This window comes from Xenopus laevis, chromosome 6L (assembly GCF_017654675.1).
Source record: "Xenopus laevis strain J_2021 chromosome 6L, Xenopus_laevis_v10.1, whole genome shotgun sequence".
Lineage (NCBI taxonomy): Eukaryota > Metazoa > Chordata > Amphibia > Anura > Pipidae > Xenopus > Xenopus laevis.
Window position 1 is genome coordinate 34,132,345 of NC_054381.1, and position 144,179 is coordinate 34,276,523.

At 37.3% G+C, this 144,179-nt stretch overlaps 4 protein-coding genes across 7 annotated transcripts in view; 2 read left to right on the forward strand and 2 right to left on the reverse strand.

Annotated features, from left to right (window-relative positions):
* The first annotated feature begins 20,486 nt into the window (after nucleotides 1-20,486).
* LOC121394541 (tachykinin-like peptide) lies at nucleotides 20,487-40,912 on the forward strand. The gene is made up of 8 exons (XM_041565909.1): nucleotides 20,487-20,574; nucleotides 21,059-21,205; nucleotides 24,075-24,177; nucleotides 24,905-24,928; nucleotides 26,748-26,795; nucleotides 28,522-28,566; nucleotides 37,353-37,394; nucleotides 40,583-40,912. Exons 2-8 carry the CDS (start codon nucleotides 21,095-21,097, stop codon nucleotides 40,654-40,656), a joined length of 447 nt encoding a protein of 148 aa, XP_041421843.1. The 5' UTR covers nucleotides 20,487-20,574; nucleotides 21,059-21,094; the 3' UTR covers nucleotides 40,657-40,912.
* Nucleotides 40,913-42,446: 1,534 nt separating this feature from the next.
* On the reverse strand, nucleotides 42,447-65,224 carry tac1.L (tachykinin precursor 1 L homeolog). 4 transcript variants are annotated; one of them, NM_001096537.1, is given in 7 exon segments: nucleotides 42,447-43,016; nucleotides 48,784-48,814; nucleotides 48,817-48,837; nucleotides 51,702-51,725; nucleotides 52,296-52,395; nucleotides 64,596-64,842; nucleotides 65,064-65,120. In NM_001096537.1, coding segments are annotated over 6 exon segments (324 nt in total). In that variant the 5' UTR covers nucleotides 64,707-64,842; nucleotides 65,064-65,120; the 3' UTR covers nucleotides 42,447-42,979.
* A 16,502-nt stretch (nucleotides 65,225-81,726) lies between these two features.
* asns.L (asparagine synthetase (glutamine-hydrolyzing) L homeolog) lies at nucleotides 81,727-112,253 on the reverse strand. Its single transcript, XM_018267326.2, has 12 exons — nucleotides 112,151-112,253; nucleotides 107,914-108,189; nucleotides 106,412-106,649; nucleotides 105,453-105,638; nucleotides 97,021-97,122; nucleotides 94,567-94,694; nucleotides 92,507-92,633; nucleotides 90,418-90,524; nucleotides 88,690-88,790; nucleotides 86,299-86,380; nucleotides 86,048-86,203; nucleotides 81,727-82,007 (listed from the first exon to the last, which is right to left on the reverse strand). Exons 2-12 carry the CDS (start codon nucleotides 108,160-108,162, stop codon nucleotides 81,798-81,800), a joined length of 1,686 nt encoding a protein of 561 aa, XP_018122815.1. The 5' UTR covers nucleotides 108,163-108,189; nucleotides 112,151-112,253; the 3' UTR covers nucleotides 81,727-81,797.
* A 30,194-nt stretch (nucleotides 112,254-142,447) lies between these two features.
* Nucleotides 142,448-144,179, forward strand: part of c1galt1.L (core 1 synthase, glycoprotein-N-acetylgalactosamine 3-beta-galactosyltransferase 1 L homeolog) — a 21,337-nt gene continuing 19,605 nt past the window's right edge. The window contains exon 1 of the mRNA XM_018267330.2: nucleotides 142,448-142,956. Coding sequence (XP_018122819.1) covers nucleotides 142,725-142,956 — 232 coding nt within the window. The 5' untranslated portion in view covers nucleotides 142,448-142,724. The remainder of the gene's footprint in view (nucleotides 142,957-144,179) is intronic.

A 144,179-nucleotide genomic window follows, 5' to 3' on the forward strand; every position in this document is an offset into this window, starting at 1 on the left:
TATCTTAATGGGCAGATTTATCAAAGTTGAAGTAAAAAATCAAATTAAAAAAAATTAGAATTTCAAGCTATTTTTTGTGTTTTTGTGCACTTCAACTAGGGAATAGTCCAAATTCGTTTTGAATTTTTTAAAAAATGGAAAATTGTAATATCTAAATTGTACTGTCTCTTTAAAAATTTGTCTTCGACCGTTCGCCATCTAAAACCTTGCGAATTGCTGTTTTAGCCTGTGGGGGACCTCCTAGAACCTATTTGGAGTCAATTGGTAAACTTTAAAAAAAAACTTTGATTCGAATTCGATCAAATGCGCTATTACTTTGATTCGTACGATTCAAATTCGAACAAATATGGACTATTCACCCACAAAAAGAACTTGGACTTTAATACATTTCGGTTGGTATTTTTTTATTCGAATTTGAAGTTAAAAAAATAAACATATTTATCAAGGGTCGAATTTCGAATTGAAAAAACTTCGAAATTCGAATTCAAAAAGACCGACCGAAATAAAGTCGAAGTTTTTTGGGGTTGAATAGGTCAGTTTTCGATCAAATAAGTCCATATTCGGCTGAATTCGAGTCGCTCGAATTGAAGGAATAGCGCATTCGATCGAGTTCGTTTCGAAGTTTTCCCCAAAAAAAACTTAGATTTTTTTAAAGTCCACCAATTGACTCCAGGTAGGTTCTAGGAGGTCCCCCATAGGCTAAAACAGAAATTCAACAGGTTTTAGATGGCGAATGGTTGAAGCCGAATTTTTAAAGAGACAGTACATGATAAATTTTTATATTCGAATCGAATTTGGACTATTCCCTAGTCGAAGTACACAAAAAATAGCTCTATAGCTTTCTATTCATTCTTTAAAACAACTCAAGAGATAAGAGACATGATTCTGCATACATTATGTATGACCGGAACTACTACTGTCCACCTCCCCTCCTTCCTAGAGCAGTAGCTAGAGGTCCATTGATCTCTAGTGAAAAATGTGATGATCCCTAGGTCATCACCCACAAAGTTTTTTGTCCCTAGAGAATGTCTGTGAGCTAACTTACTACCAGGCACTAAATTGTATAGAAATCATATCATTGCTTTTATTTTTAACTTGAAGTAGATTTAGCAAAACTAATTTCTCATTTGTTGCTGTTGGTAATTACTCTAGTCGTGCCATGTGGCAGCCATATTAGTATATATAATCAACCCAGTCTGTCACAAATATCCTCCCTTTTATTAGGCATTTTGAAGTATTTTTGTCTCTTTATTTGTGTTCACCCTCTGTCTTTGTCCCTTTGGATGAAAAGTTTTATAGCGGAATGGGACAAATTACTTTATGCAGTGCTGTCTGACGAGTGTAGCATAGTAACTTAGCAGAGAGTTGACTGTGTAACCTAAATCACTGGAGAACTAGTTCTACAAGGACCACAGTTCATGCAAGGACCTAGCCTTTAAGAAGGTTTTGTTTGTACCCAGAGTATTCATTCTTTATCACCTTCCCCTAATACAGAATCATAATTTAAATGTTTGTGTTTGTTTTTTCTCTAATCAAGGAAGAATATTTAGCTGGGTTTAAGATAAAAATGAATAAAACTATAGTGAGTTGTGGTGACTAAATCCTGTCCTATAAAATAAACATGTATAGAGTTCTAGAAATAAAAAAACTCACAATAACATGTGAGCATCCTAAATGACACAGTTTAAAAATGGGCACATTATTTCTTATATTAATAAATGCTTTATTCATAGGAACAAAAGCAATACAGGTGACTGTACAACCCTAAAACACCCTGGGGGTAGATTTACTAAACTAGTTAGAAAAAAACACTTTTTTACTCTATGAGAGTTATTTATCAAAGTCCAAATTTATCTCAATATTTTCTGAAAAAACTCTGACCAAATCCACACTGGTGTTTTTGGACTGGGAAATAATCGTGAAAAATCCAATTTTCTTGATTTTTCGTGATTTTTTCGGATTTTTCACCCGAAAACTCAGAAAACTTTGGGGTATTGCCAAAAACCCAGCGCACATCAAAAAATCATTGGGACCTCTCCCATTGACTTATATGCAACCTCTACAGGTCTGAGATGCCGGATTTTCAGATTCTGACTTTTACATCCTCTGGGTTTAATAAATTCCGAAAAATTCGTGATTTTTTTAAAAGTCCAATTTAAAAAAAAAAAACCACAAATATTTCGTGATTTTTGCATTCGGAGTTTAGTAAATAACCCCCTATGCACTTCTTCAGGAACCCAGGCTTGATGGTTTCCCCAATATCTGTGCCTCCTGAAGACTATAGTTTGTGTGCCTTGGAATTGGAATTCATCAGTGGAATTATTTTTGTGAGTATGTACAAATATCAGAGTAAGAAGCAGAGATAAAATCTACTAGCCTTTGATGTGATGCCCTAGTTTTACACTATGGGGCAGATTTATCTAGGGTCGAATTGAAAAATCTAATTTTTAAATTCAAATTTCAAGTTTATTTAAGTGTAATTCGAATAGGGAATAGTCCAAATTCAATCAAATTTTCAAATTTATTATGTAAGAATTCGACTATTCGCCATCTAAAACTTGCAGAATTGGTGTTTTAGCCTATGGGGGACCTCCTACAATCAATTTGGAGTAGTTTGGTGGACTTTATAAAAAAAAAATCAATCTTATTCCCCCATTTTTAAAAAATGCAATTTTTAAAATGAATTTCAATTGTTCAATTTTCAATTGTTTTTTTTGAATTTCAAGTTTATGGGAGTTGATGGGAGTTTTTAGAAACTCCCATAAACCCAAAATTTGACCCTTGATAAATCTGCCCCTTACTCTAAAAACTTACTCCTAGTTTTACAATGATCTGCCCAAACTGATTATTAACAGCAGGAAAATCTAAAAAGATGAGCTGAGTGTCTACATATGGGAGAATTCATATTTTCACATAAGGAAAGGAGTATTCCAGCTGCCCTTTTGTTACTACTCTGTGAGTAAATATCTGAGAGCACAAACACACACTGACAACATTCTGGGTCATCATGTGGATATCACAGCCAGTGCTATAATGTATTTCCAAAGCTAGATATATTAAAACACAATGAATAAATTGAAGCCAATAAATGTATTTACAGGAATATTTTAACTTTATTTTTCCCAGCAATACAGATAATTTTAGAAGTATTTTACACTGAGCACTGCCTGCTACTTCTTTGATGTAGATTTCTGAGGAGGTAGTTGTAAAATTTATTTTTAATTAGCACCTTGGAGAAAATATTCTCACTAGCCCCTACACCAGAGGAGCTTACCATACGATTTCCCTATACAGTAGGGGCTATTTCAACTTAATCCAATAAGAAATTTCTATTTTTATATGCAGGGAGAACTAAAGAAGCACAGCCATAGAAAAACAAATAGTTCTGTGGTCAGCAGGAAATCCCAAAATCTAAATATCCAAAGCAAACTCTGTACCACTATGCTGCCTGCATAACGTTAATAAATCAGTTTAAGACTAGAAGGCTCATTTACAATGTCCCTGAGAAGAAGTGAAAGAACACGAAGGGGAGCAAGAGCACATCAGTTTGCACCCCATTTCTCTGTTTGTAAATGAGGCCTCTCAGAGGGATAGACTAATGGGAAACCAGGAGTTTTGACTGCTGCTTTTCTGCATGTAGCTCTTAAAGGTATACTGTCGCGGGAAAACATGCTTTTTTCAAAACACATCACTTATTAGTGCTGCTCCAGGAGAATTCTGTACTCCAATCCATTTTTTTTTTCACTTTATTGTGTTTTTTCCAACAAACACTGTATCTGTATATACTTCTCTAAGTGCATTCCATTTTTTTAAAAGAGGAAAAATGTTTTTTAATATTTAATTTTGATATTTGGCATGGGGTTAGACATTATGTCCATTTCCCAGGTGCCCTCAAGTCATGTGACTTGTGTTCTGCTAAACTTCAGTCATCAGCAGCCTATCAACACAACAATGGGAAAGTAACAAGATAGCACCACACTGATACCTCTGCTGAAGGATTCAGCTGCCTGGACTGATAGTGCTTCCATGAGCTAATTGTACTGTCCTAAATATACAGTAAGCACGTTGGTGAACAGGCAAAACTGCCTATACTGCTCCCCAATAATATAGGACGGCTTCAGGCTTTTCTCTGCCAGCTAAAATACACTATGGAAAAAAGACCCGTCTACCATTAGCCTCAATTAGCTTGTACAGTAAAGAATAAATATATAGCGAATAAAGCACCCACTATTGTAAAATATAAGGATAGGTTGAGTGTTTTCATACAGCTCATAGAACTCTGACGTGACTTCTAATATTCTTATAATTTGCAACAGGTGTACTTTATTTATTATAATACACAAGTTTCAGTGAGTCGTGTAACAGAAATGACATCACTAAGCTCTGATTATAACTGATGACATCCCTAAACACCGTTTATAAGGATATAATTAATAGGATAATCTTGTGTATTATAAAGCAATACAGGTATAGGATCCTTTACCAGAAAACCCATTATCCACAATGCTACAAGTTACAGGAATGCCATCTCCTTTAGACTACATTTTATCCAGACAATACAAATAATAAAAATAATACAAATAATAAAACAGTACCTTGTACTTGATACAAACGAATATATAATGAATCCTTATTGAAAGCAAAACCAGTCTATTGGGTTTATTTAATGTTTAAATTATTTTCTATTAGACGGAAAGGTATGAATTACCTTATCCTGAAAACCCCATGTTCCAAGCATTCTGGATAACAATTTAGAGTACACTGTCTGAATCCTGCATCTTGTGTTGGTCAGTGAGATACCCCCCACCAACACCAACCCCACCAACCAACGCCAAACGTTGTATACTAATCTATTCAATTAGCAATTGGACCAGCATAATGGACCTAATGCAACACCCCCAAATCTGTGTCCTATAACATTTTTATGTACTAGGTAGACTCTTTTAAACAAACTTTCTAGGCCTAGGCTATTGTGCTAGCAATATTTTCTGTTTAATATTTATTTGCATTTAAAAAAAACAGCTAAGTTGATTTTGTTGTGCTTGTGTCAGCATTTTAGACAGCAATTCTTTGCGCAGGTAGCATTTTATCTTATAAAGAACCATAATGTCACATTTGTTTCAAAGAAATGTTAAACTTGTATTTTTTTAGTGTATTCAAAGAAGCCAAATGCAGATACTATGCAAACTAAATAAGTCTTAGAGTCAACGAAAAAGTTGAAGTAATATTTTTCACATTATGATAATGTGGAATGTTATAAATATGTTTGAGATACCTGGAAAATGTTTTTCAGACTGCTGCAAAGGTGTAATCGAAATTCCCTGTCCCCTAAAGCAGAATGACTGTCACTATATTATCATAATATATTATTTTAGAATTATAAATGCCGTCACACTGATTCGTTTTGGATTGGAACTGTAAGGGACAGATTTATCAAAGGTCGAGTTGAATTTTCAAATTGAAAAAATTAGAATTTCAAGCTATTTTTGTGTACTTTGACTACAGAATAGTCCAAATTCAATTCGAATTTGCCAAAAATTTGAATATTGAAATTTATCATGTACTGTCTCTTTAAAAATTCGACTTCGACCATTCGCCATCTAAAACCTGCTGAATTGCTGTTTTAGCCTATGGGGGACCTCCTAGAACCTATTTGGAGTCAATTGGTGGACTTTGAAAAATCAAAAAAAAACTTTGAATCAAATTTGATCAAATGCGCTATTACTTCAATATGTACGGTTCAAATTCAGCCGAATACGGTCCTATTTGATCGAAAACGGACCTATCCAACCCCAAAAAAACTTTGACTTAATTCTAGTTGGTCTTTTTGAATTTGAATTTCGAAGTTTTTTCAATTCGAAATTCGACCCTTGATAAATATGCCCCTTAGTGAAATTACAAAGCCCAATTAAGTTGCATAGTTATAGTAGAATGTTTAATAGCTACACATATTAATACAGATTCCAGCGTTCTATAAAAACAATTCAAGTAGTTGCAATATATCATTCCGTAGTTAATGTAGTCAGGTATGGAATCCGTTATCCAGAAACCCGTTATCCAGAAAGTTCCTCATTACAGAAACTTTTTCTCTGTAATAAAAAAGCAGTACCTTGCACTTGATCTAAACTAAGATATAATTAATCCTTATTGGAAAAAAAAACAGCGTGTTGGGTTTATTTTATGTTTACATCGTTTTTTAGTAGACTCAAGGTATGAAGATCACTGTTCGCTGTAATCACTTTGCCACTCGGGTAAAATTCTTTGGTGTGAATGGCAGATTGTCTGGAAGGGATCAAAAATAATCAATCCCCCCTGCACAGCTCTGAAGGAAAACATATGTGTATAGTGGACTTCCTTATGCTATACTTATGTAGCGCTATAGTAAACTGACTTGTGCTAGGGCAGTTTTAAGATACTTTCCTTGGTGGGCTGAGACCACCGATGAGCTCTCTTTCTCAGGGGTAAGCCCTCGCAACGGTGTGGAGGCAAGGGTGTAGTGTAACTGTAACCTGGTGCGTTAGCACAATGATGGGCGCCAGTAGTTCTTTAACAGTTGAACAAAGAACAGTATTTATTGAATAATAGCACAGAGATCATTTAACACATTGATCCACAATGGAGTATAGAACATACACAGCAGCATAAAGGAAGCATATACTCACTGCACGTATAAGCTGAATCCCCACAGGCTAGGGAATATACAGCAGAGAGTAAATTGACAGCATGTGATGGGTATTGCCCGGTTTTCAGGATATCTTCCAGTGGCAGACTAGGGGAACTCCTATCATCCCTATCTCAACACTTGGTTCCTTACTCCGGGTCAGTAATACCCTGGGATCTTAATCCCTCTAATCTCCTCGGCAGAGCCTTGAGCTGCTCAACTAAATAACCTCTCTATCACTCCTAGAGCGATCTATAAAACGAGTATAGCTGTCTAATTACTAGGGCCAAGGCGCCTAGGGTCAGCACTACCCATTCCCTTCCAGCCTGTTTGGTTGGGCTAAAGCAATGGACCCAGAGCACATGGTTCTTAAACCTTTTATACTCTGGCACAGTGCCATCTGGTGTACACTGTGTGAACTGCAGGGGTTACATAAGCACAAGGTCCCCATAAGGACCCACTGAGGTGTCCATATTACTAGGGATGTGCCTGTCTGTAAAGTGTAAGGGTGTCTAAGATTTTCACATCCCTACACTTATATGCCACACACATCTACAGCAGCTGATTAATTATATTTATATTTATATCATACATTTCTTTACAAAACCCTTATAAGCATAGAGATCTATCTACATATTTATCTAGGAGGTAGCACTGACATGTGTACAGAATTGTTGCTTTCCTACTATCTTTTTTATTCTCTGTAGCTGACATTTCTGCAGCCATCACTTGCTTCACACTCTTTGAAAAAGAGGGTGAAATAACAAAAGCTAAATCTGATACATTTTTATAATATTTATTTCATCTTCAAAGTCAAAGTCAAACATCTTAATAAGGATACAGCGGAAAAAGGTAGGCAACCTGCGGCTCCGGAGCCTCATGCGGCTCTTCATCCTGCTTGCTGCGGCTCGGTCTTGCGGCTTTACCTGTCACATCGTCTATACAGCCCTCGCACCTGCTGGCGGCTTAGCTGACCCCGGTCGCGCACGCAGGAAGCCGCCAGCAGGTGCGAGGGCTGTATAGACGTCCCAACAGTGACAGGCAAGACCGAGCCGCAGCAAGATGATTCATCATGGTCCTTACTGTGGTCACACACTTAAGACAAGAGAAGGAAGATCAGCATGGAGCTTCAGAAACAGAAGTCACATTAAACACTAGCATTTAATAGGGGTATTCAATTTTCATTTATTTCAAAATAGGCCTACACATACACACTGCTCTTCTGTTTGTTGTATTCTGTTGTTGTAACAGTTAAAATTAAAAAAGGTTAAAACTTTTACGTTTATAAGCTGTGTTATGTTTTGCGGCTCCAGACTATTTTTCTTTAGTGGAAGAGGGGGCAAAATGGCTCTTTTGATAGTAAAGGTTGCTGACCCCTGAGATACATGAAATAGAGATGTGCCTGATGATTAACAGTGGTTACAATTTAACAAATTATTTTAATATGAAGTCTTTACAGCACTGTCAAATGCAGACCGCAGAGAACTGCAGCAATTCTGCACCTGGATATGGCATTGTGTTCATTTTGCACTTTGCATACTGCCTTAGGGGTCATAAACGAACCCTCGTATGTAAAGAATAGAAAAACCGGCAGATTCAAGTAGGTGTTAATAGTTAGTTTTAGAGGATTTGTAGATCCCCAATATGCTTCCCTGATACAGGGCCTGTCATTACTTATCTATCAAAAGTTCAAGCAAGTCATGTAAGGACTTCTCTCTATAAACACCACAATGCAAGTTCAAATTCACATCTGTATTGCATTTTAATAGCATGATATCTATGTTTCAGGCTCATACAACAACTCATCCAACTCTTACATTAATAATGTTTGCCTTTAATATTATTATTAGATTAAAAACAAAATATTTTGGTCACATGGTGATAGTCCTTGATACTCATCATTGATAGTCATTATTAGAACAGCAATAATGAATATTTCCTTAAAGTTGTTTTTGTTTCTTTTATTAGTTTGGTGAATACAGTAATTATGTCCAGTTCTTATTTTAAACACAAGGGGTTTAACCAATCATGACCACTCTCTCTCAATAAGTGAGGAAAGACAAGTCATTATAACTTTCTGCCTTGTATATATGTAGAATTCAGGGAACGGGGAGGACTGTTTGTTTATAGCCGTATGTGTGTGTATTATAGCAGTATTGTGATGGCTGCCTAAGTGATAGAAGTACGAGTAAAAGTCGCCTATTTTAAAATTGTCTTGGGCAGAATTCTGTATACTAATGATGTGTTATTCTTGACAAGTCCTGAGAAAGTACCATTGGGAAGCCTGGAAATAATCTCATTTATGATTGACTTGTCTGAAATCTAGGCCCATTAGATGTAATAGCAGGTGAGTGTTATACTGTGTCCTATATACTTCACCCCCTCCATCATAACAACCTTAGCCAGGTAATTGCCAATAGTTACCCACTAATACTAATCTAGATGTGACACATTATTTGCTTCTTTAAAGTAACAGCCAGATAAACAAGGTGTGTTAAAAACATACTGCATTTCTTTTTTTAGTTAAGAACTGCTATATTTGCTTTATTTTATTATAAAGTACTAATACAAGATCCTTTGCCAAGATCCTTTCTACCCTCTCCTCTTCACCCTAGTCAAGATTAAGATCCCAGTATAAATCCCTTTCTCTAACTACTACTTTCTCTAGTTTACAGATAAGGAGGAGTGAATTTTACAGGGTATTTATAAGAAAATGGAAGTTTGATTAACTGCTTTCTTCTCCTCCCACAATTGCACTAAAGAGTAAAAGATAGGGGACCAAGCTGAAGTTAAGAGTGCTTTAAATTCCACTGTAGAGGACTGTTTAGAGCAGCAAACAAGAAATACTTTAAATTAAAGCAATATGTACAGTAAAATGAATGTCCATTTCAAGGTCTATTAAGTGAATTCATGTTGGACATAAGGCTATATTGCCCCTTTAACTTGCCAATCACATACTGTCAAAGGAACAACGATAGATTAAAAGAAATCCATTTATTTTATCTCTAATGTTTTTTAAACTGAAGGCAATATTTTTGAAAATTAAATTGCTTTATCAAGTATTGTGTTCCTCTTCCTTAATATTCCCCAAGACACAAATACATATTAATGCATATAAAGCAAGAAGCCCTAATTTGCCTCAGGCAAAATGGTTTGCTTTAAATATCCTCTTGGCACATAAAAATGTACATAGCAACGTAAATCAAGTTTGCCCTTGCGCTTGTACATGAATCACAAAATATGCTGACCAATAAATCAGCATTCCCTATAACCAAATGTTTCCTATTTGTACACTAACATAGAAGATACAGACAACAAGTTAAATTTATTTCTATTAATGTGAGTCAGTATGAGTCATCACGGTTAAATAAGGGATATAGATGTGAATCTGACGTGCAAGTCATCCTTAAATGGCACTATTTAGTAAATTGCCTGCAAGATTTTAAGGGTTGTGACACACAACGCTATGTATAGCGGCAATCAAAACCTCTAATACCCTGCTACATCTGCTGATTTATTACAGATTGCCATGGAATGAATGATCATTTTGAATGATCCATAACATTCATTAGGATTTATTACTGCAATGATCTATAATGAATCAGATCAGCTCTTTATATATTCAGCTGAATACCAAGCGGAATCTGAACCCTAATTTACATATTCAAATTAGGGCTAGGAAGGGCCAAAGAGAACCACCCATGCAAACATGGTTACACATTTTTTCCTTCCTTGTTTTAGTGACGAAAGTCACATGATTTTAAGGATTCGGTTTCGCCATGCGTTGGATTTGGCGGAATCCATCCGATATTGGATGCATAACCAACTCAATCATTATTGATACAGATCCAATCAACTAGTTTAAACACTGGCCAAACCCTCCTATGGAATTCACCACCCTCAAGCCAGTCATTATTTGAAAACAATTTGTAAAGGGATAATTAAAAATATCGACTGATATTGACTGATATTTCCCCAGTCATTAGATACATATCAATGGATTTCTAAAAATTCATTGATGAAAAAAACAAGTGTTAAAACACAAATGAAAAATGCAATGGGCTATGGAAGTGTTGTTCCTAAACACCATAATAGGGAAATAACACTGGCCTTGCCCTTAACATGCAATTATTAGTGATGGGCAAATAAATTCGACAGGCACAAATTTCCGAGTTTCGCCACCAGCAAATAATCTGCTAACGGAAAATTTGGAAAAAGAATGGTCACGCACATAAACATTGTCATGCGTCAAAATTATTGACTTTAATGCATTTGGCCAAGATAGGCGAACGTATAACAATTGTCGCAGTCGTCTAAATTGACGCGAGTAAAAATAATTGGCTTCAATGCATTTTGCGAATTGTTTGCCGTTTCGCAATTTTTTTTGCCGTTTCGCGAATTTCGCTGAAAAGTAACAATTTTTTCGGCGAAACAGGTGGCTTATGAGTAACATGTTGCTCTCCACCCCATTGATGCTGCTCCCAGGGGCCTCGTAGTAAGTGCCCCCTTTGAAATACCTGGCTTCAAGTTTTGCAGGCATAAAAGCCACCGATGTACTCAAACAGAGCCTCGTGCAGGTTAGCAATCCACATGGGGCTATCAAATAGCCTATCACAGCCCTTATTTTGGAACCCCAAGGATTTTTATTTTGTTTGTATGGTTCCCCAACAGTTTTTACATTTGAGTGCTGCTCACGGTAAAAAAGGTTGGAGAGCTCTGGTCTAGTGTGATCCATGGAGTTTCCCATTGATGTCAGCAGGAAGCAACCCATGGCAAATAGTTGGTTTAAACCTCTTTATGTAGCAATCATCAAAACTCCCTATTTATTCCGCTGTTAACAATTCTGTTAACAGGAATCTACCGTTTAAATAAGAAAGTTAATATTCACTATCCCCCTCTCTCCAATCTCCCTTTCTACATTCACAGTCTAGACAATATATTACAACTAACAAAACAGTCTTTCCAAATATCGGACTCTGATGTAAAGCCTATGTGTAGAGAGACAGAAAGGAGAATACGATTATACTTTTAAGTTTATTTACAAGAGATGAAACAGGTGATTTATGTAAAAGGAGAGTCTAACATACACTTATTTTTTCCTTTGAGCTCTGATTTAAGCTTCCTTTCTCTGGGAAGAGGAGTAAGAAATTCTGGTGAAGGCAGACATAGCCGTGTGACAGCAATGTGGTCAGCAATGTCTTTCTTTTCCCCAATAAAAACTTCCAGTTCAAGCTTTGCAGAAAGTTACAGCAAAATCTAAGCATTAATCACTTGAATCTCCAACTGAAAATGTAATTTCTGGTGTGCAGAGTAAGTGAAGCTGTCTCTCCTTGGACTGGCCATTACAGACTTGTACACCTAGAGGTCATAAACTCATTTAATATGTCTCCAAAATAATTCAGTCTGACCTTATGGATGGACTTATGAAACCTATCAATGCCAGTACAACTAAAACAAGCTACAGCATATTTCCATAATACTTTGCTCTTAATATGTTGGGCATCTGGCAGCTTATTTCCACCAATAATATCTGAAATGTTATCTTGTGTCCATACCTTCAGGCATTTACAGCATTGCCCATAAACTGCAAAAAGTAAAATACATTTCAGTACTGAAATTGACAATTTATTATCTGCAAGTAAAAATAAACAAGGAACATGGTTTTGCTTCTATTTTTTGAGCAAGTACAATAGAGCAAGTACAATAAGTACAAAGTCTAAAAATATACGAATTTCTCCCAGAACAAAACAAGATTTAGAAAATAACTTAGATGTTTTCTATGCTGACTATTTTAAATAATGCCCTTATGCAGAAATAAAAAGTCAATTCTGTTAATTGTATCTTTATGTCTGACTCCAATACCATGTAAATTAGATACGGTTAGCAAAAAGAAGAATTATAGGTTCTGGCTAATCTTTTACAGTTGTACAGAGTCCAAATGCAGTTAATAGATCTTTCCATTTATAAAGAGCACAATAAGGAATATATGAAAGATCTGTAGCAAGCAATAATGTAAATGAGTTGTGTTCCTGCCAATGTGTAGTTAGTATTTTGGGGTCACAACTGTATCTGCGTTTTAATGATAAAAGATTAAGTTATTTTTAAGAATTTCTGATTATATTTTTGATCATTTAATGAATTCCTGTGGGTAAAGACTAGTAATCTTAATTGTGTAGTTTTCTTTAGTAAACGTGCCAATGCCTTGTATTTTGTAGAAAATCTTATAAGTAAAGCTAGATATTGGTAGCTACTGCTCTATAGGGGTGAAGTGAATGCAGGTACAGTTATGGGATACATTATGGGGAAACCTGTTATCCAGAAACCTCCAAATTACATAGACATTTTAACCAAATAATCCAAATTTTTAGCAATGTTTTTCTTTTCCTCTGTAATAATTAAACAGTGCCTTGTACTTGATCCAAACTAACATATAATTAATCCTTATTAGCAAAACAAGCTGATTGGGTTTATTTCATGCTTACATGATTTTCTAGTAGACTTAAGGTATGAAGAGCCAAATTATGGAAAGATCCATTATCCGGAAAGCCCAGCATTCTGGATAACAGGTCCCATACTGTACTGTACTGTAATGTATTATCATTCTCTTTATGTTTTAAAAAAAGGTTTGTTAAAATAATCTTATTAACTGTAACCTTTATTTTTTTTTAAATCATGTAAGTTCATCTATAAGCTAACACATAAATATGATTCTGTATATACACTTTATTAACTTTTAGCTTAAAGGGGAACTATAGCAAAAATTAATTGAATATAAGCTTCCTCGTACTGAAGTAAGAAACTTTCTATATGCAATCAATTAAAAATTCTGCATAGTTTCTGAAATAATCAAGTTTATATTCACTATCCCTCTCTCAGCATCTGTTTCTCTTCATTCTGTCTTTTTGCAGCAGTTGGGTGTCAGATGAATGATCCAATATATCTTATAGGGGAGGCTTCCTTTCCTAGCAGATGAATTAGAGCTCACTCAAATAACTGATTCCAGTACAAACAAAATCTAACAAAATAACTGCATTTTGCACAAATTCTGCATGTAGAGAGACAGGATTTCTGGTGATTTTAATAGAGTGAGCTCTAATGCATCATTTAGGCAAAAGGTTCCCCCCTATAAGATATATTGGATCATTCATCTGACACCCAACTATTGAATGAGAACAGAATGAGGAGAATGCTGAGAGAGGGATAGTGAAGATAAACTTGAATATTTCAGAATCGGTACAGAATTTTTAATTGATTGTATTTAGAAAGTTTCTTATTTCAGTGTGCTTAAGTTTATATTAAATTTTCATTTTCGCGATAGTTCCCCTTTAAATTTTTTATGGCTAAATCTTATGGACCAGGCTGCTAGCTCTGCTAATGTGAACTGTGAACATCCTCATGTTTTTATTGGCAACAATATTAAACCCAATAGGATTGTTTTGCCTCGAATAAGGATGAATTGGATCTTAGTTGAGATCGGGTACAGGGTCCTGTTTTATTAATACAGAGAAAAGGGAACCATATTTTTATAAATAATATGAATTATTTGATTAAAATAGAATCTATGGGTGATGACCTTCCCGTAATTCTAAGTTTTGTGGATAACGTTTTTCTGGTTGATGGATCCCATACATGTATACTGCAAAGCAAAACCAGCCAAGTGCAGAGGTAGGTTATTCACAAATATACACGGACTAAAAATGGGAACAAACTTTTTAAAAGACCATTTAAAAAATTATTCTGGACTTAGTTGCTGTCCTAGAAAGATTTAAATTTGTTCTTGAATATAGTGTTACATAGAAAGTGCAAACTACTGTAATTTTACTGTAACAAAGTCAGAGCTTTCAACAGGAACAAAAAGAATTCTAGTTTAAAGGCTCAGCAGGAGAGTGGCTGTGGCAAATATACTTTGTCCCACTATCTGATTACAAATAACATTGCCATGATAGGGAAGGACATTAAATATTTCAAGTAAATACAAGTTCATTAGTATCTGAAATGGCTAGAGGCAGTGTGGATGCTGGATGGGACTGACAGAAAGTGCATTACACACATATGCTCGATAAAGAATGTAGTCAGTATTTAATCAGGTGCAACAAAAAGAATCGTGCAAGTAAATCTTTATACTGTATGTGAAGTCTAAAGACATTAAATGGGAAGAGTTTACTGGATAAACAAGGACATACTCAGCATAGGATTAGTAAACACTATACTTTTGGGTAGTGGTACAAAAAGTAATAAGGAATTGGGACAGGGGTAATGAGATGTATGTGTTTAATTAAAGAGAAACTTTCTATAGTGAGAAAAAGTAAAAAGTCCCCCGTAAAAAACTAGTTTACAAAAAATTGGTCACTCAGAAACCTTTGATTCTTCCCCACCTACCCAGCAGATTGGTAACTAATAAATAGTACAACACCAGGGTATTAAATCGAATAGGTCTGCTCCTTGCATCTGATAATCCAACAAATAATCCAATAAATACAATTAATTAGTAAAGTAGATGCTTCTAATAAATTATAAATCAATTACTCAAAATACTTATCAGATAAATTCATTAATTGTAATATAATGTGCAAAAATTAATTTGAATTTGTAGCTAATTGATTATACGTAAGGTATACATCATTTATTCATTTTTATCACTTTCTATTATAATTAATGAATTTAGCTGATAAGCATTTTGAGTAATTGATTTATAATTTATTTGGAGTATCTACTTTACTAATTAATTGTATTTATTTGATTATTTATTGGATTATGAGGTTCAGACCTATTAGATTTAATACCCTGGTGTCGTACAATTTTTAGTTACCAATCTCCTAAATCTGTATGCTGGGTAGGTGGGGAAGAATCAAAGGTTTCTAAGTGACCAACTTTTTGTCAACTAGTTTTATGCAGGGTACTTTTTCTCTCTATAGAGAATTTCTCTTTAATCATTTTACACTGACTTGGGTCAGACTTCTGCTATAACTAATTGGATATAACTATAACATGTATGTGTTTAATAGCAAGTGTACGAACTGCTTACACTCTAGCTGTTTTAGACATCCAACTCCTTTTATCTTTAGCCAAGCAGCATTTATGATTCATAACGCACATATGAAATGAGCCACTCTAATGGATGTGAGATTTCTGCCCCTTTCCTATTTAATTGTCATCGAAAGTAATTCATTTTGTATTCTGACAAAGCTGTAAGGTGAGGATCACATGGGCCACTTTAGTCAACCCTCAACCCAGGCTGCACACCCTGAAGACAGCCTGAAACGTTTAATAAAACTTCATTTATTCTTCACCAAGTCCTGTGACTGAGGCTTATTTTTGGACGGTATATATATATATATATAATGATATGGGGGCAAATTCACTAACGGGTGAAAATTCGCCTGCGCTGGCTTCGCACACATCGCAAAACTTCGCCAGGCGGAAATTCACCTGGACAGCGCTAATTCAGGAAGATCCGAAGTTGCGCACAGGGTTACGAACGCTGGCGAAATTACGCCAGCGAAATTACGCTCAGCAGTTCAAAGTTACGCCAGTGTTGGCTAGTTAGCATACAGCGTGCAGTTAAAGTACAATGGGCGTATGTGCTGCAGCAAATACATTACAATACACAAGGCCAGGGAACCTTAATAAAATTATATAAAGTTATTATAATTCCCTACACATGTACCCACAGTATAGTTTAGGTGCCATATGTTATCAAATGTAGGGGGGAAGGAGGGTACCCAAAAATAAATTTACAATCTTTTTCAGTCTATCACCCTTTAAATAGGAAAAAACGCTAGCGTTTTTTTGGACTTTTCAACTTTTTTGAGGAACTCCTACTCTATTGCACTTCGCCTGGTCTGAGGTGGCGAAGGCAAGTCTGGCGATAGAGGTAACAGTCAGTAAAATCAAAAACTTAGTGAATTCACGTATTAATGCTCTTTCGTCAGACCGAAAATTTGCCTGGTGTTAGAGCGCAAATATGCGCCAGAGTCTATCTCCTTGGTGAAATTACGCCAGCGTTAGCCACTTCGCCCTTTAGTAAATTTCCCCCATGGGAGGTACCCGCACTCTGTCTCCAACTTCCACTTCCCAGGTGCTTCCAAGCACAGTGCACGTTATAAAAAATATTTTGGTGACTTTAATGAAACCGGTGTGCTGGTCCCCTTTGAACAGTTGTGTGTATATATATATTTGTTTACAGGTAAGCCTTTTTTCAGTGGTAACCTTATAAATGGAGCGTTCTGACAGCTGGGGCAGATTTATCAAGGGTCGAATAGGAAATTCGAATTTCGAGATTTATCAAACCCTGGGAATAATTTGAATTAGACTATTCACCACCTAAAACCTGCCGAGTTCATGTATAAGTCAACGGAAGAAGTCCAGAGACCCATTTGAAGATGTTTAATAGCCTTCCTGACATTCAAGTTTCTTTCGGAGAAAAAACTAGATTCGAGTTTATTCGGGTCAGTACTATTCGTTAAAATTTTAGATATATAGGGGCTGATTCACTATGGGTCGAATATCGAGGGTTAATTAACCCTCGATATTCAACTAGGAATTGAAATCCTTCGACTTCGAATATCGAAGTCGAAGGATTTAGCACAGAAAATTCGATCGAACGATCAAAGGATTATTCCTTCGATCGAATGATTAAATCCTTTGAATCAAACGATTCGAAGGATTTTAATCCAACGATCGAAGGAATATCCTTCGATCAAAAAAACTTAGGCAAGCCTATGGGGACCTTCCCCAAAGAGACAGTACTTCGACTGGTCGAATAGTCGAACGATTTTTACTTCGAATCCTTCGATTCGAAGTCGTAGTCGAAGGTCGAAGTAGCCCATTCGATGGTCGAAGTAGCCTAAAAAAACCTTCGAAATTCGAAGTTTTTTTACTTTGAATCCTTCACTCGAAGTTAGTGAATCAGCCCCTAAATGTTTTTATTGCAAAACCTCCCAATTGAATTTTGAGTATATTCATATTTATTAGAGTTTAAAAAAATTCACATGAATTCGAAATTTGACCTTTGATAAATGGGCCTCCCCATGTTCCATTTATAACTTAAAAGAACAGACATACTCTTTTGGAACACAGATATCTTTCCTTGTGTCTCTAACCCTGCTACCATCTTGGGGTGCTTGTTCACAGAAGATATGTGTCCAGAGTCAGTCTGACTCACCAGAAAACAGAAAATCTATCAATTAAGAAAAGCAGGGATCAGGGCCACACCTGCCATTAGACAAGGTGAGAACCTGGCTTCAGTTGGCAGCGAGTGGTCACATTCCACGGGCGGCAAAAATCCTCCTCTGGTAACTCTTCTAGACCAGAGAGTACAGGAGGAAGGGAGGCCTGGACAACACAGGGAAACACTTGTGCAGAGATATAGTGAAGTGGAGGAAAGGGCATTGAGGGTCATTTATCAACACTGGGCAAATTTGCCCATGACAGTAACCCATGACAACCAATCAATTTTCTGCATTCATTGTTCTACTTGGGGCTGGCTTTAAATAGCTATTCTCTGATTGGTTGCTATGGGGAACTGCCCATGGGCAAATTTGCCCAGTGTTGATAAATGAGCCTCGCTGCCAAGGCTGTGCCTTATGTGACATTAACCTGAGAAGCTGAAGCTGATTTAATGCTTCAGAAGAACTAAGCCATCTGTAGTACAGAGAGGAGAAGTGAGCATTACTACTACTTCAAGGTTGGTGGGTGGGAGTATAATCTGGTATTACTTCCTCCTCACACATATTGCCAACCAATATTATTTCTTGTGTTCCTTTTTTTCTTGTACTTGATGGTAACTAAGCTGCATGAATTCATATTGGTGGCAAAAAATCCTATTGGGTTTATTACATGTTTAGATTATTTTTAACAGAATTAAATTGTGGCAATCCAAATTATGAAAAGATCCCTTGTCTGGAAAACTACAAATCCCAAGCATTCCAGTTAATAAATCCTATTATTTTTCATTTATATGATGTTATGCTCCAGTCTAAAATGTGGTGCTTATCTACAAATATGGGTGTGTGCCAAGGTTTTGTATTTGTACAGAAAATCATAAAACAGTATCATTTTCATAAAACCAATATGCTGGAAGCTTACATGTCGGGCTTAAGTATAATACTTCTTTATGAAGGCACATAATAAAAAACCTCTGACCACCAGCTGTGAGCTAACACCACCGTATCCATTCCTAGCAGGCACATAATAGCAAAATATTAAATAATGTAGGTAAGCAGTGAACACACTGCAATATAAGCCCTGTTTACAATTAGAGTTTATCTTCAGGATATTCTCACTTAAATAGGAAATAAAGGATATGTCTTATGGTGTCCACAGAACGTTTCATTTCTGTTTACCTCTGTGATGCAAATGGGAACCAGACACAATTGGATTTACAAATAAGAATAGGGCTGCCATATTGCAATGCTGCCTGCACTTTAACTAAGGTTACTAACAACATTCTTTAATCTTAACCTTTCACTGATTTGTAAAAATGCATTTAATTGTTTTATTATGTGACAAGTTACATTTCACTGAATTGTTACATTTTCACAAAATAATCGAGTTTTTTTGCAAAACCCTATGGAAATATAAACCTGAACATCATGAAGGCTAATAACATGTTCAAAAGTTTAAAGGACCTCTGCCATTGACCTCTACATGACCTCAACAGGTTTTAGCTGGAGTATTTTTGGATTCGCGCTGTTTCCAGCCTTCGGGTATTAAAAAAAAATGTTTACAAAAAACCCAAAAATTCTATTTTTTTTTTAGCCAAAAAACCTGAATTTTTTTCAGGTTAGATACAACTCAAACTTTAGTAAATCTGCCCCTAAGAGGAACACCCCATACTGATGGTGCAAGACTACTGTAATAGAAAAGGAAGTCTCTGTTCATGAGAGTATAGGGGAACTATAGATAAGAAACACATTTTTGAGCTAATTATTATTATTATGTGCATAATTCACATTATTCACATTATCACATTATTATGTGCATAATTCCCATTTCGAATTTGTGAGTATTGACGATAAAAAAATGAAAATTTTAATTTTAATTTTCAATTCAACCATTAATAAATCTGCCCCTTATTATTTCTCTTATCATCAATTATTTATACAGCACCAGCAAGTTACCAAGCACTTTACATTTTACAATATATAACAAACAGGTCTTACAATGATTAGAGAATAAAAAAGGTTCAGAGAGGCCCTGCTCACAAGAGCTTACATACTACAGACTATATAAATTCAAATAAGACAAGGGGCATGTTTATTATACTTGATCAGAAGCACTCAGCATTATTACCCATTTGAATCTTCACTCCCAGATGCAAACTGCATGTGGGGAGAAATTGCATGTTCCATTGATAAATTCTAACATTTCAAAAATGGTGTAATGAAAAAATTGGGGGTGTTAAAGTGACCACATCTGCTTTGTACTGCATTAAGTGATAGCAAGCAAGACTTGATTTAGTGAGAGGCAACACCATTTGTTAGACATGCTTGCTATTAAACTCTTACTTGTTTAACAACAGTTTCCCAATAAATGAATAATGTATCCTGGGAGATCATACTTCCTTGATGTGGTTAATCTTCCCTGAATAAAATACATCCAATTTCCTTTTTTTCCTCCTTTGTTAAATCCTCAAACAAATAATATCCGATGTTTTAATATTAGTATTTCCCTAACACGTAAATAATGCTCAGCAAAGCTGAATTTGTTTGTATTGCTTTATTATTAAATATATTTTTATTAATCCTCACCTCTGCACCCTACACCCAAAGCAGATTATAAGTAACCCGGTACATATGTTTAGCCAGTCACTTGCATCAGAACATGGGAACTTGAGCAATTTTTCCGTGCGCAGATTTGGCACATAGAAAGAATTGGTTGCAGGTGCAATGTTCATCATCATCCTGTGACTGGTAGGTTTATAGGTAACCAAGCTATTACTCTGCTGTATACTCAAACATGTTTTCCACTGGTATGGCTCTATGCAATGAACGAGTGGGAAATGGAAAGACAGGAGCTGACCAATGATAATCAAATATTGATAAAGACATTAGTATGGAGACAATCTTTGGTCCTTGTCTCTGGTAAGAAAAACAAAAAATACACTGGGTTATTAGATTTAGACAAATGAGTCTAATTTGCTCTATCAGTGAGAATATAAAGTCAAGAGAGTTCCCTGGAAAGTGCTCATTTACACATGCTTGGCACAAGAACAGGACAAGTTTCGTTTTGTAAGTACAGACTATGATCCCTGTTTTTTTAAGATGGTAATACAGCTCATAGAAATATATTGCTTAAACATTCACAGTCGATGGGATTTACTTTACTGTAAGAAGAAATGAGATCTCTCTGACCAGGACCAATGTGTTGAAGAAGTGTAACTTCATTTCTTTATAGGGTTATTTATTTTGAGAAAAGCTGTGAATCGAGAAGATGAACGTCATCCTGGCTTGTTTAATTGTGCTTCTGACTGCGTCTCAAACTCTGGCTGAAGAAATGGAATTCAATGAAGACAGTTTCTATCCATACAGTGACCAAATTCAGGTATGTGTATATTGTAAAGGCATTCTGCAATTTAGGCCTATATAGTACAGCCTTATGTATAGTTAATGTAATGAGGTCATATCTAATCGCTTTGCCAATGATTGTTCTACATGATTTTTGGTGATAAGCTATGTTTTTGTAAGAGTTTGATTTTTTTGATCTTGCCAATCCAGCCACAAATAGATTAAATCAAGAAATATAAATATGTTTCTATTTTATAAAGAATGTTTTTAACAAGAAAATAGGTGATTAATCCCCGTAGTTGAGAGGCAGCAATGAAACCTTAATGAATGCTTGATTACCATGAAGACTGTTCAAGCAGATGCATCTGACATAAATCCTCAAGAGAACATGGGGCTGGGAAATAGTGGATAAGAAATCCATTAAGCTTAAATTAGCTTAATGTTTATTTCATTTGCTACTTCTTTTGGTTTAAGAGATATATGCTTGAATTAAGCTCATTTGGTCATCCTTGCACAGAGAAGTGCAAAGAATTTCAGTGTATAACAGTTATACAACAGTACAAGAGCACTGTGAAATACTTGTACAATATAACACAACATTTAGCTTGAATTTAATTCATTTGCAGTGTGCTTAGTGTGTTTTTTAGCAGACCTTGGGGGTTATGTAATAAAAAGCACTAAGTTTGCGCAGGGGCAGTAACCCATAGCAACCAATCAGCAGGTAGCATTTACCAGTCATCTGTTTAAAAGCAAACATCTTATTGGTTGTTATGGGTTAGTGCTAATGGGCAAACGTAATGCTTTTTATTACATATGGGGACTTAAGTTTAAACATTTAGTGGGTTATTTACTAAACTCCGAATGCAAAAATCACGGAAAATTTGTGATTTTTTTTTATATAAAATCGGACTTTTAAAAAATCTTGAATTTTTTATACCCCGAGGATGGAAAAGTCATAATCAGAAAATCAGGCATCTCAGACCTGTTGAGGTTGCATATAAGTCAATGGGAGAAGTCCCAATGATTTTTTTATGTTCACTGTGTTTTTGCCAATACCCCAAAGTTTTTGGAGTTTCCAGGCAAAATTCTGAGATTTCAGATGAAAAAATCTTGAAAATCGGATGAAAAATCAGAAAAAATCTTGAAAATCAGATGAAAAATCAGAAAAAATCATGAAAATCTGATTTTTTGTGATTTTTTTAAGATTTTTTTCCCACAAACAAAAATTTCGGGAAAGTGTATTAATAAATAAGCCCAAAAAATCTGTGCAGATTTGGTCGGAGTTTTTTCAGAAAGTATTGAGATAAATTCGGACTTTGATAATTAATCCCCTTAATAAACCCAATAGGCTTTTTTGCCACCAAAAAAAATTGAATTATTTGCTTAAAATGCTCTCTATGAGTCAATACCTTTAATAGTGCTTTATTATTACAGAGAAAAGGTAAATTATTTTTTAAAAATTAAAATTATTTTCTTAAAATGCACTTTACTTTCTTGCGATTTTGAGCTTTCTTAATAATGGGTTTCCAGATAAGGGATCCAAAACCTTTAATAAAAGTAACTTGGACATGATGGTAACTAAGATGCATGAATCCACATTGGTGGCAAAACAATTCTGTTGGGTTTATTTTATGTTTAAATGATTTTTAGCACACTTAAGGCATGGTGACCCAATTTACAGCCCATATCTGGAAAACTCCAGGTCCCAAGGACTCCAGATAATAGCTGTTCCATAATATTCTACATAACCATACTTGTACTATAACTGTATAGTTTTTGCCAAAAAATTAGTCTGCTTCTTTAATCCAGTTTGCAGAATTTAAAAAAAAAAAGGTTGGTTCTGTTGTGGTTTCTTTATGTCAAAATGCCAAGGTAAGGTTAATGAAAAATAGAAAAGATTTCAGATACAGGCAGCAACACTGATAAAGAGAATAAGGCAATTCAATTATAAAGAACATCTTTCAAAATAACATTTCCTTAATTCAGAAAAATTGCACTGCAGAGGAATTGGATTACAAATATTTTAATTACCAATATAAAGCCCTTATGGAGAACTATTTATGCCTCATTCTAGGCTAATAGAAGCATTGCAAGAACATTCTTATATGACCAATTAACTTAAGCTGAAAAACTCCAGTGAGAAAGTTCATGGCACAAATATACGGACGTATAATGTGCATTGGCCCCACTGAAATAATATAGTTAAAGCACAATACGAGAAATATAAGCAATTTGAATTTCAAGCTAAAAACAGACAATTTATCAGATTTATCAGATGTCAGATTGTTACTCCTGGTAAATATTTCACATCAACTGTGTTTTGTAACATTTATAAAAACTTTAGCACAAGATACTGTGATATATTATGTGTGGTTTTAAGATCTATACTGTGTATGTATATATATATATATATATATATATATATATGTGTGTGTGTGTGTGTGTGTGTGCCATAATTGTTTTACTGATAATTTAAATGTTTCAAATGTTGTGCCTTTGTGTTTGATGTTCTCCTAATTGTCGTGATTTACAAAAATGGACAAAGAAATTGATCCTTAAATACATTATCCATAAAGCTCTTAATTACGAGAAGGCCATCTCCCATGGATTCCAGCAAATAATGAAATACTTTTCAAAATGATTTATTTTCTCTCTGTAATACCTGTAATAAAACAGTACCTTGTACTTAATACCAACTAAGCTACATGAATCCAAATTGGGGGCCAAACAATCCTACTGGGTTTATTTCATGTTACAATGATTCTAGGCAGATTTAAGGTATGATAATCCAAATTGGATTGGAGAGAATCTGGAAAATCCCGGTCCCCAGCATTCCAGATAATATATCCTATACTGATTTTAACAATCAGTATTTTCTTAAAGCTTTGCATCCTCTTCTTTTCTAGGCAGAATTAGTAGAAGACCCAGTATTTGAAAGGTATCTGCTAAGGCCTGCAAGGAGACCTAAATCTGAGAAATTTTATCCAATAATAGGAAAGAGGAACAATGGTAAGAAAGCAATCACTTGCTTTGAATGTTGATTCAGACAGTTTCATGTTTTATGAATATAGTTTAAAATTTGTTCTTTTAATTATGGGAACATGACACCAACATTACAGAATCCAGTATTTCAGTAATGGCTCTCTAAGGTTTGTCTTAGCAGCTGAAATGGAAACGTTTCTTTTGGGTTTTAGATAAAGGGAATGGACAGGTGGAACTCAAGAGTCAAAAAAGCTCATATTTTATTTTATCTTTGTCTAAATAATGTACAATTAATTATTTATCATATGATGTGCGTTCCTAAGGATATTGTAAGTTCTATTTTTTATATAAGCCTCCCAACCAGACACCCATAGCTCTCATACAAAAGAAAGCCATGATTCACCAGTGGAAGATCAATTTTAAAAAAAAGTTTATATACTCCTGTTATGTTTTATATCACAGACCTACAATGTCCTACTAACCAATATTATTGGCAACATTGATGTTCATATCTATTGTACTATGAGACCACAAGTACTTGTACTAATGGCATATGTTCTCTTGTAATATGGCTGACCATTTCTTACCACCAACAAACCTTCATTTAGGTCACACTCACTGTTATCATTTCTGTATTTCTTTTTCCTAAACATAAAAATGACCCCAGCATATATACTGAATAATCCTAAATAGTATGGAAGTTAACTGAATCTTCATCTGCTTCCTACTGATAATGCACATCTTCTATTTTCAGACTTTAAGGAAACCTCTCCAAAAAGTAAGTATATGATCCTTATAACTTGTGCTATATTTATGCAAAGTGACAATATTCTTCATTAAGTTACAATGAGGCAGAGGATAGTTGTTCCGTATCTACCCTGTCATAAACTAAGGGGGTTATTTATTAAAGGTCAAGTTGTGAAATCTCGAAAAAAAATTAAAGGAAAAAAAAACTTGATTTTTTTCGAGATTTATTATACCCTGATGCTGCAAAAAGCCTGAATCTGAAAATCGTCATCTCTGACCTGTTGTGGTCCTGTATAAGTCAATGGGAGAGGCACTTATCCCAATTTGAAGTTATATTTGAAGTTTAGCCTGAAAATCCGACTTTTTCAGGGCTTTCGAGAATTTAGCAATTTCGGAAAAAGCCCAAAAAAATTTCACTAGGTTTTATCGATTGTTTTCAGTAAGTGCAACTGTGCTCATATTAGAATAAAAGGCAGGAAGGACTGAGCATAAGTACCTATAATAAATGGGGTTTTACATGCAACTGACTGCAGGGGATAATTTGCCGAACACAACTGTGCTTGCAGCCGTAGATTACCCCTAAAGTGTTTAAGCCAGGCCAATAATCAATTTTACTCAATCAGCAGTTTTGGAAAACAGGCATCTGATTGGATGTTATTAGTAACTAGACATTGAGGAACTTTTGAAGACCATTTATTACAGGTTGAATTTTAGTGGTGTTTTTTTGAATTCATGATTAAACTCTTTTTCTCATAAACAACGAATGCCGTGAAAATGTTTAAAAGATCCATGTATAAATAGTATGTATGGAAATAAAAGCTACAAATATGAATATCTCTAAAACCTCTAAAAAAATTTAATTTTTCAGACAATTACTAGCAACATCTGAAAAGTCTGAATGTTTATTTAAAAAAAAAAAAAAGGTCCAAAAGGATCAGCCCCTCTCCCATTGACTTCTATGGGACCTAGACGGCTTTTACTTGGTGCAGTTTTGTATTCGATTTTTTTCATGGGTTTTGCACTTGATAAATCTCAAATGTGTTAGAGAATTTAAAAAAATAGGAATGTTTAGAGAAAAAAAAATGATTCGTAAAAAAAAAGGAAATCTGAATGTTAGTAAATTGGCCCCTTAGACTCGTTACTGCACAAGCCTAATATTTCTAAGACCAGAAGCACTCCCTTAACTTGACCTGTAGATAATTTTTGCTCAAATATATTACAGCTAATTTTCTGTTTTTTTAAATTTATTATACACTTTCATTTCCCACAATTTCCAATCAACCTGTTCTTCTTGTCTACAAAGCACAATGGAAATAATGTTTTAATCAATAGAAATTAAAAAAAAAAATGGAGCAATAACTTTCCAATTTACATCCCATGCGCTTGTACAGAAAACATATTATCAAATACTTATAAATTATATACACTGGTTTTCATGTTTATCCATTTTTCAATTACAAATATCTATAAAGTAGCAAAGAGATTGCAAAAATAAAATAATTTTTTTTTGTGTGTGATGCATCCCAAATAATATGGGTAAATATTGATAATAATTGATAACTTACTCTTGGGAAACAGAAGCATTTTATTATGTATGGAGCTGTCATATGTTTGCACTACATTGTCCTCATTATTAACAGAAGTTGCTGTTTAGCAGCTGAAGTCAGGACACCTATTCCAGTGTCAAAAATTGTGAACTGATTTATTAGCATTATTCTACAGCACCTACGCACACACAGAAAAAAAAATCAGATTTATCGAAAATAGTTCAATCAATTTAGTGATGTAGAAGTATCTGTACCTAAAACGATTCTGTGCATATTTCTGAAATCCTATTTATGTGATTATAGGGAATAAAATCTTCATTGGACTGATGGGCAAGAGATCATTACCTTCTGGTAAGTATGTTTTATAAGATAAATTGGAAATTATTATAACATTTGCATTGGTTCTATTCCATCACTGGGGGAAGTTGTGGTAGAGTGGAACTTCAATATCACGTTCAGAATCCCAAACCCAGAGCAAACGTCAAGGTTCAGATCACAGCTCACGCTTCTGCCTATAGCAGCTGCCATTCAGGTCAGCAGGAGCCCTTTGCTACTCAGATGCCGCCATGTATAATTTGAGAACCAAGGCGAGGGTTCTGGGCAGACAAGGGAACAGAAACACGTCACTGGAGTAATGGGAAAAGAGCTAAGCATTGTTGAAGAAAAAGGATTTTCCTGGAGATGGCATGTTATACCATAATTAAAAATAAAACAGGAAAGGTTGGGCTTATATTTTTTGTAGCTTCCAAGTGCAAGGTGCGCTATGAATAGGGGGCTTTATATAGGACAGTGACTATGGACATGTATTGTACAATGCAATACGATATTTCAGTAATTTAAGTATCTAGTTAGTAAAGCTCATTCTACTGCGTGCTCTGTAACTACAATTTCTCTTGAGCTAAAATTGATCAATATGAAAGACATAAATTGCAGCAAAATGATTTGAAACCTGAAAATAATGATTTGTAGCATTGTGCTGAGAATAATAGCCTTTCAAGTCATTCCTGTTCTTGAATTGAAATGCTAAAGGTTTGTTATCTTATTTAGCATTTCAAATTTAATAACCCAGGGGCCATTTTGTAAACCCAAAGAAAAAATACAAAGGAACAGAAGATAATAGAGCCGTATGTGCAGGGTCCTTAGGGACCATTCTATGTGGCAGTAGGAAATGAAAAATACAGTGGTGTAACTATAGAGGAAGTAGACCCTGTGGTCACTGGGGGGCCTTGGGGAAAGGGGGCCCAGACTGTGGGTACAGTCATTAGAAACATCCCTGTCCTCAGACACTCTTGCCTACACAAATGTGAGTAGGCTGGGAGTGGGCAATGTGATCGGGCAGGGTGTTCCTAGCAGGAGTTTTTTGTGCACTCCAAAGATTTTTTGCGGGGGGGGGGGAGCCCAGCTGCTGAATAAATATTTTTGCTTTTGAAGCTGCAGATGGTGGTTTTGACTTTTTCTCACCCAATGATTCAACTCACTCCTATAGATAAAATAGACAGTTTCCATACAGCGCTACAGCTTTAAGGATATTAGGTGATTAATTAGCATCACTAAATATATCTGATATGTTGCAAAGAATTGTATTAGAGTTTTAAATAATTTTGCATGATTGTAATATTACTGATTACTGAAAAGAAACTTTAATAATATCTATTCCAACTATTTGTGTTATTTCATGTCCCAAGTAGCAATACAAAACCTGCAGCTGCCCCTGTAAATCCAGTGTTGCCTGTATTTGGCAGCACTGTATTCATGAGGGATGGGAATGGGGAGGCACATAAATCCCTATGGCAGGCAGTAAGTTGGGAGCTGGCTGATGATGTATGTTTTTATCCAGCATGAGGTTCAGAGTGCAGCCCCTTAGTGCCCTTGTACAACAGCCTGTAGTAGTAGTAAATTACCTCTTATCATTCTTTCATTTAGGATAACCCTTTTGTATCTAATCCTGCTTGAAACCCCATATTTTTCTTGTTTGAAAGGGAGGTGGATAGAGTTTAAATTAAAAAAGAAATACAATCCATACTAAAAACTAAAACGATTCTGTGCATATTTCTGAAATCCTATTTTTGTGATATAGGGCATAACTTCATTGGACTAATGGGCAAGAGAGCATTAACTGCTGGTAAGTATGATAAATATTTTATCAGATATATTGGAAATTGCTATAATATTGGCATTGATTCTAATCTATCACTGGTATAAATTATTGATGGGTGCGAACCAGTAAAACAATACCCCTGTTAAAAAGATCAATAGATAGATATAGATAGATAAATAGATTTACAATTGTTTGTTATAGTTATACAGGAGCAGTGACCAGCTCCATGTTGTAGCTCCCACCCTTCCCAGCTATAGTCAGGTGATCCCACTGGTGTCTAATAAAAGGGCAGCCAAGTATGGGGGTTTTACTTTGAAAGCAGCAAGTAAGTTGCAGGTAAAACTTAGTCCCTTTATAAAATGTATAATGAAGCAATTGAATTCCTTTTTTTTTCTTTTCAATTATGTTTATTAGTATTTTAAAAATAAACAGCATGACCAAAAGCAACAAAATATTGGCTTACATCAAGGCCAGTCAGTTTACAGAAGTAAATAAAAGGATTATTACATATCAATCCAATGAAAATAAACACCAAATGGTGACTTTCAACAAAATTAATCGAGAAACATAAATGAATAAAAAATAAAATCATCCTCTCCACCAACAAAACAATTGAATTCTTAATGAATCAACTGGGGATGACTTTGACGTAGTTGGCCAGCTTAAATATATTGCAATATATGGACAAACAATCCCTGTGTTGTTTAAAGGGTAAGGCATTTTTTAGTAGCTGTATGCACAAAATGTCTCAATGTCTTAAATATTTTGATAATGGGTTGAGTGCAGAGGACTCTTGTATTTCTCTCTCTCTCTCACTCTTTCTCTCTCTCTTTCTCTCTCTCTCTCTCTCTCTCTCTCTCTATATATATATATAGTATATATATATACTATATATATACTATATATTCCTTTATATAGTGCAAGGTGCACTATTTTAGTCATTTAAGGCTCTAGTTAGTACACCTCATTCCATTGCACCCTTTGTAACCATAATTTCTCTTGAGCTGAAATTGATCAATTTGAAAGACATAAATTGCGAGAGTTGCATCAAAATTATCTGAAACCTGAAAATACTGCTTTGTAGTATTGTTCTAAGAATACTACATGTTCTTGATTTGAAATTCCAGAGGGTCATTATCTTATTTAGTAGCTTCCAGCCCTTGCCACACTACTCAAATGTAACAAACCACGACCCAATCTATAAACCCAAAGGGAAAATACAAAGGAAAAGTGCATAATAAAACCATGTGTGCTGGGTCCTTAGGGACCATCCTATATGGCAGTAAGAAACAATACAATTCTGTGTTTTCACTGCACAGACCAGTAGTTTTGACCTTTGCCCACCCAATGATTCAAATCACTCCTCACTAACATTGCAAGGGAGTTAGCTCCACAAGTGATACTGGCTAGTTTGAGAGACCAATAAAAGGAATATACTGTATATATGTATATATATATGTATATATATATATATATATATATATATATATATATATATATATATATATATATATATATATATATATATATATATATATATATATATATAAGCACTCAATAAGTCAGACAGTGAATCTGGGTTTGATCCTTGTCTTGCTCCTGGAGCTTGTTATTTAAATAAACTAAGACTGACAGGAAAATCGTGTGCTTATGTAGTGGTGCTTCCTGGAACATTGGTTGGCATTAGTGGATTAATGGCTTAATTAACCTTGATAGTCATTATTAACACTATGCATCAGGACAGTCTTAACCAACCCCCCTTCAGTGTGTCACCTCTGAACTAAGGCCATTAATGGATTCCTGATGGTCTTTCAAATATACAGCCTTGAATTAGAGGTCTAATCAATCGATAAAATATACAGTTTATGTACAGCACTGTTAGCTTTAAAAATATCAGTTGCTCCATTAATATCACTAAACATATATAATAGCGTACCTTGTAATTTATTAAACAATCTGATTATAAAAAGTGTGAATGAAAAAAAATGCTAAAAAATTTAAAAAAAAACTCTAAAAATCTGAGTTTTTCAAACAATTACTAGAGAAAAAAAAATCTGAAAACCTCTAGGGATGTAGCGAACGTCGGAAAAAAAGTTCGCGAACATATTCGCGAACTTGCGCAAAAATGCGAGCGGTTCGCGAACGGTTCGCGAACCCCATAGACTTCAATGGGAAGGCGAACTTTAACATCTAGAAAAGAGATTTCTGGCCAGAAAAATGATTTTAAAGTTGTTTAAAGGGTGCAACGACCTGGACAGTGGCATGCCAGAGGGGGATCAAGGGCAAAAATGTATCTGAAAAATCTGCCTGTGTGTGCTTGGAAGAGATAGTGTAGGGGGAGAGCTGTTAGTGATTTCAGGGACAGATGATAGTAAGTTTGCTGGCTAGTAATCTGCTTGATACTGCTCTGTATTGGAGGGACAGAAGTCTGCAGGGATTTGAGGGACATTTTAGCTTAGGTAGCTTTGCTGGCTAGTAATCTACTGTTCTCTTTAAACAACTGCCATACGTTGACCTTGTAGGCATTGTTTGCCCAGTTTTTTTGGACGCAGCCACTGAAGCACAGTTGCCAGAAAAAATATGCCATATAAATGCTGAAAATAGTCATTTTTCGCCATACGTTGACCTTGTAGACATTGTTTGCCCAGTTTTTTTGGACGCAGCCACTGAAGCACAGTTGCCAGAAAAAATATGCCATATAAATGCTGAAAATAGTAATTTTTCGCCATACGTTGACCTTGTAGACATTGTTTGCCCAGTTTTTTTGGTTGCAGCCACTGAAGCACAGTTGCCAGAAAAAATATGCCACATAAATGCTGAAAATAGTCATTTTTTGCCATATACGTTGAGTCAACGTATGGCAAAAAATGACTATTTTCAGCATTTATATGGCATATTTTTTCTGGCCTCTGTGCTTCAGTGGCTGTGGCCAAAAAAACTGGGCAAACAATGCCTACAAGGTCAACGTATACACTACTACAGCGGTGGATACGGATTACGTAAAATATATTATGGCTGCTTGAAAAAAGTGACTCCGGTGTTTTTTCTGGAGACGGTAATATTATGGATATTTAGACAGAATGTGAACAAGGTCACACAGCTCGATGGCGGGTTGAAGAAAACAGTGTGCAAATAATGCCTACAGGGCAAATAATGCCTAAAAGGTCAACTTATACACTACTACAGCGGTAGTAAAATAAAAAAAAGTAAAATAAAAAAAAATGAATATTAAAAAAAAAAATTAAAGTTGGTGCTGCTGAACTACTAGGAGCAGCAGATTAGCACACCAGTCCCACTCCCCAACACTGCTAGACTAATAGCACTGGGCTCTTATAGTAGTAGTAGTAGTAGTAGTAGTAAAACAACAAAAAAATAAATAAAAGCAGTCCTTACAAGGACTACTGTTATTGCAGCAGTCAGCAGATGAGATCAGAAGCAGGACAGCTGCCCACTGCAGCTACATACAGAGCACTGCAGTAGAAGGTAGATTACTAGCCAGCAAAGCTACCTAAGCTTAAATGTCCCTCAAACCCCTGCAGACTTCTGTCCCTCCAATAACAGAGCAGTATCAAAACGATTACTAGCCAGCAAACTTTCAACTGTCCCTGAAATCACTAACAGGCAGCAGCTCTCTCCCTACACTATCTCTTCAGCACACACAGGCAGAGTGAAAAAACGCTGCAGGGCTTCGGTTTTTATAGGGAAGGGGAGTGGTCCAGGGGAGAGCTTCCTGATTGGCTGCCATGTACCTGCTGGTCTGGGGTGAGAGGGCAAAAAAAAGCGCCAACAATGGCGAACCCAAAATGGCGAACGTCGCGCGACGTTCGCGAACTTCCGGCGAGCGCGAACACCCGATGTTCGCGCGAACAAGTTCGCCGGCGAACAGTTCGCGACATCTCTAAAAACCTCTAAAAATCTGAATGGCTAAAAAAAGTCCAATAGGATTATCGCAGCTCCCATTGACTTCTATGGGACCTCGACTGATTTTACTTGGCAAAGTTTAGTACTAGAGTTTTTTTGGTTTTACACTTCTATAATAATCTATAATTTTTAGAGTTTGATAGGGAAAAAAACAAAGTTTTTGAGAAAAAATACAATTTCTGAAAAAAAGAAATCAGAATTTTAGTAAATAGGGCCTTGATATATTTTTTTACAAAAAAAAAAAAAAATTTTTGCATAATTGCAATATTTAAGAGGATGACCAGATTGAAGTCACTGTTAAAAAAAAAGTTATATTAATACCTATTCCAATTATTTGTGTTATTTCATTCCTATTTCCAATTCCTGAAATTATATTCTACCAGCTCAGAGGTTTTTATATATATGCATGTGTTGAGAGGTAAAAAAAAAAAAAAAGTAAAGTAAACAAAACTGTATAAGAAACAATATTTTCATATAAAATCACCATTATTAGTAAGTCACCTGGTATTTCCGCTTGGAAGGTAGAGACACATAAATAAAAGTCAGATTGCAATTTTGGCATTAGGAGATGCAGGTCAGATGTAGCATATTGTTCACAGAAGTAATATGTAATAGCTGGGTCAGAAATGGTTCAGTGTTTAGAAAGGCTTTTAGCAGTTGTCATTACAGTATATAACACAGGGTAAAATGAATGAGTACTGCAAAATGTAAAACACCGTTAAAGGGGAATCCAGCGGCAATAACAAAACTATTTACACTCAAGATACAATTTCAATGCAGTAATAACTTTCAGTCCTAAATCTTATTCAAGCAGTAATGTAAGGAATGCATTTCATACGTGTAACTTGTAAACTATACATACAGGTATTGAATACATTATCAGGAAAATGTTATCTGTGTAGTAATAAAACAGTAGCTAGTTTTTGATCCCAACTAAGACATAATTGATGCTTTCCTAATCCTAAAGCCTATTGGTTTATTTGATATTTAAATGATTTTCTAATAGATTTAAGGCATGAAGATCCAAATTACGGAACAAAAAAACATCATCCAGAAAACCACAGGTCCCTAATATTCTGCATAACAGGTCCCATACCTGTATCTAGATGACAAGAAAATATCTACACACTACCCAAGCTTCCAAAATAAAATATCACATTCACCTTCAAAACGTTATAGGCACCAGTACTGAAAGTCACTTTTTTATTCCCCCTTTTACTACATACGAAATGGAAATATCCTTAGATCTCCAATTCATTTGCCAAAGGTTTAGCATGAACTAGAAGTCTTTTCTTTTTTAAACAAAATTCATTCATTCCCCAATGTACCCCAATTTATGAAATGTACCTTCTTGTTTTTAGTCCATTAAATCAAAATCTACTCATCTATAAGAAGGTACCTTGGCCATGGGGTTACATTCAGTAATAATACAGGTATGGGGTCCCTCATCCAAAAACTTCTGTATTATGGGAAGGGAATCTCCCACAGAGTCCATTTTAAGCAAATAATTAATTTTATAAAAAAACAATATTTCTTGTTTCTCTGTAATAATAAAACAGTACCTTGTACCTGATGGGATCTAAGATACGTGAATCCATATTATTGGAAAAACATTCCTATTGGGTTTATTAAGGGGTTATTTATTAAAATCTAAATGTTAAGATCTCCAAAACATTTTTGTTTTTTTCACTAGAAAACTGAAATTTCTAGAAGGAAAAAACTATACTACACCCAGATGCTGCAAAAAGCCCCAATCCCAAAATCTGCCATCTCAGACCTGTTGAGGTCCTTTATAGGTCAATGGGAGAGGCACCTATCTCAATTAGAAGTTTTGTGGTCTTCGCTGTGTTTTTGGGAAAAAAGCCTTAAAAATTCAAATAATTCAGAAAAAGCCTGAAAAATTAGAGCAATTCAGGAAAAAAGCCTGAAAAATTAAAGCTATTTGAGTCTTCACTCAATTTTGAGTTTTTCTGCAAGCCAATTAAATCAAGTATTTTTATTAATAGATAAGCTAAAATCAGGCATGGAAGTTTGGTTTGGTTTGGTTTTTTGTTAATAAAATATGAGATAAATTTGGATTTTAGTAAATTACCCCCTAAATGTTTAAATGATCATTAACAGACCTAAGGTATGGTGGCACACCATGTATGACGGGTGGGAAAGGGGAGGCCTGTAGACCCCTATGGCAGGTGATATGTTGGGGATAGCTGGCCGATGATGTGCTTTTCCAGAGTTGTTATCTAGCATAAGGGTAGCCCTTTGATGCCCTTGTACAGGTATAGGATCCCTTATCCGGAAACCCGATATCAAGAAAGCTCAGAATAATGGAATGGCTGTCTCCCATAGACTCCATTTTATCCAAATAATCCAAATTTTTTAAAATGATTTCCTTTTTCTCTGTAATAATAAAACAGTACCTTGTACTTGATCCAAACTAAGATATAATTAATCCTTATTGAAAGCAAAACCAGCCTATTGGGTTTATTTAATGTTTAAATTAATTTCTATTAGACTTAAGGCATGAAGACCCAAATTACAGAAAGATCCGTTATCCAGAATGCTCGGGACCTGGGGTTTTCCGGATAACAGGTCCCATACCTGTACTACAATCAGTAGTAGTACTAAATGACCTCTTATCATTCTTCCTTTTAGGATAACCCCTTTGCCTCTAATCCTGCTTGAAACCCCATTTTTTTCTTGCTTGAAGGAGGAGGGTGGATATAATTTAAAAATTTAAATATTTAAAAATTTATATTACTACATAATAACAACCAATGCCGACTCTAGACTGGCTGCCAGTATTGAAGTGACTGCTTTCCAACCTGTACTTTCCTTGTACTGTAAGTCACGTAGTGTAGGATAACATTTAAAAAGCCTTTCTAAACTCTATTTTTCATTGAGAGCCGTTTGTATGCCTGCTATCTGTGCATATTACTTCTGCAAACACTGAGATCATTTTTCTCCATATTATTTGCAGATAACATGCCTCTCCGCTCGCCTAAACAGAAGCCCTTTTTTGTACATTTATCTATTTAATACATCACTTGCCTCTTTATACAGACCCTGTGATTCACCCTCTCAAACTCGCATTGTTGACTTTCATTGGTTCGGAAAGTAACAGTATTTGCTTGCATAATGGAATTTCATTTGCATCACAAAAAATATCCTGAGGATTTTCCATGTTGCCTAAATAAAGCTACATCTGTGGTTGTAATAACAACTCTGCAATTATTTAACACACTTCTAAATAAAGGCGCACTGCGAGACACAGACATTCAGGATGATAAATACAGTTTGCATCTCGTCTATTGTTTCCTGGCATATGAGAGAAAATCATTTTTCCCTTTTCATTACTAAATTAACTAATTACTTTCATGCAGCCTGAGTTGTGCTGTTTGCCGAGGCCTTTTTAATTTCATGTGGTTTGGGTTTGTCATTGTTTGGATCAGAATAGAAGATTTACTTTCCAATGCTGCTTAATAACAACAGGTGCTATCTAGCCCTCAGTCTGAATGCTCATTATCCGATGGGATAAAACAGCTTGCATTCTTTCAAGACCTTTGGTGGGTTTTTTTTTCTTCTGTATTAGAAGCAAATGGAACCTACAAGTGAATCTTACAGTAATTTTAGGGAATGGATTTGTCATTCTAGAAAGGCAGGATACCTTTTAAGCAAGATATCACAGTGCATTAAGTAGACAAAATTGCCTTGTCTTCTTGGATGTATTGCTGCCGTGTTTGGCTGCCGTAATGGGATAATTTGAGAACTCAGCAGAAGGGAAAGGTATTTAACAGTTTGTTTAGCAATTCCTTTTTTTCCCTCCTTGACGTAGTTTTGGGATTTCTGACCTTGAATCTGGCACAGCTGGAGATTAGGGGTTACGCACAGCGGAACAACTAGGGAGGGCAGATTATCAATTTTTTGTTTTAAAAAATGTATTCTTTCTCATTGAAAAAGAAACATTCTTCTCACCAGTGGTTTTCTGATTTAAAACTCTGGGAGCTCAAACCTGCTGAGATGCATCCAACACATGGGCACATCTTTTTAACATTAAAGCTATTTTAAAGAAATAGTATCTGGTGTGAAAAAAAATCAAGAACCTTTTTTAGAATTTTACTAAATCTCAGAAAAATCTATTTAGATCCCATAGAACTCCTTGAAGATAAACTCTTTCTTAAAACATATTTACATTGCAAACTATTGGACCATCCTCCTCCTCTATCCCCTGAGTGCCTGAAAATACAGGAAGGCCTGCCCCCCACCATCTAGGGAGAGAGTACACATTTCAGTAATGTCCATCCTGCAGGCCTCCTGCTGCAGAAGAACTGCAGAATAGACTTAACTCAGTTGTCTACTTTGAATAGGTAATAATTGTCTTTTGTTATAATATATGCTCTTTTTACCCCGATGGGCCCCTTTAATTTTAGGGGGAAAATTGCACAGTGGAACTAATGGTCATTGAATTGATTCCAGTTCTTTATATAGAGTATATAATGCTATTGGTGTTGCCTTTTGTTACATAATAAATGCTAATTGTAGTGGAGTTTGAATAATGAATGTATAGTAGGACAGAAACAGCCAGTTAATAATGTATATCGACCTAAACAGAAGGCCTCATCATCCCACTATAATCCCAGTTTGTCTCCATAAGCCTATATGGAATTAAACCAAACAATACAGACACTGCAGCTCGCAGGAGTAAAGTGTTACAGTGGATTTGGGAACATTCTCCGTTTCGAGAGATAGAGAAATCTTTATAAAGACATGTTATGCCAGTAGCAGGCAAAAGACTCTTTGAACATGAAAGTTCTCGTTTTCTGAATTTGATTTTGTTATGTTGTTTAAATCATCTTTATTTCTTTGCTAACTGAGGCCTCTTTCCCTTTCAGAGTCAGAAGAAAGAATGAACGATTTGTACTTCAGCAGGAGACGTAAATAACTATAATCCGATTACCTATTTATTTAACTGTGGCTTAGAAAGTGCAACATAGGCTCTTTAATGTAACGACTCATTTGTGTAATAAAATAGCTGTGGTATGAAGATACTGATTCAATAAAAAAAACGATTTCTACCATTGTATTGATGAGTCCCAAATCAGTCCCAATCAAAATATATCAAAAGAAATGGATGAATATTGTGGGACACAAGTGAATCTAATTGCATTTATGAAGTATATGTTTTTTGTGTTCTCAGTATTAATTATAGAATTTGGAGGTGAAATGAGATTCTCTCATTCTTACTTCAGCGTCTTGATGAAAGTATACAGCAGTTCCTATAGGTGGCAGACCCAAAAGTACATGTTACTTTGTCACCTGTGTTCTCTGTAGGATATAAACTGAATCACCAATAGTATTTATGCAGAGTAGGCCTACATCTGATCTACATACATGACTGTGCCATGTCAATTTGGCAGCCTGTCTAGCACCTTGAACATTAATCCCTTTTATATACACCACCCCCTTGTCCCTTTAGCCACAGTCAGGAGACCGTAAGGATATCCAGGATGGGATGAAATAGGTCACAGGCGCAATGTACAAATAGGAAAACATTACAATAATAATCATGAGAACATAAATACACCCTGCCTTTAGACAGTGTTGCTTGGGCAAGTGAGAGTGGGCAACCATAATAGCTCCCTCGTAAGACCCATTGCCCAAGCAAACCATACACCACCATTATCCCAGGTACACAACAATCTGGGGTATAGGCCCCATCCCTTGGAATACATTCCCCCCAAGCTGTTACAATGAAAAGAATCCCAAAACAAACTTAATTTCTCCACCCTAACCCAACTTAAAGGGTGGGTGCTGTTAATTGTGCAGACCAGAAGAAGAAAGAGCCCCCTCATTTTTCCTTGCAATAAATAGTACACCCTGCAAGCCCCAGTCTCCTGACCATGCTCTGACCCTGCATGGAAGGCACTCTACTTGCTCTATAGCCTGCCCCATTAGAACTTACTTCATTAACTCCTTCCTTACCTACTTCCCCTTACAAACTAATTTTACCTTAAATTTTTCCCTGCCTAGTTCACACTGCACCCCTCAATGGGAGCTCCATTAAATGGACTAAATGAGAAACCAGTATATGACTGTACCACTTGTGTAGTAATTTCCAATTTCCTAGGAGGATGTCAGGATTTACCAATGGTGTGTGGTTGGCAGGTGGGAGCCTACGTGCTTGGTTACACCGTGTTTGGTGTTAGAAGAACCAGAATACAAAAAACGTGCTCAGACTGATGTTTAATGGGCAACTAGAAACAGCTGGTGCTGGTAAAACAGAAGACAAATAATAAAGAGTATAATCTGAAGATAAGTCAGTATAACAAACCAGAGGTTGATGATTAGATTACTGACACCTGGCCTTAATGAGATTAGGGGTGGAGACAAAGAATAGCAGTAGAGTAGACTATATAGACAGTCCAAAGTGTTATCTCCAACTGCCTCCAGTGGCTCAACAGGAGAGTGCACTGTCCAGTTAACATACAGACCAGGGATTGAAATCCTAATAGTCCTGACAAGGGAGCACAGATCAGTGACAAGAGGGGTCAGCTATGTTAGGGTGTCATTTCAGTCTAATTGTTGTTTGCTTCCCTGAAACTATAGCAGGTAGGTTGTTAATCCAGTATTCCGATCCAGTACCTAGAATGCGTCGGGCCCCCCTGCAAAACAATATTCAGAGGGGCACGCCACACACTTCAACTATTACCAGCCACATACCCTCTCTCTGTTGCCCACTCACTTACCTAGTGGTGTGACTGGGGGGATTTTGACCAGGTAGGGGGAGAGAGGACCATGGGGTCTGTTTCCTCTAGAGTTACACCCCAATCTCTCTGTACCTATGTTATGAGCTAAGAGGGTTCCTTGACCAAAAATATGTCCTGCAAGTAGAGGCTTTATATGTAAATGTCTGAAAACCACTGCTCTAAGGGACTTCTAAGCTGTAGCCAAGTGCCAAAACAACCAAGTCAAAATGAGAATGAAGGCTCACAAGTAAATGTTATAAGAAATGATCACTTTGGCAGCTCCCCAAAAAGAATCAGCCATCTCAGATTGGATTTGACTGTATAGGCTCAGACCCATGGAACACAAATGAAACATGAGTTGCTGGACAAGTGGATAAGCAAGTTTATTTTTGAGTCTGCCGTGTGTTAACAAGCTCAAGAGCACCTTGGTTCATGGTCTTATATAATCCATATACAGAAACACGTAGTTGTTTGTATCTAAGAACAGTGTACTGGGATTGACTTATTTGCACTTATTCACATTATTTCTGTGTTTAAATACAGAACAAGACATGAAATGTAAGCGCAGCTCTCACAGCTTGTACCCAACAGAACATTATGTTCTTTCTTTTCCTACATTGACATCAAACAGGCAGGCATTGTAACTTAGAAATGTACAAGGATTTGAGATCAAATTGAATAGAAAATGTTCATCACTAACAATTGCTGCAGGTTGCATACTTGAACAGTGGAGGTCGATTAATTTCATATCACAGGAAAAATAAAAGGTTTTAGAATATTTTAACCTAGCGGTTATTCAAGAGACAAGTCTAAGGAAGTGATTATTTTTTCTGCATGTGCATTCCCAATCACTAGAATGGACTTCAGATACCAACATTTTTACAAATTTTGTGTATTTGTTCAGTAATAACTTTAGTGTGATGCAGGAAAGTCAGTCTAGTCAGCATATTTTAAAAATATGTATATATTGTACATTTTCCTGATTTGCAATTTTAGATTTTCACCATTTTGATACAGGTATGGGTCTATTATAAGCAGTGCTTGGGGTTTCCAGATGGGGTCTGTGTGTAATTGGGAGTGCCTTAAGTGTAATAAAAACATAAAATAGGAATGTTTTGTCATCCATATGGGTTTGTGCAGCTTGGTTATCATCAAGTACAGGATAGTGTCTCGTTATCACAAAGAAAAGGTAATGCCATTAAAAAATTGAAGAATTGATTTTTTTTTAGATAAATAGCAATTACATATTTTGAAGCTTTCTGAAATGTGGGTTTGTGGATAATAAATTCTATACCTGTATCATCTTATTAAGGCTCATATTTAATAGAGCAGTTTTTAAATAATCAAATTTGTTCCATTTCTTCTGTCGTCCACAGATACGAGACCTGTAACCAGTAACTGCACTAGACCAATTAAAACAAATATTGCAGAGAGAAGGGATGGGCTGTGATCCAGCTAGGCCAGTGATAAAAGGCCGCATGGCCTGAAACGTTGGGGTGATGCCCACAAAAGCATAAATAAAGGCTTTTTAAATACTTCAAGAGTTGATGGTGCTGTTCAATTTCGCATTACCCAGCTAGGCCAGTGATACAGAGACCTGGGATCATGTGCCACACATTGCTAATCAGACTTCTGAAAGTGTAAAGGTGGCCATAGATGCAAAGATCCGCTCGTTTGGCAATGTTGGATCTTTCCCCGATATACTATTAAAAGGCATGGCTATATCGGGGGTAATCTGATCGTTCGGCCGTATGGCCGAACAATCAGATTACGATGTGCCATGGGCTCCGGCGGGATCGGTCGGGTCAAAATCAAACCTGACCAATCGACCAAACGACCGTTCTCCGCCGGACAAAAAATGTATATATATATATATATATTTATATATATATATATATATATATATATATATATATATATATATATATATATATATATTTAGTGGCTATACAGTATATTTTTGAAGCACAAGATTAAGGGAGTTATTTACTAAACTCTGAATGCAATAAGTGCCTTTCCCAATGAGATGCTCCTGAACTATACTCAGTGTTGGCCTGGGGGAAGCAGGGCCTGCCAGAAAACCTGAGGAAAGTGCCCCCACCACTCTTGTCACACCCTTGCCTATCTAGCTAAGGGCCCACCGTTCCTGCACATCAGCCCACACGCTACAATGATTACTGCTGCCAGCACAGATAATTATTACAGCAGCAGGTTATCACCCACCCATTTTGGCCTCCTAGTGCTCCACCGATGCACCTACAAAACACCACCAGGTCAGTCAGGCCCAACAGAGACAGGCCCACTGAGTTTTCTCCTGGTGCCCCAGCAGCCAGTCAAACCACGGGTATACTGGAAACTTAGTGAGCAACACTGATGTAAACATGTGTGCAAAACACACTTTTCCAAACTGGCACCATTTCTAGATGATTGGTTACATGTAGAGTTTCAGGTTGGACTTTTGGTGCCAGCTCCTGAATATGTGTATGTATAATGCACCACTGAAAGTTTTAAAGGCTTTAAGGTATAATTAATTGTAAATGTTTTTCATTTAATCTGAACTTATTGCAGGAAGTATAAGCTGTATTTACTTTTAGTCACAGCAAACTTACTTTCCAAAGGGAGATTCTGTAGGAGGTATAGGAATATATAGTAGAATTAAATCTAGAGCAACTGGACTTGCTGACTAATCATTGGAGGCGTTTCACTACTCATCCGATTTGAGTTTCATGAAACCTTGGTAATTCCATCACAGTTAAGAGACCAGTAACATCAAAAAGATTTTTTTAAAAATTGGTTAGTATACATAGAAAAAAAAACCTTTAAAATCGCAAAAACCTTTATTAAGAAATAACTTAACGAAACTCCGCTTCTGCTCCTCTTCAGAAAAGGCTTCCCTGGCTATCTCCCAAGGAAGGCAGGGAAGAGAAATCAAGCCCCACACGATGGATCGCCCTATCGTTTTCTGAAGAGGAGCGCAAGCAGAGTTTAGGTAAGTTATTTCTTAATAATTACTTTGTGATTTTAAAGTTTATTTTGTCTCAGTCAGTTGAGCTGAAGAAGCTGTTCGGATGAGTATCTCAGGGAAAGGTGACCCTATACAGTAGCTATAGCAGGACTACCAGTATAGCTATGTAGATGAGGTTCTGCAACATGAGCCATGCCAAAGTCTACACCTGTCTCATGGTTCCATCCAACATTGACTATAACAACTGTACAATGAATATGCTACTGACACAGAGAAATGTTGCAAAATCTCAATTTTTTTTATTCAAAGTGCCACTATCAGAAAAAAATCTATACTGTGAAATGAAGACTTTGGATTCACATAAAAAAAAACATGCTGCAATGATACTGGTTTATTCTCATTAACAAAGATACAAGAGCTCTTGGAAACATGGAAACATTGGACTCCACATTGCACTCCACATTGTTGTTGTTCACTGCTTTAAATATATGAAAGTGATGTTTCGGTTTAGTGTCGCATATCGTGAACAGGCCATTCTCATGTCTCTACTTGTCATTCCTGTTCTTTATTTTCGTCCATTAAAAAGTCTTAACTGAAGGATAACAGCACACATAGATAACAAGTATCCTTGCCACACTATTAAAAATAATAGCTTTATTGAATATAGAAGCTAAAACAATCAAGTCTTAAAATAAATAGGTATTCGTGTTACTGGATATTAACATATTACACTTCATCTTCCAGGTCAATGAATGAAGATTAACAAATAGTAGTGGGAAGTGGGAGGAAGTCTCATTTTCTTCTGGTATCATAATAATTCAGTAGTGAGTTTCTTTCTGAAGATCCTGTAGGGAAAATGAATGAAATGGTATTGTAAGATATTTTAATGTAAAAATATTTCTGCTTTCATTTTCAAATTGAATCTTGACATATTTTTGAAATGGGGAGGCCCATTTATCAACATTCTCATTTTGTTGACTTTAGAGGTTTTTGAAATCACGCATAAACAAATTTTTTGTAAAAAAACACGAATGCCATGAAATTTATTAAAAGATCGGAATAAAAAACGTACGCACAGCAAAAATGTTGAACGATGCACTAAAAAAATTCAAAAACCTCCAAAAATCTTGAGTTTTTCTGACATTTTCAAAAAAAATCCAAAAACCTCTAAAAGTCTGAATGGTTAAAAAAAGTCCTATGGGAGCAGTGCAGCTCCCAATGACTTCTATAGGACCTCGACCCCCAGGTTTTCCTGATTTTTAAACTGTTTTAGAGAAATTTAAAAAAAAAACACAAATTTGTAGAGAAAAAATTTGATTTGAGAAAATGATAGCCATTTGAATATTAGTAAATAGGCCCTTTAGTGTTAGTGTGGATAAATAGGACACATAAGAAAATGTTTTTAGACATTGCAAGATTCATGAGTGGAGCTATTGCTAGTGCAGCAAAGGCAGGTGCAATCGGACCATGGACCATGGTATTCTTATATGGACAAGCCTAAACCTATAAGGTTTAGCCATTGCAGAACAGAATATATCTACTCCACTCCAGTTATCTTTGTTAATTATCACCACTATAGCATTCTGTATTGTTTTTGTATTTATTATATTTGATATATAAATTGCTGTGCGTGTAAACTGCTTCTGTTGCACATGTTATTCTGACAGCTGGACTATGTCTCCCTTACTCCTGTGGAAATGACATACTGTAAATAGGAGACATTTGTGAAAATCTAATTAGACCTCAAGATAACTATCTGCCAGATGGATTAGCAGATTCTCATCTTATATGTATATACCGCAGTCTAAGTTGTCCCCTTTAATTTGCACCATATAAACAGCTACCAACATGTTATGACATATATTCATGGATATATCTATATGGAAAATAGTAAAAAGAAAACAGTTCAATGAGAAGAAGAAGAGAATGGAGACAAGGATTGTGGTGGGAGAACACAGAAGAAGAAATAAGACCTTCTTCAATAAAGGGCAGTATGCTTGGGCATAACTAGTAGTAACCCACAGATCTAATGGAATGTTATAAGACAGTGTATAATAAGACACATTTTGATCCTTGTCATGGGAATAACAGTAAGAACCATGGCATTTTATTCCTCTTGAGAAACAGTCATTGAAGTGGCATATTTATTGCCCTATTTTTCAAGTTCTTACATTTCCGATTTTGTAAAAACATATATAAGAAATAAGATGTAAAAATTGGCTTTCAACAACCCACCAAGAGTTTTTCTAACACATAATCTGACAGAATAACAGCTGCACATATGAGAAAATGCATTTTAAAATCAGCCGTGCATGTTGTGCTCAGATTAGTGCAGCTCAGTGCCATCAATTTAGAGGGAAAGCGGCAAAAATCGCATTTGATGTGGAGATGCTGATATAAATGTGCAGCATCTTGTAGAGGTAGGTGGCTGTAACCGAAATGAAGAGATATTTCAAGCCCGCTCAAGCTATTACCGACAGAAAAGTATTACTTTCAGTAATGTAAAAGAATACTACCATAGGAGTCTGAGATGTTAAAGGGGACCAGTGACCCTAAGAAAAAATAACATCTAGGAAGTGTTGAATGGAAAGTGAAAGTTACTGACTGCCCCACCTCTATGCCTCAGGCATAATGGCAGGGCAGGCAATATATGGTTGACAGCTCAGTTATTTAAACATATTTATAACAGGTATAGATGTATTAATGAAAAAAAGAATCTGGACTTCATGTTAAACTTGCAAAGGACTTTCATTATACAGCTTTTTTATGTTTGGGTGACAGGTCTGCTTTAAAAGCTCCGCAAACCTCCTACTTGGAGATTTCTTTTGTAATTTGAGTTCCAGTGATGGCAATACAGAATTCCAACACAATTAACCTATTCTAGAAACACCCAGATGTTTGTACAGGTTTACTGTGATTAGGGATGTAGCGAACTGTTCGCCGGCGAACTAGTTCGCGCGAACTTCGACTGTTCGCGTCCGCCGCAAGTTCGCGAACGTCGCGCGACGTTCGCCAATAGGCGTTCGCGTCAAAATCGTTCGACCATTCGACCATTCGATCGCTAAAATCGAACGATTGTCGTTCGAATCGAACGATCGAAGCCATTGGATTGAATGAAATCATTCGATCGAATGGCTTCGATCGTTCGATTCGAACGAAAATCGTTTGATCGAACGATTAAAATCCTTCGATCGTTCGAATCGAACGATTTTCGGATGTTCGAAGTTCGCGAACTGTTCGCGAACTGTTCGCGAACTGTTCGCATTTTTTGCCGGTGTTCGCGAACGGCGTTCGCGAACACATACTCGGCAGTTCGCTACATCCCTAACTGTGATACCCTAAGTCCCAAAACGTGCCTGATGTAATATAAGAGTACAGGCTAACGGAGACACGGAAACACAACACCAGTGGATAGGGAGACACAATACAGAGCAACCATCTTCAGCTATTTACCAAATATATGGGAGTCCCTGTATAGAGGCATATGGAGTCATTGAGTTCATTAAACAGTGAACATTTTCAATGTAATTGTGCCCAATTCGCATTGTTGCAAAAAGTGCAATTGTGTGCATTTTGATGATTTAATGCAATTGCACCAAATGCAACTCCTTGTAGAGTAAAACTGGGATAATGTGAAAAAATGTTGCAATATGGGTAGAAATAAAACATAGTAGCGTGCTTGCATTTAGCACACTGCATTTGTGGTCGTAAATGACTCCTATGGTGTTTTGGGACCTTGATGTGTGAATGTACATTCAAAATCATATGGACACTGAGGTTGTAGATGGACATGAATTATAATGGATATGATATATGCTGTATGAAGTTAATAATTAAATCATCCTGTTTTAAAACGGAGCAATTCCAAACTCTACTTGTCTCCTACCAAGTCACAGCTTCAAATATCTCGAATCTGCCTTTTTTCTGCTGTCTCAGCAATTCTGGTGCCTGCAGCAATTCAGCTCTCTCTTTCCACTCATTTGCATATTAGTTCACAGAATGATGAAAGTTAAAAGAATGCACTCAAGGGGCTGTTAATTACGCAACATATGACGTGAATTCTATATTTTTTTTAATGTTGTCAGGCTTGGGTCTCTTATTCCCCATACTTTGCTTTGCATAGAAATGGGTCACCTACTCTTGAATAATAGACAGATCCAATACGAGGGACATCATGTTTTTCAGGCATATTTCATGTCACGGTAATCAGCTCCAATTGTAATTGCTTTTATTGTCTGTGAGGGCTAATTATGCCTTTCAGACACAAATAATGTGAAATGGAATGGTCTGTTTGTCTGTCTGATCAGAGAAGGGTGGCATGTTGCCTGCATGGCATAAAAAAAGCTCTTATGTTGTACATCCAATCAAAAGGTCTCAATTGATAGGTCTCTTTCTTCAACCCATAGCTGCACTCACATGAAAAACAAATATATACTATAATATGTAAAACAATTTATATTTTACATAGAAATAGATACTAATGTATAGTTTTTAATCCACTTTAAATCTCATTTTACTTTGCATTTTGAGATTTCCAGCTATTAGAAATTCTGACCCCATACAATCCTAGGCAAATGAAAGCGCCACTGTGCGGTGTCATTTCTTCAAATGGTTGGGGACTGCTTTAGGTTGTGCAATGAAAGATTGATGTGTATGCTATCGAACGACACCTCTGACTTGTATAGGCATATAAATAGGATGCTTAATAGGAGTTATTTTGGTAATAAATTCAAAAAGAGATTGTTCAGAATCATTTGAGAAAAAGGCAAAAGGGATTTTCATGCCATGTTTGTTCCCAAATTTTATTGGGAACAATTTATTTATTTCATTTACGTGTGCACAGTGCAATTTTGAATGCAAATCTCCATGTTTTTAATATCAGAGTAACCGTGGCAATGCTTCGAGTTGTGCCTACCTCAGCTGCGCCTGATACTTGAATATGGATGCAACTGAAATTGCATTTTGACACAAAGTGGGTGCAAGTTACACCTAGGAGTGGATGTTGCTCTCTGAAGCACATGTTTAAAATGGTGTTTGCATCGCATTCACCAGGTACAAGTCTGGTTTGCCTGTTTATGTGGCCTACTAGGTGTACCACTAGATTCAGGATGACAGTAGCTCCAGGGTTCCCAAGTGTCACTTAGAACAGCTGTGCACCATTCATCAGAAAAGGCAGGATGGATGCATTGGCAACCACGCAGAAGTGCAGGAGCACACACTGAGGCAAGCACCTTAATGAATTATGTCAATATGCCCATTTTAGAGTACCCAAGCTTGCAGGTGTGTTCGTTTGTGCCCCCTTATGTGTGTAATAGAGCATTTTTGTTGCTGCGAAAACCCCTTTAAACTGGGTGCCAAGCCTGGTTGAAATGGCACAAAAATGAATGAAAAGCATTGCAGTGGCTTTTGTCTACTTATTTTAACCATTTAAACCACACGGCCCCTTGTTCCTTAATACTTATATTTGGTAATACATAACCAACCAATTCAAAGAGCACTTTATACACTAACTGCTTATTGCTTGCTATAATTTAGCACAAGTGTCAGCCTGATGTGTAGAGACCATCCTTGTAACCCCAATCTCTTGGGGAGATATAGAAATTATGGAGATAAATAGCAAACAATCACAAAGGGTATCACTGATACAAAGGGTCACATCCAAAGTACCAAACACATTACAAACCTCTGGACACATGGGAATAAATACTAAAACTAAGAACATGGTGTGAAACAATTCCTTGATATCAAATAGGTATACAGTACATACTGCATATTTATTACATACAGATCACAAAGGCAGGGATCACCATATTAAAACAGGTAATTCTACTCCACTCCGGCTGGCCAGTAATATAAACAATGAGTAAATGTAAGGTCAGATAGGAAAAAGGGAGACACTAGGGTTATAAGTATTAAAAGTGGCATGGGTATCCTCTTTAGGGCATCTCTTCTTAGCCACCTCCTGGCACCAAGCAATTACCTTGCCAATCTCTCATGAACCAGATCGATCAGTGTTATAGGGGAATGGACCGTTTTAACATGGTGATCCCCACCTTTGTAATCTCTATGTAATACTGTAAATGAATTAATATATTTGCACCAATTTCTTAGTTCTGTTTGGGGAATAAAGAATCTCATAACTAAAACAATTTAAGAAAAACAAACCTCACATTAAAAAGAAAGTCCAGTTAAAAACAAACTTTTAGTATGGAGCAGACAGTTTGCAAGTGGTATATGCTTTGCCCAAACTATCCATTATAGAGTTCCCAAGTTTGGCTATTTGGTCACAGACTAAGTTGTTTGGCTGGAAGGGCCTAAACAGAAATGAAAGTAATAAAATATTATGAGAAGCAGTGAAAATCTAGTCTCAGTCTGCTTTCTGGTCACAATAGTCACTGCGCCTATGCCCCTGATATTGTTCAATTTCAAGTTGTAGAGTAAAAGAAATTAGAAAGGGACATTGATTAGAATAAAGACCAGTTGCAAAGTCACTTAGGCAAATAACAAGATAATAAAAAGTTCATTTTTACATTAACTTCCCCTTTTAATGTGCTACGTCACAAGACTTTGGCATATACAGATTATCTTCTCACATACAAGGGGAATACATACCAGAGTCTAAAGATCTTTTGCCCATAAGTCCAAAAAAGGAACCTGATTTATACCCTGAAAAAATATAGATTTGATGGGTGCTGTTTCATTGCCATTCAACATTTATCATTTTATTACTTATCCTACAGCTTTAAAATATCACATGTGACCATCTTACCTGGCAAGTACGCAGCTATTGTATGATTAAATACTAATACACAGGTGCAGGAAAGTCACTTACATTTCTGCGAAACAATCCAATAACAGGATAATGCTCTTTATCCCAATGCATTTGAAATATTTCTGAGAAAATACATTCATCCATCAAATGCTCCATTATTTACAAAATAATTGTATTGATAAGTAAGCAAATCATTGCTCTGTAGACTATTCTCATTCTGTAAGTGCAGTTGAATGACACTACACTATCCATTTGGTAACAACATAGATAATATAACCAACACTATATTCATGGTGCTGAGATCTAGAAAACAAAACTTAATATGGGAGAAGACACTGCATTATTGTGTCATTTTAATTGCTCAGAAAAAGTCTTCAAATGGGCAGGAGGGGAAGGCACCCCCTCTCGTCCCTTACCCATCCCCTAACTTGCTCATCATTTAGGTGCACATGTTAGGGGTGTTAGGGGTACAGCCCACAATGGGGTACTGGTAGAGACAGGGTTCTGCTGTGCCTAATTTTTGTCCGGGTGCTTGTTAAGTAGCATTAAGGGTTGTGCACTTGGGCACCGGGAAATGGAACAATCACCCTAAAGTTTTTTTATTGTGTCATTGTTCTTTAAGTCTAATAAGAACACCTCTGTTCACAATCATAGTATCGTTATCAGATCTCAGAATATGGAATTAGCATTTTAGTAGTATCTCATCTGAGTTGTAGACAGACAATTACTCCATGGATCTGGGTTGTTTTAATGAAATATGCTATTTGAAGAGTCCTTATCAAAATATAATGTTTCATTATAAGAAAGAGAATGATTTGGCTTTCAGGTATATATATATCACTGACATACTGGGGTATTAGTTATTTAACTAGACCAGTAAAAGCCATTGACTTTTTGGTTGCTATAAATGTTATTGTTAGTTTTCTCCTTTTTGTTTCCAGATTTTTTTATTCATGTTATTCAGTAACCCTACCAATATTTTTTTTTCTATCTCCTTATTTGAGATTTTTGTCAATTTTCAATAAACAAAGGCAAAAAAAATTAGAAAGAGAGGGGTATAAGAAATATAAAGTAGTATTCCTAGGACATAATGTAGCATTTATATACATTTATTCCATAAGTGTTAACTCACAGTCATTAAAGGTTACTAGTACTGTATTCAAGGTCATTATGAAGATATGGATAATTTAATTTGGCATAAATTCAGTCTGTTGGCCTACAGATTTTTTTTATTATTTTCCTTCTCTCTTAGATATCAGTTGGCAACTAAACTAAGAGAAAACTCTATTTAGCAAACACATGTCTTATGCTTTATTCTTTAGGGAGATGTAATTTAGAGCTCATTGTTGCATCACTCTTTGGGGTATATTTATCAAAGAGTGAAGTTAGAGATCAACAAAGTCCTCAAGAGTGAAATTGCGCCAACTCTCCATTCATTTTTATGGGATTTTGAAAGGCGTATTTATCAAAGGATGAACTGTCACTTTCACCCATTGATAAATACTCTTTTAAAAATCCCATAGAAATGAATGGAGAATTTCACTCTAGAGAATTGTGGAGACCTCTAACTTCACTCTTTGATAAAAATACTCCTTAGTCTATTCAAGTTGTATAATAGACATATCCGTTTTGCAGCCCTTCAGTTACTGGACAGATGACTATGATAAAGTTCTCATCAGCTTTATGGCTTTGATTTTGCAATTCTTGCATTGCAACTATGCTTTATTTAAAATCACGCCAAGAGGTTCTACCATGTCTAAACAAAACCCATACAAAATGTAATAGTCAATTACTCTTTATCATTTGACAAATTATTACATTTTCCTTTTTTTTAATACTCTACTTAGTTAATTTCAACTTACGTTTGCGAGATATTTGACCAAATCCTGGAATAAGAAAACAAAAGTGAAATGCCCACTCACAATGAACACGATGTATGCCAGGCATTTCTATGGAACTTCGTGATTTAGCCTATGGGGGGTTGTGTGTGTGTCCTTCTACACAAGTAATATGTCTAATAGCCCCAAGGGTGAATTAGTGCTCAGAGGCAGTGTTCAGTAGCATATAACAATTGCACTATGGAATGAATAAAGTCCATGAGAACATTTGGTTTAGCACCAAAGACTGGATCTTTGAAGTACAGGTGGCAAGTGAATTAAGTATCCACCAAAGAAGTAAGTTTTTTCTTGTTATCCCTGTTCTTCTTCTGTTTAGCCCCTCTTTTCAAATAGTCATGCATAAATTTAGAATATTACCACTAGTGGAGGTACTTTATCTACTGTACATGCTTCCCTTCATGACTATTACATGACCCTTCTATTCTTCAAGACCCTGCTTTAATTACCCTTTAATTATGTTTCCTTTTGTTTAACTCAAACTACCATTTTCTGATTCAAAGTCTGCGTGCCTGTGTTCTAGCAATTGGGGTTCCCTGTGGGATGGCATGGGCCATATTTGCAGAACCTTATTAAAAATTGTAAAAGCTGTGTAGTCTTTTGATATTGGAAAATAAAATTTCTCTTTTTTTTCAGTGATATTGGTCTAAAAATGGACAGCAGAAGAGCAGGCAGAAATATCTAGAGCAATAAAATGTGAGAATGGATGGATGGAAAATTGATGCAAAGCAGAAACAAAGTACCGTAACAAATGCACTGCAACATACAGTTTTGATAAACAAAAAAATTTACAGTTCTCAGTACTGTGCACCATATTGTATAGAACATGTATCATCACAAACCGGACGTGCCGTTCAACTTACGTTTGCGAGAAATTTGACCCAATCCTAAAACGGGAGAAAAAAAAAGAATTTCTTAGTTTCAAATAAATAAATTGCTAGAAAGTTTGTAGAATATACTAAGGTATATCAGAATAACTGTAGTGACATGTTTAAAATGATGCTAAAGAAGCATACAGCAGAACAACATGTTCCCATGAGCCCTTCATTAAAAGTATTTCATCATGCATTCCTAATTGCAGTGCAAGTTAAGCAAATGGCTTCTTCAAAGTAATGTGTAAATCTTTTCATCATATTTTCCTTATTGCTGGACCCAGCCATAATGATCTAGCCATGCATGAAATTTTAATTTCATGAGACGTGTTTCCATTAAGACCATAGCTCTGAGACATTAGCAACTATGTGGACCATTATGTTTCTATTGGTTGTAGCTTGCTCCTGCGAGAAGCAGACTAGGTGTTTGCAGGAAGAGAGCCATAAGGCCCATCACTGCAGATAACCCAACTAGATAGGTTAGGTATATTGGTTGAATAACAAGTCTGGACCATTTTTTTAATCAGCTTAACATAATAATACGTCAAAAACAGTGTTGTAAGCCAAAAGATGTAAGGTCCATACCGTTATTCCGTTTCCCCATTAAGCCATAGAACTGGTCAGGTCTGGGTTTCCTTGCAATTCTTTGCAGAATTCTTTCGATTACGGGCCCTTGTATTTCCTCCTATGGTATGAAAAATATGTTACCATTGCACAGCTATATTAAATATAAAAGATGTTGAGGAATAAAAGTCTTATTTTTTACCCCTATATGTAAAAAGGCACTAAGTTTGCCAAGGAGCAGTAACAATTGAAGCAAAATCACATCTACTATTCACAAACATTGCTCAGTGAAAGAGGGGATAACCAATAACAAAGTTTCTCTTGTTAAACCGCAGGACAGGTTATAGGTGGGTACTTACAGACCCGTTCTGATTAAGGGCATATCATATGGTAGCATTAGGCCAAATCTACTCATACCCATCTTATTGCTGAAGATCCACATTTAAGAATTCAAAAAAAAAACTCAAAAAAAGCCCTAAAGTCCTGGATCCACCAGCGAGAAGTTGTTTTTCCCCTTGCTAAAGCGAGAAAGATGTTGTAAAACACTTTTAATTAGTAATATATTTATATCATTTATACATTCATGTTAAGGGCATACAAACTTTCCATCTATTGCAATCAGGTAGTGAAGTCCTGAATGGTTTCAGCAATTAGTTGCCACTTTCAGCACATCTACTGGCTGCTCATTTAATCTGCTGCATGTTTGGCATTGAATTATTGTTATTGTTTGTTTAATTCTGTTGTCAGACTGTAAATAGTAACCACTGTGCCCCTAGTCATGAATAGCTTCATATGTTCCTATTTTGTACTTATTTTTGCATGAGAAACAAAAGAGATGGAGAAGTATAATCATTCCTTAATTGGGCCATGTGGTGGCAAAGTTTCATTTATCATTCATCTCTTAACTTAGCTCATGTTGGATTCACCTCTGCTGTACATGTTGTTCTAAAAGGCACAAAGCTTTTGGCTACTGCACTGAGAAAATACATGTCTAATGGAAAACTACACTAAGGAGTATATTTAGAAAACAGTGTACAAAAACTGTCATTAGAATCCAATTTGCAGCACCAATTTAAAATCATGGAAAGCTGTGTAAAATCACAGGTAATTATTTTATGTTAATGTGCAGCCGAATGTAAAATGCTGGCATGAAAAGAGTGAAACTGCACTGCCTTTTACACCATTTTCTTTGAAGACATTGTTTGTTGCCTAAATTTGTATTGACTTCAATGCACCAAATCCAGGATTTGTTTGAATTTTTTTGCAGGGTTGGGCAACCCAGTCCTTAGCATTTGGCCAAACCTAATCGGAAACCTTTAGCTGGGCACCTGAGGATTTGTTATGCAGATTTTTTTTACCCAATTTGGGCTCTAATCCAATGATTTACACCCTAGGCAAAAATAAGAATTTTAATGGGTGTCTATGCAGAATAGTTGGGCGAGGAGCATATCAAAATTGAGTCCTCACCTGATGGGATTTGCTGACATGCCCTATAGACATCTGTTGGGTAAGCCATCAGTTTGGCAGCATGCACGGGCCAATAAACTGCAACTCCTTGTTTTTTTATGGTTTCTACATTCATGACTTCTATTAAATTACTCCTGAATTTGAAATGTCTCCTCAGTTCGAATGTTAAGAACCATCACGCTACCATCTAAATATCATATTATGTAATCTGCTGTCAGCAGAAGTCAGCATAAGTAATGAATTCAAAGTCACATTATGCATTAGGGAGCTCATGAATACATTTTCAAAAAATATTATAATTTATAATTTGGAACTACAAACCACTTCATGTTTGAGCTTAACTGAGTTGAATAACGTTTATGTTCTCTAACTGACTGATGTATGGAGGGACTATTTAAGCCATGGTATAATGTGTTTTAGAGTCATATAATGGTAAATTGACCTCATGACTCAGAGAGAGTTTTTAGAGGTCGGGATTCTGCAGTGAAGTTTTCTGGGGAATAATGAATGACATGTGAAGAGATGTATATCAGGTTTTACATGATGCACCATGCACTGCGGTACTTAATAGATTCTAATGGGTCACTGTACATTTATTTGAGCCCACTCCATATCTACAGCAGAGCAGCCCATGAGAAACTTCAGAAGTTTCTGAAAAGTTTAAATAACTTTAAAATACAATGGTTTATTTTCTTCATCCCATATCATAAACGATCCGTTTTATATTTTTTCCCACCGCTAGTATTAAATAGATGAAGATACCAGTTATATAATATGCAGTAATGTCATTTAGCGTGATATTTCGCTATATTATAATCCTTTAACGGGGTAGTTTAGGCGTTACCTGGTATTATCACCACAACATAAAAATGTCATATTTAGATAGAATAACATTTTATATCTAAAGCTGATTGCTTTTACAACATTGGATGTGCTGATGATTTTTCTCAAAAATATATTTTACACCTGTTGTCATTTCAATCCCATCACATAAAAAATTTATCAACAACAAATCCAGTTACAAGTATATCTGTGCCATTCATAGATTAGGGATGTCCATCTAGCAGGGTGCAGGCCACATCCAACCTGCAGGTGTGGCTTCTGTGGCCAAATAATTTGCCTTATCTTTTGATTGTTCTAATATGATGTCTAAGGGAAATCACTCCTACTACTGCAAAGAAGTGTGTTGAGTGGGGACTGTACACACAGCTGTCAAACTCATCCAATACCCTTGTGGTTCCCTTATTTGTTGATCTCTATGCAAGTTATCTGTCGTAGTCATGTATATTGATACTACCATTGTCGAAGGTAAAACTATGAAAGAGGAAAATAAATAGAAGTAATAGAAGGGGAAGAGTTTTGGGGGGTGCAAATTAAAAAACAAAATTAGTGGTGAAAGTTAAGACCAAATTGGGGACACAGAAAGAAAAGAATGGCATAAATGAATATCTGGCCAAAAATATTTACTAACATAGTTAGTTAGGTAGAAAAAAGACACACGTCCATCAAGTTCAACCTTTTAAGTCTATATATAACCTACCGAACTGCTAGTTGATCCAGAGAAAAGCTAAAAAACCCATTTGAAGCCTCACCAATTTGCCTCAGAGGGGGGTAATTTGCCTCCAAAATGGCAATCAGACCAGTCCTTGGATCAACTTGGACTATGAGCTATCTTCCATAACCCTGTAATCCCTCACTTGCTAAAAAGCCATCCCACTCCTTCTTAAAGCTATCTAATGTATCAGCCTGTACGACTGATTCAGGGAGAGAATTCCACATCTTCACAGCTCTCACTGTAAAAAAATATTTAGACAGAACCTCCTTCCTTCTAATCAGAATGGGTTCCCTTTTGTCAGCTGGAAGGACCTACTGATAAATAAAGCATTCGAGTATTGTACAATCCCTTATATAATAGGTGGAAAAAGGAGGATTGGAACTATAAAAGCAAAAAACTTAAAAAAAAAAAAACGGGGAAAAGGGAAAAAAGAAAAATGAGGCCAAAATCAAAAAGAAGATAAAAGGAACAGCAGAATATGAGGTGTGGGAAATGGAATGAGAGGGATGTGAAAAACATGCATAAACAAAAAAGGGGAAACACAGAAAAGAAAGCTAAGATCATGAGAAAAAATGTTAGAGAGAAAAGGGTGGAAGAAGCAGAGAGATGAGGGGAGGAGATGAAAGACAGAAGAATGGAAAGAAACTGGAAGTAGAAAGGGAAAGCATAAATAAGGGCTTTGCTGTGCTTATTTGCTGTGCCCTTCTTAGTTTGTGTGATTAAGAAAAAAAGGGTTGAGAAGAGTTATAGTGGTACAAAAAAGCCTCAGTATGCAGATTAACCATCCAACAATCACACTTATACAATACAATTATACTGTATCTAAGGTTCTAGCTAGACAACAATATCATAGATACACTTCAAATACATCAAATAAAAGGCTATACAACTGCAAGGTCCCCATACTGATTGCTGTATTATGCAGCTAATATTTATTTATTGAAGACTATATAATTTTTCTTTAGCTCAGTATTTAATATATCAGAAAGCAAACATTATAACCCTATTGTAATAGCATATCCCTTAATACAGTAGTCCTATTCCCTTGTGATGTGTAATGTTGCTATATGATTGCATCCCAAGCAGCACACATAGAATATTACAGTTCCCAACACCCTAACATCAATATTCTCAGCCTGCTAAACAAACTGATTGTGTCTTTGAGGCAGGGACAACTGATAAACACTTATAGAAATTGCTCTTTAGAGATACCCAGAGGCTGTAAGAAATAGATTGGCAGTATTAGTCAGGAGGGTCATTACTATATTTAAAAATCATTAACAGGACAAGTATGTGTGGTGAATAAGTAATGAGGTTTTATTCAAATATAAATGCACCCTTCTTTAGTTCCTATATAGATTCCTGCAAAATGAATTGGTGTCCCCTGAAAGGCATTAGATTATTGACACAGCTCCAGCAGTATTAGATGAATTAGGATTGGTTCATTATGGGAATACATTCCCTAGTCTTCTTTTCAGTTATATTTTTTTCAAGATAATCTAAGTTCATTTAAAGCTATACTTTACACCTATGATATGGAAATCTGTTAATGCTGTTGCCCTCCTGGCAGTCTTTGGGGGGTTGTAGTTTAGCAACACTCAGAAAGTCAATGGTTGTCCTTCCCAGTGTTAATTTAGGCTGTTTTGCTAAATTGATCTTTCCTAAATTGGATCTAAAAAAAATGCAATTCCTGAAACTCACTTGTAGATGCCTATACTCTCAAAAGCCATTAAAAACCCTTGCTCTACAGAATTATATTTCTCCTTACAACCTTGTGTCATTATTGCATACCTAAATTTATGATGGTTATAAGATATACAATCACTCATTGGTTGTTAGAACTGTTGAATGCTTTATTGCTTTACCAAGATGCTACATTTATAATAGAAGTCCCTACTCTCATGTGTAGCAAATCATATAGTATTGCTCTGCTACCTCAATCTCTGATATCTCAGGAGTTCTTTTTGTTGATAATGCCTTTTAAAATGTATCAGTGCTTTTTTGTCTCATAGGGATCCCTTTCCTTTAAACACTCACATGCATCTTTCAAAAAACTTGCCTGCAGTTCCTTTTTGTGAGATCATTTATTTCTTTTATATCACCCTTCGCTGCCCAAATAGAGCAAGATTCATTAAGTCAAATTAGATTCAGAGTTGAAATGAGTCCTGAAGGTAATTCGTTATTAAAGTCCATCCACAAAAACTAAAACAGGTCAAACATATGGCTGGAAATCAGTAATGTTATTACACGCAGAATGGATGAGTTGGAGTAAATAAGGCTTAAATATGGACAAGCAATTGATTATAGTTTCCTCTGGGTTCTTCAAAATAATGACTTAAAAGTTTTAGAAATTCAATAAAACTGAAAGTACAAGAATAATGTAGATTGCAAAAATTCAAAACACTGAAATGTGTCTGAAAAAAAGTGAACTGCTTATAATTTCCCTTGTTAGTATATCTTGTTGGGAATTTAAATTGATTTACTGTAGAGACAGCAATTACCTTTATCATGTTAACGTAATTTATCTATAAGTCCTATTGGCTTATTTGAGCTCTGATAAATAGTTTTGTCAATGACAACACGCTCAATTGAGCCACTCTTGGGATAATTGATGAGATTATCCCAAGGTGACTTTGTGACCATAAAGCTGGGTAACATTGTCCCGGCAACACAATATTCTTAACAGAAAAACCACACAGAGTTTCTAGAAGTCAGAATGTTATTGAATATAATTGATTAGTTAAAAACTTTTCGCCAGTTGCACCATATTTCATATGCATACGTGCAAGGCTATACAATTTAAATGACAGTGTACTACCAGTAGCAATATTCCATAAGGTAAAACAACCATGTTGTGCCTTAAAGTACCCTGTCATCTTATGCTGTAAGGATAAAGTCATTTATTCGCCATTAAACTGCTCCCTTGTCTTACCCAAGGGGTACTGCAGTGCCAAGACCACAGCTTATGGCAAGAAAAGCCCATCCATCCTAATTAATGGTGAACATGGAGAAGGTCTCCACAAGAATAACTTGGGTGATGCAAAGCATTTTCCTAGGGTCAAACTAGCCTGGATTAAACTTTACAGTGCAAATTGATAAACTTAAATGCTGGTTCCTACATGTATCCAGTTTGGCAGCACTATAGGGATTGCAGTTCAAGAGTCAACTGCAACTAAATTGTAGGCAGTGGTCCATGCTAGGTGCCATGGGAGAAAAAGTTAACCAAAATGCAATGCTGTTTGTACCAGAAAGAGACTAATCTCTATGTAAATAGAATACTAGAGGTAATGAAAACGACAAATATTTGAACATTTAGGGGCAGATTTATTAAAGGTTGAGGTTTTTTTCCAACGAAAAATTAAAGTTTTTGAGGGTATTTTTCATTAAAAACTCAGAGGTCCCTTGAATCATTTGAAGATGTTAATAGCCATGATGTTCGAGTTTTTTTCAGTGGATTTCGCTCGAAAACTTCAGTTTTCAGTTTTTTTTGCCGAAAACTCAATTAGAGCTTTCTGGTTGCTAACCCCAAATTCAGTGATTCAAGCTTCTTGCAGTCAAGTTTTTTCTTAAATTAGAAATCATTCGAGTTGTGAGTTCATTCGAGCTCATTCAAGGTCTAAAAAAGCTCACAAAGCTTTAAAATTCAACCTTTGATAAATAACCCCCTTAATGGGCACCACAAACACATCAATATAAGACTTATGGCCTTTCACACTCAATATGTCTTTGTGGGTATGTACATAAATAATATTAGGCTTCCTATACAGGAACTATACAACTTCCTATAGGTTTTTGCACAAAGCATTTTGTATCCCAGAGTGGGCAGTCTGGAAACAGTTTTGTCCAAACGAGTGCAGCAGTCACTATATAGGATATCAATATATTATTCAATATATTAATAAGATTTCTCCAAGGTCAAACTTCAGTTGAAACATCAGCTAAGCATTGTAAAGTGGCCCCAGGAGAACTCCAGCTAACAAGACAAAAAGAATAACCATACATCTTATCTACATCCCCATAGCATTATCTGAATTTATATTACATGAAATTAGACTTTGAAATGTCTTAAGTTGGATTCAGAAAACTGGCATCATGGAGAAAAGTGTCCATCAAGACCTATATTGTACAAAATTGTTGTCCTTAAAGGGAGCAATTGCATTATGCAAGCAATTGAGGAATCCAGGCCTTGATGCAAGGCCATAAAACTATCCCTACTGTAGATCAATTAAGGCAACCATTTGACTAACTGACACTAATTGGGCTTAAGTAGGAAACACAAACAAAATAAGCCATAGGGGAACAAAACACAGACTGTCCCAGTCAACCCATTCATATTATAACTGCAGTATTATTATTCAGCAAAATTTGTCCCAATATACCATATTTTGAAGCAATAATCACCATTATATGCAGTAACTATGGCGATTGTCATATTTCTTAGGCTATTGTTTGACTTTGGTAAAAGGCAATAATATAAGGTGCTAAAATGTTTAAACTTTAAGGGCAATAGGAGACAAAGTATGTTGGCTGACATATTATTCCATTGGTCACAAGAAGTTGATAAAATGCCCCAAATTGTGATAAAAGACAAGGGAATGACACACAATTTAGTTGTGACTCTCACCTCATAGGAAGACACTTGACAGACAACTAGACATGCCAGTTGTTAGGTATTGGCATTAATTTAGAGCATTTACTCACCATATTTATTATAAGGAGCGAATGGCTCCTGTGCAATTGATTTGTTTATTAATGGTGATTTCCAAATGGTGATTGAAGGCTTTTGTGGGAACCCTTCTTGCTCACAACTGGAACACATGTACTTCTACTGCTGTGAGACGGAAGGGGTCACCTAGTATACTTCAGCATGCTTTCGATTAAAATGCGCACCAGCCATAGGGAAAATGGCACACATAAGCTTGATGGCAAGAAAAAATGCTTTTATATACCTCAAGTTATTTGTTCTATTGTAGTAGTGAATGAGGGATGGGTGCAGTCTCTAACATAAGATCAAGTAGATTTTTTGCCAATGCCACTTCATAGTGCAACCCTCAATGGGAAGAAGCTGCTTGTGGTTGAAGGTTTTTAGGGGGAAATAGTCATCAAAATGCCTTCAACTGTTGCATTCTATAGGAATGGTGATGCTTATGCCACACCTAGTTCCTTCATGTTTGCTGGCATTGTGATCACCTCTCACCGTCAATAGTGGTATCCAGGTGGCATAGCCATTATAGAATGTAATACTGTCAATTATCGAGACTATATGGTTCTATTCCAAGCAAGATAATACAACCTAATAAAAATGAAGTAAAATATGTTTTTTTTCCTTTCCAAGACAACACAAATGACCCTAAATCATGGATATGCTATTGGGACATTCTGTGAGTTATAGTTCAGTAATAGCTGCACAATCCCTTGTAGCAGATCCTTTTCTTGTATCCACCATATATAAAAAGGTTGAAGTATGGGAAATAAATGAGCTCTGTGAGCAAGTGGAAGATACTGCAATAAGGTATCAAATATGATATGGGCAATGCTTTGCATAGAATTGCTAAATATTGCATGCAAATATAATACTGTTGAATAAATTACATTTTCACTATTATAAATGATTAAAAGGTTGTATATATGGGGTTCCAGTGAGTACTGGTGTATGACCTATTACCTTAATACAATTTTTTTCTGTTAAGGACTGCAATATATTTTATTTTAGCACAGTATAAGAAATGATGTTAAATAAAGAAAAATGAACAGGGATGTTCATAGGTTTGGTCAGAATGGGTATTTTCCCTGCCCCCCAGGCACTATAGGAGCCCTTATGAGATGTAGGGGTGCGCAGCCCACAAATGCATTGTATGTTCAGATGGAGCCCCTACCTTCTTACATTGCCTTCAGCCTTGAGTAGAAATGGAACAAAACTAAATGAATTATATATCCAATCGTATCATCAACAATAGGTATTGATATCTTTAACAATTCCAAGTTTACCTTATGTTCTACATGGAATTTCTTTCCATTGTTATGATACAAAAACTTCCTAAATATAGCTTGTGTCTCTAAGCTGCAGCATGCAAATATTAGCACTTCTCAATGCCCAACCTGAAATATTTAATAGTCCACATCTATGTTTTGTTCTCTGGGTATTGACAAACATCTGCTTCTTGTTCAACAGACTGCTGGGGCTAAACACAGCTCAACTGCCTTATGCTGGAAACATTTCCCACTATGTGCTTTTTCCAAACTCTATTGTTTTAATGAAAACTGTTGGAAAATAGTGAATATTTTTTGTGCCTAATTAGGGGACCATTCTATGGAACAGATTAGCTTGCTTTATTTTCTAAAGTATTAGGTGCAAGGTGACCAACTGGTGAAAAAAAAGTAAATGTCAATAAGTGCCATACAGTATGTGGTCCTAATTCTTCCTTCAGTATTATATTTTTAAAACAACACATTTTTGGGTTCAAGCCCACCTTTTTGGCCAGCATCTCATCATTCTTAACAAGTTTAATCCTATAATTGTCATCCTGCTGTAAATCCAGGAATATCGAGGAAAACAAAGAAGTGTTTGCCCCCCAATCTCAACTAGATTTTAGACTGAGCTGCAAGGAACATCCAGAATTATAAATAAGCCCCAAATCCCACCTAGCTGGACTTCAGTCTGTGCCCACCTCATGCACTGCTCCTCATGGGAAGAATCCAGACTGACAGTTTAGAAAGTATAGTATATATTGTATCTTTTCCTTTTAAGCATCTTATCACTTAGAGGTGCTAAAATCATATATTCTAGTGAGGTCATAAGAGGGCACTGTTCATGAAATCTATGGACTATATTACATAGAACATCCCAATAGCAAACAATATGTCAGCAATGGGTAACTACATACAGATATTCATACAAGTATGTGAGGTAGCCGACAGGAAAAATTAGATCATTTAAATAAATTGGCAATATTTCGCCTTTAACTACTTGGGGGCAGATTAATTTAGAGCTCAATAAATAAAAACTCACCCACAATCTATTGATAAACAGAAAGTGGGTGAGTTTTTACTTTATTAAGCTTTAAACTCACACTTTGATAAATCTGCCCCTTAATATCAGTATAAAATAAAGGTTACATGTATATGTTTGTCATGATATTTTTGAGCACAAATAATAAAGCCTTTGCCATAATGAAAGTGCTGCCAATAAGGGGCTGATTCACTAACTTTGAGTGAAGGATTCGAAGTAAAAAAACTTCGAATTTCGAAGGTTTTTTTGGGCTACTTCGACCATCGAATGGGCTACTTCGACCTTCGACTACGACTACGACTTCGAATCGAAGGATTCAAACTAAAAATCGTTCGACCATTCGATAGTCGAAGTACTGTCTCATTAAAAAAAACTTCGACCCCCTAGTTCGCCATCTAAAAGCTACCGAAGTCAATGTTAGCCTATGGGGAAGGTCCCCATAGGCATGCCTAACTTTTTTTGATCGAAGGATATTCCTTCGATCGTTGGATTAAAATCCTTCGAATCGTTCAATTCGAAGGATTTTATCGTTCGATCGAAGGAATTATCCTTCGATCGTTCGATCGAATTTTCTGCGCTAAATCCTTCGACTTCGATATTCGAAGTCGAAGGATTTCAATTCCTAGTCGAATATCGAGGGTTAATTAACCCTCGATATTCGACCCATAGTGAACCAGCCCCGATGTGTCTGAATGGTAGGATAAATCAAATTCCTGACTTATTTTAGAATAAATAGGCTAAGGTATAATATTTATGGTTAAATATAATAAACACCGTTATCCTCAGTGCTGTGTTCGCTGAGTTCTAAAGCGAGAACATAAAGCTTAAAGAGATACTAATAAATGTGTTACGTATAATTGATTTCCACTTTTCTAAGCAACCCGTGTTATACTTCTATTAGGACAGTATTAGGTTTTCTTACATGGTTTTCACAGTAAATGTTAAAGTGATTGGGACAATGCTGAGATTTCTTTCTCCAAAAAGATGATTTAACTCACAGGACACTGGAGAAATTTTCTTCTCCGTGCCCTGGAGACCTGCTTTATGCCAAACAGGTTTTGCTGATTTATGGCATATAGATTAGGACTGTGTTTACGGATCTCAGATGTGCTAAGCAGCACGTTCATAAATATGCCCCACGGGGAGTTAACCACCAAAGGAGCAAGTCAAAAGCAAAGGAAGCAAATGCAGTGTGTCCAAGTCTCCCCCTGTGCTGAAATATTTATACATCCTGGGAAATAGAGGAATAGCAATACTTTAGTGATAGTCTCAGATTTCCCAAAATATGCTTTTCACTGGCTAAAGTCATACTAGAGGAAAGCAGTTGATCATTGTGTAAATGCACCAATTATCTAGAGCAGGAGAGGAAGACACTCTACAATTACCTTAACCCAGAGATCATTATGAAAACTCATCTTAACACTCAGCCACCAGGGAAAAACCATTGTTCATTTGCAACAGGCAATAACAGCAGCAATCTGGGACTCCCCAGCATTAATAATTCACGTTGTTTGCCAGTTCTTCAAGTTATTTGTACACATGGTGTCAGTGAAGTTTAAATGATTAAAAGGTGTGATGTAAATTTATATATTTTGTATTTTGATATAGGAAATCGTCCATTTATTTGGGGAAAGTCGCTGTTTGGCAGTGACAGGTAATTGTATCCTAATCAGAATACAATTCTTAAACAGCACATATACTTCTTACATCTAAGCAACACAAAAGATCGGATCAATAGCTTTCTGGCTGCACAGCTATCAAAGATTTAGACTTATTCTACTGTATGTCACATTTCCAAATCAAGTTTGGAAGCTGTGGTAAATTCTGTTACTGACTTTATTGTTGGCATATTTTCTGCGCTCTCTGCTAAATGACACGTTGCAGGAAAAGGGGAAATAGGATAGGAGATAAACGCATTTAATTCATTTTAATGAACATTGTATTAATGTTTGGTTCTGTAAAAGTAAAACCACTGCCATTTACATGTAAATATATTCCTGCTCTCACTTTTGCTCTACTTTAATACAAAAGCAATGGATTTACATTGTAGAAAAAAGTATGGAAAGGAAGCAGAAGCAGTCAGGTCACTTCATGGAGTTTACTTATAGACTTTACATTGCTGATGGCACAAGTTTGCAAAAATCTCTATCTCTGTGTTCTCTCTCTTTACACATATATTCTACCTGTAAGGTTTACATCTATACATGTGTAGTTCTGACTACAAATACAATCATCAAAAAGTCTGCTTCAGCATTTTAAGCTGCCTTGTCCGTATTAATGAGCATCTCACCTGAATTTGGTCACTGTAAGGCCAGTCACTGTCTTCATTTAATCCAATTTCTGCCGCAAAGACTTGTGCCGAAATCAGAAGAATCACAGCAAAAGCTACGAGGATTTTCATGGCACCCTATATTCACTGTAAGAGGCTGCAATAAATTGCCTTGCACGGTTTCAGAGGCAGGTGCGGAGAAGACACTTAAGTGCACAAGGATCAGTAACAATATTTAGAAGCAGCACAGCTGTGTGGATCTGTATTTCTGCAACAGAAAGAAAAAAAGGTAGAAAATTACTTTCTATTAAATATAAAATAACAGACATAACAGAAGAAAAGAAATGAATACATGGTGTATAAGAAACAGTCTAAATAAATAACAGACAGCAGTTGAATTCAGTTTTCCCCAAATCTTACATATCCTGCAAATTTGTTTGTGAGATCAAGCAGTTTAAGAATCCTGAATGACATGCTCTATGCACTTACTGTACTCAGTAGAAGAGGCTGTTCTTCTGTCACCCACCCAGGCTCGTGTGCATGTGAATACAGTTTCTATCTGAATACACTCTGGAGAGCTCTCCACTATATATAAGTGGAGATGGGCAGGTCCAGAGGAGCTTCGTGCTCCTAAATCTAATTACTGCACTCAGTCTATTTACCATATGAAGCAGGGGAAACAATATGACGTATATTCCCCAGCAGTATTTCCTATCAATATTCCATTACAGAATTTAAAGGGTTCCCTTCTTGTCCTTTAATCCTACCTCCCTTTTTTTTGCCTCAGAAACATGAAGTGACACTTCCCATGGAGGTGACCCGCTGATCGACATGACTCCGTGCAATTTATGAGACGTGACGTCATTTATGAGTCTTTGCACTCTAAACTGATGAATCCCTTTCTTCTCTTCCTATAGAAAATTAAAAGGGGTAGCCCTTTGTCGCCAACAATGAATCATACAAATCTTTATCTCAATGAAGTTGAAGGAGCTACCGGTTAATGCCAGGAGTCAACTATTCATATAATAAGTATGGGAATACAGCAATGGGGATGATTCATCGGGGGACCATTGGGCATGAAAAAATGATAAAAAAAATAATCTAGATTACGGAATTCCACTACCCAGAAGGAGTTTTTCTATAGTGTTGCAACACTGCAGAAATGACAAAAACTACTTTGAAGAGAAATTGAAATAGAGAAACGGATAAGTCTCTCACAGCAGAATCCAAAGAACTCTTAAAATACCCTTAAAATAAGGCTTTGAGCAGATTGTTAGTATTAAGTATTTATATAGAACCAACATATTCCAAAGCATTGCGCAATAGCACACAAACCAAAATACAGATTGTATAAACATACTGATAAAGATGGCCTTAGTCATTAGAGCTTACAATCTAAAAGATCAACTATGTTTGTTCTTGGTTTGTAATCATGCCAGAAATATAGACCAGCCTTGTGGGGAGAAGATGGAAAGCTGTGTATTGACACTTGAAGGAGGAGGGATGAAGATGGAGATAATGAAAAACCAAATAAAATCTGCAAATCATTAAAGATTTCCCTTTGGTAATGTTAGATTTCCTTATACTATAATATACAATGAAATTACAATTTACCCCTCCCTTAATAATAGTGAACAAGGATATTTGGCAAAGAAATTCAGTACAATATACAACAAGAAGGCAAGAAGGGAGTTAGTGAATAGCAGGGGGGTATGCTGAAAAGTAAAGGTTGGTAGGTACAGTAGTAACTATCTGCTATATCCAGCTAATATCCAGCTGAGCTTTCTCTTCCTCTATCATCTATCAGTTTGTATGTCTAGATTCATATCTATCTATCTATCTATCTATCATCTATCTATCTATCATCTATCTATCTATCCATCTATCTATCTCTCTCTTTCTGTTAACTGTCTGTCTGGATAAATATCTATCTATCTATCTATCTATCTACTCTCTCTCTCTCTCTCTCTCTCTCTCTCTCTCTCTCTCTCTCTCTCTCTCTCTCTCTGCGAACTGTCTGTATGTCTACATTCATATTTATTTATCAATATATCTATCTCTTTCTCACCCTCTCTCTCTCAAATCAAATCAGCTTTATTGGCAGGACCAAATACATTTAGCATTGCCAAAGTAAGTAGAGGGGTGAAATTGGTGGGGTTAGGGGGGCAGCTTATGGCAGGGGAAAGTCCTATCTCTCTCAGTCTATGACAGTCTCTTAGATATTGTGCAGCTATTGTTACTGTCAGCAGCATTTCCTCTCTTCTTTTATGGAAATGAAGTCTGTGATGGGAGAATCTCTAAAAGTGGGTGTTCCTCTGTGATGAGTATTTGGGGCTCTGTAACAGGAAGTGGGCCTCATCTTCCACTGCCTCCTGGTCACAGCGTTGGCACAGTTTGCTCTCCCTGGGCCTGTAGGTCTGTCTGTGTCATCCCAGTTCAATCTCCAAGCTGTAGGCACTTAGTCTGTAACTCAGGATCTGTCTTTCTTTGGGGTTCTATAGAGTTTCAAGGTATGAGGCCATTCTGTATTCCCTCCCCAGTGATTGATAGATGGAAAAATTCTGGGAGTTTGATATTTAATGTCAAATGTGACATTCTGTTCTACTACATTGTGTAGGAAATATGAACATTGAAAAAGAACTCTGAGCTAAAGACGTGGCACAACCATACCTCCTATAAGGAGACTTATAACTAGGTCATTTTCCCAACACAAAGGGCCTTCCATTTGCTTTATTGTTCCATGTGTACTGACCAAGTTATATATATATTAGTTAATTTAAAAGTTAAACATACTCTGTGTGTGAATACACATTCTTGTCCATTGAATAGAAAATACAGAAGTGGGACATTTGTATTAATTCATTGATGTATGTCTGTCTGAATTTTCCTATAGCTTTCTACAGCCAAGATATTCTCCGTAGATGAATAAAGGAAAGTCTCATTAAAGAGGATGCTTCAAAAGCTGCCTGTGTGATCAACATGACTGCTCTCCCACACACAGACACACCTACATATATGGAAGAAATGTTCTGTGTTCTTAATAAGCTTTCATGCAGTCTGGCATGGGATAATAAAGGAAAAAAACACTGTTGGAGCAAGTGTCAGGTTAGCAGAAGAGCCAATGTGCAGCCCCTGAAGAAATTATACTTATTCTCTTCTTGCCCTGATATGTCCATAATAGTACAAAATTCAAGGAGGAAGCATTTTCACAGCAGTGTTGAAGGAAAGGTCAACTACAACACTTTACACTTAAGTCAAAAAGTTAACTCAAGCACCAGTGGATCTTATGTATTTTATTGAACAATAGATGATAGATAGATAGATAGATAGATAGATAGATAGATAGATAGATAGATAGTTCTCATTCATCCAGGGCATGGTATATCTATAGAAATAAGTCAAATCAACTGGATTCTAGTCAAATCTAATGCTGAAAAAACTAGGTAAGCACCACATTTGGTGCTGGATTCAGCCAAATCTGAATCTTGATAAAAATAGCTCATATTCAGCCAAATTAGGTGCATCTCATTGGTGCAGTTGTGGGGGGACCCGGACCACGTGGTCAACTTCCTCCAAAACAGAGATCTCATCTTGGAAAAATTGGCATGACCACTGCTAAAAATGTGCAGTGGGCACACGCATGTGAGAGGGAGGGGTGTGAGCAGTAGGGGAGCAGCAGGCAGGTAGGTAGGGGTGCGCACCAAGGGGTAAATTTACTTAAGAACGAAGTGACTAACACTGGCGAAGATTCGCCAGCATTAACGTTTTCAGGGACTTCACCGATTTACTAACAGGCACGAGCGTCACTTCGCTAGCGAAGAAGATAGATGCTAGAGGTGATTCACACTCTATCGCTGGCGAATTTTCGCTCTGGCGAATGGACGTTACTCCACAAATTCAAAGATGCGGATTTTACTGAACGTTACCTCTTTCGCCAGACTTGCCTTCACCAGCTCAGACCAGGCAAAGTGCAATGGAGTGCTTAGATCTTCCTCATTCTTCTGTTAATTACATCATATTTTTTAGCTGAAAAAGTTTCAAAAAAACTATGGCGTCTTTTCTTTTTTTCAGAGTGATTAAGTCCTTAACATTTTTTTGGGTAACTGGGTTCCCCCATACATTTTCTAACATATGGGACATTAACTATACAGTGGGGTAATGTGTAGGGCATTATAACAACTCCATTTTATTTATTAAGGTTCCCAGGCTTGTGTAACGTAATGTATTTGCTGCAACATATATGTCCATCCAACTTTAAATTTCCCGTCATATGCAAATTAGCCTGAGCGAAGACCTCTAACGAAGTTGCACTAGGCAGAATTGAACACTAGCGCATCTTCACTTTGATTTGCTCACATTGCCGAAGTAATGATAGCGAAAATTCGCCAGCGTTCGGCGCCTGGAACGCAACTTTGCATTTTATTAAATTAGCGTTGTCTGAGCGAATTTTCGACTGTGAAGCCGTCGCTGGCAAATTTTCGTCGCAGGGGGGGGGCCCCGGAACAGTATAGTTACACCTCTGTATATTATATAATATATATATTTATATTTTATATCAAGTGGACAAATGGCAAGGGCAGTGGCAGGCAGAAGTAGTTTGCCAGTTGTGCCCCCACAATTGCACTATAGACAAGTGTCTCTGCTGTCTACCCCTAGTTCCAGCTCTGAAAGCATTTGATGAACATATTTGACTTTGCATTTTCGTATTTTCTAAAATTTCTGTGTTTTTAAACTATTTTGTTCAGTATAAAAGCAACATCAGCAACAAAAAAAAACCCAAAAACATTTTGTTCTGACTTTGACAAGGAAACTGAAGGGTGTCCTAAGAGCATGTTAACAGTGGCTATTAATAATGTATAGTGAGATATTTGTAACTATCAGATGTAATGATACGCACAGCATGATCACTGGCATACTACATTATACTTCTGTATTCTCATCATTTTCAAAGAAATGACTGAACTGATTAAATATGACACATTGCTGTTTTTTTTTTTCTTGAAAGCATCTAATGCAAATCTCAGAATTCCTATTTCCCCTTGCCTCCCTTTCTCATTGATGAAACACATTATATGGAATACGGGACAGCTTCTCTAAGTTAATGAGTAGCAACTAAGGCGCATTAAAATCCATTAGTGAAATCTTTTCTTTGATATTACAGTCTAATTTCTTATATCTCTCAGCCTTCTCCCCCACAATACCCAAGTGACATCTCCCAATCATGATATGACACAGGAAAATAAGAATTTCTTTTTCACTTTTGTATTGCAAAAAAAGTTCAAGAAAAGAGAAAGAAATGCATATCTAAAAATGGGATTATACAATAACATGCATTTATAATTCAATTATGCTGGGTTTTTTTTTACAGACAGATATTATATAACAATAATGATATTGCATAATGTTATTACGAATAATGTGTTAATAATATGAGTTACTAACCAGTTATACAGGTATGGGATCCGTTATCCGGAAACCTGTTATCCAGAAAACTCAGAATTACGGAAATGCTGTCTCCCTTAGAGGCAAATTCACTAATGACTCAAAACAGGCAGACGGCACTTCTGGAATAGGTTTTATTGGGGTTGCTGCTGTAAAACCTAACGCGTTAGGCCTATGATTAAGGGATTTACTCCCGAAACGCGTTAGGTTTTATAGCAGCAACCCCAATAAAACCTATTCCAGAAGTGCCGTCTGCCTGTTTTGAGTCATTGGATGTTGGCAGTGGGGACACTGTTTGACAGAGCACCTGGTTAGGATACGCGGTGAGCAGTAGCACTCCCTTTCTTTTTGTTCTCTATCCGCAAATTCACTAACCTCCGCCAGCGACGGCTTCGCTCACAGCGCAACACTTCACCAGGCGTATATTCGCCAGGACAACGCTAATTCACTAAAATCCAAAGTTGCGTCCAGGGCGCCAAATGCTGGGAAGTTGCGCTAGCGTTGCCTAATTTGCATATGGCGGGAAGTTAACGTTGAATGGACGTATATGTTGCAGCAAATACATTACACTACACAAGCCTGGGAAACCTTAATAAAATAGAGTTGTTATATTGCCCTACACATGAGCCCAGTGTATAGTTTATGTGCCATATGTTAGGAAATGTAGGGGAGAATCAGGTTACCCCATAAAAATATTGCACTCTTTTGCAGCCTATCACACTGAAAAAAGGAAAAGACGCTAGCGTTTTTCGGGACTTAGCAATTTTTTTAAGTATTTTTTGAGGAAGTCCTATCTACTCTATTGCACTTTGCCTGGTCTGAGGTGGCGAAGGCAAGTCTGGCGCAAGAGGTAACGTTCAGTAAAATCCACATCTTTGCGTGAATTTGCGTAGTCATGTCCATTCGCCAGAACGCAAAATTGACGGTTTAGAGTGCAAAGTACCGCTAGAGTCTATCTCCTCTGCTAGCAAAGTTATGCCATTAGTAGTAAATCGTTAGTAAATCGGTGAAGTACCAAAATGACGTCACATTGACGAATTTCTGCCCATGTTAGTCACTTTACCCTTTAAAATTTGCTCCATTTTATGACAATAATCCAACTTTTAAAAAATGATTTTCTTTTTCTCTGTAATAACAAAACAGTAGCTTGTACGTTATCCAAACAAACTAAGATATTATTAATCATTATTGGAAGCAGAACCAGCCTATTGGGTTTATTTAATGTTTAAATGGTTTTCTAGTAGAACTAAGGTATGAGATCAGCAGTCAGAATCATATAGAAATGTTCCTTAATGCTCATTCTAAAAGAACTTGCGTCTAGTGTCTGGCTGCGATATACACCGTTGCTGCCTGCACTGGCTCCCTAACTTGCACATCTGCAGGTGTAGGTATTTTAATAATACAGAGTTCATTGGAAATGCATGTGACTGCCACTTGAGGCCTGTAAGCTTGTTTCACGGACAGATGTGCAACAGTCATTTTGAAAGATTCGCTTTCTAAACAGTTTCAGCTACTAAAAAACGTAGAAAAAAAATACAAATGGAAAACAGGAATTCTGACTGGGCACAATGAACCTACATAAAGTGAAAATAACACATATGATGTGTGGCGTCACTGCTAATAATTTATTTACTTATAGTTAAGGTTCTATTTATCTTTATAGTGGATTCTTCACCCATTTATTGTACAGGTATGAGACCAGTTATCCAGAGTGCTTGGGACCTGGGGTTTTTCAAATAAGGGATCTTTCTGTAATTTGGAATCACAAATCATTAATGAAACCCAACAGGCTGGTTTTGCTTCCAATAAGGATTAATTATATCTTAGTTGGGATTAAGTACAAGGTACTGTTTTATTATTACAAAGCAAAGGGAAGCCATTTTTCAAAATGTAAATTAATTGATTAAAATGGCCTTCTAATTTGGAGCTTTCTGGATAATAGATGCCATACCTGTACTGTAAAAGAGGCAGAAAACCTAAAATATTAACATTATTTGTTAATACTGGAATCTCTTATGGCCTACAATTTCGAAAACAGCAACGTAGATGTAAGAAGGCTGAAGACACAGACTGTAGATTACAATGCTAGTGCTAATGCCTTTTGTATTTAAACATTCATTATCATTTGTAGGAATACACTTAACTGTGATGTATGCATAGAGAATGGTGTTCTCTTAGTTGCCCTGTTTGTCTGCTAAGACTGTTTAATGATGTTTGTAAAGGAAGCATATTATCACACACTCAGGTCTAATTGATTAAGTAGAGGGCGGACCAGGTCACGCTAATTTGTGAGCGCATCTGATCTTTCCCATTAACCATGAATAAGTGGGATTAGTTGCAAGTGCCAAAGGAAGCTTTTTACCAGATAAATAAACGAGTTCAATAAATATTAATTGCTAAGTGGCTATACAAAGTGCTCCGATCAAATTAAAAATAAATTAATATTATTGAAAAAACAATGAAGACCAAAACGAAAAGTTGCTTAGAATTAGCCATTCTATAACATACTACAAAAGATAAACCAAACCTGTAAGGGTAATGTCTTCCTATGTAGCCAATTTTCAAAACTAGAGATCCTTTAACTGGCAGTCCTAAACACATACGGTAAAAATAAGGGAGCCCTTGGGACCCCAACGTTTAGAATGATTAGCATTCTATCAATCAGCAATCTCAACAGTAAGAGAGCAAGATGAAAGGTCAGATTCAAAATCCCCTGGTTTATGAAGAGGTTCATGGCTCTATTTTTCATGAAATCTTAATTGCTACAGATAACCACAAAGAGAAAATCTAAAAACAAAGTAAAGTTCCTGAGGGAATAAGGGATAAAAATGGCAGAATTAATTTTGTGGATATGCTCAAACATTCAGCCATAATTTGGGCTTAGTTTGTGCTTCGTTTCCATTTTAATTGGATTCAAGAGCACAGAAAGTAGCAGCCATTCTTTGGTTTATTTAGCAATTAATATGCCATCATGCTTATTTTGAGGAAGAACAGCTGTTCAACACTTTAGCTACCTTCTACAGAAAGTAACCTTCCAATATGAGAGACAGGCAGCTTCACCAAACAGGTGAACCAGTATTACGATACGAGACCTCATTCTTTTTCAGAATTGTAATATCTAGCTATGTTTATAATGATAATATACAAGAAAGCAACATATACAGGTATGGGATCCATTCTCCGGAAACCCATTATCCAGAAAGCTCTGACCTACAAAAAGGCCTACTCCCATAGGGGCAGATTTACTAAGGTGCGAAGTGGCTAACGCTAGCGACAATTCTCTAGCTTTGACACCCGCAGGGACATCAATGATTTACTAACAGGCGCATCCACCACTTCGCTAACTTTGCCAGGCAACTTTTCGCTCTCACTTTAGTTATAATTAACTAATTTTTACAAAACGTTCAGACCAGGTGATGTGCTATAAAGTATTTAGAACTTCCTCAATCTTCTGTCACTTACATCATATCCTGTGTGCTGAAAATGAATCTAAATTCAAAAAAACCCTGGCGACTTTTCCTTTTTTGAAGCGGGATTGCCTACAAAAGTCCTAACTTTAAATTTTTTTGGGTAACCGGTTTTCCCCATACATTTGCTAACATATGGAACATTAAGTTTACAGTGGGCTCATGTGTAGGGCATTATAATAACTCTATTGTCTTTATTAAGGTTCCCTGGACATATGTTTTTAAAAGTGGAATTTTTAAGTATTTGCACCAACATTTAACATAAAGACGTCCATACAACTTTAAAAAAAAAAGTCGCCATCGTTCGGCGCCCAGGACGAAACTCTGCATATTAGTGAATTGGTGTAGTCGGAGCGCATTTGCTCCTGGCAAAGAGTTGCGATGGGTGTGAAACAGATGCTGGCAAAAATTTGCCGAATCAGCCCTATTGGCTCCATTTTATCTAATTAATCCAAATTTTTAAAAGATTTCCTTTTTCTCTGTAATAATAAAACAGTACCTTGTACTTGAGCCAAACTAAAATATAATTAATCCTTATTGGAAGCAAAACCAGCCAATGGGTTTATTTCATTTTTAAATGATTTTCTAGTAGACTTAAGGGCCAAATTACGGAAATATAGCAGGTCCCATACCTGTACTTAGATTTCATGGGATCAGTCGACGGATCAGCATAACCTCCCCTGTTTGAAGCTCTAAAAAGACATATAGAAACAGTCTAAAGAAAACCAGTTAAGAGAGTCAACTTACTGAAATGACAAATGACATCAATGCTAGCTTTAGACCTGTTAGTTAATTAGACCTTGGGTGATTTAGGAGTCACAAGGGTTTTTTGTTTCAGTACAAATGTGCTCTGAATGTGCTGTAAAATCTACTTATAGTAATGAGTCATTCATTGTCTACCTGCAAATGATGAACAGCTTAATTTCACTTCTGCTAATACATCCAAACTCCAAAAGTCTTAGTAGCGTCAGGCTGGTGACTTACTATATAACCACAACCATACTATTATCAGAGCAGAGATAGCTCTACAGTTTTACCACATAATAATAATACAAGCACTGCATTTTGTATGGCATCTATAGATCCGCTATAATTAGTGGTCAGTTCTCATATGTTTATTTTACAAGGAAGTGAGTGGCCCTGTTTATCTGTTTCCTTGATCTAAAAACAGGGAAATTGCTATCTACCCAAAAGAGCAACTAAACAAGTCCAAAAAGGTAGCAACATCCACCCTAATTGAATGTGAACCTCACCATATACGTTTTCTTTTTGAGATCTTTTTAGAGTGCTGCTTTTCTTTACTTATATTAGTGCATATTCCCTTTAAGACATTTTTATTGCCTCACAAAAATGCCTTCATGAGACCAAAAATAGCCTCATCTATTTGGTCCTCATCACTTACTATTAATACATGTCACATGGAGTTGTACAACTCTCTGCATGCACAAATTAAGCTTTGTCATTTGAAGGCAGGCTAAATATCCTAATTAATTCAATGAGAATAGCTGGTCTGCCTAAATACTCTACTTTTTGTTTTTTTAACTTAATTTCCATAATGTCCATAATTACTCAATCAAAGGAGCGAAAGGACAGAGCGATCTAAAAATCCATCTCAAACACGAAAAGCATCCAGTAACAAGTCAGCTATATTTATTCTTGCTAGTAGTTAGTTATCACTGCCACCTACAGGCCACAGAACGTATGTCTTCAGTCTGCAGAGATCAGGCTTCTGTATTCTGAATTCCCCTTCTACCTTCTTTCAAATTCTTTTGTTCAGATGTTATTGTCCTTGATGCTTTCCTGCAATAAAAATGCATTTACAAGCAACTGTTCTATTATTCCTTTGATGTTTTTACATAAATGATAACATTAACAAGGTAAAGACAACAGCAAGTCAGGGACTGTACGGTAGTTTAAGGAGATTATAACTGGTACACAATGCACTTTAATTGTTTCTGTAATAATTGCTCCATTTTCTATTCTATTTCAAAATTTTCAATGGGTTACAACATTCCATTCCATCGTTATTGTTTAACTACATCTCTTAGCCAAATGCTTCCAAGAGGTACTAGAAAATGTACTTCAAAATATCTGTAAGGTCACAGATATCCCATCCCTGATTTTAGGGATTTTATTTAGTTTAAAATTATTTTCATTTGCAAAAAGAAACTTCTTCATTGGAATTGTTAAAGCTGTTAAAGGGCCACTATAGCTTCCAGCTTCCCTGCTTAACGTTGCTATATATATAAATAATTATCATATACTATATCAAAGAAAACCGCACTCACAGGTCTCTCCTTCAAAAGCCGCAAAGGCTGTGGTTTATTTCCTCGACGTTTCGGCTAAAAAACTCTAGACGTCCTCAGGAAGAAAAAACATTACACAAGTGTGATCGTATTTAACATACAGTGTTGGCGCCAAATTCGACTGTGACGTCACCATCATGTGCCCACTAAAAGAGGAGTTAGCCTAAGCACAAATACTTTTTACACAGTTTTTGCCTCCTGACTTTGTCCCCTTAATCCTATGTATGAAATTGTGTTGATTCGCCTGTAGGACAATTTAAGAGCTTCATATTTTAGAGCTTTATATATAATTATTTTTTTTTTTTTTTTTTACACCAATAGTACTTTATTTGCTTTAGTAGCCACAGAAATAAATAAAAACTTGTTATCTACAAAAACCTCTACATCCTTCTCGATTAAGAAAACCGCCAAAACACTGCCATTTAGTATAACTTGCATTTATATTATTTCTGTCAAAGTGCATAACCTGCATTTATCAACATTGAACCTTATTTTCTAGTTTGCTGCCCAGCAAATCATTCTGCACAGAGGCAGCATCCCACATGGAACCTACAGTTCTGCAAAATTTAGTATGATCAGCAAAAATAGAAACAGTACTTTCAATGCCCACCACCAGTTCATTAATAATCAAGTTGAAAAGCAAGGGACCAAATAGAGACCCTTGAGTTACTCCACTAACAACACTGGTGCACTTAGATAATGTTTCATTTATCACCACTCTTTGTAGTCTATCTTTTAGCCAGTTTTCTATCCAAGTACAAATACTATGTTCCAGGCCAACATTCCTTACTTTAACCAGTAACCTTCTGTGTGGCACTGTATAAAATTCTTTAGCAAAGTCTAAGTAGATCACATCCACTGCCATCCCAGAGTCACCTTGACTCTAGGACTCTGCTCACCTTCTCATAAAAAGAAATTAAATCAGACTGGCAAGGTATATCATACATAAAACTATGCTGGCACAAACTCATAGTATTATTATTTGTAATGAAGTCCAGTATCTTATCCCTTAATACCCCTTTGAAAAGCTTTCCTACCACTTACATCAGAGCAACCACCTATAGTTTAAAGGCTGAGAACAGGATCCCTTTTTGAATAGTGGCACCACATTAGCAATTCGCCAGTCTCTCGGCACCATACCTAATTTGAGAGGTCTGTCAATTACAGAGCTAAGCTAATTTTTTACCCTGGGGTGAATACCATCCGGATCTTTGTTTATCTTAACATGTTCTTCTCTCTTTTGAATTTCCTCATGTGTGAACCATGCATCATTAGTTGTATTACTAGAAGTGGGACTATTAAGAATGAAACCATCATTAGCTTCTTTTCTATTCTCATCATACAACTGACCCCCCTCTGATATTAAGGGTCCCACCTTCCTGCTTCATGTTTTACTATTTAAATATTCAAAAAAATATTTTAGATAAGTTTTACTCCTTGCTGCGATAACCTTTTCCATCTCAATTTAAGCTTGTTTTTTTTGCTAGTCTTTTCTTACCCACCCCAACACCAACATTTCTATTGAACCACAAAGGTTTTGTTTTGCGACAATGTTCCTTGCTCACAAGGGGAATATACTGACACGTATAATTATAAGGCATCATTTTAAAGACTTCTCATTTTTATTCTGTGTTTAACCCTGTGAAAAGCCTTTCCCAGTTAATATGTTGCAGAGATGCCCTTATACTGTCAAAGTTTGCACGTCTGAAATTTAGTTTAGTTTTAGTTACTCCCTTATAGAATTGCTTCTGCAACAGAATGTTATGCTCCACTTTTCCCTAAATGCTCACCCACACAAATGCTAGAGATGAGTTCAGTATTATTAGTTATTACAAGGTCCAAGAGTTCGTGAACAAGCCGGAATAAAAAGTTGTCATTCAGCATATTTACAAACCTTGGCAACCCCATTACCCCAGTCAATGTCTGGATAATTGCAGTTACCAATTGGAATTGGGTAATTGAAGTCACCCATTGTAATAACTTGACCTAGCTGCTTCATTTTCGTCACTTATACAAGGTGGTTTATAGCATACACCAATGATAATTTTCTTTGAACCTTTTGCCCAGTCAAAATCTCTACCCAGAGGGATTCTACACCCTCACCAGTGCCATCCATGGTTATTTCTTTAGTGCATGGTTTTAATTCAGGCTTTACATACAAACACACTCATCCACCCTTAACCCCTCTGTCCCTCCTAAAAAGGGTGTAATAATTTAAATTCACAGCCCAGTCTCATAATCAAATGTATTAACTGTGCAGTTAGTGGATCCTTGATAAGTGCATTTATTAGAAGCTTTCCTACATTTTCTGTTTACCGTTGGGTTTTTGTGCGACACTTTCTTCCAAATAATGAAGGTATCTCCCTCTTAATATAATTAAACACATAATGAGGTTATTGCAAACATGTCTAAAAAGGAAAGTATCTGTAACTGTATAAAGTATTTGAACACAAAGACAGAACCTTATTCAATCAAAACTCCACTCATTCTGAGACTTTCATCAGCCTCAAAAGAATCCCACTTTCTTTTATTTACTCAAAACAGAATGTTCTTAATAATTTAATAGCTTTCTTTGTTTCTTGATAAAATGAATTCAATTAGGTTCAAAGTAATTTTAATATGCATTGGCTTGAGTAGTCTTTGCAGTGAAGTGAAAAGATTTTGATTATGCCTGGGTGTTAGATCATCCATTATTAGGCTAATGGGATTCATTTGACTTTCTACATGATTAATCAACTTAGAAGAGTCAACCAAACAGTAAAATATACCAAAGTGATGTACATAAGTGACTTTCAGCTAAGAGATCTGGGAAGTGTAATTTCCCTGTTTACCAGTTGTTGAGAAGATGCACCTTGTTTTCTGTGGCTGCATGCAAGTCACATTCAACTGAGAGATGCTTACAGTCCTAATAATTAGTAGTGATAGTCTAAAGGTGGCCATACACGGGCCGATAAAAGCTGCCGACAGACCGTCGTTTGACATCGCCAAACGAGCGGATCTCTCCATGTATGGGCACCTTTACACAACACTAGAAGCTAAGTGGATAGCAATGATACCCTGCAACTACTCAATAAATGCACATGGATTTGTCAGATAGTTACATAGTTACATAGTTAAATCGGATTGAAAAAAGACAAAGTCCATCAAGTTCAACCCCTCCAAATGAAAACCCAGCATCCATACATACACCCAACCATACTTTCAACATGAATTATATATACCCATATCTATACTAACTATAGAGTTTAGTAGTACAATAGCCTTTGATATTATGTCTGTCCAAAAAAATCATCTAAGTCCCTCTTAAAGGCATTAACTGAATCAGCCATCACAACCTCACTGTCCTGACTGTGAAGAACCCCCTACGTTGCTTCAAATGAAAGTTCTTTTCTTCTAGTCTGAAGGGGTGGCATCTGGTACGGTGATCCATTTTATGGGTAAAAAGATCCCCTGCTATTTGTCTAATATGTCCTCTAATGTACTTGTAAAGTGTAATCATGTCCCCTCGCAAGCGCATTTTTTCCAGAAAACAACCCCAACCCTCATAATTTAAGTCTTCCATCCCCCTAACCAGTTTAGTTGCTCATCTCTGCACTCTCTCCAGCTCATTTATATCCCTCTTAAGGACTGGAGTCCAAAACTGCACTGCATACTCCAGATGAGGCCTTACCAGGGACCTATAAAGAGGCATAATTATGTTTTCATCCCTTGAGTTAATGCCCTTTATTATGCAAGACAGAACTTTATTTGCTTTAGTAGCCACAGAATGACACTGCTTAGTACTTTCAATGCCCACCTCCAGGTCATTAATAAACAAGGTGAAAAGCAAGGGACCAAGTACAGAGCCCTGTGGTACTCCACTAACAACACTGGTCCAATTAGAAAATGTTTCATTTACCACCATTCTTTATAGTCTATCTTTTAGCCAGTTTTCTCTCCAGGTACAAATACTATGTTCCAGGCCAACATTTCTTAATTTCAGATATCCGTATTACACTGAGGGGATGCCTTTATATAAGTGTTTGATGAATCAGTGTCCAGTCATTCTCCTCTGTTTTCCAATAAAGGTAACCTAAGGTATTTGGTGTTTTAATTAACATAAGTGTGCCAATGTATGTGTCCTCAGTAATGGCATTTGGGACTGCCATAAGTTGGAGCGCTATACACCTACAGATGGTGGTAGGGATATGATCTCCACAACCAACAAGCACCCCTTGACCCCCTACTATGCCACATTTCCCAGCTGATATATGAGCAAGTGAAGAGGTTTATCGCAACAAAAGTAGTCCATGGCAGCTTATAAGGTAAATCTGGCCTTCTAAAGGTTAGTTCTTTAGAGTTTTAAAAAAGTAAAACTAATGATGAAAGATCTAATGTGTGGAGAGTAAGAGGATGTCTTAGACACTTCTATTGTGACATTATAGTCCTGTGATTTTGAACAGCTTTACTTTTGATTACAAATAAATTAACCTTTTTCTTCTTTTATGCTTTTAGATCTTTACATTTGATTTAATCAGCCCCCCCCCCCTTAACTTATATCACGGATGCGTATCTCCAAGATAGTAAATAAGAACAGACCCTCAACCTTTACTTATCTGACTGTCAGGTGGAATCCCCATTTAATGGGTACCAGTCCCACAGTTTAAGAAGCATTGCTCTATATGCTTCTTTGTTTTTAGTGTTATTTCACTTGCACTGAAAATGAATACAGTTGGCCTGTAAAATGAGTCCTGAATTGACTTATTGATCACACTGTGATTACACATTTCAAAGTGAGCCACGCACTTCACGAAACCTTATGGAGAAAATTGGAGGTTAGTTTGTGGTTATATCCTGAGCAGCTGTTATATCCCCAATATGTACAGGGCTGTAACTGCAAAATGAGTAGACACATGGAAGCAGTCTATGTCATCAGCATGGACAATTTGGTGGCACATTCTAATTATATGTGGTATGGCATAAGTAACCCTGTAAGAGGCCACACTAACAGTTATGTTATTCGGCTTTCACAAACTAAGCAGTAGCTGGATTGTCACGACAAGAATTTGATACCGCTGTATGATTTATTTTCCTATATTCAGAAGAATACCCTGTTTTGTTCACCTTGGACTACAGTTTCCATTATAGCAGAAATGATGATCATGTGGTTTAGAACATTAATGCTCACCCAAGGAAAGGCTGGATGGTGGGAATTCAACTTGGATAATGGTTGAATTCAGGGGAGGGATAGCATTTAGGTAAGGAAAATATCATATTTCTTCCAAATTCTTGTCTCCGGTAAGAAAGTTAATTCAGTGGATATAGACCTATATATCATTATTAGGGCAGGGGTACACACCTGTAGGTAAAAGGAACTGATCAAATAAAGGAGACACTATACTGAATATGGGACATTATCACAGTTCAGGGACAGCATTACCCAGCATTACTGTATTAGCTCAGTTAGAGAAGGGAGGTTGGCAACTGTAGTTCTTCAGCATCTGAAAAGTAAATTCTTTTAATCTGCCTCAGTGTGAATTCATGTAACAGCAAATCAGCCCACCATGGACATCATTTACAATTTAATGCATTATTCTGCAAGTGCAGAATGGAAAATAAAATTAGATTTGCTTGTAACTTTCACATTAGAAATGCTCATTCTAGATCTGTAGACACCAACTTTCTGTAATTTACTGTATTACAGACAGCATCAACCAGCAGGCAAACCTTGTCCACAACACTGTGAAAGTAACACTAATGTCCTTCAAGCAGTGCGACCCCTGCCAAGAAGCAGCTCAGTAATGCTATAAATTCTTTCTAATAAGGTACCTGCCCATTAAGTAGCGTGTTACCAGCTGTGAAAATATGATTAAGTTCTGAACATGCCAATGGGTTATGTGCAGTAGTTGAACATCTGCAAACAATCGTTGTTCCTGAATAAACAGGAGGATGGCAGTGTAACGGGCAATGAAAAAATCCCAACGGATATTTTATTGAAGAATTAAAATAGAGGAATGGCTAAATAGAACTTATTTATTGCTATCTGGCTTGTAATGCTTGAGTGTGCGGGCAGAGGGGTCAGTTGCACTAATCCATCGAGGCATCCAGTAATGAGTCAGCCAACCAGCACGCCCTGGAAAATACTTTTCAAAGATCTGGCGATAGAAGTAGCCTTCCTTTGTCTTAGGTGGATTGAATGGAAAATTTTCAGCTGCCTTTTCCAACACAATGTCATCCACCTGCAGAAAACAGATTCACTTAACAATGGCAGTTCCTTTAATATAAAAAAAAACAGTAGAAACATTTCTCCTCTCTCCTTGTTTAATATTTCTTAAGTAGGGAGGTGATTCATGCACTTATTTGTAGAATGGGCCTGTGTAGAAAATCGACATGGCAAAATCACTGAACGTACAACTTAACCAAGGAACATAATGGGTGTCTTTGAAGGAAGCATGAATGCAGCAGAATAAACTGTATGGCAGGCTTTTTATTTACATAAATCACACTACATACATGAAGGCTGAATATTTAGTTGGTAAGGTTCTGTTGTCATAATTAGTCTTCTTCTTCTCTATGTTATACTGCCTATTGTTTTTATAGTAGCAAAAGCATTCTTGTTTTAAAGAGACATTCGTTAATGACTTTATGGCAGTCTCCATGTTCACTGCGTTGATTTATATTTTTCTTTTTATAATGCATTACAACAATATAAGACTCCTGATTGGATGCACAGGCATCACTCCAATATGAATGTTTGAAATATGTAAAAAAAAAATGATCTCTGCTCTTTGAGAGTATTACATTTAGATTTAGGGGCAGATTTACTAAGCACGAAGGTTTTTTTGGGTACTTCGACGAAGTGGTCAAATTTGATCGAATTCAATCGAATCGAATGATTCGAACGATTCGAAGTAAAAATCGTTCGACTATTCGACCATTCAATAATCAAAGTACTGTCTCTTTAAAAAAAACTTCGACTTCATACTTCGCCACTTTAAACCTACCGAAGTGCAATGTTAACCTATGGTTTTTTTTTTTTTTTGATCGAATAAAAATCATTCTTTCGATTGCAAAAAAACTTTCGAATCGTTGGATTCGAAGGATTTAATCGTTCGTTCGAACATTTTGCGATAAAATCCTTTGAATTCGATATTCGAATGATTTTACTTCTAGGGTCAAATTTGAGGGTTTTTTAAATCTTTTTTAAATCTGCCCCTTAGTATGGAGAAATATAGAAGAGAGTATATGATAAAGCAGTTACCATATTTTGATTTATTGAGTCATGTCATAGATTTGTTTGGTTTTATTTGCTTTTCGTTTCTTTATATTTATATTATTTTATTGTTACTACAAGTTTTAGTATTGTTTTACATTATTCATTGTATTCTGTCATTGTCGAATAATATTCAAACTTAAACTATACCCACTGACATGTGCGACATTTGTATTAAGATCTTCATTTTTAACAGTGTCTTGTGTTAATCTGATGGTTTAGTGATATAAATACCAATAAAAACCGTTGAAAAAGAAAAAGAAAGAAAATCTGTCCCATTCTCTTTTGGGTGTTCAGGGAACATATATCCAGACAAATAGAAAGTGCCTGGTACATTTATGAAGACACATATTATATATATTATAAAGGTGCTTTTTAATACTGTCACAGCTTTAATAATTTAGGGCTATGCTGAAAGAATGATGGAATGAATTGTTTACCCCATGTTTAATTTAACAGAGCTTGTCTCGGGTAATATATAAGAAAGAGTCTGACATATTTCCTTTTATGTTTGTATTCATCTACATTTTAAAATAATGGAGTCCTGCTAGATTTTGCATAATTAATATGAGGTGAGCACCCTCTACAAGTGCTTCATTTCTAGCACATTAAATAATGTGTTAAAAGCACATGTTCAGGTGTCACTCCAAAAATCTCTGTGTCATCCCCTTAAATGTCCTCCTAAATAAATCATACACAGCATATAACATGTCTGTGATTAATTCTGGAGCTAAACAATCCAGGACAATTCAATGGAAATAAAGAAAAGGAAATGGAAGGAAAACTGCACCTTTTTAAATATTATTACAGGTATTTGGTCATAAGCAATTTTCTTATTTTAAGATGACTCAATTTCTATTTAATTTGCCCAACTTTATTGATTTTTCTATTTCACTTTTGTTGTGGAGCCATTCAGGTTCATTCTGTAATGTAAGAAATAAAGCTTGATACCCTACAAAGATCTAATTATGTGACCTGTGGCAAATACATAGGAGAAACCACTAAAGAAGTATTTCTGATATATATTGTAATTCGATTTTCAGAAAATAAGTTTCTGACAACAACTAGAAGCACAATACCCAACATTGAAGAAACTTTGTGCCCACAGAGCTGGTGTATTTTTGCCATATTGTACATATTAATAATATTTGAACAGTGGTTCACCGGTGCTTTTGGATCACCTTTGGGTGTACTGGTAGTTTTCTAATAGGATGTATAATGTCAGTTTGACTGCAATGGAACAGTATGTGGCAGATTAGGTATGTGGAAGCACTTTATGTTGGGGTCATCATCCTGAACCTCAAATAACACAAATTTATCATAATGAGAATAAATGGGATGGATCTATGAAGCCACCAACGGGGTAGTTTGGAAATTGGTGGTATAGCAGAGGTCAAGAAAGCAAATAGATACTGACTACACACAGTTCTTCATTCAATCTCGTTTAACAGTAATAATTCTGGGGCTTATCGGTTATTCATCATTAGCACATAGCATTATGGACAGCTCTTGGTACGTAATCTTCCCTGACAGGGTCGACTTATACTTAGCAGGGGTAAAAGTATATCATCAATTGGTATTTGGGAACAATGGGACAGTTATGCAAAATTAGTGATGGGCGAATTTGGGGCGTTTCGCTTCGCGGGAAAATTCGCGAAGCGGCAAAAATTCGCGAAACGGCGCCGGCGTCTCGTTTTTGAAGGCAGCCCCCTTTTATTTTCGGCGCGGCGAAAACATTTTTTGACACCGGCGAATTTTTTCAGGCGAATTTTCGCTGGCTGCGATTCGCGCAAATTTGCCGCAAATTTGCCGCAAATTCGCGCCTGGCGAATAAATTCGCCCATCACTATGCAACATAATACCTTCTGTAATGTTTCACTCTTCACTGAGCTTCCGCTTTACAATAAGAAGCAGATGGACAAACCATTACTGCATTACACACATAACTGCTATTATTTTGGGGCACATTCACAAAATTCACAAAATGCAGGAAAATTCAAATTTAACAAGAGGGGAAGGGCATTTTATCTGCTTTTGCATTAGAACTAGACATTAGAGCAGTGATCCCCAACCAGTAGCTCGTGAGCAACATGTTGCTCCCCAAACCCTTGGATGTTGCTCCCAGTGGTCTCAAAGCAGGTGATTATTTTTGAATTCCAGGCTTGGAGGCAAGTTTTGGTTGTATAAAAACCAGGTGCACTGCCAAACAGAGACTCCTGTAGACTGCCAGTCCATATAGGGCCTACCAATAGGCAATCACAGCCCTTATTTGGCTCCATCCAGGAACATTTTTCATGCTTGTGTTGCTCCCCAACTCTTTTTACATCTGAATGTAGCTCACGGGTGAAAAAGTTTGGGGATCCCTGCATTAGAGTGTCAGACACAATCTGTAGCACATCTATCGCAGCAATATTATATTAAGCTTGTGTTTAAAGGCTATGGAACAAGGTTTGCTATTATTTTTTTTTAGTCTAGTAAAAAATAAAATACAGGAGAAACAAATAATGCTGCAGTGCCATCTGGTGGTTTACTAAGTGTGTCTATATAAATGTAACTTCATGATCATCCCGAATGCTTGAAACTTGGGATTTGTGGAGTCCTTTTCAAGGATGACACATAATAACCATCTCCTTATCCCTTCTGACTTATCCCTTCTGATTTCAATTAGGAAGAGAAGCAACATTCCTGCTAGATCTGTCAGCACAATGCTAAAAGATATTTTAATTTCTCAACTGAAATTTTAGGAAAACCCTTTATCTGAACCTCAGTATGTCCCTCCAGAACCCAGTGTTAAGAAATGACAGGGCTTCAGGCAAGTGCTCCCTGTGCAGGAGACTTCTGATTGGATAGGCGTCAAGTAGAGGCATTTAACCCCTGCAGTGACCCTGCCTATTATTATCAAAAATGTTTCATATTTAAGTAGGCAGAATACTGCCTAGGACTGATGTGCAGTCATAATCTCTTGGCTAATTTCTGCAGACAGTTAACTGATGTGAGTCTGCCTACCTGTTGTTCAATGTGCTCCTGCAGCATAGCAAACCATGATTTCTTCACAGATGTTAAACCGTCGCTAAATGCTTCCTTTGGCCTCCACAATATATCTTTGGGAAGCAGGTTGGAATCTTCAAATGCTTCTCTCAGGAGGTATTTTTCTATTCCGTTCTAAGCAACATAACAAGGAAAACAAAAGAATCCATCTTCATGTGTGCAAAGACTTATTTTATATTATATACACATTTCATAGCTCTATGGCGTACCTTAGGAATTCTGAGCTCTGGAGGCAAAGAAAGATAATAAGCAGTAAAGCGATGATCTAAAAATGGCACTCGGAGCTCCAGACTGGAGTAAGATAAAGAAAAAGAAAATTATAATTATAAATCAAACACAATAACACTTTTCCAGCTAGAAATGTTCATGAGATATATAAATTGACTTAATATACAACCAGTCCCACTTCACTCTGTTCTTTTGAACAGATGGGAATATTAGTGGCAGCTAAGCTGTGCAAGGATGTTACTTGACATTGTGTTTAGATTTGTGTTATACTAAACGTATCCCTCAATATTAAATTTTAATGGACTGAGATAATTCATGATTCCATTAGAGGCAAGTGGGCATATGGTGCATTTTGTGGTCACTGTACTGTTCAATGAGGGGTTTGGGAGGAAAGATGTGGCCCCCTCTCAACTACTTTGAAGCCAAAAACCTTTTGAATGATTTGCAGGCTGTAGATTTATGGACATGACATAGACAGTGAGAGCTCATACATGTGGTTAACGTTTGGCATGCCTCATCTAAACAGCTACTCACTGACCGAAGATTAAACAATTCATGTTTATAGTAACACAGTAAGTTAGGTTTAAAAAAGACACACATTCAATCAAGTTCAACCTTTTAAGGCTATCTATAAGCTGCTTAACTGCTAGTTGATCCAGAGGAAGGCAAAACTAATGGCAGACATACCAGGTTACATATACAGACAAGCATTTCACCAGAGAAGATGCACAGCTACAGTTGTATATTGTTAGGCAACACTAGAGTGAGGGCCCTGCTTGAGAGAGCTTACGATCTAAGAGATTGGGTTGGTCCCTGTTATTGGGCCAGGAAATTAGCTGAAAGGAAGTGCTGAAAAGCACCTGGTAGGCAGGTTCCATATGACCCTAGAAAACTTTTCATATAACAGATATTGAACTACATCTTCCAACAAGCTTGCACTTTGTAGTTCTGGTCAAACAGCTTAGGTAGCTGATTATTATCAGATGCCTGTATTTATACTGTGACCTACTCATGTATGTAGTAAAAATTGTGTGTCTTTCAACCACCTTGTATAACCTTGTGAGTTGGGTGCAAAGCAGTCCGGAAACCCTTGCCAGGGGTTACATAGACATGCAAGAAAAAATCCTGCTCTTTGTTGCAAAAAGTGAAAAGTCGGATTTATTAGGTCAGACAACCAGGCAATGTTTTTTTGCAGCTTTTTGCAACAAAGAGGTGCTGCAGCTGTATTTTAACTTACCTACTCAGTAAGTGACCATAATTCCTGCCACCAAGCTTAGACACCTCAGTGAATATCTTTACGACTTAAAAGGCCTGTTCTAGTATGATTTGATTTAGTTTACAAGGATACATACAATATACATACTGGGGTCACTTTACTAACACAGTTTTTAAGCCCGACCAGTCTGTCCCTAGCAAAAAAATAAGAGTTTTGCTTACATTTTCTATTAGTAGACTGATCAAAACCGATTGATTAGCGGATAATATGGGCCACTGCACAGTTAGCACTCATGATTACTATCATTATCATTACTATCATGAGTGCTAACTATGCAGTGGCCCATATTATCCAACCAGCAAAAATGTAACTGTACGTGAAGGCAGCATCGGACTGGGTGGTCTAGGGCCTCCAGGCTCGGGAAAAACCGCAAGCCCCCTCTGCCCCCCAAGCATACATTATATTTATTTGCTTGTGGTCACAATCAGAGCCTGGGGGAAGGTCATCATGCAGCTCATCTGGCGGGGAGTGGGTTTGGGTTGGCAGGTCCCACAATGGCAATGGCCCACTAGGTTTTTTCCAGTGTCCATCCCTGTTTGAAGGTATCTTACAAAAGGCATGTTATAACACAACTGTTTACATATATATATATATATATATATATATATATATATATATATATATATATATATATATATATATATATATATATATATATATATATATATATAGAAACAGTTGTGTTATAACATGATTTTTGTAAGATACCTTCAAACAGGGATGGACACTGGAAAAAACCCAGTATATATATATATATATATATATATATATATATATATATTATACTATATATATATTTCCTTATTCGATGTGTTTGGGTGTCAGATTATAATTAAATGATTCTGTCATCCAAAGGGGTCAGTGGAGCTCATAAGCAGTCTCAGAGCCAGAAAAATGTTCTTGGATGCCACATTCAACCAAAGTGCAAGCAGTTGGGCAGCTCTGTTATGATAGTACTAGAAGAAGTTGTATTTTACATTTAATGATCCTCTGTGCCTGCTATCTGTTCCTACACCAGCACTAGTTAGATACAGTTGGCTCTGGAATATTAACAATAAGGAAAAGAGAAAAGCCTGCCCAAAATTAAAGCACTTACCCATGCGCTGCCGTTGTCCTGTCTGCACGAAGTACATCAAACATGTAAAGTTCCCTTAGCAATCGTTCACTGTCTTCTGCAGCCTCTTCAGCAGAAGGAGCCTAAAAGGTTGGTCCTTGTATAGCATTACTGACATGGGCAAATACATCTGGTGTGTGTGTGTGTGGGTGTAATACACCTGTGTGTGTGTGTGTGGGTGGGTGTGTGTTGGTGTGTGTGTGTGTAATACACCTGTGTGTGTGTGTGTGTGTGTGTGTGTGTGTGTGTGTGTGTGTGTGTGTGTGTGTGTGTGTGTGTGTGTGTGTGTGTGTGTGTGTGTGTGTGTGTGTGTGTGTGTGTGTGTGTGTGTGTGTGTGTGTGGGTGTGTGTGGGTGTGTGTGGGTGTGTGTGTAATACACCTGTGTGTGTGTGTGTGGGTGGGTGTGTGTGTGTGGGTGTGGATGTGGGTGTAATACACCTGTGATGAACCCACCCTAGAGTTCAAAACTACTACAAGCGTAGTTGCAGTTGCACAACTTTTGCTGCAGTCACTGCACAACACTGTTCATTAAAATGGCTTGTGTCTAAAGCGACTCCTTGCACCTGTGTATATTGGTGTAAAGCAGCAATGCACCCAGACAAGTCTGTTCAAATGAATAGTTCATATTGTGCCTATTGGTGCAGGTAAACCTAGAGTTATCCCAGGAAGGTGGTGGTGGCTCTAGGGATGGGTTAGCTCCAGGGTTTTCACAATCGCCTGTGTAAATAGCTGCAGTGAAATTAACCCTAAAGAATCAGGTGCAGTTGACATTTTGATGGAGTGTGGCAGCAATTGCATCTTATTTTCATTGAAGTGCAACTGTGTGCATTTTAACACCGGATTTAAATCAGGCACCATTTCTTGGTAGTTATGCTGAAAAATTATGTCATGCATAAAAACATGATGATTTGCACCTGAAATTCTGCTTTTTGCACTGCACTGTTGTGTGCACTCCTGTGTGCAATGAGCCAGTGGTGTAACTATAATACTCTGATGGGGGTGCCAAAGGAGAGGAAAGCTTGGTGTGGTCTGCATTGCTATTGGGGATCTCTGGTCTTTGGATTTTTCCCCAACACCACCTCACCTCTTTAATACCGGACACATATTGAATACACATACAGCAATTAGTGGGGGACTGAATTTTTTTTTCGTAAGGGGGACCACAAAAGGCATGGTATGCCACTGCAATGAGCAGTATTTTATTTGTGTTTAGTAAAGCAGAGCACCCAGTCCCCAGTGCTGCTGTTAGTGGTAGGTGCTGGTGAATCTATACAAATGGTAGCAGGTTGGTACAAAGGAATGATGAGGGGGAACTGGCATGTGGCTGGTTGAGTATGAATTAAGCAATGGGTGGGGTGCAAACGTGGACAGCCAGAATAAGAGTGCATGATTTAGAAATCCAGACTTGGAGACCTTGGTCTTGCTTGGAGTATATAAAAAAAAACCCTTAGACCTATTGATATTGCTGCTGTTTTCTACAGAATGCAAAATAAGCTCCACAGAAAATGAACCAATTTTGGCATGTCTCGGAACTGCGAGAGTTAACACTGGGCTGATTAACTTGTAAGGTTGCAATGTCTTTTTCATTTCATGACATTTCAGATGCATCAGAAAGCATGACAGTCATCCAGCAAATGTAATTACTGGCTTCCCACTAGCACAAAGTCTAGGTTATTTCAGTAGAAAGAAACCAAAAAAAGGATATTAACCTTGTGGAAATATATATATCCTTGAGTAAGCTCATCGGAACCCTCTCCGGAAAATATCACCACGCTGTCTGTTTTTTTCCTTATGTATTTGGAGATCACGTACATTCCTGAAATAAATCATAATGGTGTTATACAAGTTCTATTAGCATCCAAACTAACAGGCCTCTGTAATGCTAATGGAACCGCTTCAGAACAAAGAAGATGGGACCTCAAGGATTTCACACAATACAGCATTATGTGTATGCAAAATCAGCCGGCATCTGCTCTGCTGTATGTGGCTCATTAATACTTATATCATTAAAACCACAATTTCTAATGAAAAGGGGTAGTTCACCTTTAAATGAAGTTTTAATATGATATACACAGAGAAATTCTGTAAAAATAATAACAGTAAAAATGTAGCCTCACAGAACAATAGTTACCAGGTTAAGTGCCCCCATTATAAAGAAGGGAACGTGACAGAAGAAAAAAAAACTATTAAAACAAATTACAGACCAATGTAAAAGTTCCTAAGAATAGTCCATTTTATAACATAGCAAAATTCCCCTTAAAGGTGAACTACCACCTTGTAGGCTGATTTACTATGTCAAGTGCCAAGCATTAACAGACAAACCCTATTAAAAAGGAACTACCATGAAAATAAAAAAATAATATAAGCTTCCTAATACTGAAATAAGAAACTTTCTAAAGACAATCAATTAAATATTATGTACCGTTTCTGAAATAATCAAGTTTATCTTCACTATTCCTCTCTCAGCATCTGTTTCTCTTCATTCTGTCTTGCAGCAGTTGGGTGTCAGATAGTCATTGACAGTTAGATCCAATATATCTTATAGGGGGGGGGCTCCTTTTGCCTTGAAGATGTATTAGAGCTCACTCTATTAAAATCACCAGACATCCTGTCTCTCTACATGCAGAATTTGTGCAAAAGGCAGTTATTTTGTTAGATTTTGTTTGTACTGGAATCAGTTATTTGAGTGAGCTCTAAAACATTTGCCAGGAAAGGGAGCCCCCCTATAAGATATATTGGATCATTCCTCTGACACCCAACTGCTGCATGAAGAGATAATGAAATGAAACAGATGCTGAGAGAGGAATAGTGAATATAAACTTAATTATTTTAGAAACAAAGCAGATTTTTTAATTGATTGTATTTAGACAGCTTCTTATTTCAGTATTAGGAAGCTTATATTAAATTTTCATTTCCGCAGTAGTTCCCCTTTAAGAAGGGTACTAGAGCCCAAATATGCAACCTACACATTGTGCTGGTTCAGTACAGAGCACCCAGATACAAGGTAGCCCTGGAATTAAAGGGGTGGTTCAACTTTAAGTTCACTCTTAGTATGTTTTAGAATGGCTAATTATAAGAAACTTTTCAATTGCTCTTCAGTTTTTCTTTTTTTTTTGGAATTTTGGAATTATTTGTCTTCTTTTTCACTGACCCCATCTAAAAAACAAATGCTCTGTAAACCTAAAAATGTATTGTAATTGGTACTTTTTATTACTCATCTTTCTATCCAGACCCTTTCCTATTCATATAACAGTCTTTAATTCAAATCAATGCATGGTTGCTAGGGTAATTTGGACTGTAGCAACCAGACTGCTAAAATTGTAAACTGGAGAGCTGCTGACTAAAAGGTTAAATAACTCAAAAAACACAAAAAAATGAAAACCAAATGCAAATTGTCTCAGAATATCACGCTCTACATCACAGTAAAAGTTAATTTAAAGGAGAACTAATGCTTAGAAGGCATGTTACTTCCAGGGTTCGAAAGTGAGCCTTTCCATATAAACAGCATTTTGTTATTAAATGATATATTACAGGTGAAACAAGCGAAGGTAATGGATCATTACATTTAATTCATGATATATTATATATATATATTTCTTTAATTAAGAGATATTTTATGCTACTTGGATGCCGATTATAGTGCATAAGCTTAACAGAAACCATGAATTATTTTCACAATGATTATTAAAAAGGGACTTTAATTTCTTTTCTCATCCTGCCTCAAAATGAATAACGTTCTTGTCCTTTTTTGTTTCACTGAAGAAAACCCAATTACAGCCCCCATAAATCTTTACTCACCCACAGAAGCACGCACGGTGGTAATGTCATAGGTTTCCAAGGAAAAGATAACCTCATCTACTGCTTGAATCCCTTCTTCTGGATCAAACATGATTTCATGGTGCTCACTGCCAATATGCAAAGCTACCTAAAGTGTAAGGAATTCAAGAGATGTAAGTATTAAATGTTCGGTTGTAGTTGAAATCAAGGGAAACAGTAAAAAGTATAAAAAACGACTTATCAAGATGGAATGAGTTGTTTTCATAAAACATAAAAAAGGTCCTCTTTTATATTTGACTTTAAAGCCCAGAACCTGTTGCAAACAAGTGGAAGCTGATGTACCCTATGTCTAAGCATTATTGTAGCTATACCACCTCTGAATGAAAATAAAACCTGGCAAAGGAATAGGACACACTGCATTATGTTTATGCATAGGATTCATGTAATAGTAATGGGGCCTCATTTATGAATGTTCCAGATGCAAAAGTGCATAGGGTAATTCTGTACCATACTTGTGCCGGCTTCAAAACGCATGCTTAGCATAGCATACTTAGTGCCTGCCATAGTGCAGGTGGTTAGGTATAGGGCTCCTGTGCACCCTGCCTGTATTTTTACTTTGCACTCTGCACTGCCCTTTGTAAATCAGGGCTAATAAGTACTTGCAAAGCACTAAAATACATTATTGGAAGGTTCATATAATGGGTTAGAGCAGGGTCCCCAATGTTTTTATCCATGTGGAGCAACACAGGCATGAATAAATTTCCTGGGGGTACAAAATAGGTCTGTGATTGGCTATTTATTAGCTTCTATGTGGATTGGCAGCCTACAGAAGGCTCTGTTTGGCAGTACACCTGGTTTTTATGCAACCAAAACTTGCCCCCAAGCCAGGAATTCAGGGTTGGTGAGAAACATATTACTCCCAAGCAACTGGTTGGGGACAGGGCCGGCCTTAGGCCTATTGGACCAATTGGGCCCAATAGGGCCCCGAACCTCTGGGGGCCCCGCACCAGAGGGCAGCACAGATAATATTTCCACCAGCACATGATGCTGCCTGGCCTGCCCCCAACTTTGAGAGTCCAGCCCATCCCCAAATCCATAGGTCCAGTCCACCCCCAACTCTGATAAGCCAGCCTATCCCCCAACTCCATAGGTCTAGCTCGCCCCCAACTCTCATAGGCCCAGCTTTCCTCCAACATTGATAGGCCCTGCCTGCCCCCAATCCAACCAAGCCTGCTCCCAAGCTGAATCGGCCCAGCCTGCCCCAAACTAATTGGCCCAGTCCACTCTCCTATTTCCTCCCTCTCTCTCTTACCCTGTGTGCCCCTATTATGTGTCCCTATTTAATCCCTCTCATTCTCTTACCTTGTCTGCCCCTTTCCTTTTTATTTTGTGCCTGTATGCCCTTATTTTCCTAAATACTTGGTGTGTCAGTAGCCAGCAACACTTTGTCTAGGGGCCCCGCCAACATGGTCCCAATTGGGCCCCACATTTGATAGGACCAGCCCTGGTTGGGGACCACTGGGTTAGAGGTTAGATTTAACTGAAAAATGTGATCTTGTTCAGATACCCCATGTAGTGATTTGGTCAACACAATACACAAAGGATGGATAATCAGGTTAAGCAAGTAATGCGGTGTTCAATACAAACATTGGGGGGCTAGGCAGACAGATGATAGATAGATAGATAGAGATAGAAAGATAGAAAAGAAAGAAAAAGAAAGAGCAAGAGAGATGTTAGAAAGAAAGAAAGAAAAAGAGAGAGAGAGAGAGAGAGAGAGAGAAATAGATGTTAAATATATAGACAGAGATAGAGAAAGAGAGCAAGAGATAGATGTAGATAGAATAGAGATAGCTAGCTAGATAGACATGAATAGATAGATAGACATGAATATATAATATAATATAATTATAATATAATATAATATTTATATATGTTAGTGCATCTATAGGTATGTATGTGTGTGTGTGTATATATATATATATATATATATATATATATATATATATATATATATATATATTTATTGATGCAGAAATCAAGACACATTCAGTATTTCATCAAATTCACAAGAAATATCTTACCTTTCTGGCTGCCAATAAATCTGGACTATCTTCCATACCTACTGCAAAGGTTTGTAAGGGGTATTGCATATTACGTTCCTTCATTAGCTTGATAAGAGTTGCAGCAACCAGACTTGAGTCCAGACCACCTGAAAAAGATCATACAGTTTTAACAGTTCTAATAGTTCTAAAGGTATTAAGAGCCTCCAGATAATTAAACATAAAAAAAGTTGGACTCTGGGCTTCCCTGATCGATATCTGCCCGAAAGTTATGCAGATGTTGATCGGCCAGGCTTAAAAATCTCGACAGATCAATGACCACGTTGGTTTGTTGTTGCAGTCCTTGATCCGACCGCCCATTTTTCCTTGTTATGATCCGATCGTTGGGCACTATATCGAACTCACCAAACGAGTGGATCTCCATATGTATGGCCACCTACAGTCAGCAGCCTCAATACACTTATCTACCGAGAACCAATCCATCAGAGAATAATCAGTGCTTCCAAATTATTAAATATTTTCATAAGCAAGTATACGTATAAGCACATATGAAAGTTCTTTGGTTTCAGTCGTTGCTTATGGGAACAACCTACTGAACCAAAGAGCACTCCATTGGGATATGTGACAGACAGTGATGAAGGGATAGATGAGAATATTCTACAGCAAACTGTTTCTCTACGGATTTGTGCCAAAGTCAGTTATTTTGTTTGTGATTTGAGGTATTTGAGTAAGCTCTAACACATCTGCTAAAAAGGGAGATAGAATGAAAAGAAACATATTTCATTGATTGCATTACTTTCTTATTTCAGTATGATGAAGCTTGTATTACATTTTCGTGACAGCTCCCCTTTAAAGAGGTTGTTCACCTTTGAGTTAACTTTTAGGGGCAGATATATCAAAGGTCAAGGTGAATTTTCGAATTAAAAAAATTCAAATTTCAAGCTATTTTTGTGTACCTTGACTAGGGAATAGTCCAAATTCGATTTGAATTTGAAAAAAACCCAAAAATTTGAATATCGAAATTTATCATGTACTATCTCTTTAAAAATTCGACGTCGACCATTCGCCATCTAAAACCTGCTGAATTGCTGTTTTAGCCTATGGGGGACCTTTTCTAGAACCTATTCAGAGTCAATTGGTGGACTTTGAAAAATCTATTCTTTTTTTTTTTTTTTTTTTAAAGAGCTTCGATTCCAATTCGATCAAATGCGTTATTATTTTGATTAGTATGATTAGAATTTAGAACCAAGGTTTGTGCTACTGCCACATCAAAATGAATAAATGTGGTACCACTTGATGAATAAATATTAAATCAAGAAATACCAAATAAAGTAAAGAATGAAGGAGAAAACACTCACAGTTCACCTCAGTCCCAAGGTGCAAAATCAAAATTACTGTGTCCAAACGGAATGTGAGGGTCTCCAAAAATACGAAAACAAATGTAAAAAGTAGAAAATTTATTAGGACATGATACCTAACGCGTTTCGTGCCTATTGGGGCACTTACTTACTTCGTATTTTTGGAGACCCTCACATTCCATTTGGACACAGTAATTATGATTAGAATTTGCCCAAATACCGACCTATTAGATCGAAAACGGGCAATAAAAAACTTGGTTTGGTCTTTTTGAATTCGAATTTCGAAGCTTTTCAAATTCGAAATTTGACCCTTGATAAATATGCCCCTAAGTATGATGTAGAGTGATATTCTGAGAAAATTTGCAATTGTTTGTCATTTTTTATTAAGCGTTATTTAGCTTTTTATTCGTCAGCTCTTCAATTTGCATTTTAAGCAATCTGGTGACTAGGGTCCAAGTTACCCTAGCAACCATTCATTTATTTGAATAAGAGACTGGAATATCAATAGGCTAGGAGCTTACTAGAAAGATGACAAATAAAAAGTAGCAAATAATTCATTTGTAGCTTTACAGAGCATTTGCTTTTTAGATGGGGTCAGCGACGCCCATTTGAAAGCTGGAAAGAGCCAGAAGAGGCAAATAATTACAAAACTATAGAAAATAAATAATGAAGACCAAATGACAAGTTGCTTAGAATTGGCCATTCTATAACATACTAAAGGTGAACAACCCCTAAAGGAATGATTAAAACTAGAATTCCAGGTAACAGATTCCATATTATACTCATACAAATTGATATGGTAAAGTAATTGTAAGAAATTAACAGATTCTTGTCCACAGTCAAAATCATATAATATAGAGCCTTAAAACTGATTTATTTAACACAATCGATCAAATGCATGAAAGATGTTCAAGTCGTGGGTTCATTCATTGTTATATATTCCAAAATGTTAAATTGTTATTAATGATCCTGTGGCTGAGATTAAAAACTGTTCTTTGAATACTAATAATTCTAACTGCATTAGATAGACGGGAAAAAGTAAGAAAATTAATTTTCCCTAGAGGCAAGAGATAGATGGGATAGTTTTTTGGAACATTAAAATGCATTATGAATGTACCTGACAAAAGACAGCCGATTCTTCTGTGTGCCATTAACCGCTTTCTGACAGCATTTTCAAACAAAAGACAGATGTTCCTTTTTACCGTTTCCCGATCAGTTCCTGAGAAGAGAAAAATCTCTGGACTGAACTGCAGAGCCACATATTTTATAGGAATATGCTTTAAAGCATGAGATAACTGTCGCCACATTAATATAATTCCTAGAAAATAAATACTAGTGATGTTTTTCTAAAGAGCAGAGAAAGAGCACAGAGTCAAAGATATTAATGGTGCTGTACTGCTGAACATCGAGGACACCTGTGTTGTTCCAGAAATGGCAATGCTACTGAATTGTGTCCAGGAGAGCCATTAAAGGGATACTGTCATGGGAAAACATGTTTTTTTCAAAACGCATCAGTTAATAGTGCTGCTCCAGCAGAATTCTGCACTGAAATCCATTTCTCAAAAGAGCAAACAGATTTTTTTATATTCAATTTTGAAATCTGACATGGGGCTAGACATATTGTCCGTTTCCCAGCTGCCCCAGTCATGTGACTTGTGCCTGAACTGTAGGATGGAACTACTGCAAAGTGTGAGATGGCAACTCCTCCTGCCCACACCTATTTTGCAGTCATACACTGTTGGGACCAGGTACTATATATTAGCCTGTGCAGTTGAGCAGATGCAGATTTGTAAAGCCAGTTTAATGGGTTGTTCACATTTACATGAACGTATTGTATGCTGTAGAGACTGGTTTTGAGGCTTGCAATTGTTCTTCATTTTTAGTATTTGAAGTTTTTGCGTTATTTAGCTTTTTATTCAGCAGCTCTCGAGTTTGCAGTTTCAGCAACCTGGCTGCTAGGGCTCAAATTACCCTAGCAACCATGCACTGACTGAACGAGAGACCGGAAAATGAATAGGAGAGGTCCTGAATAGAAATAAAAGTAATAAAAAGTATCAATAACAATAAGGGGCACATTTACTAAGGGTCGAAGTGAATTCTAAGTGAATTTTCGAATTGAAAAACTTCGAATTTCGAAGTAATTTTTGGGCACTTAGACCATCGAATAGGCCAAAATTCGATTTGAATTGAAAAAACTTCGAATATTCGACCATTCAAAAATCGAAGTACTGTCTCTTTAAGAAACTTTGACTTCAACACTTCGCCACCTTAAACCTGCCGAATTGCTATGTTAGCCTATGGGGACCTCCTAGAACCTATAGCAAGTATTTGGCTACGTTTTTAGAAGTCAAAGTTTCTTTTTTGAAAATCGTTCAAACGATCGATTAAATCGTTCGAATCGTTAGATTCGAATGATTTCTACTTTGGATCGAATTGAATTCGATCGAAAACGGCTAAATGCACTCAAAAAAAAAACTTTTACTATCGAGTTTCAAAGTTTTACCACTTCGAAATTCGACCCTTAGTAAATGTGCCCCTAAATGTGTAGCTTGTTTTTAGATGGGGGTCAGTGACCCCCAGTCAGTGACCCCCATTTGAAAACTGGTAATAATCCCGAAGAAGAAGGCAGGTCATTAAAAAACTATCAAAAATGAATAATGAAAACCAATTAAAAAGTTGCTTAGAATTGGCCATTCTATAACATACTAAAAGGGAACTTTAAGGTGAACAAACCCTTGGTCACTGTACATCACTGTACAACAGCAGCCACTATCATTACAGCCCAGAAATGTCAGAATTGCCAGAAAGCTACCCTGGCCACACATACAGCTTTCATATAGAATAATATTCTCTGTCTATTCTCAAAACCCCTACAAAAGGATAACTGATCAAAATACTCGTTTTCCTCCATCAAAGCAGATAAAACAAAACAGATCATCCATTTAAAGGGGCATGTAAAGGCAAAAATCCCATTTTTACTTTCTTTAATGAAAAAGAAACCTATCTCCAATATACTTTAATTAAAAATCGTGTACCGTTTTTATAAGAAACCTGACTGTATGCAGTGAAATTCTCCCTTCATTTACTGCTGTGGATAGAAATTGTCAGACGGTCCCTAACTGCTGAGCAGGGAAACAATCATACTTATGAACAGCAGGGGGAGCCCCCGCCTTACTTCCCAGCCATGCAGTACTCAAGCAGCTTTGTTTATGACGATCCCTAAGCAGCCCAGACCACACTGAGCATGTGCACAGTCTTCGTCTTGCAAAGATGTTTAACAAAGTTACAAGAGGGTGACCCCCAGTAGCCAACTTTGAAAGCATAAATTATTTGTTTAATTAGGCTTGTGGTGCAGTAAGTTCATGTTTATATTTAGTATACAAAATACAGCATTTCTAGCCTTATTCTATTTTAGACTTTACATGCCCTTTAAAGGGGTTCTTCACCTTCCAAATACTAATTTCAGTTCAGTTGTTTTCAGAATGTTCACCAGAAATAAAGACATTAAAGTTCATTGTTCCTGTCTGGTGTTTTAGTTGGGCAGCTCAGTAATTCAGGTGCAGATTCTGAACTGTTACAATTTACTACATTTAGTTGATACATTTCTCAGCAGCATCTGTGGAATATTAGCAACTATTGTATCAATTCTAACAGCTGCCTTTAATGAAACCCAGGGATTCTGCTCAGCAGGGACAAAGATAAGAAAAGTATCAACTAAGGGGCAGATTTATCAAGGGTCGAAGTGAAAATTCTAAGTAAAAAAAATGTGAATTTCGGGCCATTTTTGTGTACTTCGACTAGGGAATAGTCCAAATTCGATTTGAATTAGAAAAAAAATTAGAAAAATCGAAATTTATCATGTACTGTCTCTTTAAACTTCAACTTCGACCATTTGCCATCTAAGACCTGGCGAATTGCTGTTTTAGCCTATGGGGGACCTCCTAGAACCCATATGAGTCAATTAGTGGACTTTGAAAAATCTACGTTTTTTATTTTTTAAATAATTCAAAACAAAAATTCAAACAAATTTGATCTAACTGATTCAAAATTTCAGTTGGTCTTTTTTTATTTGAATTTCAAAGTTATGGGAGTTCAAAAAAACACCCATCACTTCGAAATTCGACCCTTGATAAATTTGCTCCTAAATGTATCAATTTAGAACAGTTTATAGAGACCGTGACCCAACCCCCCCCCCCCCCCACGAGGTGCTTTTAAAAGATATAAGAAGGTAAAAAATTAAACTGCAAACTTAAATATTAGAAAAACTGTCACAAATAAAAAATAGAAAGTAATTGAAAAAAAGTCATTATTTCTAAAAAGCAACTGACCTGAAAAAAATGTGTTGGAAGTTAAATGACCCCCTTATGCAATTTGTAACAAATTTGAGTTCTCTTAATTTTTGAAAATACATATGTAAATTTCACAAAACACTCTAATAGGAATAACCTGTAAGGCTCATTTACTAAACCAGTGCAACATGTATGGGGGTTATTTACTAAAACTCAAATGTATGTTATATTTTTATTAAACCAAGCTTGACCAAACTCCCATCCATGATTTTTTCTTATTCATCAATAAAATAACTTGAAAAACTTGGGTTGGGAAAAAACTCGATAACAGAGAGAAAACCCTAATAGTACAATTTTTCTGATTTTACACCCAAATCGCTAAATTTTTTGGGGGGTTATCGCTGTAATCACCCACATTTTTCGGATTTTCAGACGAAACCCAGCTCAGATCCTGATATCTTTGAATTGTAAAAGGGACATCTCCCATTGACTTATACATGACCTCCCCAAGTTTGAGATGGAAGATTTTACGATCTTGACTTTTTGCCGCTTTGGGGTATAATGCATCTCTAATCTCTAATTTGAGTTTTTTTTTCCTTTTTGCCCAAAAAACCTCAACCAGAAAAAATTTTGTTTAGTAAATAACCCCAGTCATGTACAAAATTTAGACTCAAATTGCCATGTCTTTGCCACCCAAAACCTTTTTTTTTTACAGAATGCCAGCATAATAGCTGATGCTTGGAAAATAGAATGCATCATAACTTGGGCTCAATTTACCAAAGCACATTTGCATGCAAGTTGCAGTGAAAGGTTTTTTTTACTAAATTTGTCTGCAAATTGTATAATTTCCAGCAGATGGCATTAAAAACTGGAACTCAGTTGGGTATTTAGAGGGCAGATTTACTAAGCTCGAGTGAATAGTTCGAATCCAAAAATAGTCAAATTTCTAAGTAATTTTTTGCGTACTTCGACCATCGAATTGGTCGAATTCGACCATTCGATAATCTAAGTACTGTCTCTTAAAAAAATCCTTCGACTCAATACTTCGCCAAATAAAAGCTACCGAATTGAATGTTAGCCTATGGGGACATTGTAGATAGGTTTTTGGCACTTTTTATGATCGAATAAAAATCATTTGATCGATCGCTAAAAAAAGGATTAAAAGGATAAAAAGGATTTTACTTTGAGGGTCAAATTCGAGGGTTTTTTAACCCTCGAAATTCCGCCCCTAGGTGTAACATGCAGTGGAAGTATCACCTTCTCAGGCTGCTGCTAACTCCAGGGATCCATTGCATTTGTACAACCTGTAATTTTAACTTGCACGCAATAGCCCATAATAGGCTTAACTGGGGCATTGGTAATACACAAACTTTAGAAGAAGCTTATATGAGCCTTTATATCTTGCAATAATGTCCCGTTTCTATATCATTGTTTCATAAAATAGGATTGTATAATTATCATACCTCTACCACTGTTTTTTTTTTTTTTTTTTTTTATAATTCTTTATTTTGGTGTTTTTTCAAATAAAAGGATACAGAAAAAAGGGAAATGGGAAAGTAATCGGGTAAAATCACACAAATGTCGCTTTCACTTTAAGGTGCATCTTAGATATACAGTTTGCCTCCTGACCCTTAGGTTAAGACCATTAGTGTTATTTATTTAGCTTTTCTTTATATTTAATCCATGGGGACCATATCTTCCAGAATAACTTGCTCTTATTATGATATATAGAGGTTAGTTCCTCCATCTCTCTTACAATCTTCCACCGCTCTTATCCAGTCATTAAATGTGGGGGCGTCTTTAGTCTTCCATTTTTTTGGTATGAGAGACTTAGCTGCTTGCACCAAATGGGAGGTGAGAGTATCCTCTAACATTTTCGGATATTCTAAATAAACATTAAGAAGAATAACCGAGTGGTCCTCTAACTTAATTTTAGAAGTGGTTATTTTATTTATACCTTCTAAGACCTGAGTCCAGAAGTTTTTGAGGACTGGACATGATAACCATATATGGACGTGAGAGCCCTCTTTCCCATTACATCTCCAACATAGATTTGATATCTGCAGATTCATTTTATTAAGTTTGTCCGGTGTATAGTGCCACCTAGTTATCATTTTATATATTGCTTCTCTTATTCTCATGCTCTTTGTCATCTTGTCCCCATATTTAAATATCTTTTTCCACGTCCATTCTGGTATAGTCATGCCCAGTTCTCTCTCCCAGAATTTACAAAATGTATAGGTTTTATTACTATCTCTATTTAATATCATCGTGTACATTTTTGATAGGGGTTTATCTAGTTCCTGATCTTCCTCTATTATTTTTTCCCAATGTGTTAGAGTTCTATCCCACTCCTTGTCTTTATTTATTTGTATAAAATAATATAATTGATAATATCCCCATAGGTCCCTGGGGTGTTTCCCCCACCTCCTCTGTATCACTTCCAGTGGAACCAGCTTCTTTCCTTTAACTAAGTCTTGTATTCTAGTTGGTCTCTCCTCCCACTTCTCCCATCTTGAAAATGCTCCCTTTTCCATCCCCGGCGGGAAATTTGGGTTAAGACATAGTGGTTGTAGTACATAAGGGGCACTGGTCAGATGAAATGCAGTTTTATTCCTATGCCATATTTTAAGAGTCGCCTTAATTAAGGGGTGTTGAGACAATGCCTCGTTTGTTGCCCACTTATCATCCCACAATGAATTTTCTAAAGGGTACTTGGACCATGCCTGTTCCATCTCGCACCAATCTTTTTTACCTTTTCTCGTGGTCCAATTCCATATTCTTACTAAGTGTACCGACAGGAAATATAAGTAAGGATCTGGTAGTCCCATCCCTCCTTCCTCTTTTGTTTCTGCTAGTGTCTTATAGCTTAATCGCGCATTCTTCCCTCCCCATATGAATTTAGTAATCATTGCTCTAAACGATTTAAAGAAGCTTTGAGGTAAGTCAATTGGTAAGGTTTAAAAAAGGTATAATGCTTTGGGCATCACTATCATTTTGATGGCTTGGATTCTTCCAAACCACGTAATTGTGCTATTTTTCCACTTATCAATTGTCTTTTGTAGAGTTGTTAGAAGTAAAACATAGTTATCATGATAGTATCTTTCATGGTCCGCACTTAAATTGACCCCTAAATATTTAATATTACAATCCGACCACTTAAATGGGAAGTTATTTTTCAATTGTATATCTATTTCCTTTGCAGTGTTGATATTTAGGATCTCTGATTTTGAATAATTAATTCTAAAATTCGAAGCTTCTCCAAATCGTTTGAACAAATTAATCACATTTGGTATTGTTACTAGTGGTTTTGTTATGTACATCAGGAGATCATCTGCAAATGCTGCACTCTTATATTCTTGCCTCTTAATCTGGAGACCCGAAATATCCCTATTATTTCGAATATGTGCTAATAGGACCTCCATCACTAAAAGGAACAAAAGAGGTGATAAAGGGCATCCCTGTCGTGTACCATTGTATATCTGAACCCTCCGTGAAAGAATGCCATTAACTTTTATTTTGGCAGACGGTTTATCGTATAATGCCATTATTCTGTTTCTGAATTGATCCCGAAATCCTAAATTTATCAAAGTTTTTTCTAGGAATACCCATGAAATTCTATCAAACGCTTTTTCTGCATCTGTCGTTAGCAAACATAATGGGATATGTGTTTTTTTTGCATAGTAAATTGCCGAAATTGTTATTGTTATATTGTCTTTTGCTTCCCTTTTAGGTACGAAACCTGCTTGGTCGGGGTGTATCAAGGAGGGTAGGTATTGTTTCATTCTCTTCCCTAGTATCTGAGCATATAGTTTCATATCAATATTAATTAAAGATATAGGCCTGTAGCTTGTACATAGCTGCGGGTCTTTGTCCTGTTTAGGTATTATTGTTATTAATGCTTCTTGAGCCTGTGTATGGAACTTATTCTTATCTGATATAGAGTTAAAATAGTTATATAACAGAGGTGTAATATCTTCCTTAAATATTTTATAAAAGGATGCTATATAGCCGTCTGGACCTGGGCTTTTCCCGTTTGGCAGGCTTTCTATACCCTCTTCTATTTCTTTGTAGGAAAATAGTAACTCTAAATCTATAGCTTGTTCATGCGATAGGGGTTTTAAATTAGCTTCTTTAATAAATCTTTCCATTGTTTCCAAGTTTTTTAATGGAGTTTTATTATTTTGTATTTTATATAATGATTGGTAGTAATCCTCAAATGCTGCTGCTATTCCCTTAGTGTCATAGTGGATTATATTTTTAGCATTTTTAATGGCTATAATATTATTTTGAGATTGCGATGTTTTTAAAATTCTCGCTAAATATTTGTTACATTTATCTCCAAATTCGTACATATTTTGTTTTGTTCTCAAATAAGCCTTTTTCACTTTCTGGTTTGTTAGTATCTTCAACTGTGCTCATTTTTCCTCTAGGATTTTAAATGTTTTAATTTCTTTATGAGCTTGTTCCAGTTGGGTTATTTCCTTTATTACATTTCTAATCTGTTCTTCCCTTTTTTTTTTCAGGCTTGCTCCCAGAGCTATCAGGTGGCCTCTCAATACACATTTAAGAGTTTCCCATAAAGTCGCCGGGGTGATCTCTGCTGTATTGTTGTTATCTACTATTTGTTTAATCCAAATGTGTATTATATCTCTATTTTCCTCCTTATGTAATAGATATTCGTTTAGTCTCCAGTTAAATTCAGTCTTTGCTATCTCTGGTATCATATAATTCGCTATTACTGGTTTTAACACTGGTTGAGAATGCGGAAAGACATAGCTCAACAGCAGTTTATTGGCTAAGTATGACATTTCTGTTGTAGGATATGCATTGATCGCAACAGATAAATGTAGGAAAATGGAATCCATGCATGGAATTGGTTATTCAGAATGTTCAGGCTCCGGGGTTTTCTGGATAAGCGGTCTTTCTGTAATTTGAATTACCTTTCTGTAATTTGAATCACCATTAAATCTATTAAAAATTATTTAAACATTAAATAAAACCAATAGGATTGTTTTGCATTAATAAGGATTAATCACATCTTAGTTAGGATAAAGTACAAGGAACTGTTTTATATTTATTATTATTATTATTACAGAGAAAAAGGCAATTTTTGCCTTTCCATACTATAGGATCCCCCACATATGCCCAAAGTTTTCTGACCTGCAGTTAAACTACAATTTTATCTATGGGCAGCTTTCAGCCAGGTGCCGGACAGATATTGCTGTTCTGCACATACATAATATGGATAGAGAGTTACCTGGCTGCAGTTTTCCCAAGGTGTCATATGCAGCATGGACTGGTTCATCCCTGAAATTATGAAATTTGATTCGTTCCACTGATGTCACTTTTCCAGAAGGTTTCAAATCAAAAACTTCACAATGGCCTGGTGGGAAAGGGTCAACCTTTGGACATGAAGTCATTGAATGCTTCAAATCAATAAGACCTACAAATAAAAAGTACAGTCATCTTAAAAAGAAATAAAAAGAAATAGTCTCGTATCCTTGCACACTGGTAGAATTGTATCTGACAGAGGAGGACTTCAAAAGGGAGATTGCAGCTTCTTAGTTATCCATTCTCTGATTATGGTTTAAGATTATATTATTAATAATACTTAATTCGATTTTAATAATAATTAAAATGCATTTCAAGGGGTTGTTTATCTTTACAGTCATTTTAGTATGATGTAGAAAGTGATATTCTGAAACAATTTGCAATTGGTTTTCAATTTTTTTTATTTGAGGTTTTTGAGCTTATTATTTATCAGCTCTCCAGTTTGCAGTCTCAGCTATTTGGCTGCTATGGTCAAATTTACCCTAGCAACCATGCATTGATTTGAATAAGAGATTGGAATATGAATAGGAGAGGACCTGAATAGAAAGATGAGTAATAAAAAGTAGCATTTACAATACATATGTAGCCTTACAGAGAATTTACAGAGAGTTTTTTTAGATGGGGTCAGCGACCCCCATGTGAAAGCTGGAGAAAGAAAGAGCCACAAGAAGAAGACATGTCATTTGAAAAACTATAAAAAAAAAAAAAAAAGAGCAAATGAAGACCAATGAAAAAGTTGTTTAGAATTGGCCAATCTATAATACTAAAACGTAACTGAAGGGTGAACCACCCCTTTAATGTAATATATGTCATTTGTACGTATATTTATGATGTAAATAGGACAAAAAGTACATATAGATTTGCAGTCAAATTTTGTTGTATTACCTTTTGCTTCAGAGCAAACTGCCAAAAAGCCATCATCAGTCAAAAGTCGGAAGAGTGGCCTGACACCATACGAGTCCCTTCCCAAATAGACTTTTCTACTTGATGTATCCAGGAGAACAAATGCAAATACGCCGTCTAATAGGGAAGCCGTTTTTTCAATTCCATGTTCACTATAGAGGTGAAGGATCACTTCACCATCGACCAGTGTCTGATATTCAAATCCAAAATCTTTTTCTAACTATAACAACAAAACAGAACAATGATACAATATAAAAAAAACAACAGCATGTGTTTGTACAGTGTCAGACTGGCCCACCGGGATATCAGGAAAACTCCTGGTGGGCCCAGGTGTCAGTGGGCCATCTTGCTTATAACCATTTGGCATATATTATGGTCATTCCCTATTTCCTTTTAGGAAAAAATAGGCTTAATAACAATAGAGTATAGTAAGTAGATGTAAAAGACTTGTAGAATAAAGAGGTTAAGTGAGTAGAGGAGGAATAATAGTTTGGAAAGTGGGCCCATGGTCTAAGGTTTTCTAGTGGGCCCCTGGCATCCCAGTCCTACACTGTGTTTGTATACTATTTTAAGGACACTTTACAATTTTTTCTTTGTAAAAGCACATTTTGTATAACACCCAACCCCTCAAGAAACTATAGTATGAGTTATTATGATATAGACCAGTGATCCCCAACCAGTGTCTCATAAGCAACATGTTGCTCACCAACCCCTTGGATGTTGCTCTCAGTGGCCACTTATTTTTAAATTCCTGGCAAGTTTTAGTTGCATAAAAAACAAGTGTACTACCTAAAAGAGCCTTTTGTAGCATGTAAGTACACATAGGGGCTATAAAATATCACAATTAGTGATGGGCAGCGCTGATTTTGGGGCTGCTGCCGCCTGAGGCAGCAGCCCAGATGCCGCCCCCCTCCTCTCCCGCTCCGCGCTTAAAAATGATCGTCGGAGCGGGTTTCAGGGGCTGTATCGCTAGTGCATTGAGCGCTAGAGCGCTCTTTGCACTAGCGAAGCCGAATTTCCGGGTTAAAACCCGGAAGTTCAGCTCTTAAAGTTACAAGAGGCGGCTTTTTGCCGCCCCTTGTAACTGGCTGCTCGCTGCCGCCTGAGGCAAGGGTTTCACCTTGCCTCATGGCAGAAGCGGCCCTGGTGATGGGCGAATACATTCGCCAGACACAAATTTGCAGTGAATTTCCATGTTTTGCTGCAAGCAAATGAATTTGTGAAACAATTCGCTGGCAAAAAATCCCACAAAAATTTGACGCGCACATAAAAATCTGGCATGTGTCAAAATTATTCGGACGCCGGACCAAATAGTTGTGAGTAGTGTATAAAAATTGCCGATCGCGTCCAAATTATTTTGACACCCATTGACTTCAATGCGTTTCGGCACAGATTCGTCCATCACTAATCACAACACTTATTTGGCACACCCAGGAACTATTTTCATGTTTGTTTTGCACCCCTTGATATAGAGGAAGCTTTACCTTCTTGAAATTGTAAATCTCTCCATTGTAGCATAGCCATAAGTAAGGGAATTTCTTAACACGTAGAGGCTGCATGCCATAAAGCTGGTCAACAATAGCCAAGCGATGGAAGCCAAAGCAGCAGTTGGTGAAACCATTCACGTTCTCAAATCTAAAAGCATCAGGGCCTCTGTGGGCAATCTTCATGGCACTAAGGCACTGCACTGAAAGGCATTCATCACTGCCAAAAAGGGCCCAGATGCCACACATTTTTAAACGTTTTAAGGGAAAAAAAATCTGTAAAGAAAAAAATAGTATTTATTTTTGTTTACTGGAAGTATTGTTATAAAATGTTATAAACAGATTCTTGGAATATAGAACGGTCAGTACAGGGTGCACAGAAAAGTGTGGGCAAACACAAAACATATTTTACTCAGCAGTTGGAGGTTCACTTAGAAAGAAATCCACCCTAAGAGCAACCCTGAGAGCAGCCATTTATAATAATGCCCTGGCACTCTTATTGCAGTTGCTATGCATGTGTTGCATAATTATATATGAGTGCAAACCCATAGGATCACCTACAGACAAAACGTGCCTGATGCTTTAATCATCTATATCTATATCTATATATATATATATATATATATATATATATATATATATATATATATATATATATATATATATATACACACATATACATACACACACACACACACACATCTATTGAGTGCCTTCTTGTAAGCAAATTCAAAAGCAGAGGGTGATAACCTTAAATGTAACGATTTGTCAGGTAAACTACTGAATAATACAAGTCACTAAGGGCCATATATGACCCTGAGGGGCAAGAAAACATACAACAAATGTATTGTTTTCTAAGTCAATAATGGCTTTTTTTTATTTTAAAGGGATTCTGTGTACATTGCAATTAATTCATTCTACCATTTAAAATGCTATTCTTAAAACAATACATTTATTTTTTTTAGCTGTAATATTGGTTGTCCATCTCAGGTAAGCTTGTCTAGTCATGTGCTTTCACAAAGAGCCAGCACTTCACAATGGAACTGTTTTTAGATAAGGTCTTGTGACTTGGGTTAGTCTTAAGCTAGCCATAGAAGCAAAGATCCTATAGTGAGAGTCCTTTATTCATGCGATTTTCGGACCGCGTGTGGAGAATCCAGACATTTTTCCTCCAACGGAGATCGGTCGTTTGGTCGATCGGGCAGGTTAAAAGATTTCTGTCGGCTGCCGATTATTTCTCTGCATGTATTGCCGATCGGATGATTTTCAGAGGGAGACTGTGACCAGCTTTGTCGAACATAACTTTCGTACGATTGATGTCAGGGGCAGAACATTGGCTGATCTGTTCTTTTACTACTTTGTTTTATCTGAATGGTTAGTGGCAGGTCGGGAGATGGGGAAGTCCAATCGTTCGAGGATTCAAACGATCGGATCTTTACGTCTTTGGCCAGCTTTACTTGGATTTTTACTATTGAGTGCTGTTCTCATATCTACCACTTGGGGCACGGGAGCATTTTTAGCGTTGCAGGTGTCAGGGAGCTGTTATCTAGTTACCGTCTTATTGTTTTGTTGATAAGCTTCTGGTGGTAAGGGAGGGGGGGTGACATAATTCCAACTAGCAGTGAAGCATTAAATAGTGACTGAAGTTTATCAGAGCATATGACCGAGGACACCTAGCACCGTGTCAGATTTCAAAATTAAATATAAAAAAAAACTGTTTGCTCTTTTGAAAAATGGATTTCAATGCAGGATTATGCCAGTGGAGCTATATTAACTAGTTCTTGGAAGGTAGATAATTAGATTACTAGTATACAAACCCCACCTCCCTTCCCCTTTCTTATCACTCTTTTGACTTCCACATAAGATGAAGCCCATTATGCAGAGAATTATCTGTGCACTTATAATCTTATTATCTACCTAGTAAGGATCAAACACGGAGTACCTTCAGTTTCCCTTTCTGCCGTATTTAACTCAACAGATAACAAAGATCAGTGATGAAAACAATTGTCAAAACTTGTTTGGCACAAGCAGTACACCCTTTTCCAACATGAGAGCAATGTCTAGGGCTTGTTCTGAACAGACTTTATTTTGCTTTAAGTATATGTATATTTTTTTTAATTTCTTACACTAATCAATAGTGATGTGCGGGTCAAGAAAACCTTAACCTGCACCCGACCCGCTCCTGCCCATACCCACCTTCCCCCCTCCATTTCTACACACACGCCGACCCACGATGATGTCACAAAAAGGGCGGGACAGGCAGTTTATTAAACAGGAAGTCGGAAGTCAGAAGCTGGCAGTCTAAGGTCTTGGGGAGGGGAGTGCAGGCAGGAGAACTCATCCCGAACCCACCCTTGACCTGCAAGAGGAGCAGCGTGGTTGGCCCGCACATCACTACTAATCAAAAAAATTAAACAACTTTCACTTTCCGAGTTTCTGTCACTTCCTAGTTCTGCCGAGTATAGGAAAAGGTAGTACAACAAATTACCAGCAAACAATTAAAGGGCATGTAAAGTCTAAAATAAAATAAGGCTAGGAATGCTGTATTTTGTATACTTAATATAAACATGAACTTACTTCACCACAAGCCTAATCAAACAAATGATTTATGCTTTCAAAGTTGGCTATAGGGAGTCACCATCTTGTAACTTTGGTAAACATCTTTGCAAGACTAAGACTGTGCACATGCTCATTGTGGTCTGGGCTGTTTAGGGATTATCATAAACAAAGCTGCTTGAGTTCTGCATGGCTGGGAAGTAAGGTGGGGGCTCCCCCTGCTGTTCATAAGTATGATTGTTTCCCTGCTCAGCAGTTAGGGACCGTCTGACAATTCCTATCCACAGCAGTTAATGAAGGGAGAATTTCACTGCATACAGTCAGGTTTCTTATAAAAACACATTTTTTAATTAAAGTATATTGGAGATAGGTTTCTTTTTCATTAAAGAAAGTAAAAATGGGATTTATATTTTTTTGCCTTTACATGCCCTTTAAGGTGTATAATGAGCTGCTCTTTATCTCAAATCAAAAGGGTTTGTTTAAGGGTCAGGGCACACAGGCAGATTCCGGGAGATTAGTCGCCCGGCGACAAATCTCCTCTTCTTCGGGGCAACTAATCTCCTCGAACTGCCTCCCCTGCCTTCCCGCCGGCTAAAATGTAATTCGCCGGCGGGATGGCACTCGGCGCAATACATTTTCTGAAGTTGCCCGAAGTTTCCTCGTGAGGAAAAAATTTTTGTTCTGATTTTTTTCATATTTTTTTAAATACATTTACCTTCATCTGCCAGCTCCTGATCTTTGATGAATGCATAAGAACTCATATCTCAAAATAAACCCAATAGGCTGATTCTAATAAGGACAGGGGCATAACTACAGAGGAAGCAGACCCTGTGGCTGCATGGGGGCCCAGGAGGTATAGGGGCCCCACGAGGCCCGAATTCATATACAATTTCAATAAATATTGGTGTAATAGTTCAACCGCTACACATTTGGGGAGTCTGAAAAATAATTTGCTGTGGGGCCGTTTAATTATATTTTCGTTTGGATCAAGTACAAGGTACTGTTTTATTATTACAGAGAAAAAGTTATTTTTAAAATTTTGCATTATTTGGATGAAATGGAGTCTATGGGAGATGGCCCTTGCGTAATTCGGAGCTTTGTGGATAACAGGTTTCCGGATAACGGATCCCAAAGTGATGCAATAGTGATAGCACCGAAACTGCTGTGTCACCCTTCATTTTTTTTGTCAGGCAAATACTCAAGACAGCACCTAAACAGTATCAGTTTAGTAACACTACCAATTACACTCATGCTCACATTGTAACATGTTATCCACCACAGGGAGCAATGTATCCACAACCTGCCTTGATATATACAGATTGTAGCTGGTTGTAAGGAGCACCCCAGAAGGGGAGACTGTTCTGTTCAGGTAATACCAGAACAGTCAGTTCCACCAACCTTCAAAGCAACCTACTCCCAACAAGTCAAAATGTTATGGGAATGGGGTGCTCCAAGTATAGGTGCAAAGCACACAAGTTTTGGCTGTAGCTGCCCAGCATGCATTAGGAGAATAAGTCAGAGTTATGGTCTACTCTCTTCTTATACAAATTAGCTTTATAATGGGTTAATGACATTATTTTCCAACACACACACAGACTGTAAAAAAAAAACTACTATTCCTATTACATAAATAATTAAAACATTCATGTAAATGCAGAGATTGAAGGGGTTAATGCTTTACCAGACTGCGACCAAGACAAGTGCACGTTGCTCTCACACAGACTCAGCCAGCTGCCAGGCACAGATATATGTTTAATATATAAAAAAAAAAGGAGCACACTTGTAAGAATGTTTTTCATTGACTGACGATAACAGCTGCTGATTGGGTGACTCGGTGATCTCCTCTGATTGGTTTATATTCTGCAGATTCCTGTTTTGTTAGAGTGCACCAACTGAGCACCTCTGTGTTTATGTATGATGTCATATCTAGTATTATAAATGTATCCTAGCTTTATGTCACATACATTTATTCATATACTATGAATTTTTTTGTTTCCAAACAATTTTGAAGGAAAAGATTATCCCATGCGCTATCAGGATGCATCCCTTTAAAGCTGGGATATTGTCCCTGCTGTGCATGCTGGGAGATGTAGTTCAAAGCTGCAGTATGTTGGATAGCACATGTCTCAGCTTATAAGAAACTGGTTGTGTGGCTTTTCATGGGTTACTACAGGTAGTTAAATGCGGCTGGCAGGCTTTGGCAGACCAGAACAATTAAATTGCTAAGAGACAGGCAACTGGAATTCAGCTGCATGAATCTTCCTGGCGTGAGAGCGGGAACACTGAAAGGCATAAAACAATCATGCTGTGGGATATTATTAGTACAGGAAGTCCTCAAGTTACATACACCCGACAAACATACAACTCATACTTACAAACAGAGGCTGTTACAGTAATTTACTGTGGTTTGCTTGTCCTTTATAAGCATTTAGCTTTAATAAACTACCAGCCCCGATCCCCTCTGGGGTGTGTTGTCTACTGCAGAGCACAGAAAGGGAAAAAAATAAATACTATATTAAAACAAACATTAGAGTTTGGCAAATTTTTTCGCCTTGTTTCGCAGCAGAAATGACGCCCATAGACCTGTATGGCGGCATGCGTCAAAAAAATAAATAAATAAATAAAAAAAATGCGCATCACAAAATATTTCTCCGCGCAACAAAATTTTCGCTGCACATAGACTTTAATGGGCATCGGCGACATTTCGCTGGCATCGAATTTTTGGGGAAATGAAACGGGTCAAATTCGCCCATCTCTAATAAACATCTGTCTGAGTTGCACTTAATAAGTAAATGTATATGTTTCAACTTACAAATACCTACAGACCCTATCTGGTACGTAACCCGGGGACTGCCTGTAATGTATTAGTATAGTAGTAGTTAATGGATAAGCTGATATAAGCCTTATGATTGCTATAGCATGCACGTTGTGCTGTGTGGCTCAGATAAAGTGAGCTTGCCTACCATAGCAACAGTAACTATGGTGGGCGGGACAATCTAATTGATGAGCAGACGAGGGATCCAGTGGGAGGTCAGCTTACATCTGAATAGAAACACGGCACTAAAGTAAAGGCAGTCTCATGTAACGACACCGTGATGTTTCATCAGCATCAGGATATTGCTTCATGTTCTCTACAACAAGGGTATTTCATTTTTAGCAACGCTAAATATATGTTCCTAGATCAATGTGATAATGCATGACAAATAACAGGCACCATGTAACACAGACTGTTCCTCCTTCATTTTCTATTATCCAGAATGCTTGAGACCTGGGGGGGGGGTTTCAAAAAAAAAAGGGATTTAAAGGTAATTTGGATCTCCAGGCCTTAAGTCTGCTAAAAAAAATGATTTAAACATTAAATAAACAAAATAGGATTGTTTTGCCTCTAATAATGATTAATTATATCTTAGCCAGAATCCAGTACAAGGTACTGTTTTATTATATATCTGTATTATATTAGTACAGGTAAGGTATCCATTATTCAGAAACCAGTTATCTAGAATGCTCCGAATTACAGAAATGCCTTTGCCCATAGGCTTCATTTTATCCAAATAATACAAATTCTTAAAAATGATTTCCTTTTTCTCTGTAATAATAAAACAGTACCATGTACTTGATCCCAACTAAGATATAATTAATGCTTATTGGAAGCTAAACCAGCCTATTGGGTTTATTTAACGTTTAAATTATTTTCGAGTAGACTAAAGGTATGAAGATCCAAATTACGGAAAGATCCATTATCTGGAAAACCCCAGGTCTCATGCATTTTAGATAACAGGTTCCATACCTGTATAATGATGAGCAACTAATAAGGCAACAAACTTTTGCCCAGTAGAAGTAAAACATTTACTGTATATCGGAAGAGGCCTCAGTAGATCAGCAATTTGCATCAAACCAAGATTAGGGCCCTTACCCGAGTTACCTCTGTGGGGTGGAATATCACAGGAGCAGAATTAAACACTAAACATACATAAAATGAATTAAATTCTCAGACCTCATCCAAAACTCCAACTACACCGCTTACACAACAGAAATCTAAGTCAAAACAATTTCCCTTATGTACTTACTCCAGATTTCCAGACCTTTTGAGATTTCAGTTTGGAGCATTTTGCCCTGTTCTGAGCCACACTTCTTTGGAGGATACTATCTCTTTAGAGGCCCCTACAAAGCTGACAGCAAAGCTATACCTCCAAATCATAACAGGGTTCCCCTTTCTGGAGCGCTCAATCCTGTTAAATCCTTACACTTCCCCAAGACGAATAGCACGAAGCAACAGATAATATGTGCAATTGTCTAATATTAAACAGAGATAGGAAAATTCACTACAGGTATGCTCCAAATTATGGGAAGGCCGTCTCCATTAAACTCCATTTTATCCAAATAATACAAATGTTTAAAAATGATTTCTTTTTCTCTGTAATAAAATGTATATTGTACTTGATCCAAACTAAGATGTAATTAATGCTTATTGGAGGCAAAACCAGCCTATTAGGTTTATTAAATATTTAAATGATTTTCAAGTAGACTTAAGGTATGAAGATCCAAATAACAGAAAGATCCAGTATCCAGAAAACCACAGGTCCCGAGCATTCTGGATAACAGGTCTTATACAAGCACTACTATTCTATGCAAACAAAAAATAATAAATGTGAGCAGGATCATACAAACAGACGGGTCTTGAACAGGGTAAATTCCATTTATTGTTCACATATAAAGATTCTGTGAGCCAAAGCAGCATAAATCAAAATAAAACAAAATCCTTGCCCCACTTGGGCTCTAACTAATACACAGAGTAGTTTCCCTCTCTACTGCCAGTCCCCTACTGGGATTTCCGGTCAAACACAAACAGTACAACTCCCCAGAGTCACAGCACCTTTGCAAAAGTCCTTTTCCTTTGGGGAAACATAAACAGCCGCTTCCAATGGCCACACTCAGCTCCCAGCTCTCCTCAGTGTGTGTCTCAATCTTTTACTCTGAGCCCCAACCCTCTCTAGCAGCTAGCTGATCTAGCCTGCTAATTATTCCCCAGGTGAGACTTTCTAGGGGAATTAACCCACTCAGAACTGCTGTACATATGGGAGTAAGACATGAACCTAGGGGAAATATATCTCCCTTCACACTGTGTTCCAGTTACCGGTTCACATAAAGCACAGGATGGGTCCCAGCTTACCCACTGGGACACCTGGAATCACTTAGTAAACAAGGCAATTCCCCTAATGAAACTTATTTACATTGCCAGAGCTACACAAAAAAAATCTAATTTGTAGTCCCAGGGGGAAGTCTTGGATAAAAAAAGGGAAAAAAGATGTTCCATAGGCACAACATTGCCTTGTTATTCCATAATTTTAGGGCTCTTACTCATGAGCGTTTTTACCTGCGCTCCCCTGCTTTCCGTTTTCCGGCGTTCAGCCGCAAGGGAGCGCAGGAATAGACGCATTTCATTATTTCAAATGGGGCTGTACTCACACAGGTGCGTGTAGGTGCCGAACGCAGGAAAAATGCAGCATGTTGCGTCTCAACCTGCGTTGGCGCCTACATGCGCCTGTGTGAGTACAGCCCCATTTGAAATAATGAAATGCGTCTATTCCTGCGCTCCCCTGCGGCTGAACGCCGAAATACGGAACGCAGGTAAAAACGCTCATGAGTAAGAGCCCTTAACCAGAGTATATATGTGAAGGCTCATTTATAACAAACAAGGGAAAGTTGTGCTCACCACTAATTATTAAAACCATTAGGCGGGGGTGCAATGAGGCTGTGACCACAAAATACAGTACATATAGACAAATGCAAGAGTCCTCTGCACTCAACCCATTATCAATATATTTAAGACAGAGACATTTTGTGCATACTGCTACTGAAAAATGCCTTACCCTTTAAACAAAAGTTGCAAATAGCATCCACTCACTGCTTCAGATGCACTGAGATCCTAACAACTACGTTTCTCAAGGACTGGGTAATTTTATTCTGATGGGAAGCAATCGTACTTTCGGACAGCTCTAACAAAAGTTAGGGTAATTAGGATGGTACAGCCTTTTTTACCTAAACATAATTTTGCTGAAATACTGAAATATTTCTGCCATGTGTTAGCATACATGAAATACTTATGTTGTTTTTTACGTGTTTTATTGAGACAGATGTTATTTTAGACCCAAAACACAAATCTTGGTGGCCCATTTTAAGGTTGAATTTTAGTGGCATTAGAGCTTTTTGAAACTGTGATTAAACTCATTTTTTGTAAAATCCCGAATGTCATGTCATTTATTAAAATATTGTGATTTTTAAACTTTTCGTGATTTTTACATTTAATAAATAAAAAATTTGAGTTTTAGAGAAATGAAAAAACAAATTTTTTAACGAAAAATTACAATTTTAGATAAAAAATATTAGTAAATCAGCCTCTTAAAATACAAGGAATAATATCCAAATGGCAGCTCAGTAATTCAGGGGCAGACTCTAAACTGTTACAATTTTGCAACATTGAGTTGAAAACATTGCTCAGCAGCAGCATCTCTGGAGTATTAGCAACTATTGTATCAATTCTAACAGCTGCCTGTAATGAAACCCAGAGATTCTGCTCAGCAGGGACAAAGATAAGAAATGCATCAACTAAATGTATCCATTTAGAACAGTTTACAGGGTCAGGGACCCACCTCCCAGTGCTGCTTCAGAAGGTGAAAAATGACACTTTACACTTCAATATAAGAAAAACCGTCACACATAGAAAACACAAAGTCATTGGAAATAGTCGTAATTTATTGTGATCTATCTGAAAACAACTAGTTGTTTGAAGGTGAACCACCCCTTTAAGCTGGCCATAGACGCAAATATACTGTCGCACGAAACAGAGATTTGTGCAATTTTCGGATTGTGTGTGGACTGTCCCAACATTTTTCATACCATGGGCATCAGTCGTTTAGAAGATTTATATCGGCTACCGATAAGATCTCTGCATGTATTGCCTATCTGATGATATCTGATGGTCACTACTATTTGTCATCCAAACTATATAACTGCTAAAATGTTTACCACTTGTTGATTTGTGTTTGTACATTTTGATGTTTTTAACGAAGTACTGACAGTTTGATCACTCAGCTGTATGGAATTAAAAATGCAGCTAATCTATTACCTAATTGCAAAAAGAAAAGAGAACTGACCCACAGAACTGCACCTTCCCATCCGTAAATACCAAGACTCCAGTGAAGCAAAATTAAAGTAAAACTTAACTTTTAATAAATCATTAAAACCAAGGTCTAGAGAGCAACATTAAAATTAAGGTTAGGTATAGGAGACTGATTGACTTGGCAACACCGGGTTCGAGGGGAAAATGTGCAAAAAAGCACTTAGATCAATACAAAGTTGCGGTTGGAGCGCAACTGGTAATTACTTAGCACATCGGCCAAGCAACATCTGTCTGGTACAACCAAGGCTACCCCACACCAAACCAACCCATTCACCCACTTGGGGATCCCTCCCTTCTGGTATGAGGTTAGAGGAGTGAGAACCAGGGTAACGAAAGCCCTAAAGCCCTGAAGCGCTTAGGTGCGTTTAGAGCACAAATGTACCAAAGGTACAAGTATCAACTAGTATCAGACCCACGGATCATTGATTTGTCCAACCCCTTCACCCACAGAGGTCCCCTCCCGATCCGATCACCCAGTCACCCAATTCTTTGTCCCTATCAGATGATTGGGGAGCACCGCCCATCAAACACAGAGGATGGTGTGCAGGGTCAAATAATAATTATAATTGCAAAAAGAAAAGAGAACTGTTGCCGAGTCAATCAGTCTCCTATACCTAACCTTAATTTTAATGTTGCTCTCTAGACCTTGGTTTTAATGATTTATTAAAAGTTAAGTTTTACTTTAATTTTGCTTCACTGGAGTCTTGGTATTTATGGATGGGAAGGTGCAGTTCTGTGGGTCACTTCTCTTTTCTTTCTGCAATTATAATTATTATTTGACCCTGCACACCATCCTCTGTTTTTGATGGGCGGTGCTCCCCAATCATTTACTCTTTAATCTATTACCTACACCATTTGCTCTCAACCATTATACAGTATCTCATATACACTCACAGGAGCTGTTGAGAGCCATCAGAGATTTATTAGGGCTCTTACAGACGAGCGTTTGAAGCTGCGCTCCCCTGCGTTCCGGTTTTATGCGTTCAGCCGCAGGGGAGCGCAGAAGTAGACGCATTCAGTTTTTTTTCAATGGGACTGTACTCACACAGGTGCATGTAGGCGCCGAACGCAGGTTGTGATGCAACATGCTGCATTTTTCCTACGGCCATCCCACTCTCTCTCAGAAAAAAACAGAGGGCCCCCCCTAAACAACAAAAAAAGAGAAAAGGCAGGTTTAATTCCTTAAAATGTATGTAAATCATACAAGTATGGCTATGCTTTCATGTTGTCATAGCAAACAGATGAGCATTTTACTTTCCCAATTCAGTCACTAGATAGAGCTATTGTTACTTTTCATGTTAATATGACTGAACACATGTTTTTTCCTTTTTCATTTTTCTCCCTCCTAGCCACATCATGTACTCATGCACAAAAAGCTGCTTCCTTGTTGGCTTGGCAGTCCACTAAAATGTCATGTCACCTTGCCCTAAATGCACATTTAGTACATAAATAAAAGGTACAGTTCTAGATGCTCCCAACACTAAGCACCAGGTGAAGACACTTTACTTTGTGTGTACATGTATGGGTATGCATCCAGACACACACCAGTATCAATTGTTGTTTATCATGTCAGCATTTAAAAAACGATATTTCTTCGGCACACCACTTACTTGATAATTATAGGGTGCATTTAATTCCAGGCTGCTTCAAACCCAACACAGTAAATAGAAGCACACCATACTTCGGCTCCTGCCTTTAAAGCATTTATTGCAGCAGAAATGTGGCACAAGCTTTCGGGGACAAACCCTTCCTCAGGTGCTTTAAAGGCAGGAGCCGAAGGTGAGCTTCTTTTTCCCTTTTTCCAAGAGCATAATGATATAACCAACTGACCTACATTAAGGGGGTTATTTATCAAAGGTCGAGTGTTAGAGTTTTTTATCCCTCGAATGAACTCGCAACTCGAATGGTATCTTATTCTTAAAAAAAAACTTGAATGTGAAAAACCAGATACAGCGCGTTCAAGTCCCAAAATTCAACAACTCGAATTGATCGAATCATTCGAGTTTTCGGGCAAACCCTCAAACATCAAGCAGGCTGTTAAAATCTTCAAATGGTTAAAGGGACCTCTGCCATTGACTCCTACATGACTTCAACATGTTTTAGATGGTGTATTTTAGGATGCAAGCTATTTCCAGGGTTGGGGTATTATGTATCTCGAATATTTAATTTTTTTTTACCTGAAAATGTGAGTTTTGACAAAAAAAAACAACTCGAAAACTCAGATTTTCATGGAAAACACAACTGGAACCTTAATAAAGCTGCTCCTGAATATCAATGATAAAAAGAGAATGATTTCTAACAATGACCGGGCAGTCTTATTTTTATTTTCAGAGAAAAATAGATCACAGTGAAGAAAAAAAGTAATTCCAGGCACCCAATAACTACAAATTTATCTTCTTTTTCAAGCATGATGAGATCGGAAGAACCATTTTATGGTACACCAGCCATTTCTTTTATGAAATACGTATGTCAGTGAGAATTTTAAATTTTGTGTTAGGAAATTCATTCAATACTAGCCTTAAGAAACTCACGGAATTTGCAAGCAACTTACTAAAACGAAATAATGATTATATTAGAGACCACCATTGACCACCTCTGACCACCATTGACCTTCCGAGTCTTCAGCAAGCTGAGTGTGAGATCGGCTTGTTGGTGCATGCGCAGTTGGAGCAAACTGCGACAGCTGCGTATGCGCCGAAACTCACATAAATTGCAGAAGCGCCAAAAGAAGACCCGAAAGATGGCTGCGTGGAACTCTGATGCCAGAATCTGAGCCGAGGGGTAAGTATGGGGCATTTCCCCAGGGGGGCAGTTAGGTTGGGGGGAGGAGAGAAGGGAGGTCTACGTGGGTTGGGGTGTACCATATTTTTCTTAAAGGGTTGAATTCTCCTTTAGGTGTTTTATTGAGACAGATATTATTTTAGAACCAAAACACAAATGTTGAAGGCCAATTTTACTGGTGAATTTTAGTGGTATTAGAGCTTTTTGAAACCATGATTAAACTCATTGCCATTGCATTTTAATTTATGTGTGAGAAATAAAAAAAAAACACAATTTTTTATAGAAAAATTACATTGGTGGATACAAGCCTGCCTTATCTTTTACAGTGGCATCACCCGGGTGACAGTTTTGAAATGCAAAGACCTGCAGCAATTCATGTGCTGGGCACAAAAGCACAGGAGATTGTGCCCATTTTTTGAAACTGCCTTGCATGTTGTAAGTGACACCTATACTCACCCCCCCCCCCCATCACAGCAAGGACACTCCCATGGATCCAAAATAGCATGGTGGGAACTGCATCTGCATCCTACAAAAATCTATATATAGAGGTACAAATACATAAAGAGAGCAATAATTACAGGGCTAGGAAAAGCTAAAAGTAAGTAAGTTTTATCAGAAAGGTCTATATAAATACACCAGTAAACCCTCAAAGTAGTGCTGCTCTGAGTCCTTTGTCAAAAGAAACACAGCATTTCTTTCCTTCTATTGTATATACATGGGCTTCTATATCAGACTTCCTGTTTTCAGCTTAAACCTCCAGGGCTAGGGCTTTAGCATGCTCAGTTTGCTCCTCTCTCCCTCCCTGCTGTAATCTGAGCCCAGAGCTATGAGTGAGCAAGGGAGAGACTCAGGCAGGAAGTGATGTCACACCAAGCTAAAATGGCTGCTGCTATCCTAAACAAACAGAGAGAGCTTCCAGAGCTGTTTACTTAGGCATGGTAAAGCATTCTGCAGAATAAATATATTATAGCTGCACTATTGTGGCTAATCTGTTGGCAATAAACTGTTTTGGTAGCTTTCCTTCTCCTTTAAAAACATATCCAAATAACAAACAACGAAAAGCAAGGCCTGCTCCTGTTTCTTTGCTACCTGGCAATTTGTTACAAATGTAAAATTTTGAGAATATATATAAATATCTCTGAACATTCTGTAAAATGTGTGCAGGAAATAGACAAAGCTTCCCTTAGCATGGAAGCTACCACTAAGCAGAGAAGAGCTGCGGCTCCTGGGCCACCTGCTGGCCATCACTGCTTCATGAGCAAAAAATAAATAAAACACCAAGGTGTATTTTTAAACCTATGACAAGTTCACTTTCAAAGAATACCAAGGGGGACAGAATGTGCAAGTTGCTCACTGTACATTTATCATTGTCGCTGAACCTTGAAGAAACTTACACGTAAGCATAGCATGAAGTTAATTGATTCTCTATCGTGGCAAGTACAGTTTGCAGACTGGGTGGGTATTTCATTGAAACAATAGCGCCAATCAATGTGCTTTCCCATGAAAGCAGCAGCTCTACAATAATGAAAAAAAGACCATATTTATCATAGCACAATGTCAATAGAAAGTGGATCTGCCCATGCCACGTGTTTCTCTGCAGGAAGTAACTGCGTAACATTTGTTGGTCTATTTGATTCAAACAACAGCGTGTATTTAATGAGCAATGTTATAAAGGATGTGGTCTGGCAAGCACACAGCAATAAAAGGAACATGACGTGAAGCATCTGCTAAAGTAATTAACAGAACTTACATTAGTGATTGCACCTTACTGACAAGATCAATATATTTTATGTGAAATTTGCCGGAAAAGAACATTTATTTGTAAATCATTTGTATGCAGTTGCACGAATCTGTGACATAATATTGCAAAATATGAGCCTTGGCTGACTCTGTTAACTACACTAGCAGTTTCTTATTCCCATTCTCAATTTGTTCATTCAAATTTAATTGTGCTAGCCACTTCTCACTATATTTACACACATGTGACCAAAATGTTAATTCTTTCCACTCCCTCTAGTTTTGGGTCCATCGTCTGCACCCACTGTAGTCCCACTGAGGGCCGCTGGATTCTGATATTATGTATTCTTACCTTGTGTAATTTAGCAAAACCAGCCTATTGGGTTTATTTAATGTTTACATGATTTTCTAGTGGATTAGGTATGAAGATCCAAATTACAGAAAAGATCCATTATCTGGAATACCCCAGGTTCCATACCAGTACCACTTACTACAATACATTGCTACTGGTGTGTTAATACAATGTTACACATCTTTCATTACATCCAATGTTACATAAACAATTTCATCACCCCTCTTGTTCTCTTTTGCGCATTTCTGGGAGTTAACACACTGTGCCCTATCTATCTGTACTACAATGTCCTTCCATTTTCTTGGGAAGTGCTTCATAACTATGGTCTCAGTCTGCTCTGCTGTTTGTTGCTACAATTTAGCTCTAGAAAAGTCATAGTGACACAGCACAAAATGTGTCTTGTAGCTTCAAGAACACTAAGGGGCAAATTTACTTCTCTTCAAAGTTGCGCCAGCGTTGGCTTCACCGCACTTTGCCAGGGTGCCGCTAATTCACTTAAATCCGAAATTGCACTCAGGGAGGCGAAAGGTAGAGAAGTTGTGCTAGCGTTAATTCATCAAGCAAAGCGAAGTTACGCTAGCGATGGCTAATTTGCATACGGTGCCAAGTTAAAGAACAATGGACGTATATGTAGCAGCAAATACATTACACTACACAAGCCTGGGAAAGCTTCATAAAATAAAATAGAGTTGTTATGTTGCCCTATGCCCACTGTATAGTTTAGGTGCCATATGTTAGGAAACGTAGGGGGGAAAGAGGGTACCCCCAAAAAAATTTACAATCTTTTTCAGCCTATCACCCTTAAAAAAGTAAAAGACGCCAGTGTTTTTTGGGACTTAGAAAAAATTTAAACTTTTTTTGAAGCAAGCCCTATTTACTCTATCGCACTTCGCCTGGTCTGAGGTGGCGAAGGCAAGTCTGGTGCAAGAGGTAAAGTTCAGTAAAATGAATTTGCGCAGTTACGTCCCTTCGCCATAGTCCCTTTGTCATAAAATCTGTCCCACAATATTGCTTTGAAACACAATATTTATGTCCGCAGACGCAGCGGGCAACTTGTGTTTCCCCCCCCCCCAATGAGTTGCATCTAAAGCCACTTTCATTTAAGGTACTTGTGTCCATATTTGCTCTCCGCACTTTCACATAATTGAGCTCCGTATTGCATTCCTTATAAATTGGGCACTGCTGTGCTTACTAGCTCTGGGACCCTAGAGCTACCACTTAGTCAGGAGATGTTGGAATCTCCAGGGTTCCCTCAGTGCCCTGTGCCAATCTTTAGTTGTGCCTTAAGAATCAGACGCAGATGCCACTGCCAAACACCGGAAATGACGCCAGACAGATTTTTGAAAACGTTTGTTGAAACTGCATCTGATTTGCAAAAAAGTGTATGCGCGGTTAAGTCTATTTTGCCATACGGCACAACTGTGGTAGACACAGCACAGTTGTGCCAAGCCAACCTCCTCGTTGCTCCTACAATATTGCTAGATAAAAGATAAAAAAAACTGCATTATGGGGGGGATTTAAACTTGCAATTACGCTTAAAAGTGAATCCCTTCGTTGTGCCTGCAATGCCACTGCACGGGAAAAATTCTGTATTGTGGGAAAAAAAACATGGCAATTATGCTTGAAATTGCACTTTATACACTTCATCAGAGTAAGTGAATGCACCCATATACTATTATTAATTATATCTAGAAATTCCTAACATTTTCTGTAACAAATAAAAAAAAAAACAAATACAAAAAGTATTGTAGAAGTGATGCCTATATTGGCTAAGAAAAAAAATACATTGCAAGCTTTCGGAGCATTTATTTATTTATTTATTTATTTTGCCTGGCGAAGGGGCCTTGGTGCTCCAAAAGCGTGCAATGTATTTTTATTGTTAGCCAATAAAGGTATCACTTTTACAATACTTTTTGTATTTGTTTGTTTTTTTATCTGTTATTTTTGCTACTGGCTAACACGGTACCACCGTTTTTGTTTTGTGCCTAACATTTTCTGGAATGATACCCTATGGTTGAGATCAAACAAGATTCCACAGACCACCAGAAACCCTTGCTTTGTTCCCACCCCTCTTTATGGAAGCAAAGACATGGACCACATAACATGCCAGCCAGCAATACTACATGAAATACTAGAATGAAAGAGACAAATAAACAAGTTCTAAGTCATATGTAAAATTTTCAAGCGACCCATAACCAGAGTGGAAAGTGATAGTCAAATCAATCTTGGCTGTAGTCAGAGTATCACAGAGAGTCTGGATAATAACTTATTTACAAAACTATAAAGGACATTTAATGCTTAATAAGGGCATTCCTTATAATGTACTGTTGCCTTAATGCTTATTCTCTCATACAGTATGTAATGTCATCTATTTATTTGTTTCCGAATTTCTTATGAGCAGCATGAGATTCACTTAGGGGCTGATTTATGGAACTGCTGAACAGCTGTTTTGAATTTCATCGCTAACCCTTTTTTTGTTGTGTAGGGGGAATGTTCTTGACAGTCAGGAAAGTGTTTAATGAAATAACTAATTTAGCAGATGTGTCATTTTCTCTATGGGGTTCTATGGGGTGTTAAATTTTGCTGACACCCCTCTATTCAGGAAGTCAGTTTTGATCAATGAATTGTGCTTAGGACAGTTACCATTTTCCCCTATCCCTTCGTGTAGGGTTCACTTCTACCTATGTATATATTATGTTGCTTGATTGAGTAATAATCTTTATTCTTACTCTGAACTTTATGAACTTAAAGGGGTGGTACACCTTTCATTTAAATTTTAGTATGTTCTAGAATGGCTAATTCTGAGCAACTTTTCAATTGGTCATCATTTATTTATTTTTTATAGTTTTGAATTTATTTGCCTTCTTCTTCTGACTTTCCAGCTTTCAAATGGGGGTCACTGACCCCATCTAAAAACAAATGCTCTGTAAGGCTACAGATTTATTGTCATTGCTACTCAACAATACATGGTTGTTATGGTATTTGGAACCTAGTAACCAGATTGTTGAAATGGAAAACTGGAGAGCTGCTGAATAAAAAGCTAAATAACTCAAAAACCTCATATAATAAAAAAATTAAAACAAATTGCAATTTATCTCAGAATATCATTCTCTACCTCATACTAAAAGATGAAATTTAAAGGTGAACAAGCCTTTTTTTATATAAGGTTGTTATACGCATGGAAGTTCTAAGAGTATTGCGGACTTTTTATATGGATTTTCCTTTACATGCACTTGGGACTCTTAGGGGCATATTTACCCAGGGTCGAATTTCAAACTGAAAAAACTTCAAAATTAGAATTCAAAAAGACCAACTGAAATTAAGTTGAAGTTTTTTTTTGGTCGAATAGGTCCATTTTCGATCTAATAGGTCCGTATTCGGCCAAATTAGAATCGTACGAATCGAAGGAATATCGAATTTCATCAAAATCGATTCAAAGTTTTTCCCAAAAAAACCTTAGATTTTTCAAAGTCCACCAATTGACTCCAAATGTGTTCTAGGAGGTCCCCCATAGGCTAAAACAGCAATTCAACAGGTTTTAGATTGCGAATGGTCGAAGTCTAATTTTTAGGGAGACTGTACATGATAAATTTGGATATTCAAATTTTTGAATTTTTTTCAAATTCGAATCAAATTTAAAATTTGGACTTTTCCCTAGTCGAAGTACACAAAAAATAGCTTGAAATCTGAATTTTTTTCATTCGAAAATTCACCTCGACCTTTGATAAATCTGCCCCTAAATGAATTTATGAAACTAATGAATTTAGGATTACATTTTTTCTTGCTGTTTTTTTTATTTCTCTTTTTTTAGTAATCCTGGACTTAATTTTTTTTTTTATATATAGTGAATAAAGTACCCCCTTTTGTAAAATATAAGGATATTATAAGTTACAGAGGAGTTTCATGACCATATAAAAACACGAGGCCGAAGGCCGAGTGTTTTTATACAGGTCATGGAACTCCGAGGTAACTTCTAATATCCTCATATTTTACAACTGGGGGTACTTTATTTATTATAATACACAAATTTCAATGAGTCATGTGACAGAAATGACATCAGAACTCACCGTTTATAACTGATGACATCAGAACTCACCATTTATAAGGATATAATTTACAGGATATTCATGGCTTTTGTGTATTATATATATATATATCTTTTATTTATATTTGTTTTAACAATACACAAAATTAATATATAAGGTTCAACTTTCATAGGGTGAGGAATGTTAGTATGGGAAATACACAAATTACCATTTTGTCTGTATTCTGCCAGTATTGTTGCCGGTTATATCTGATATTACGGTACATATCATATAGTTTTATTGGACATATTCCAGGGTGTCCATAAAGCTGTTAAATATAATGTATTTTGTGTCAGAGTGATTCTGTCATATTATCTGGTGTCTTTCTTAATGGATGAGATTAAATCCTTTGGGTATGTTTGTTTAGACCTGTCAACTTTAGTTATGCGTCTGATGCTCTATAAAAGTATCACCAAAGGGACAGGTTTTATGGTCCAATGTCTCTGTCTTATATGATGTGTCAGGGCTTGGTTTCTGGTTACAAGATCCACAGTCTAGAACTCATCTATTTTAACATGGACCGGCCTCCTTGTTGGTTATCTAGTTAGCAAGGTTTGTTGTAGTTAAGTTTTTCTCTTTGCTATGGCGCCACTGGCAGGGAGGGTCCTAAAATACATTGTTGAACTGGTTATATAAGCTTGAGTCCAGTTCTGAGGAGGGGGATTGCACTTCTTGTATTTCGTTGCTGGGCTCTTATTACTCCCTGTCTCCAATTCTGAGTATTTTACATATTTGTTCTCTTAGACTGACTTTTTGTTTGTTAGGGTGCCCAACTCCTGTGATCTCATGTGTGAGCCAAACATAAGGGGTTATATCTTTTTTTTTTGCTGATTAGTTATTCCACTTTCACGTGGAGTGTGGAGGGTCTGTGGTCAAGCCTAGTGCATGGGGCTCAAGTTGTACATTACCTCCTGCTTTCAGAGTTTTTTGTGCACTGCACTGGAGGTCAGTCATGGGGGGCGCGGGTCAAGTTGGACACCGTTGCAGGCCGCAGCCACTGATTGGCATGAGGAGCAGTTATTAGTGGTCCACTCGCTTTCTCTTCCTGCTCAAATTGCACCAGCTGGTTTCTTCAGTGATCCGGTGTCTATTTTGCGATCGCTTCTATTTTGCTGTTATTTGAACCAGCGCAGGTTAGTGTGTGCTGCCTGTTCAGCGGTCAGCTCCGCCCCCTAATTAAATTGATTTATGTACATTTGTTCACTTTATATTGTGCACCGAATCACTGATCTGTATGCTGGATGACAGGTGAAACATTGCAGTTGACACATTAAGGGAGTTATTATTAAATGTCAAGTTTTATTTGTGAGGTTTTTTATACCTTGAATGATTTAAGAAAAAACTAGAAAGAAAAAAAAACTTGAATCAATGAATTCAGGGTGAAGAACCTGAAAACTCGAATTGATCTGGTTTTTGCCGAAAAAAAACTTGAATCGATCAAATTAATAGAGTTTTTGTGTGAAACCCCCGAAAAAAAACCCCCGAACATCATGAAGGCTATAAACTTCTTCAATTGGTTTAAGGACCTCTGCCATTGATTTCTACATGACCTCGACAGGTTTTAGCTGGAGTAAAATCAACTCAACCTTTGCTGTGTATAACATTGGGCAACATCACCAGTGATGATTTTCTTCCACTGTTTTATACAGCATGATAAACCCTTCAGAACTGAGCACTAGGTTTGCTTTTATTAAAAGGTTAGGGGGGTGTCGGCAAGCCTTGATTGCTACAGAGACACTTTTATTCACCAAATGGCTGAATACTTCATATCCATGCAACTCCCATTTCCATATTCAACAGGGCAGATTTACTAAAGGGCGAAGTGGCTAACGCTAGCGACATTATGCCAGAAATCACATCCGCAGGGACATCACCAATTCAATAACCGGCGCAGATGACAATTCGCTAGCGGAAAAGACCCTCACTAACGTTCGTTCGCACTCTATCGTCAGGCGACTTTTCGATCAGGTGAATGGTCGTTGCTCCGCAAATTCACTAAAGGACGGATTTTACTGAACATTACCTATTTCGCCACAGTTGACTTCAACGCCTCAGACCAGTGAACTGCTCAAATGAAGCTAGATCTTCCTAAATTTTATGTCACTTACATCATATCCTGTCTGCCTGAAAATGCATTAAAGTTGAAAAAACTGGCGACTTTTCTTTTTTTCTAAGCGGGATTGCCTGCAAAAGCCTGCAAAAACTTCAACTTTTTTGGGTTAACATTTTCCCCCAGACAGTTGAGGGCCATGGAACATTTATTTTACAGTGGGCTCATGTGTATGATCTCTTTTGTCTTTATTCAGGTTCCTTGGACATTTGTAATAGATAGTGGCCACTTCAAGCATTTGCACCAACATCTCTAATAAAGACGTCCATACAACTTTAATGTATCCGCCCTATTGACCTAAGCGCCAGATCACTAGCGACTTTTCGCTAGGTATAACCGAACGCTAGCGAATCTTCACTATGAAATGCTCTCACTGAAGAAGTATCGATAGTGCAAAGTCGCCAGCGTTCAGCACCCAGGACACAACTTTGTATTTTAATGAATTAGAGTAGTGGTAATATATTTGTGCCTGGTGAAGTGGTGCGAAGGGTGCGAAGTGGTCGCTGGCGACAATTCACCCTTTAGTAAATCTGCCCCAAAGAATTGGCTGCGAGTGAAGTAGAAATGAGCCAGGCAGTATGCTAGATCAATTCATCCCAAATCCGCTTGTGCATTGTACAGCAAGCGAATTAAGAATCAGGGGAAACTGTTTTCTACAAAGAGGTGCGCTGGAGGAAATACTGTACCTTATTAAGATTCCAAAATATGTCAGCATAGCCTGAGCAAAACATTTTCCACTCGCAAACCAAAATTAAGGGGAGTGACAGACCCACCTGTTGTGGGAAAATTGAGATTTCGGTACAGCCCTTCACGGTACATTACCCATGAGAGTACCAATATAAAAGGTTATGTCAAAAGGATTACACTCATGTAGGACCTTCTAAACGGGAATGTTAAAAAGAATATGTCTTATGCGACAATGAATCTGGAGCATTTCAGACATATTTTAGTGGTTGGAAGTAAAGTACTGAAAGCTATGGACTGGCTTTAAAGGGGATCGCCGGCTGCAAATTGAACACCTGCATCTAAAAATGGACCCTGATTTTAGTTAGCAGCTGCCACAGGTAACCTTTAATGTCGGGACGTTGAGTGTATTATCCATTCTCATATTTAAATGTCTTGCTCTAAAGATGAATGTTTGGGTCTACATTTAAGTGTGCATTTGCTGATGTACATACTGTACATGCTGATGTATACATACTATGCATTTATGTTTAAGTGGAATTATGTCATAATGATGCCCTCTTTTTCTAAGGTTTTTGCTCGTATTCAGTGTAGGACTGCGCTGCTGGGGTATTTTGCCATTTTGGAACACAGAGCATCAACTCTTTTTTACCTTTTCCAGGTTCTGCTTGTGTTTCATTTATTCGTAGCAGGGACAATGATAGGAAAGGGTGAGTTTAGAAGTCTGTGATGGGAAATAAATGAGGCAAATTATTGCCACAGATAAGCACACCTCCAGGAAGGCTGATAATTCTATTGAGCTGGCAGGGGGCAGTTCTCAGGAAGAATTTGGACAGTGTAAATAGAGCAAGAGCTAATAGAATCTTCAAAAATAAAATGTGAATAGAGCAAGAGCTAATAGCTTCTTCAAAAATAAAATAATCTGGACTGTGAACAGAACTGGGATGGAGATGTTCTGCCTGCACATTGTCTGTCTATGCTATCCTCTGCAATCTGTCTGTATGCATTGCATTGCTCTGAGTTCTTACACACTTTGTAATTGCAATAGTGCAACAAACAGAACTCACAAGAGAGCACAACTGCCTGAATAGAATTAGTCCTGAATATGTAATTTTAGAAGCAACCACTCTGGTTGCTGTGATATCTCTATAAATAAACTGCATCCCATAGACTGGCAACTGGTTACATGTATTTTATTTATTTTATCAGTCAAACTTACTACTATGGAACTGAATTAGTACTGATCTGTCAAACTTACTACTATGGAACTGAACTACTACTGATCAGTCCAACGTACTACTATGGAACTGAACTACTACTGATCAATCAAACTTACTACTATGGAACTGAACTACTACTGATCAGTCAAACATATTACTATAGAACTGAACTAATACTGATCAGTAGAAAAATACTACTACTGAACTGAACTACTACTGATCAGTCAAACTTACTACTATGGGACTGAACTACTACTGATCAGTCAAACTTATTACTATGAAACTGAACTACTATTGATCTGTCAAACTTACTACTATGGGACTGAACTACAACTGATCAGTCAAACATACTACTATGAAACTGAACCACTACTTATCTGTCAAACTTACTACTATGAAACTGAACCACTATTGATCTGTCAAACGTATTACTATGGAACTGAACTACTACTGATCAGTCAAAATTACAACTATGGAACTAAATTACTACTGATCAGTCAAACTTACTACTTTGGAACTGAACTACTACTATTCATTCAAACTTACTACGATGGAAAAGAACTACTACTGATCAGTCAAACTTACTACTACGAAACTGAACTACTACTGATCAGTCAAAATTACTACTATGGAACTAAATTACTACTGATCAGTCAAAATACTACTACTGAACTGAACTACTATACTACTTAACTGAACTACTACTGATCAGTCATACTTACTATGGAACAGAACTACTACTGATCAGTCATAATTACTACTACTGAACTGAACTACTGTACTACTGAACTGAAATACTACTGATCAGTCAAACTTACTACTATGGAACAGAACTACTACTGATCAGTCAAACTTACTACTACGAAACTAACTACTACTGATCAGTCAAAATTACTACTATGGAACTAAATTACTACTGATCAGTCAAAATACTACTACTGAACTAAACTACTGTACTACTGAACTACTACTGATCAGTCAAACTTACTACTATGGAACAGAACTACTACTGATCAGTCAAACTTATTACTTTAGAACTGATCTACTACTGATCAGTCAAACAAACATCTAGTTGACTAAAAAACCCTATTTAGCAGTGAACTACAATCTATGGAAGTCAGCTGTATTTCACAATATGTCCAGAGAATAACCTATGCATGGCAAGTTATAATTTAATAAAACCTGTACAAAGAAACACCAAGTCAAACATTTTATTAAAGGATTATTTATATAATGGCTTTTATTGTACAATATTTGTAGTTTGAGCTGTGGGGATTTTCCCTTATTCTTTGTGTATATCACTGTACAAACAATATTGCTTAAACAGGAACACAGTAAGCCCTTCTTTATCTTAGTCTTTAGTTTTGTCTTTTCCTGTTGCTCTGCTGTAATATGTTGGTAAAATACAGTGCAGAAAATGCTGACATGTTTGAGAAATGTGCACAGAAGGACTATTTGAACAGGCAGTACTAATACACTTCCAGTAAAAATGGAGTGGTCAGGCTTCCACATAGTTGTGTTTTATTCTTAAAACTGCTTTAAATTTTAGGGACATTTTTATCAAACTTTCTGATTCTTCCCAGAAACGTGTTTTGTTTTAGCCTGTGTAAGGGTTTATAACTGTCACCGTCAAGGCAAAAAAAAACAACAACAATTTTTCGGATCGTTTTCAAGCAAGCTGAGAATTTGTGATTGCCATAAAAAATCAACTTGCTTGAATAGTAAAGATACACCTTCTGTTGTTGACGTCTATGGCACCAGGGCAATTAGGGGGGCATAATTTTATTTTTAACTTGCAAGAGTTTTTTGTTTTTTAAGAAACCACAACTAATCACAGTAAAAAAAAATAATTACAAATTCTGTCATGAATCACTTGACTATTTTTTCCATCTCCAGTCATTGCTTGCTGGCTCTAAATACTGAAAAAATATTAGTTAAAACATAAAGCTCAAAAATTTGGACTGCAAAAAATGTGTGCCCCAAACCAAGAAGGCCTTGTTAATACTTCCCTTTTGCATAGAAACCAGACAAAATACATTTGGAGCATTCTGTGTGTTAACCTTCATGCTCTCTACAATATTTCATACATCCCTGCATTCTGGCCTGCTACAGAGTTAACATGATACTGTACTTCATATTACAGGTATGGGATCAGTTATCCAGAATGATCGGGACCTGGGGTTTTCCAGGTCAAGCATCTTTCTGTAATTTGGATCTTCATCATGTAAACATTAAATAAACCCAACAGGCTGGTTTTGATTTCAATAAGGATTAATTATATCTTAGATGGGATCAAGTACAAGGTAGACTCCTGCAGCGGGTCGGGTACCCGCAAAAACCAGCGGTACCCTACGGGTTGCAGATAGAGGTACTGGGTGCGGGTAGACGCGGGTCTTCTCAATAGCGATATTTACTCTTTTTTTCTGGGCACGTCTACTTCCGATGACGTCACTTCCGGTTTACAATGACAGCCCTTCCTGATTCTTGATGGTTAGCGGGTCGTGGGTCCGGGTTGTGGATAAGGTACTTGCGGGTCGGGTAGCGGGTCCAAGCGGGTAAGAATGCGGGTTGCAAGTCTGGGTTGCGGATTGCAGGTTGCGCAGGACTCTAGTACAAGGTACTGTTTTACTACTACAACAGAGAATGTTTTTTATTATTTTTAAAATTTGGATTATTTGGATAAAATGGAGTCTATGGTAGACAGCCTTTCCGTAATTTGGAGCTTTCTGGATAACGGGTTTCCAGATAACGGATCCAATACCTGTACTACATATTTCACTTAACTAGTGATCCATTTCAGATTGTGCTTTGTGTCAGCGGACAGTTCTCCTGCAGGTCCATTAATCAGCTGGCTTCCAACATTCTTGTAAGAAGAAGAAAAAAAAAACATTTTTCAGGGTTTCAAAAAAAATCTCACATTTTTCAGGTTTATATAAAAAGACCTCACATTTTTCAAGATTTATTTTACCTCAAAGCTGCAAAAAGCTTGAATCCAAAAATACTCCAGCTAAAACCTGGTGAGGTCATGTAGAATTCCATTTGATGATGTTCAGTTTTTTTCGGTGGGTTTTGCTCGAAAACTTGATTAAATCGAGTGATTCAAGTTTGTTTCCAAAAAACATGATTAATTTGAATTTACTGATTCAAGTTTTTTCTTAAATTAGAAAATATTTGAATTGTGAGTTCATTCGAGGCATAAAAAACCTCACAAACCTCTAAAACTAAACCTTTTATAAATCAATTGTATTTTAAAATAACTTCAAAACCACTGACAAATGTTATTTATGGTTATCAAAGGTCGAGTGTTAGAGTTTTTTTATACCTCGAATGAACTCACAACTTGTATGGTAAACCCTTTTATGCAAGTTTGAGCCCCGAAACTCGAATTAATCAAAAAACTTGAATTATTTGAGTTTTAAGGGAAAACCCTCTGAAAAAAACTTGAACATCATGCTGGCTATTAACATCTTCAAATGGTTCAAGGGACCTCTGCCATTGACTCCTACATGACCTCGACAGGTTTTATATGGTGTCTCTCTCGGATTTGAGCTATTTCCAGGGTCAGGGTATTATAAAAAAAATTTGAAAAACACAACTCGAACCTTAAGAAATCTGCCCCTAAATGTATGATTGAAAATTAATGCTTAGAATAACATTTTTTTTTTCACTGTGCAGAAAACTGTTTTTTGGGTGGAGGTCTCCTGAAATCGAGAAGCTTTTATATATTCTGTTTGAGTCATATTCAGAGAAGCTTTTATATTTTCTGTTTGAGTCATATTCAGGTTTTGTGAGATTAGTGAGTGTGGAAAATGTAATCTTGCTGATTTTAGTATTTGACCTAGCTTACTTTGACTACGTTAATGCCTAATCCTTTCTATTGATGGTGTATGACACACATCCCTAAAATGTGTTTCAGCTCTAGTCTCATCTGAATGCTAATTTCAGTGAATTCAATGTACATTCTTGCTCTTAAAAATTATCTCTCTGACTCAGCTTTACTCCCCTTTATCTCAGCTGCTCCTTAGCCACTGCTGTTTTTTCTTGCTGTGGTTTATGTAGCACCTGAATTATTTAGCTGTCAGAGAGTATTCTTCTCCACAGCCTGTGTCACTTTTGGCAAGGGATTCTTTCTGCAGCTGACGGTCTGATAAGAATAAAGCTTGGAATTAGAGAAATTCTGTCTTCAAACAAATCAATGCAGTGTTGATATGGAAAAATGACTGTTGCTCATAATATGTATTTATGCTTACTCCGTATGCATTATAATGCAACAATTGCAGCTAGTGCCTTTGTGACAAGTTAAAATGGTAGAACCACATATTTATTTCAGATATCAGGTATCTTGAGGCTTGCAACACCCCTTTTTATAGCTTGTTCTAGCTATAAATTATGGCATCTCTAGTTTATCAGGTCTATGGTCTACTCCAAAGAGCAGCAGCAGTGGTGTAACTATAGAGGAAGAAGCAGGGGCGATCCTGGCCCCTCCGCCGCCTGAGGCAGCAGCAGTTGCTGCTGCCCCCCCTCCCCCGGACATTCACTTAAAGTACCAGGAGCAGCATTTTTGCTGCCCCTGGTACCTAGTGGGGCGCTGCCGCCAGGGGCGATAGCCTCAACTTGCCTCATTGGCGAAGCACCCCTGGGAAGAAGATATTGCGCTCACAGGAGGGGGGTTCCCAGGTCTGCTTCCTCTATAGCTGTAGAGAAATGCACCCTTCCCAGTCACTCTCCTACTAATAGCGAGAAAGTGGGGAGCTGAGGACAAAAAAGCTGGTGGGTAGGGGGTTGCAGTATGCACCACAATCCTCCAAAGGTTTTTTGCAGGGAGGGTAGTTATGCCACTGGGCCAAACAATGTTAGGGTCTAATACTGATAAGCAAATGAGGATGGCACAAGTTTCATTTATTCACTGAAAACTGCACCGGGCCAGGGTACTTTTATAGGTGTACCAGTACCACCAGTACCACACTTAGGGTTGCCACCTTTTGCTAGATTTTTTACCGACTGGTGGGGGGGCGGGTACAAAAAGGGGCGGGTGTGACGTCAAAGGGGGCCGGGTTGTGCGTAAAAGGGGCAGGGCCACGGCGCGGCCAGGACCTAAAATGGAGGAAAAAGATACGTTTACAGGGAATTGGAGGCAGGCCGAGGGGTCTTTTTAAGGGTATTACAAAATTACCGGCAGCTACATTGCCGGTAAACTTGTAATACCGGCTAGGCCGGTAAAATACCAGCCAGGTGGTAACCTTAACCACACTACAATCTTCTTCAATCTTTGCTGCTGTGGTCTCAGGTTGGGTGTACAAGTGCAATGACAGCTTTTTGCTTCTAAGTTCAGCTTTTAACTCTGCTGCACATGAGCACCTGGAATGGGACCATAGAGAAGATCAAAGAACAAGGTGGTATGGTAGTACCCTGGCCAGTCTCAGGTCAGTAATTAAAATCACTGGTAAGTGCATAACTTTTTGGCACCACCAAGTGATTAGACCTTTTCTTTTAAGGTGATCCCAGTATAGCAAGAGTCTTGTGTTTCCTTACATCTACCTTGACATTAGAATGCAGGTGGAGAGACAGCCAGTGATCCACACCCATCATCACAGAGCAGATTTTAGCACAACAAAAAACGCGACGGTATTCATTCTTGTATGGAAGAAACACTGGACAGCCTAGTGTGAGATTAGTCTTAAAGTTTGTTGTTGTAGTCATGGTAGTCAAATATTAGGAATAAGCAATAGTGATGTGTGGATTGACCCAAAACCCATGGTGACCCATGTGTTGACCTGTTGGCTGGGTTCGGGTTGAAATTTGGGTGACCATTGCTGGGTTAGGGTTGGGTGCAGGTCAGACAGGGGAAGTACACTTCTCCACAAGATTTCATGTCTTGGAACTAGAGGCCCACATAGAAGTCCTGACATGCACATCACTACTAAGCAAGATACACTGTAAAACTTAGAACACTATAATAGGAATGGAGTCACTTTTGGGGACCAATGCATGCAGCAGCAATAGCACCATAATGGTCCCATTCAAACCCTAGTGTCTAAGCAGTTAGAGCCAACGCACCTGCCTAGCCTGCTGTGATGTACAGAGTGCAGAGTATCATTGTGTTCATAAGTAACTTGCTCTAAATGTAAAAGTAAATGCCAATTATTGACTCTGAATGCTGGATGTAATGCCATTTAGACACAAACGCAGTCAGAAAAATTGGCAGATGCTATTTAGTGGGCACTCACTATAACACCTACCAAGAAGGTATATCAGCAGTATAATAATGTCTATGGTGTAATGCCTTGCTTCCCTTCATTTGAAAATGCTGTGGCAAGTAATAATAACTATAATAATTAGAGTTATAATTTACAATGTGACCCTTAACACTATGTAGTGCCATAAATCATCTCCAAATTGTTCTATCCTGAAACAGATACAGGATACTCTTCCTTATCATTCGACTGTTTAAACTTCCTTCTACTTTCCCTACCTCATTACATAGTTTCCTTCTAATCCTGCTCAGTAGTGACTCACAGGTAAAATTACATGTTGGAACTATTTTGACTAATACTAAGACCTTTTATTTATCTGTGCAATTAGCTTCAACCTTACTGGTTTCCAAAACTATGGCACTGTATTTTGAAATCTACTTAAAACAACAAGAAAGGAAAAATAAATTACTAAGACTGTTGAGGTACAAACCTTAAGGCCCTACAAATGGCTAGTGAAACTACATGTCTGGCCCCATGTCCTTCTGATTGTAGGGATGTGAATTGTGAGCAAGTCTGGTTTTTCTAAATGGGCAAAAGTGGCAATTGTTCAGGACCTACCATCAACCTTTTTATCTGTTGAATACATTTGTCCTTTAAAACACCTAATTTAAAGGACAAGTAAGATGCAGGGTAAGAGGTAAGCAATCAATCAGAGTCACTGGGGGGTACTATCTAATTTGCACCCCCAAGTGAATAAGACTATCCGTCTCCTTTAAATCAGGAATATCTGAACAATTTGAGTAATCCCCTGAAATTGCTTTCCTGCCGGTAATAATGTAAATTTACCTCGGGAAAACATGCTATGCTTCAGTTTCTTTAAATGGGTTATTCACCTTTAAATTGCCTTTTAGTATGATGTAAAGAGTGATATTCTGAGACAATTTGCATTTGGATTTAATTTTTTTCTTATTTGTGTTTTTTGAGTTATTTAGCTTTTTATTCAGCAGCTCCTCAGTTTGCAATTTCAGCATTCTGGTTGCTAAGGTCCACATTACCCTAGCAACCATGATTTGATTTGAATATGTAACTGGAATATGAATAGGAGCGGGTCTAAATAAAAAGATGACCAATAAAAAGTAGCAATAAATGTGTAGCCTTCCATAGCATTTGTTTTTTTAGATGGGGTCAGTGACCCCTATTTGAAAGTTGGAAAAAGTCAGAAGGGCAAATAATTAAAACTATAAAAAAAAAATAATGAAGACCAATTGAAAAGTTGCTTAGAACTGGCCATTCTATAACATACTAAAAGTTAACTGAAAGGTGATCCACCAATTTAACATCCATGGTTAATAGACAAGCTAAATGCCATTTTGCATTTGTGCACCTTCCTACTTCTACCATGGACTATATGGACAGAATTGGGACCTGTTATCCAGAATGTTCGGGACATGGGGTTTCTGGGTAACAGATATTCCATAATTTTGATCTTCATACCTTAAAGGGCATGTAAAGGCAAAAAAATAAAATCCCATTTTTACTTTCTTTAATGAAAAAGAAACCTATCTCCAATATACTTTGATTAAAAAATGTGTACCGTTTCTATAAGAAATCTGACTGTATGCAGTGAAATTCTCCCTTCATTTAACTGCTGTGGATAGGAATTGTCAGACAGTCCCTAACTGCTGAGCAGGGAAACAATCATACTTATGAACAGCAGGGGGAGCCCCCGCCTTACTTCCCAGCCATGCAGAACTCAAGCAGCTTTGTTTATGATAATCCCTAAACAGCCCAGACCACACTGAGCATGTGCGCAGTCTTAGTCTTGCAAAGATGTTTACCAAAGTTACACGATGGTGACCCCCTATAGCCAACTTTGAAAGCATAAATCATTTGTTTGATTAGGCTTGTGGTGAAGTAAATTCATGTTTATATTTAGTATACAAAATACAGCATTCCTAGCCTTATTTTATTTTAGACTTTACATGCCCTTTAAAAAAATTGGATAATCTGGATAAAATGGAGTCTATGGGAGATGGCCTTTCCATAATTCAGAGCTTTCTGGATTATGGGTTTACTGATAACGTATCCCATACCTGTATAAGCGCTATAATATACATTCACAAATTTGGAATGCAAAGGTAACAAATACTTTACACTTTACTACCTTACAATGTATATCCAGAATGCATGGGACCTGAGGTTTTCCAGGTCAGGGATCTTTCTGTAATTTGGATTTTCATACCCTAAATCATTAATTAAACCCAAAAGGGTTGTTTTGCCTCCAATAATGATGAATTATATCTTAGTTGGGATCAAGTACAAGCTACTGTTTTATTATTAGAGAAAAAGGAAATTGTTTTTAAAAATGTGAATTATCTCATTAAAGTGGAGTCTATGGGAGGCGGCCTTCCCAGAGCTTCTGGATAATGGATCCCATGACTGTATACTATGTTTAATTACATACCAATACTTTTTTTCTTTTGCACTCCTAAGAATGCAGTTTTTCCATTGATATTCTTTATTTTTTAATTGTGAACCCAGCATGTAGCCTTTTGTTAATGGAGTACAACCCCCATGCCCCCACACCCCCTGTACAGGGGCTGTAAATTAAACTTACCTTCAGTGCATCGGGGGAGGTAGATCAGTGGCCTGGGGGAGCGCTGGGGGGGTTCGGGTCTGGGCCAACTGGGCTTTTTCCCATTGTCCCACCGGCCCAGTCCGACCCTGACAACCGGGATGGATATTTTTATATATAAATGCAACTTAAAAAAAATATTTAAAGCTGGGATGCCACATATCATAAAATCCCCATAATACTCACCTTTCAGTTAACTTTTAGTATGTTATAGAATGGCCAGTTCTTTTCAATAATCCCCATGCACTCACTTTTGCAAGTCTTTACTTTATCTCAAGAAATGTCCTGCTGTCACACCCTGTTACTGCCTGGAGCACACGCCCGTCGCTACGTACAGAGTCTGATCTCTATCTATGATATATGGGTGTCCTGTAGGGCTGGCACTAACTTCATGGCTGATTAGCTTCTAATTCTGATGCATGTGGGAGATTTTTTCGGATTGCAATCGGCTTGTGGACAGAACATTCTATGCGGAAAATTGAAAGTCTACCTTTAAATGTAATTTTAGTAAGATATTGATTGATAAATTGTTAGCATGTTATCACCTGCTCTCCATTATTATGTTTTTTTCAATTACTTGCCATCCAGAATGGAGTTTATAATGCTGTCTATTACTGGTGTGGTCACCAAAACCCTCATGCTCTGTGTGGCTAAATTTTCATTGTTATGGCTATTTTTTTTTACTCATCTTTCAGTGCAGACTCTCTCCTATGCACCTTGCATTCTGACTTCCAAACCATTGCCCATTATTATCCATTGGCTTTATGTGAAGATGTTACTGGCTCACAATGCTGTTTTAGTCTCATTATCACCTACCAGGGGCCTCTTATTGTTTTATAGTTTCCTTATGAAAAGTTGTTTAGAATTGGTCATTCTATTACATGCTAAACGTTTACTTCAAGGTGAACCACCCCTTCAAGGGGAAGATTCCACAATTGGGATATTGATGCAAATTCATATGAATCTTTTACCACAATTGTGATTTTTCTTCCCCTGCGATTGCAGATTTTTTTCTAAAGATTTACCAAATCAATTTCAGGGAGGATTATAAACAGACCCTGACTGGCAATCTGTGAGTTCTGGCAAATGCCAGAGGGGCTGCTGTAAATTGCCATAGATAGACATTGTTTATTGGGCTGGTCAGGGCCACCATCAGGGGGGGACAGGGGGTACAGGTGTCCTGGGCCTGAAGGGGGGGCCTGGCAGTGCTGCCGTGTGCCCATTTCCGAATCATACGATCAGCCGAAATGTGGAAGTTCCGAAAAGCCGAACAGCCGAAGTCCAGAAGCGGCGAATAAGTCCCGAAGCCACGAAAACAGCGAAACCGAAGTCCTTAAGCGGTGAAAAGACCCAAAAGTCACGAAAGGAGGCGAAGGTTAAATCCCGAAGCCACGAGTTCAATTCTACTCCACACCAATTTGTGTTTTTTTATTTTTTTAATCCCCTGGCCACCAATGTATTATTTGATTACTCTAAAGGCCCCTGCCACCAATGTTTTTTTTAAAAATATTCTCTGGGGCCCCAAATTTTTTTTAACTTGCTAGGGGGGGCCATGGCGTCAAAGTTTTTAAAAAAAAAATATTCTTTGGGTCCCCAATTTTTTTTGGGGGGGGGGCCTGGCGCCAATGTTTTTTTTTTAACTTATAAGTTGGCCCTAGTCACCAATTCTTTTTTTTACTTGTAGGGGGGCCCTGACCAACAATTTTTAAGAGGGGCCCTGGCACCACAGTTATAAGGGGGCCCTGACCATCAATAGCTTTTTACAACTTGTGTGTGTGGGGGGGGGTTACCTTTTTTAGCACTGATGTCTGCATGGTATTTTAACTGTTGTGTGGAGTGGGCTGGATCCTGGGTGGGATTTGGTAATTTTGTTGTAGGGTGCTCCTGATTTCTAATGGCGGCCCTTGGGCTGGTGGGGGGCTGTTTGGGCCTCTGTGTAGCTAAAAAGTCAGGGCCTATTTAGATCCCCAGTCCAGACCTGATTATAAATAAATATTACCCACAGAACTTGAAGCAAACATATTGGACAGATGCACACAATAACCAAAAGTATCATAGTGTACAGTCTAAACAAGGGAACAACATGGCAACTCCACCATTGACATACCTCCCAACATTTTAGAAGTAAAAAGAGGGATAAAAATGTTTTTTCCGCACGTAGCGAAGCTATTTTTTGACCACACCCCTTTCTGTGGCCACACCCCCTGATTACCATGTTTGTTTTACAAAATTTGGCAGGTTATGAAAGTTTGAAAATATTTCTCCTTATCTAAACTGTGTTTTTGTGTCTCAAAATTGTTACAAAGTATCTTATTTGCACCTGTTAGTTGTTCTGGGCTCTCTGCTAAAAGCCAATTAAGTGAGAAACGTTGTTTCTTTTTCTGGCTGTTCAGTGCAGAGAAAAGAGGGACTTTCCAGTACAAATGAGGGATGCGGGTTGAGCTGTCAAAAGAGGGACTGTCCCTCCAAAAAAGGGACAGTTGGGAGGTATGTATTGACTAAGAACTCGTCTAACCTGCCATATGTATCATGTACAATTGCTGAACCTAGCAATGGTACTTGAGGCCTTAAACTTAAACTGAACATGCAGTGGGCCCAGGAACATCTAGTTATACCTCTATCCCCCAGCCCAGGACAAACCTAGTCATAACACTAGTTTCAATTAAGCCTAACAGGATATAAAGTGAGGATTAACTGCATTCTGCAGGAATTTTTCAGATGTCCATCATCTAATTCGCTGAATAACGGGGGATGACGGGAGCTGTAGTCCCACTGCCAACAACAATTTGAGACCGATACGATATTGAATTTCACCCTTCCCCCACAACACAGCGGAACAGCATCTCTATCACAGAACACGTGACTGCAATTTCACTACCCCACGTACAAATCTTTCCTCTTTCACTTTATTCCAATTCTCAAAATGGAGTTTACACTATGGTGGGGCGCCGCGGCGCATCAAACGTCGCGACGTCACAACCCGTGGCCCAATCCGGGCTCCGCCTTCATCTAAGCCCCTCCCCTTGATGGTGCGCCGAAGTGCGAGTTGTAGCTGTTACCTGAGGATTTTAACCCCTTTGGTACCGAGGTGGGGCAATCGGGCGGGGCCTGGGTACTCCGGGCAGGTCTATGGTCCGCTGTCAGTGTATCTAAGAGTGACGAAGATAAGGCTCTGCTTTCCTGTGGGGCTGAAAGGCAGCTATGTGAGTGTCACTACTCCCCCTTCTGCTCTACTCGCCGGCTCTAGCGCTGCTGGCAGGGTCTCCCCCTCGCAGAAATGGCTCCTGCCAAGTCAGTGCTCAGCCTGGCCACCTTCTCCTTTGGGATCGCTATCGGCTTCATCTTCAGCTACGTGATGTTCAGCATAGTGTTCGAGGGGCAGGACAAGCCGCGGGGGAAGCCCGAGGTGATACACAACGATCCCCACGGGAGGCACTTGGACGATGCCCCTGCTGGGCCGCCTCTCCTGGGGCAGATGAACTTCAGCGTGGATGCCCAGCAGCACCATGGTAACCGCTAGGCCCGCCCTGGGGTGTTAGAGACCCCCGCTCCCTAAACCTGCATTCACCCCTCTACTAACACCGCAATCCCCCCACAGACAGGGCTTTCTGGGAGTTGTTTGGGGAAGTTCTAGATTTGGAAGTTTAATTTACCATTACAGGGTGTGAAATAGCTGCACAGGCTCGTGTATAATAATAATATACTAATATATTGTTACTGTTACTGCTACATCAGCCTCTCAATACTAAATGCCTAAAGAATCCTGTGCTGCATGGCTGGTTAGACTTAGTTCCCATGTGTACTGCAAGGCTTGTGCCCCAGATGTCCATTCATTCCAACTCGTAGCATTCTGGAATTTGGGAGTTGGTGTTCAATCCTCTGGGGAGCAACAGGTCCATTATGCCTGGCACTTGCACTGGACTGGGAGTCAAAATAGTCATGGCATTCCGTTATCCCCCCACCAGCCCACTAAATCGTGACTTTCAGTAGCCCCTCTGGCATGTGCCAGAATCCACAGATTGCCAGTCCGGATCTGCCTGGTACAGTGCCATGACTTGTATGCTGATTTATTACTGTTCAGATATGGAGTTTGCTTGTTCTGTAAATTGGCAGACCCAACACCCTTTATCCTAGGAGACTGTGTCTAATTACTCTACCCTAGTTAGTCTAGTTTTTAACCTCTGCCCCATGGTGCACCCACTGTGTGAATGGTTCCAAAACTGTGGGGCTGCCCCCTGGTGTGCCAGGAGCAATAACAGAGGTAAGGTTAATGTGTGACGGAGAGATTTTGTCACCTGCGATAAATTGCAAGCGACAAATCTCCCATAGATGCTTCTCCACCAGCAATAATTAAATTCTCCAGCTGTAAAACCTACACACCGCTTGTGTGGCCATAGACGTAGAGATCCACTAGTTTGGCGATGTCACTAAATGAGCAGATCTCTCCCAATTGATATCGGGCTCATCCGATTGTTGGCCCTAGGGCCCAACGATCGGCTCATAATGGATCCCATACGGGCAGTCAGATTGCAAGACCGCATAGACGCACAGATACGGCTGTGATCCGACGGGATTTTTCAACCTGCCCGATCGAGACCTGCCCGACTTTCAGCCAGATATCGGTCTGTCGGCATCTTTTATTGGCCCGTGTATGGGGGACTTTAGTTTCTCCAAATTCATCTGAAGTTGCCTCATAAGGCAACTTTGTGACGCGCAAGTTTCACCACTAAAC

Coding starts and splice junctions, on each gene's coding strand:
- LOC121394541 (XM_041565909.1), top strand. CDS start 21,095: ATGAACGTCATCCTGGCTTGTTTAATTGTGCTTCTGACTGCGTCTCAA. Junction 24,178..24,904: donor AATAGGAAAGAGGAACAATG/GTAAGAAAGCAA, acceptor TTCTATTTTCAG/ACTTTAAGGAAACCTCTCCA. Junction 24,929..26,747: donor TAAGGAAACCTCTCCAAAAA/GTAAGTATATGA, acceptor ATGTGATTATAG/GGAATAAAATCTTCATTGGA.
- asns.L (XM_018267326.2), bottom strand. CDS start 108,162: ATGTGTGGCATCTGGGCCCTTTTTGGCAGTGATGAATGCCTTTCAGTG. Junction 97,123..105,452: donor CTTGGGAAAACTGCAGCCAG/GTAACTCTCTAT, acceptor TTCTCTTCTCAG/GAACTGATCGGGAAACGGTA. Junction 90,525..92,506: donor CACCGTGCGTGCTTCTGTGG/GTGAGTAAAGAT, acceptor GATTTATTTCAG/GAATGTACGTGATCTCCAAA.
- tac1.L (XM_018266725.2), bottom strand. CDS start 64,706: ATGAAAATCCTCGTAGCTTTTGCTGTGATTCTTCTGATTTCGGCACAA. Junction 51,726..52,295: donor AATGGGGAAACGGAATAACG/GTATGGACCTTA, acceptor CTCCCGTTTTAG/GATTGGGTCAAATTTCTCGC. Junction 43,017..48,783: donor CAAAAGATCTTTAGACTCTG/GTATGTATTCCC, acceptor TTTTCCCTACAG/GATCTTCAGAAAGAAACTCA.